We start from the raw sequence: 142,104 nt of genomic DNA on the forward strand, positions 1-142,104 counted from the left end.
GGCAACACAGAACTAATTTAAAATACTTTAATATTTAATTTCAGGCCTTTGGAGACCTTACGGGAGGAAGCCTTACCAGAATGATACATTGTCGTTAATAAAGAGAAAAGGAACTTAATTTTGAGAATGTGCCATTTTCGGGGCTCGGGCGCTGCCCCGGCTGAACCCCTAATTGGCGCTACTTATTCGGGCTCTTAATATTAGAATATTCAGGCTTTTATACTAGACTGTTTTCAAACAGAACATTTATGGGCAGGGTTTTCGTAGCAGCAAATAAGGCAATTGTTGATGTTTCTATCTTTTTCGCCAATTTCTATCGACAACAAAAAACTTCGAAGTCCTTGCCTTCTTGAAATTCAAATCAATCAAATGTATCTTAATTTTTGCCTCGAGTACCGAAGTTTCTTTATTTTTCCTGATTGCCCAGTAGTCGATTTTTGTAGCTAATTTCTTATAATAACAGGACATGTTCGATAAGTTTCCTATTTTCAGGGAAATCCTTCTAAAACCCTTTTCCCCGTTATTGTTTATATAATTCTGATCTGTGATGTCAGCAAAGTCACTCAATAATTTGACACGATCATGAAATTCATATGGAAACAATTAAATTTTCCAACGACCAAGACATTACCTGTTGAAGCGAAAGCTTGCCAGCGTCACTTTGGGAACATACTCTCGCGCATAAAACGCGGGTTGAGCACGGATTGACCTTTGCTCCGGTTGCTTTTGTAGAAAGCTCAAAGTTTAACTGGGTATTCACGGTGTTTAATATGCTGAATGGTGTGTCCTTTGTATCAGTTAATTACCAGATGCCAATGCTAAAGAATGGAAATACAACTGAGTATTTGACAAGGAACTGGTCGGGTTTTGCATACAAGAGACAGGCTGTTTGCAAAGTCTGGGGACAGCATGGTTTTATTGCGTACGCTGCAACATTTGTGACTTGCGTTATCGAAGCAACGTCCATATAAAAACAATTGGAGGTGAAGACGTGTGACCATAATTCAATTAAGACTCAGGCCTGTTTTTCCAATAATTTGGCTATTTGTAGCAAAAAATGTCATTGATTTGACAATCGCTGATTAATGTTTGGTGAGACTACTTTCTCGGTGTGTGTCTGTGACTCTTTGCTCCCCTTGTAGTAGGCCAGTGCTGCAATCAAAAGCGGAGATACTGTTTGTATAAACTGTTAAAAAGACATGGCAGCGACGTCTCCAAGACCCTATGATTGGGATGCAGTCCTAGCATACAGTTCTGCAGCAATGAGTTTATCAGAACAAGATGTTGAAGAACTACGCAGCGAGAGAAGCATAAAAAGCACTAAGGTACGCTGATTGTTTGTTTTCTTTTTGACAGCAAAATACGTTAATTCCAATGTTGATTAAAAGGGTGTGCAAATGTGCAGGCTATTAAGTTCATGTTAACACCAGTGACCCCGAAAGAGGACGATATGGAATGTGTTTCCATACAAATGGCATTTGATGTAGGATTCGGTAGCAGCTTGAAACTAAAGACCGCAACTGTGGCAGGTTTGCTTGAACAGTAATTAGCAGAAATTTGGTATGATTATCAGTGCGAGGGGCATATTCTTCACATCTAGATGAACGCACAGCTATGAAAACGCGATGACCACGCGAATACTTGAAATTGTGTAACTTTTTGATTTAGCAGAATCTAGCACGAGTTTCCAATATTTAAAGTTGAAATCAATTATTGAAGTAATTTAAAATTATTTCAGAGGAGAATCTTCTTTAAAGACTTACAATGGAATGTTTTGTTTACCAGGGTAAAAACGACTTGTACATCTTGTAAGCTATTGCACTGTATTTAAACATTTTAACCAAATTGAATACCAATCCTCTGAAAACAAAACTGAATAAATGTGGATTATCCATAGTAAATAGATATAAAACTAGCCCCTGCGTGTTATCAGAAAGCAACATGGAATTTCCCATAGGCAATGTAGCTGATCCTATTATCTTTAGCAACATATTTCTATTTTACTAGCATATAAATTTATTGACTTACAAATAAGACTATGGCTCAGGTTTTTTGCAAGTTTTAATCTTTCTAAGTTCAGGTGGTTTGCAACAGATCTGGTCATAAGATTTTAATACACACTTTTCTTATAAGAATCAGTAAATTGAAGTTCAAGCTGGCTGTTCTTATTTTTTTTGATAATCCGAGGCTTGATTGTTCTTAATTTCTTCTTAAAATTTCAAAGGTGTAAGCGGTCAAGCTATTGTGCTCTAAGGAGGTGTTCAGGCTTGTTTTCCAAAAAATTGAGAGAGACATCAATGATTTGTCAACAAGTTTGAAAATTCACCAAAGAAAAACTCTGAATGGTTAAAAAGTTCTCATTTTGATGATGAAGCATTGCTCATAATTACATTTCACAATAGCTCAGCCACAGCGTGTTCTCGATTTGTTCTTAACTTTTGACCAATTTTGAGGCTCGTGTTCTTCAGACCTTCCAACCTAAAAATATTTGAAATCGGGAGTTTTTTAATAAGTTTTCATGAAACATACAAATTTAGCCAATCTGCAAGTATCAATGCTAATAAAATTTGCAAAAAAATCCACAAAAATCAGCTCTTCCAAAAATTAATTCCCTTAAAACTCTTGGTAGGTGATAAACTTGAGTAGTGAAATAAAACTTAACCTTTACAAGTATATTCAAGTCTTTTTTAATACAAATCAACTTTTTATGAAAATCTGAAAACATCAGCTATAAAGACTATTGAGACGACACAAACCTTTGAATGCATCAGTTTAAAGGCTCAAGTTGAACTTGAACGTTCTCTTTTTTAATTCATACACACAGATTTACAGTTTTGTGAAGCAATTTATCAGAAAACTCCATGTTGTAATACAAAGTGAAATATGGTGTTGTTTTTCTATTGTGCCATGGCAGGGGCATCTGCCTCTGCATGGCTTAGAAAACCAATAATCTTTTTAGGAAATTTATTGAAAAAAAATATTTTCGAATCATTTGAATTTCTGAGAAAGTATATTTTGGTCGCTAAGAAAATGTGGGGCTGGGGTTTTTTCATTAAAATCCTAACAGCTAGGGCAGGTCACATCAGCCATGAAACTTAAGAATGGTTGCCTTTGATTGGCTGGATGGCCAAAAACAGAGGCAGCCATTCTTAACAAAACAGAGTTAAACAAACCATCTGATTGGCTGGACAAGGTAAACATAAAAGGCTTTCAGTAAAGTGCAACAAACTTAATTGACATTCAGTTTATCAACTTCACTTAATTGACACATTCTTATTCATGATTTGAACTACATGCACTGGCACAGTATACAATGTTTTGAAACCTAAATGTGTTCAATGTTTAAAGTCAAAATTCAGACAAATGAAGGATTGCAATGGTCTTAATGAAATAACAACTTTCATTTTTTACCTAACATTCAGAGACTAAGGCATTGCTTTCATTGCCTTTTGGATAGATTGTGCTTCAAAGATCTTTAAAGATTGAAATAGATTATAGTGGCACCCAACTGCTTGGCTACTGTTCACTGAATAAGTCACCAAATACTTGTAACACCCTGTTCATTACTTTTTGGAATCATCTGATAATTAATTTTCGTTTGACTATGAAGTGAGTTCTTCTTTTGGTTTCTTTTCTTACCACTTGATAATGAGTACATGCTTGAAATGTCGTGTTTTTAACTATCAAACTAATTCATTTCATTCTGGTATTCAATTTATTGGCTGACTATATTATGAGTTCTTGTTTTGTTTGTATAATATTTTAAGTGATGACTGACAATTATAAATCTCAGTAAGCCATAGCTCAGTTTAATCCAGTGGTGGATTTTTATTCAATCAAAAGAATTGAGGCTGTTCACCATCATTCCTTGACCTCAAACCTGTAATCTAATATCAAACTTCAGAGTTTTTAACAATCTAATTAATTATATATTTGATCAAAAATCATCTAGACATTAGTGGCTTTTTTAAAATGAGACTTTTTTATAACTGATTGTTACTTGAAACTGGGATAAGTCTAGAAGGGACACTTGTCCATAGTCTTTGCTTCTAGATTGGTTAGTTTGTCTCTTTGCAGCAGATCAACTTTGCTGTAACTTGATGTGTGTCCGTATTTTTGGGAGGTTGATCAAAAATGCTAGTGTATGGCCTCATGTCTGTAAGTCTTGGGTTTAAGTTTTGATTGAATTTCCCATTGTACTTAAGCTTGTTGTAAAGGCTTTCAGGGCTCTCAAGGTGAACATTGCTCAGATAGACCTTCATTTATCATATGCTAGCTTCTTTTAGACCAGACTCTCAGACCAGACAATTTTCAACTTTCAGATTTAATCTCCTTAAAAACTGACAAACAGTTAGATGCAGTACCATTAGATTTAATAATTTAAAATGCTCTGTTTTAACCTGTTGCTGACCATGTCAAGATACATTGTTCTAAATTTTCTTTCTTGGATTATTTAATATATATGATATTTGCAAATGTTATATTTTTTGTAGACAAAAGAGGAAATAGAAAGACTAACTGTTGATGAAAGCTTAAATCTCCTGGAAAGATCACTGTATCTTATCAGGTAAGCTTTTGACTAACTTTCTATTTTCATTTTAATAATTACAATTAAACACAATTGAAAGCTACAGACTCCTTGCTCATCTTTTGACCACCCTATACTCTCAGTATTAATCTAATTTTGTCTGCACTGATTTAATGAAAGTCTTTATTGATTATAAAAATGAGATTAAGTCCCTTGTCTATAATGTTTTATGAAAAAGAATATTAGTTAAGATTCAAAATTTTTAGTGAATTTGATGAAAATTTTTTCCATGACGAGCATTTACATAATTCTGTTAAAAAATTAGCTGGTTTGACGAATAGAAAGGTAATCTTGTTTCCTCATTACCTATGAAAGCCATAAGTGCTTGATTTGATCCAATGATAATTCTGATTAGTTAACAATGTGATTAAGACCTTTGTTGGAATGGAAATCTTGCATATGTAATGGTATTAAGAGAGTATGTGGCCATTTTTTAATTTGATTTGGCAGTAAGAACGATTTATTTTCTTTTGGCAGACTGTAAAAAACGATAACATCAAGCACTCATCTTCATAAAAATGTTTTATCTAGAAACTGACAATGTTTTCCTTAGGACTGGTCAAGATGTCCAAAAAGTTAATGCAGTTGAAAATCTAAAAGTACTTCTTTTGGAATACAAGAATGATACAATCAGCAAATTTATTTCTTGCATCCAAGAATCACTTTGGAATGGAAAGGAGGAGCTACATATTGTTGCTTCAAGGGTTTTTTGTGATATTGCTGAAAGCCAAGTTCTTACTGGTTCTCTTTATGCAAAGACACTGCTACCAATTATTTTAGAAAATATCCACAATGAAAATTTTGGTAGGTAGATTGCTTATGTTTTCTACATCGAGTTTTTCCTCTTAAACCACATTTTTAGTATAACCCCCTTAGATAAATTATTTCATTTTCAATTTATGACCCATTCGTCATAGTTTTTGCTTAAAGAAGCAAGCTTGAATCAGGATTCAATGCTTTGAATATCAGGCAGCCACGTAACTGGAAACTGGTACCTAGTTGGCTAATAAAAGCAAAACGAAACAGAATGGTCAAGCTTTGATAATCAAGCTTTTGGTTACAAGAAAAGTTGTCTCTCAAACAGTCATTTCTCTGTGCAGCAATAATTTGCCTTGACCTACCTTGACCTTGCCCTTTTTAGTTACATATTATCACCTCGTGAAATAACATTGAAAAAAATGAAGCATTGTAAAAAGTTTTCAATGAAGCTTGTCAACAACAAGGAGGTTGATTGCCAGTATTTTAATTACAGGTGTGGCTGATGCCTGGCGCGATGCCCTTCTCACATCCCTTTCTTTTCTTCCCTCTGAAACCATTAACACAACCGTGAGTACTTTTCTTGCTCTGGTTCCATGCCTGTTTGATGCATTATCTGAGTACGTTTTTACTCTCTATCTCAATAATTTACAGCCTTGCACACTAAGTTTAAGGTTTGTATTTGACTTCTGATCTACATCGAAATTTCTATATAATAAACTAATTTTATGCTAAACTGTTAAGTCATTCAATAATTTTTTAACGTTAATGGTAAAGGCAATTAAAGGCCTTCTCATTGAATTGGCAGTTACAATAAATTCCCACACAAGGAAGCATCAGTTTATTTGCTTGCTCGTTTTTGCCTGTTTGCTTTCCAACCTGTTCAAATTTTCATCTGTCTGCGAAATAAATTTGGTATAATTATATCTTGGGCAGTATTTTGACCCAAATACCCGCTTTTTATTTGCATATAAAACCAAGCTGTTAGCAAAAGAAAGCAGTGAAATTATCTTGCCTTGTAAAGAAGCCCTGACCTAACTAACAGCTGCTGGTGTTTAAGAATTAGATTAGCCATGTATTTACACCTCGCGTTTTGGATTGAGCTAACAACTTAGCAACACCTGTTCCTAACTTCGTATTTGTAGCTAAGTTAAGATTATTTTGAACGTTGACTTGGTTTCAAGAGATATTTTAGTCCCCGAACTTCCTAATTTGAAATAAGAGCTTAAATATGGTGCAAAGTAGTAATCGGATATTGTTCGATGTTATTGATGATTCACTCTCTCATATTTTTTTCTTATATGCACCCATAACTTTCATTTTATTGGAATTCTGAGGTATCTTGCCACAACCTGAAACTTTCCAGGTCCACAAATCAAGCACGCTAGGCATGGTAATTGAATGCAGAAATCGGAGTTGTTCTTTTGTGACACTCTGTTGTATATACAGGAACTTGATTCATCATAATTTTTATAATTCAGCATATCTATTGCCTTTTTACAGATCTTAGACTTAGCAAGATCAATGGGAACGTTAGCCCAAACTGTTCATTCAAGACTGGCGTGCTGTAATTTAATGGGAAAGTTAGCAATCAATTTAGATCAAATGAGGTTGGTAGTACCCATTACTGTTACAAAAATTATCTGTCCTTTTTGCTCTGTTTTGTTTATGGCTTCAATTCGTTGGAAGACAGCAGTCACTGTGCTACCCTATGAAGTCCAAAATTTTGATAAGATGAAATCTTTGACCTAAGATGTAATATTTTCCGTGAATTCTATAGCAAGCTTTGCTAGACCATTACACGAAAAGCTGTGTTTTAAAATATCTATAACCCTTCACGAATCCCATTCCAATTTATCTATGTATTCGTTTTTCGTTTTACTGGAATACGATTAGAGCTGCGTTTACATGTAGCTAGCAGTCGCTGCACTAGCTTCCTTGTTACGGGTTTTGAATGATCGGTGTAGACTTATCCAATCATTATAATCCTTTTTTCTAATAATGTTGCTGTTTAATTCATATCATTCGAGTTCCGCCTGCTCATAAGAGCGATATGCTTCTAATTGCCTTACTTATAACGCAACAAGATTCTGCGACCTTATTTATTTAATTATCTAACTCCGGATACAGATTTGTGGAGACTCTTTATATTTTCAAGATATATTTCTGTTTAAGGTTTAGATTACGTTTTCCTTGTTTCCTGGTAAGGACCGAATCTAATGGCTACTTAACAATAATTTTGTTAACATTTGCAAAAGCTGCCTGCATCTGGTCCTTACTGCCATGCAGATCCCATGATTTTATATTCTTATTCTTTCCCTGCTATAATCCTGCATCTAAGACCCCATTTACAAAATGCCGTTTCTGAATGAAATGGAACGAAATCATTTTTCACTTCTATTTGAACTGAAATATTTCCGTCATTGTAACAAATAACGATAGGTACGAAGGCATTGCGATTTTAAAATGGCACGATTCGACTCAATGTACACACTTAAGGATGTACTATTTTATACTAAGGATACTATGCTCAAATAGTTACTTTTAATGTGCTGATCGAAAACACGTTGTGACATTCTTGTTAACTTTTCAACAGCGTCAAACGAGATATGCTCAAGTTGGTAACTGCATTGTGTCAAGATGTGGAAATGGAAGTTAGGGCTGCAATGTGTGCAGAGCTGGACTCTGTGGCACGTGGAGTTGGGTATGATTTTTTATTTGATATTTTTCAACCACCATTGACTTAATCGTAGGTCTTAATAATCAAAATGTCTTGTGCCCATATCTTTTTTTTAAGTTCCCTGTACTGAAAAGCTTTCACATGTCTTAAACGACTTATTTGAATACGGAGATATATTTCATGTCTCACGTCTGAAAATATTGTGAGTCCTTGTTAACACCAGAATTAAGTTGATATCTAAATACTTTTTTATCATTTAACAATTTTCATTATAACAGGAATTGAGATTTTAAGGATAACTTTCAACTCCTGTTTTTAGACTCGAGCTTACAAGGACCTTAATATTACCTGAACTGGTTGAACTAACCAAAGACGAACAGTTAATTGTCAGACAAGCTGGAATCCAGACAGTCTCTAATATTCTCAGTCTTCTTGATGATGGTATGTTCCCTTCAATTCCATGTTTATTTTGTATGCATTGCTTCAGCTTGAGTTAGAAGAATCCTTGTTTTCTATTTCTGCTTCGTTATCTGTAAATTATGTGTAAGTATTGCAGCTGGCCAAGTAGTTACTATCATGATAATTGTTTTGAACATTCGCGCTTTGCTACAGATGCGAATTTTGATCTATCATCATTGCTGTGTAAGAATCCCTTTAGAAAGCATATTGGTTTCTTACTGTGCCTTTTTTCTTTTGCGACCAGTGTCTCATATTCCGAGTTTTCTTTGTTTTTTCTAAGGCCCTTCTGGATTTTGATGTTTCACCTATGATTTAGTGGCTTTAATTTTCCTTTTCTTCTTTCTGGATGTTGATACAAATATCCCAAACAATTTTGGTCCCTTTTCAGATTCCTGTACGGACATAATGATTCCTCTAGTGAAAAACTATTGTCAGAAGGTCCTGGAAACAAAGAATGAAGACGAGACATTGACCATAGCAAAGCATATTGGAAAGCTGTGTTATGGCTTATCAAGTAAGATTTTTTGGCCTACTTTGTTATACTACTATTATCCCTTAAGTGTCACTTTTTCTTCTGTGACACTTATGTGACACTTTAATGTCCCTTTTTTTGAATGGTATCGGTCTTATAATGGTCAATAATAAAACTGCAGATGCTTTATTGCCCAAACCAAAAGCTCTTTTTTCCTTTGATTTAATTATACTTTTCTCAGCTCTTAGCTTCATAAATATAGTTTTCACTTTGCCTTTTTTCGCCATCATTTTTTTCGTGAAATTCATTAGGTATGATTCATTGCAAACTGACAGCGCAGTCTTATTTCACAACAATGATGAATGCCAGGGCTTTAAAGTTGTATCAGGACTACTGTGTTAATTTGTTTTACATATTTGGTACTCAAGCATTTAAAAATTGCGCAATAAGGACCGATTGCCTGTGCTTCTGAGTCTTATTGCATAGAATGAACGGAACCACAAAGTGCCAAGAATTTGTTTTCTAGCCTTGATTGTAAATCGCATCAAATTAGCTCATCTTAAATCATTTTCTTGGCCTTAAAACTTAACATAGATTACTCTACATTGGTTTACGTACAGCTTAACTCCCAAGAATTTAGCAGGATTTTTAATTCTGTTATCAATGTTTCTATAAAGATCTTAACATTAACTATACTTAATGTCATCAATTTTTCATGCCTGTTAATTTCTATAACATTTTTTGATTAATTTTTTATCCATTCCGCGTCGATGAAATGGCTTAAGAATCCAACTTTTATTCTCTTGTCTAGTCCTTAAGGATTTCCAATGGATTTGCTTTAACATCGTCTTTCTACATGCCTCTGGCCTGTTGCAAATACTTACCTGTTGCAAAATTGTAAAATTTTCTGAAAGTAACCCGGCTCAGTTTAGGGTCAGTGTCTGTTTTTAATTTTGTTATCGGGGTTAAACCTATTTATATTCGGTAAAAGTGTTTTGCATCGCTAGATTTATTTTTCAAACACCTGCAAATTTCTAGATTTACTCCACGCATTGCAACGTATCAAATTCAATTTGTAAATCCAATTTAGCTTGAATTTAAAATGGAAACCAAAATATTGATTATGTAAGAATTTTTCGCAAATCAAGTTAAGATATTTTTGTTTTTGAAGACTGTGGTAGAAATCTATTGATGTTTTCTCCACAGATCTAAAGAGCTTAAACACGTAAATGATTACGAAAGAAAGAATGACACCTTTTCTCCACTATTGATTCTCGTTTTTATAACGAATTGTAAAACCAATGAATTTTTGGATCCCGTTCATTTTCCTGAGAAAGTATTTACATTATCACCCTCAGAAGCTGCTTTCACGTTTGGTCTTGCAGCTATATGTTTTTTATGTCTTCTCGCCCTTTATTTTTTTTATTTCTCAGCCAACTTACAATAAAAAAGCCGTTTGACACAGAAATATTGTTACTCGCCCTGTACGTTCATCCCTTTTTTGTCTATTTGAAAATGCGTTGCAATTTCTTTCAGTAAACTTAACACCTGACCAAAGAGCGACATTTCTTGATAATTACAAGCAACTGTGTGATCTTGGCGACCCAGGAAGCACACCAAGACAGCCTGCTAGCCCTAGAAGAAAGGTGTGTATGGTATTCTGTTTTTGATGTCAACTGGCATAGTAGATATTACCTCATCCACCCCTTGTTTGTTACTGGCCCCTATAGGTCTCTTGTTTTACTTGGCGTCGAAATGCTATATCACGTACAGACTGCGTTATGACAAAGACAAATTAAAATGGGACGTGCCAGACTCCTTGCCCAAGATAGTGAAAAAGGCATCAGGTTAACACCGAAGAACCCTTATTTTTGGCACAGTTGTGTTCCTATTTGGTTTCGCTTGAAAAACATAAATTTTTGATTCCTTTCTTAAAGGGTTCCTTTCTCTGCTAGTGTAAACATTAACAATAAGCTATTTGGGTATGATTGTAGCTCTCCCCTCTTGTCGTGGTCAAATAAAACTGGCTTTCTCTAAGTTCTGTCTCATTTGGTCCTAGTGTAATTGCCAGCAAAAAAAATTCGTCGTTCGCGAATGGATCTTGATATTTTTATGCAAGTTTTTTTGGGAGGGGGGAGGGGGGAGGGGGGTGGTCACAGCGTGAGTTTTTGGTCTCAAACAAACGAATGTGCTAGCTATTGACGAGAACGTTTAGAATGAAGATGCAGCTGAATTTATTCTGAAATTATGCATAAGTAAGTAAGTGCACGCATAATTATAGGTTCAGTGTGTTGATTGTTCCAGCCCCTCTCCCCGAATCGAAATAATGCCCTCTAAAGCATTTATAAGGGCATCACTTCAGTGATAGACTGCCAGCTTCAAACTGACCTGAGCTATCTGAATCTCTTCTCTCTTCAAGCCGTTTAATTTCAAAGATAGTGAAAATAGGCATCTGTTTCTCTTCAAGCCGTTTAATATCAAAGGCGCCTGTATCTTGGAAGACAGAAAGGCGGAGTGCAGACGATGGTGTGCTTACAATTTCCCAGTAAGTCAGTTACAATTTTTTGCAATTTTTTGCAATTTTTGTTGATTTTGTAATCATTGCAGAGATTTTGTAAACTTTATGCGAATGGAAGATATGTGAATGTTATATGATTTATGTGAAATAGCAATTTCACTTCTAGAAGAAATTCGTTGAAGTTCTTCTAGTTTATTTCTATTCTTAATATGAAGGCAATCAAACTTTGTTTTATAACATTATTTGAAGCAGCCCAGTGCAGTTGCCTAAGTCATTTAATTGAGTGTGATTAAGTCTCCTACAACCCTAGCTTTTCACCAATTCACACATATCATAAGCACCTTATTAGTGTGCTGAAGTGAAGCTTCACCTTAATCATTTGCATTAAAAGAAGTTTTGATTCTATAATCGCTTCCTAACTTGAACGAATCTTAAATTTAGTTGACGAGTTTTCATTAATCTCGAAAATGCAAGTTGCCGATGCTTTTTTAGGTTAGACTTATCAATAATTGATCATCTGGAGACATTGATTTTTGTGGCTATGCTTAATGTCTTAAACGCATTGTTTCTCCTTCGCCTTTTTCGTGTTGGTGGGATTTTACTAAGACGCGGTTATGTATTTATTAATGCTACGGTGGAAAATGTGGAGTTTCCGAGTAGAAAATTGGTTGCATGCATCAAAGCTTTTGATAATACGATTTTATGGTGAATCGGCGGAGGACGTTTGCCCGTGGGTCACGAAACCAAATTTGTTTTTTTTCTGAACCTAGTTGAGCCATGCTTTTCTCTTCTTTACATGCTAAAGCTTCTTCAAGTGGATGATCGTCGTTATGACTGATTTTGAAAGACTTACCATCGATCCAATGATTTTAGAAATTCACATTTTAAATTCTAACTCAATTTAATATCATTTAGATGCATTGTATTATGTTCTCGTTTATTTAGGAACTTAGCTAGACAGATCTGTTATGTCCATCTTTCAAACTTGTTGGTGCACAAATATTGTTTGATAATGAATCTACGGCTACAATTTCTGCTCGTTGAGCCTTGTAAATGTGCAGTTTACACTCTTTTGTATGGAGGGGGTGGGTTGCTTCGAAATGTTTTTACCCGAATTTGCTTTTTTAGGCTATTGTTGGTAAGAATAAAAAGAAAATGAGCTCGATTATGTGAATATCGTCAGTTAGGCTTATTATGCTCCAATTTTGAGGAAAATATGATACTTTTTAAGGGTTGTTAGAGTGCTAGATATGTAACTGTTTCTTAAAATTATTCAAACTGACCCTATGAGATTGTGTTCATCTGAAGTTAAGTTTTAGCAAGCGTATCACAGTCCTTCACGGTAGCACCACTTGAATGACATTGTCATGGAGGTTTTTTGGGGAAAAGGTTCTACGACCTAAAAAATGTTTTAAGGGATTAAGAAAGGTTTTAACGGAACTGAGAAAGTTTTTAAGGAAATAAGAAATGTTTCAAGGAACTAAGGAAGGTCTGAAGAAACAAGAGGGGTAAATACCATAAGAAGTTAGCAAGCCTCGTCCCATCCAATGACTCCTGTTTCGGATTTAAAAATGAATATTTCGCCACTCAATTATGGCAGTTCTGAGAATGGTTCATTATTTTCCTGAATGCGTAACGCATGAAAGCCTCAGATTAAGGTTGAATATTTTTTGAAAAATTATGTTTTTAAGCCTTTCAGGTTCATCAATTAATATCTAGGAACAGATGACGTTAGCCTGTCTATATGTGTCTTTCTTTTTGATTCAGTCTCGTGGAGTAACTGCCTGGCTGTCAACAAATCTCCTTCAAATGTGTTTCCACCTGTCTCACGAAATAAATCACTTATGGACGTAAGGGTTTATTTCTTGGTTTTTTGGAAAGCCAGGCGGGGACATTATTTGATCCCAGATGCCCTCAAATTAACACGTTTAACATTTCTTTTGAAAACTGCTTTATAAATGACTTATTTTTAAAATATCTGGAGCGTTTTTTACGCTCGCTTGTAATCTGCTTTGTAAGGGCTGTAAATCTTCAAGTAATAATATCAATTCTGTTTAAAGTTGATATCAGTTTCAATTCATACAAAGAAAGCTCTTGAATATGATTTTGAGTTGAAAGATAGAAATTCTGGTCTGTTAATGTTTTCTAGAAACTTTATCTTTATTTTAAGCTTAGTTATTTAGTGTAATTTTTGACTGTTTTTTGCAGGCAATGCTGTTATTTGCCGGTGCGGACAACTTTTCAGAAACATTACTGCCCACGTTCCAACACATGGTCAATGACCCACATGCTTTCGTGCGAAGAACCATTGCTTGTGGTTTGCATGAAGTATGTTTCTCAAGCAATTTTTCATCACCTAACTTAAAATTAAGCAACGGCTTAAAACTGCTCGACTTATTGACATTTCTGGCACACGTTTGATGTTGCAATGACTAAATTCGCGCCATCCATGCGCATCTGCGTTTCCTTGCTGAAATTTATCTGTATTTATATTAAAGCTAAATAAAGCCAACTAATTTAAATTACCACGCTAACTCGTTTAGGCGTATATATTCTTTGAAAAAAGTACAATTGAACGATGAAAATTCTGAGATTTTTGCTTGAATATTTCGTTTCAAACCGAGATCCGTATTTGGCTATGTCTTCAGATCTTGACAAAGATCATGAGAGCAAAATGTATCATATCATTCTATTATTGTTACTTCTGAAGAGAGATAATTCGGCTTCAAAAAGGCTTCAAAAACTTGTTTTTGAAATTTCAGATTGCTCCAGGGTTCCCATAGGGATCTTATAAGAAACTCAAATCGATCAAAATCTTTAAGAAGCTTTTAGTATTGGCTCAAAAAATTCATGTGCATTCTAGCACTGCTTACCAAATTCAAGCCAAGTCTTCAGGACATTTTTTAAGGACTTCAACTAGGGGGGGGATTCAAAAGGGCCCACTTCGACAAGCAAATGGGCCGACTGGGGCAAATTTCCAACCAGTCGGTACGTTAATAGCGTCGAATAGGAATACCGTGCTGCATGAAAACTTCTTGATTCAAAAAACGTCTTGAGTAAATCGTCTTGAATGCAAGGACGTAGGAAGCATTATGAAAGGGGGGGACACCTGTTTAAAGGGGTACCCTAACAAACATTCTATAAGGTTTAAAAGCCTGTTTAAGAGGCACCTTAATAAAGATTCCAGAAAGGTTAAAAAGGCTGTCACATAAAGTCTGTTTACAATGATATAGATACCATTTTCTGACTTAGTTTGTGAGCAGTGTCGCCCGTACAATTTTGTTATGTCTTATTAATTGCTTTCACAAGCTGGCAACCTTGATGGCCCCCTAAACCTCAATGCCGCCCCCTTTCGGTAACACTGGTTGTGATCTTGTTTTTTTGGTGTTTCTGAAAGCAGATCGAATAGAAACATTTTAGATCTTGGCCCAAAAAGGTCACCCCTTTGCTCATTTCGTATAGCACCTAAACAATTCAAGGGTACTTTTTGATTATGCAATTGGCAAAAACAGCAACTCGGTGAGCTGCAAAATGGAATAAAAGGGGGCACGTACCCACTGCCCCGGTCCCTACGTCTTTGCTTGAATTTAAGACATCATTAATGCCTCGACTGATGTATCGAACATTTGCGAACCAACATTGATAGCAATCTGAAATATCTTCAGCATGATCATGAAGGTTAAAGAGAACTCATCAACGAAAAGTTTTTTGTGGTCAAATTGCTTTGCAAGTCGATTTACTTTTCTCCTGCATGTAGGAATCAAGAGATTATTAAAACCTAGATTTCTTCAGCATTCAAAATATTGATATAAATTGATATTGCTTGGAAATCAATTCCATGGAAAAGGCACTTTGCTGCCCCCATGCTGCCCCCGTGCTGCTCCCGTGCTGCCCCCGTGCTGCTCCCGTGCTGCTCCCGTGCTGCTCCCGTGCTGCCCCCGTGCTGCTCCCGTGCTGCTCCCGTGCTGCTCCCGTGCTGCGCCCGCGGCTCCGGCGCTCTTGCATAAGTATTAGTATTTCTATGATTAATACTATTATGCATAACTGCCTTGAAACTTATTATTACTATTATTATCCGTTTTAAGATCTGCAGTGTTTTTAATCTCACTTTGCTTTAATACCAGCATCAATAAATTGTCTCAGATACGTTTTTTTAAAACTGTAAAAGCCATTGAATGTATCCCTTTCTTCAGGACGAAAAATCTCATTCGTGTAAAGAAAGCTCGTATTTACGTTGTAGATGTAAACAGGGTTTTATTGACGAGATATTGACTGTCTTATAAGGGTCAACAGATGTTGCTACAAATAGGCGAGCTATTGCTGATTTCTACTTGCCTTTGGAACTTCGACTTGTCTCATTCTTCTGATTTGTTTTAAGGTTTGCAAAATTCTCGGCTCAAAAGTTGGTCTTATTCAAACGGAAATAAAAATTTTGCTTCAGGATGATGCAGTCGAGGTATAAAATTCTCGTCAGTATTATGCAATGAGGTGTATAGAATACGCTAGAGGGTCAACTCGAGGCAGCCCTGACCACAGGAAGTGAAGCCAGGAGAAAACTGATTTGCACGGCAAGAGCGGAGAAGTGCCGTACAAACTCTTATATGAAGCGTGCAAAATTAAGCAGAGAATTCAGGCGAAAATTCAGTTTTAAGTGATTAAACTGGAAAATCTGAAACACCTACGAACCTAAATTATTGGATTTTAAGGAAAATTGGAAGGTAAAGCATAATTCTGGAATCTGGACATTAACAGTGATGGTACCGACCGTTGTTTTGGAGGATCTATAGCGTTTTTTTCGCAGTTCCTAAACATGCTAAACAAAACGAGTTTGTTGATCTGAAGGGGAATACCTGATTTGTTTTCATTTATGACTTCCCTCTTTAATTTTTTCGGCATACCTTCGCAAACAAACAGCCGTATATTTAAAGCCGATATTTTTGACGAGGTGTATCAAGTGATCACCTTGCAAGGCATCGGTCATGAAACAAGGAGGAGTATAGCAAGTACCAAAGAAATAAAATTTAACAAAAAATGTATAAATTTTACAGAAAAGCGAACATATTGAAGAACCTCATGGTAAGGATAGGCCTAATCGTCAACAAACCGGTGAAGTAAAATTGATCCATCCCCACTTCTATCCGTAGAAATACTGGCGGGAGCCGTTTACTTCCAACCCTATTATAAGACTATCTTTTCTTATCAGTCTGTCAATTCTTAGATCAAAAAGAAACGCACGAAATAACAATCCTAATAGCGAGATGCAATAGAACGCCATACACTGTGAGTCACTTCTTGCCGTGCAATGCGGAAATTGATAGGCCTCACTGCCTCCCTACAGAGTTATCTCTCTAGCGTATTCTATACACCTCATTGGTATTATGTGTTTTTTGCTTGCCATACATGACAAAATTTCATTGGCAGGACGCTAATTGGCAGGATGCTAATTGGCTTCAATTTTTTCCAGCCATTGGCTATGTTTACCTAGTTTTTTCTTAGCTACATTCAGTGTAATAAACCTTTAAAACAATGTAATATAATTGTCATGTATTAGGCTGTTATCTTGTATAAGCATGCTTTCTAAGCTTTTTATTTTGTCTTAAAAACTAAATTTGGCAGCACTATAATTACTGAATAGATAGGTTTTATAAATAAATGGCACCTCAATTGGATAAAGATGGCTGTATTGAAGACAAGACAGAGAATAGGTTCTCAACTTAACTTTCCTGCCTTTTCGTTGGTTTTAAGACTGATGGATTTTCAACCAACAGGTATTAGATGGCCTTATACCACATCTTCCAGCAACTTTAGAAACTTTAACAAGAGAAGGAGCCAATGCAGGACCAACAACTGTAAGTGTAATTCACGGTAACTAGCTCTTTTAAGGTCCTTTTCTTCAGTGTAAAGAACGGAATTAAAATAATTTAGCAGTTTTATTGTTATGCAGCATTGGTTATGTGTTTATATTTTCCGATTCCTGCTATTTAAATGCTTATACACTTGCATACGAGGTGCTTGATTATCAGGTATGACATCATAGTAAGATAATGTTCAAAATGATGATAGACAAGACCATCTGTAGTTTATGATGAGTTTTCGTATTCTAGTGGTAACAGAATGATCTAATTTCATAAAAGGCCCTTTCTCATTTCGCCTGTATTGGTAAGGTGTGCAAATACATTGATATTGATATCAACATTGATATTGACATTAACATCAACATTGATATTGGTATTGGCATTAATATTATTTTATCATGATATTGTTACTATTGACTTAGTTATCACAATATTATATTTTACAATTGATATCACAATATTAATGTCAGTATCAATGTAAATATCAATATCACTGTTAATGTCAATGTTATTATCAATTATCAATCAATATCATTTTATGTGCAAACCGCAACAATTGCTCATACTTAATATTTTTTACCATTTAAATGATATACGAGAATCACCTCTGCGTTTCCCCCTTTATTTTGAAGAGACCATTCAATTCGCCCCAATTAGTACCAGAAATTATATTGAATATAATACATTTTCCTTGATTTTCCAGGTCGTGATTGCGGACTTTATTACCGCCCTGCTTAATTGTGAGCTTTCAATTTCACTATCCAGCAACTGGAGACTCCACGTTGAGTTCCTGACCAGCTTAGTCTGTCTTCCAAACTGTTTGTCATCAGATCAAATTTATTACAAATTTGTTCCTGTACTTTTCAGGCTTCTATCTTCAAACGTAAGTTTTTCTCTCATAATTATATTTTTTAAACTTTGAATCAATATTTAACTGCGATGATGATTTCTCGTTGAAACGTTTAGGTTGAGCATGGTAACCAGTGGGTTTTAAGTATTTATCAAATCGTATTTGCTGATTTATTCGCTAAAGTTATCAATTGAGGCATAAAGAAATGCAATTAAAAGTCAATAAAAACATTTTTGCAGGCCAACCTGCCATATTTTGTGCTTACTTTGTTATAATTTATATTGTTAAATGCCTTATTTCCCTTTTTAGCGTGTTATTCCTGTAAAAAAAGCTGCTGGGAGAACACTGTGTGCATTTATAAAGAATAATAAAAGAACAGATCAACGAAATGAGTTATGTAAAAGAATAATTCAAGGTAGGTTATATTTGGAAGAAATTCTTGTCACGGATGGAGATCAAGAAATGTCTTAAGATTTGTGTGCAAATATGTCGATATCTCCTCGTCTTTTCGGACACAATCAATCACTGGAATGCTCCTTTTATTTATTAAATTTTACTATAACTATTGCTGGATTTTATATCCAAAGTCTTTACAAACACATACTCCGCATTATTTGCAAGCGTTGCATATTTTAACCGTGTTTTATCAACCGCTAATTTCAAAGTATACTTTTACCATTGATGACTTCTACGTTTTGTTAGATACTTGCTATTTCTCATGACACTTATACTAGTGCTAGGTGCACCAATGTTTTTAGGTGTTGCACATTTTAACCATTTGTTTGATGTCTTAGGCCATTTGTTTTATGATTTATCGACTTATTTGATATACTTCGATTGATTTTTCTCTTTTTCTTCTTCGTAGAGCTTAGCAAGGGTAACAATTACAAAGCAAGATTAGAATTTTTGGACATATGTGAAAATATAATGGAATTTTTTTCAAAATCGTTCTTCAAAGAGCATTTCTTTGACGAAGTATTGCAACTTGGAAAGGTAATACTATTTTCCTTAGACGTTAATTGCACTTACAACCACGTATGAAATTATTGTCTAGTTTGTCGCCTTTCCTTTTTTGCTTAATGATTTCATTACGCATATGCTCGAATTACCCTGGTGTGGTGCCCCACCCCCCCCCCCCCCAACACACTATCTAGTCCTGCATTATTGCGTTGCATTTTCATACCTTAAAACCATTGATTACAATAGCTGTTCCTAATTTTTAATGAAATGCATAACGATCATTTTGCATCTCAGTATGTTAGCTGCTCTTTTACTTCCTAAGCAATTTTGAATCTTGCCTTAAATCTACCCTGTTTTGTTTCAGGACCCAGTTGTGAATGTACGTTTAAAGGTTTGCAGGATATTGCCAGCATTGAAATCCCAAATACGCTTACCCGGAGATCGCTTATTATTACAAAATTTAGAGCAGAATGTTAGGCAGCTAATGGCGCTAGAGACTGATAGAGACGTTTCAAATGCTATACGAAGGGTAGGTGATTTATTTACTGTAAGCTTTATGATCGTTTTTTTAACAAAAATTGCAACTCCAAATTATTTTCATACCTTGATATTGTTTGTTTTTTTCTAGGCTGTTATAGAAATGGACAGAATACACCTTACTCGTGATTCTTCGGTTTGTAGACTTAAAGTACTTTAAAGTATTTATTGTTTCTTGTTCCTTGTTTTCTTTCTATTTCACAGTATTACGAAGGGATCGAGCAGAAGTAATGATGTTTTAATGCCTTTTAATGGAAATTGTATTTGCACAAAATATTTATTATTCAATTGGTAATGGACGTCAAAGGGTACGTTCAGATATATTTATGGCTCAGCCGATGCTCCACCTTTGAGGAAATCAGGTTTCTTGATGCCTCTAGCTGAGATAATACTTGCTGATAAACATTTTTTTTATAATTCAAGAGTTCAGAAAATATGAGAGAAGAAGATCTAGTGGATAGGAAAAAAGAGGAGCAAGAAAGGCAAATTGTAGAGGTTTGTTTGCAGAGTGTTTTTATTCTGGTTTTTTCTGATTTAATAGTAGTACTGACATCCCCATAAATAATGGAATAAGCCCTTTGAAGGCTTATTAATTTTTGGGTGCTTATTATTCTATTTTGGTACTAGTTCGACGGGTTTTAAAAATAAGCTAAAAGGTCACCATGCAAATAGCTCCTTGTAAATTTCAAGTTTACTTTGAGATGAAACATTTTACAAGTCAATATTGGCGACAAAAGCATTGTGGAAATGCTTCATTTGTTTTATTTGTTCGTTTTCAATGGAATGTTATTTGTCATGGACTAAAACCATTGGAGAAATATGGCATGTTAAGATTCAGAATAGGGGCCTTTTCGGGGGGTTGGGGCTCCTAAACATTTCTGTTTCCAGGATGAAGGGTAGTTCGGGTTGGGACTTATAAGAGAAGGTGGGGAATTCTAGGATTTTCGTTATAATTCTTTCATGGTTATGTACTAAAAAAAACAAGCATTAGCAATCACTTTTCGATACCTCACGAACTAAGTTACCTTGTTAAATTTTGTAATATCTTGTAAGGTAAGCTAAATAATTTAATGCACTACACATCAAAACCGCTTCTGTTCTTGTTAGGATGAGCGTAAACATGAAAACATTGTCAACAGAATCGCTTCAAGCCAAGCAAACTCAGCAAGCAACCATAAAAAGATAAACTCGGCAAGCTCATCGTCTAAAGACATCACCAAGAAAGGTTTCACCCATTGTTTCACCCGTCTATGTTTTTTTGCGTCGGTTGTCTCTCTACTTCTCTGTCTGTCAGTCACCTTTTCTGTCTTGCTGTAGGATGCAGCCATAATTAGATTTTCAATACTTGTTTTGGAGAATACAGCACTTAGCCAAAGACACGTTTTAATCGATTCAAAGCGAACAAGTTAATTGTTATTCTCCAATTTTTATAGCATCGCAAAGAGCAACCTTGTTTTAGTCGTAAGCGCTCCATCTCTGCTTCTATTGTGTATGTGTGAAGTTATTAAGCCCCCTTCTTGTATTCTTTGTTCATATCCATCTGCTAAAGTGTAGCTATCATGAACTTCTAGCTCATTTCCTGGAAATGTAACCCTCACTTTTTCCTTTAGCCATTTCTAAGAACATTGGAAAGGTGAAAGAACTGGATTCGAAAAAGAACAGCAGCAAATCTGATGGCAGTATTAGCATAGGATCAACTTCATCGACAGGTACAATATTTTGTGCTGTCTGTTCAAAGTGTTAAGTACAACAGTTATTGATACAATATAAATTGGTACAATAGCTGTAGAGTTGTTTGTGCTCGACTTTCCACTCTCATTTGGTCCGCAAATTTGTGGAAGCTGATCTTAAATATGCAATTTTTTGATCCCCTAAATTTCAAGAACATCGATTTGTTTTTCAATACTACATTTTTCTGAGTATTTTCGTGTACATATTGTGTCAAACAAACTGATGCTGATAGGCCCAGCCTGAAATTTTTAAACCTTTTTTTGAATTGCTCCCTTGTCTTTTGTTTCCCTTGACTTCTGCTTCATGTCTGTAATTATATGTTTATCTTCTACCAAGGCAAAGCGCTAGTATCGCGGCAGCCCTCAAACCCAATTAGTGTGTCGAGAGCTCAAAGCTTTACTTCTGGTGACGCGAGACAAAAAGGAAGTGTTGGTCATAGAGCATCTGTGCCAACAGTTAAAATAACGCCTGGAAAAACAGCAAAAACGTAAGGACTGTTTTTACAATTTTTCAGTAACAAGAGAGTCGTACTACGATCGGCGTTAACATTTTCTATATCTGTGAACTCTTATTATAGTGTTTTCGTAGCTGACGTGACCATTAAAAATATTTGAACTCTATCGAGCTATAGCATAGCGTATGAAACTCGACAGCAACAAATATGTAATCTCTCTAGGCTCATTCTTATTGTTAAAATGCTCTGGATTATCAAAACAAAATTGCCCTGAGTTTTAAAGGAACTTGCCATGTCGAATGTACAAACCCTTGGTTTTGAAGTTTTTTGGAGTTTCAACAGTTTTAGAAAGTCTGATTCCTTTTTCCCACTTTAAGTATCTTTCTTGAAGTTTGTGTGTCTCAAGTTTTAATAAATACCGGTGAAAGAAAATACTTTTTTAAGTACTCTGTCAGCCTTGAGTGAATAATATTTGAACAAATTTGTTTTAATTTGGGCTGATAGTATTTATTTGATTTTTAGGTCATCTGTCGACTCTCGTTTCTCAACAACAAAGAAAACAGTTTCCTTGCAAAGCCACTCTAAGAGGACATAAAAAACCGACTTTTTCACTGTTCAATTAACCCTGTAGTTCTGTTCAGTGCAAAATTGGTATGCACGACTCGTAGAGTATTATGCAGAGGTATGAACTGGCTAATAAATGAAGTGTCTCGTTCTATTTCATTTCATTTCAGAAACAAACAAGATCAACTTTGCGTTTCACAGCCATTAAAGTATCATTTTGTCAAATCTGTTTGCCATAGTCATGTCTGATGAGTATAAGTAAATGAATGATATTTCTAAGTATTTTCAATCTTAACTCGAAGATCGCAGACAAAATCAAACAGAACAAAAGACTAATTTATTTCCCAGTTATAAAGTGTAAATGATGATTAAGTTACAAACGGTTGATGTTCAGTTAAAATACATGGAACTCGTTCCTTCTCGCCTGTTGATGCACTGATTTGTAGCTATTATCCCATTCCCCATTTACTGACCTTTAAGTAAGTCTCTCGTGTTTTGAAGCCAGGTTTTAAGTTTACTTTTTTATATGAGTTATGTCAACGTTTTGGTGGGCATTGATGCTGTTAGCGCCACTGGTGGCAGTTTGGAATAAGGGCCAATACAAGTTGCTTTTGGCAATGGGAACTTTCAATTTATATTCTTTTGAATTTTTCAATTAAGTTGAACCATATCAATCTGCCAGACGCAATGGCAATATGAATATCATACATTGGCACCTCAAGGCGTTTTTTTGTATTATGAACTCACAAATACAATCTTATGGTTTAAAGTGGTTCAAATTCCCATTATTGTTCTTCCCAGATTCCACGCCAGGGGTTTTCCTACTTACTTGAAATGCGTTCATTTCTTGTATGTTTTCTAGATAGGCAATTTTATGAGTTCAGCAGACTATGTGAATTTTGAATTAAAATATTGCGTGTAAATATGTGCAGAGTGTTACCTGTTTGATTATTGGATAATGAATGTTAACATTATTTTGTAATTATGAAGAAACAACAAGTTATTTATTTGATATATGTCAGATTAGCTGTAATTTATAAAATACTCGGAATGCTTCTGTTGTATTTTTACAGGTTTTCTTTTAGAGCTGCATTTCCAGTTGTGTTCATATTTTATCATTCTCATGACTTCTGTATAATATTATGAAGAAAATGCGTCGAATGCCGACATTCTGACGGCTCTTAGGGCGTAAGTGGTCTAAACTTGTGAAAAGGCGTATCTTTTGATATTTTGGTTTATTTATCTGTTTTCCCTCTATCTTTAGCTAAAGCACCGCCATTAACATGTTATTTATATAATTGTTTATGTCATTCACCGCTTCAATGTCCTCCTGTTTACAACGATACTTCCTTGTAAACAAAGAGAGCGGGTTGTTGAGGCTGTCGTTTAGGAAGGCGTTTATAAACATTAAATGCAGTAGAATAAAATGAAGAAAGCGGAAAAATTTGCATGATCATCATGATGAATACCTGGACCTTGTTCGTTAGAAGAAGATGTAATATGAGCAAACATGATCGGACTGCTTCTCTTAATTTGAAGAAAATTCGAAGTTGCACCAAAAGCGGAAAAATCTGAACCATCAAAAACATCGGTATGAAAATTTTTATTCAATTGGAGTAATCAGATAAAGAAGTGCGGAAGATTTATTTGCGTATCACAACTTTTAAATCAACTCAAGTAACAAACAATAAATGTTTATTATATGTGTTAAAAATTTTTGAATATAATAAAGATAATTCTTATGTACAAATAATAACAATAAGGTGTGAAAGACACTTACAAAAATAGTCATTCACATAAAAATACTATAGAATTTAAATACTTTCGTATATATGCTATTCAAACATGTTTTTCCACGAGTTTACCAGGTTGATCTTTCATCAAACTTGCTTGAGTGGCAACCTGGAAATTGAAATAGAAACATTAAATAGCACAAAGCTTCAAGACAGGAAGTGAAATCACAGTCAATAATCTGGTTTACAGGAATAAAGACATGCAACTACATTTTCTGCCCTTAACAAATTGCCCAGGAGGCTGTCAGAAGAAAGGCGATGTTGAGTCTTAGGGTGCATTGAACAGCCGAAAACCAAAGTTAGGGTGTTCATTGTACAGATTTATGCAAAGTAATATTTTGGTTTTTTAGAATCAGAGGTGCTTTTAAAAAGAGTCACTTGAAGTGTGTCTAGAGCACAATCTCAAAATAGAAAGACGGAATTAAAAATTCCAACAGCGCTATAAAATAAGTAGCAGTGATGCCACTGAGGTTCGCGAAGTTAAGTAGGTAAATATATGACATATATAATTAAGGTGAAATATATGATAAAAAGTGATGAATGATAAGCTAGTATCAAGTAAAGTAAGATAAGTGTAAGAAGTTTTACCTTGATTTATTCTCTTCTAGGAACGAAGCTGCAAAAGAATGTAGAAAAAATAAATATTATAGAATTATTCAAACAATGCACTTAAGCATTTGATGTTTATTGCAGGCAGTAGATATTTCCATCAATAAATGTAGTCAGTTTTTATCACTTTTACAAATATTTTAACAAGAAATCGGGCTAATTAAAGCAAAAACTTCTAGGGAAGGTGTGTGAAAACTTTAATAAAACCTCAAAATTCGAGAAAAAAATTTATTTTAAATCTACTAGCATGAAGTAAGGTCATTTGCTATGCATTTCAAGGGCTTACGTAAATGTTGTTAAACACCCTTTTTAATGTTTGATGTTGACATTTACAACATTATCAGGAAAGCTTGCACTTCACTTATTACAGATAATTTATAACGATTAAATTGCTAAATTCGTCTGTACCTATCGTTGAATTCTCTGTCAGTCATTGCCATTGGTTGCAACTCTTTGGACCTCTTTGATGGAGGTCGTTCGTCTATTTAAGAGACAAAAAACATGCTAGTAGGGAGGACTCTAAATCTGATTTAATAGAGAATATAAAGTGAAAAGTGCACTATGACGTCCCCTAGGCAATGTATTCTATAGATACAAATTAGACCATTGAAAAAATTCCATCATAATATATATACTAGATAACGAAGTGAAATATAACACCTAATAAGCTACTACGTTAGTGTGAAATGCTATTCCAATTAGCCTATGGCTGAATCAAAAGTCAATGTGCCATATTTACTCTCTTATGAGGCGCTCTTTAGAAGGGCACTACTGCACACCTGTGGGTCTTTAGTCGATATGATTTAGGATTAGATAATTTTCAAAGGATACTACTGGGGTTTCTAGGCAAACATCAAAATAAAATGAAAAAGGCTGCAGCAATACACACCTTCTGCATCAGAAGCTGTAAGAAAGGAGCCACGACTGATTAAAGTGTCGCGATGTGAGCTTGTTTTGTTTCCTCTGTGGAAAGAAAATCCCATTTTATAAGAGAAAAGTGTTTTGAACTCTAAGCAGTAGAGCAGGATAGAGTATAGAATTGAGCTTGTTTCTTGCAGATTAGAATGGCTAGTTGCTGAAAACATATCTACTAAGAGATAAGCGACCTGACAACATTGTGAGAAACAACTAATGCTAGCCGATTGTTTGAGAATTAGGTATTTTTTGAAAAACTTATATCGAATGCATTCCTGTAAAAATTCTTGCATCTCCATTGATAATTAGTCTGTTCTTGTTTCACAAGGACGAAAAATGTCAGAAATTAAAAATATCTTTTGAATTCAAAATAAAAACTAATTCAAAACAAAAACTTATTTTGCCTGAGAATAAACTACAGATTGATGCTTTTGAATTCAAAGAATAATTACCCCTTGGACAGAAGATTATTTTTCTCTTCGTGGCGTCGTTTAGGTGCTGGACTTAAACTCTGGAAAAAATCAAAATCGAATAAAGGTTGTAAAAAATCTTGCGGCAATAGCTTTAAATTCAATTATTTGTAAGTTAGAAAATGTGAAAAACATGAAATGCCAAAAAATAAAACCACGGTATTTCATAATTTGGTAGTTGAACTTTGGAAATACTATAAATGAAATCTTTAAAATGATAGTAAGCTTGATGATTTCTTGCGTACGAATAGACAGATACATAAAATGGAAATAAGTTACAGACACAAGAAGAATTGGCAGGCCCTACAGAATAATCTCACCTGCAAAACTTTCATACTTAATAACGTGCTATCAAGGTTATCATCCTGAAAATTAAACATGGGACTTTAATGCAGGCAAAATAGAAGTAGTCTGAATTAAATGAATGAATAGATAGGAATGGGATTTGTTCTTTGCAGAGTCATTAGCCGCAACTTTGCGATTAATTTGAGAATAAGGTTGTCATGGATAAATAAATGAATAAAGGAATAGAAAATTGTTTTTCCCCGTACATTATTATTGTAAACAAAAATGTAAACAATTATTGGAAAAATTTTTCAAATGGCAGTGAGATTGGTTTTCAATTTACTAATAGGGCGATTTCCAACAGATATGATCAAATACATGCATATCTAGTCTAATTGAATGCATATCAATTAAATATCATGCTGATACTACTCTCTACTTGCTACAATAATATCACTTGGCAACAAAACAAATTGTGAACAAAGAAAGACAAATTCAATTTTCAATAAAAAGGCGATTTATCATAGATAAGAGCAGAAAATTTCTTAAAGGAATCGCGATAAAGGGACAAGATACAATTTGATTATTCCCATAAGTTGTTTTCTTCAGAATTATTGAATAAAGGACAAGTACTGTGAGCTTCGATTAATTATAACATCATCTTAAGAGGTGATTAATGTGTTTTTGGCAATAGTAATTCCATTTAAAAACCGAACGCATTCTGCAGTGTAATTGTAGTCATTCGATAACAAATTATACAAATGATTCAGACTGAACTCACCTTAACCCCCTGAAGAGCCATTTTGGCGTCTTCCAGCTGATCTTGTAAACTGCCCAGTCTCTCAGTATGCCTGCGTAGCAATCAATTTTATAATTTTATAATGAAAGTCAGGTAGTAAGCGATAAAATGTCAATTTTAGTGAAGAAAACATGCCAAGACTATTCGTGAAGGAAAAAAAGTCACTGAAACTGTAAAAGCGTTAAGTCATGTAGAAGTTAGTTTTAACAAACTGAAAGTAAGAATTATCTATCTCACCTAATGTACTTTTCATGTAGTCTTTCCTTCTCTAACTGTTCGTCCTAGAGGAGAAAAGAGCTAAATAAAATCTTAGAAAAACATTTTGTTTGTCAATAAACAAATCCAAGGTTTATCTATTGGTTCAGAAAAAAATTCATTCAATCATATTACAAGATAAATGCAAGCATCTACATAGCAAAGCAAAATTTAAGGAGAGGACGGACAACATACAAAAATACATGAAAAATAGGCAATTGAGTGAGCAATCAACTAGACAATTAGCAACCTGAAGTGGCGTTTATGTATAAATTTGTATACGTTAAACCATACATCAGCAAGGTATTTACAAATTATTGAAGTACATAGATTAAAATGTTCCTTACTTTTAGGAAATCGAGATCATCAAGTACTGTTTTCCGCTCTTCCATTGCCGCCAAAGTTGCATGTAAAATTTTCGTACACTAATATAAACATAAAGAAACTATGTTCATGAAATATTTCAGGATTAGCGCGTGTTTTCAGAAGATACAAGGCGAAAATCATGGACAGAGCTATTGTGGCAAATGAATACACACAAGACGGATAGAACCCACGTAAAGTACACCAGTCATTCAATAGTATGTATTTAGATAGCGTTACTATGCTGAAGAAAGGAGAAGATGTGTCATTCTAGCAATTAGTATAAAACTGAGCAACACGATTTAGGGTAATATGCATTTATTATCATAAGAATACTGGCATTAATAAATGACTGGGTTAAAAAATATTCAATCAGAGGCTTCTGAGCCTGTGAATTCCCTAGACAATTGCATCATTCTTAGCATGGTTTTGAGCAATGGCTTAAACACATTGCCTAAAGGGCCGTGGGTACTTTGATGACAGTCGAATGTAAATCAAAAGTTAGCAAGATTAGATAAAAGAACAACAGCTAAAAAGGTTCTGTAGAAGAATATCCACGCTTTGAGATAATGCTCTGTAAATAAATGTTTAAAAATATATGTTTTTGAAAAACTGTACAACTTTATGGGCGAAATGTTTTGAAATAAGTGAAATTATGAGCTCGACACACTCAGGAATTCTGTTAGGTATGATATTATAACATATGTTTTATAGGTATGAAAGCTATAAACAGTACCTGTTCGAGATGTTTCGTCAGCTCATCCACTCTTTCCTTAAATAAATTAAATAAACAGAATATTACTTTCTAGAAACAAAAGTAAAATGAAAAAGCTTGACGGATGATTTATAAAACTTCTAATTTTCGACACGCTGTACACTTAAATGACATTTTGTCGTCATAAAGCCCGGCGGAATAAAAATTCAAGTTCAATAATTTGATAACTAAATTCGAATTTTATGTCAGTTTATTGATGCAAAGATTAATTTAATTATCCATCTTTCAGTATGCATCAAATCAAAACACCGTTTTGTGATTCCTTCTGTGTTTCTTTTTGTGATTTTGTGATTACGTGATCGTTAATTCCATTACAATACCAAAGGTTTTCTGATTTTTCTCTTATTGAAAGCTGATAAAAAAGATAAAACGATCCACATTGAATAAATTAACTTAAACTCAAAGTACTTTTAATTCTTGGAAATTAAGAAAAAAATTGACAATTCTACTCAAGATTTCCTTTTTGAAACAATTTTCAACAAACCTGTAGGTTTTTAATCTTTTTATTTTTATCCTTTTGTAACTTTTCTACACCTGGAAAATATGAAATTTAAAGAAATTAATCAAAAATGCATACGAATGAAAAAAAACCAAAGGATGCGAACAAAAAAATTCTTTTTATAAATACAAATATGCAAATACCTCTTTTTTCAATCTTAAAGGCCTTTATGACTTCATTTTGTTTCTCCAGTTCTGCCAAGAAATAGTTTTTGTCCTGGTCAGAATCTTTTATCAAACCCTGTAAAAAACGCCAGTAAAAACTCAAATGCGACTTGAATAAAAGTATTCTCGAGTATTATTATAAGGGGCATATATTAGACGATCCTACTCAGCGTCTTTGTATACAGTTTATTTTATGTTCCTTTTCGGTACAAAGTAACTTGAGCAAAAGGGGTGCAAAGGATGGAGAACCCTCAAGCACAGAGCTTCAAAAAACTTTGAAAATTAAACATTCTTTCTCTTAACAGCTAAAACAATGTAATTTCGCCAATGATTAAGCAACAAATAGACGAACTATGGCGTTTAAAAAGGTAAAGCCGTATGGATATTACGCAGTTTTTTATAAGTTCTTTTGCTGACAACTTTGGAAACATATTTTTGTCGCATGTTCCAATAAAGTTGGAATTGTCATAAACAATTCTGGGTGAGCAAATCAAATGGTTATCTAGAATAGTTGCAATTTAAGTTATAATTTAGCACCAAAAATCTTAATGTCAAAATTCCAAAGAAGAATTCCGTTATTTGATACTTCCAATGAGGTGTAAAGAATACGATGAATATATCCGAATTTGCGCATACCTGAATTTTATCTTGTGCTTTGGAAAATTGATTCGACTGAGCGGCACTTCCTTCGGAGATTACTCTCTGTAAATCTTTGCACTTTTCGAGCTTATCCTATGGGAAAAATTCTTTATTACCAAAAACATCCGAACTGCAGCAGCTACATATTTCTGCGAAGGGGTACATAAGAAATTTGGAGGAAGAAACATTAACTTTATTTGATTAAATATTCATAATACTCATAGCCATAAGCACATAAATATTAAATTTACTAAATGATATACATATTAAACAGAAATAACTTGTTAAAAATTCACTGACCAAGATATCAATACTCCATTTATTTAGATCCATGGGGACAGATTCCGATAAACTTTTTATCTAAAGGTAAAAACGAAAATTTAGCAATGAGAAAGAACAAAATGATGATGACTCATAGGTACAAAATAAACAAAAGTTTCAAGAATGTTATTTTGGGACAATCAGAACACAGGAAACAAGTGTTTTTTTTCTGTTTTCTATTTTTGTGTTATCCTATTTAACTCCCACGCATTAAGTTGTCACACAAATGTCAGTGGCTTTAAAAAAGATAGAAAATGAAATGATTTTCAAGTCACTAATAAAATTCAAACATAGTAATTAATTTCTTGCATCAAAACATTTTTAACACATTTAACTATAAACTTAAATCATCTTAGGCCAAAAACATTGGGCTCAAAATGCTACTCACTTTTAATGTAGAAATTAAAAAATCAAAACTGCTAAAAATTAAGCTATTTAAAATCAAATTCAGCGATCGAACATCAAAAACTTTCAGGAGAAAACTGCTAACGCCATAATGATTTTATTGAACTCTCTTAGACCTTACTTTAAGCTGAAAATTTTTCACAGCTTCAACAAACATGAAAGAAAAATATAAAGACACTTGCTTAATAAAACATTCAGATCAACATCCTTAGAGAAAAATATGCATAAAATGAATGGTTAACTTTGAAAACAGGAAAATGCAGGTTAAGAAAATATGAACACGGCAAGAAGGTAAGAACCAAATTCTTCTTAATGAAGACGATTTAGGCTAGATTAAGAAAAGTGATTTCTAGCTTCAATTAATTTTTAAACACCTAATTATTCTGTTGTTCTGAATAAGCAAATATATCTTTATTTTATCATTAGCAAATCCTGAAACAAAGCAACGGGGATTAAGAAAACAGGCCCGTAGCCAAGGGGTTGCATGGGATGGCAATGCCACCCCTGGACCACGAGAACACCGGCTGTTTGCCACCCCCAAAACTTTTGTGTCCAATCTTGTCAATGACTTTTGTTCTTTTATTGGATTGTTGTGAAAATTTGAGTCAAGCTAATATTAACGGAAGAAAAATTGTTTGTTGGGGTATCTTATGATCCATGTAGGACTTAAGACAGATTTCACATTGCCTACACTTTCGATTAATTTCACTTTAAACTTCGCCTGATTCCTGGACATTGCGAATTTGCCACCTCTCCTCCTCAGGCCTGGCTACAGGCTTGTAAGAAAATGTCCAAGCTTGAAATTGTTTCAAAAACATATGCATTTTACCAGCATGATGTTCTATGTATGTTCTAAAACTTTGTATCTTATCCTTTAATCAATAAGAAACTCACTGGAACAGACTGGTTTGCTTCTTGCATTAAATTGTCCAGCAAGGAATCCACTGACTGATGTATATCTTTAAGGCTTTGCTGTAAAAGACAAAATGTCAACATAAAAACACAAAAAAAGAATATGCTACAAGCTACTTTACATGAAGCACTGGACAATGTTACAAACTTTACACCTAAATGAGATATTCGTGTATCAAATATTAGCATTAAACGATGATTGCAATGGGAAACTCGAATCAGTTTATCGTTAACCTAGATAATTGTGGCTAGTACTATGGATATGAAAAAGCCAGGTAATCAAGAAATATAAAAGCTTCTTCAAGTAGACGAGGTGTATTTTTCATAAAATTAATTATATGCCCTCACGATAACAGTATATGCCCTCACGTTTTGAAGAGATAAGATACCAAATTCATAGTTAAAAATGGCTGTAGGTTGTAGCTACATTACTGATTGAAACATTAGGTATACGAAAATTTAAATCTCAAAGACGGTCACATTACAATAAAGGTAATATTAATTCAAGTTAATTTAAATACCTTGAAAGCCTCTCTTGTCTGCAGAAGATTCTCTTGGTTGTTTCTCAGCTCATCTTCAAGTTCGGTTATTCTGAGAAGGCAAATATTTCAGATTATCATCAGTCAACAGCTTAACAAACTGAAAATTGTTTGCCTCGCTAATTTATAAAATGAAAAGACAAATTATGATTGATAAAACTCCCAAACCATGAAAACAGCCTGGTTGATATTCATATTTTAAATAGATTTATACATAAATTATGTATAGTGATGATAATACAAGACTAGAAAATTGCAATATACCGTTCTTTCTGCTGATGGACTTCCTTTTCCGATTTAGACAGCTAGAGAAAAAGCAGAAATATCAAATTTATTATCTAGAAAGCTTCTGTTTATTGTCATAAAGTGCTCGATGCAGTATAGGTTTCAAGTTACTTTTCCGAGTGCAAGCTTAATTGGATCATCGGGCGAATTTTTTGGGAAATTTTATTGCTTAGATATAAATCGTCTATTTATCATGACAAGAGGCTTAAGATATTGAACTATGTAAACAATTTCATGATGCCTTTTTAAGGTATTATATACCAATATTCAGGGTTTTTGGTCTGACAGTAATGCATTTTGGATTTGTCATTCATCTTACTGATAACAGTTCATTGTAGTTACTTCCTTTTAAAAATTATCTCTTTATTTTTGAGCATTTCCATTTTTATACTTAAAACGGGGTACCCCTTTAAGTGGCTCTTATAAATCACAGAAGATGAAATAACACAAAAAAGCTGCCAAAAATTGTCTATTATAGTTGAGAAGATTCGACTTATTTACAAGACAGCAAAATGGTATTAAAAGCTATGACTCTAAATAAAAAAACTAAACATGAACTGTTACGTCATAGGCTTACCTTTTCTTCGAAATCTCTTTTCATTAACTGGTATTTTCTGCGGATTCGTCTATTCTCTTCAACCATTCTACAAATAAAATTACAAATCAGTTTCAGAGACAGTTTTTATATCATATTGTATTTTTACGTTTAAACTAACATAAAGAAAATATAACTATAAATATGATTTATTTGCGGTAAAAAATGATTTACGATATTGAGATACCTTTGACCAAACATTGCAAATTGTTCGAAGAGACTCACACCAAGTCAAAGAAACAACTTTGATTTACAGCATGTACATTAAAGGCTGATATAAAATGTTTTTTAATTAACGATGCATGCAGAAGAAATTCAAGCAAACTCGATATAAAAAGAGGAAAAGCTGTAAGTGTCAATACCTGCTGTTTTCCGAGTTTAATTTCAACATTTCTTTCTGGCAATCATCCTTTGATGTCTGGTTGGCCTTAACCAATGTACGTTCTTCTGCCAGTTGACTCTGAAGAGTAAAGGAATTGCTAAACAGGAAAAATAGCAAAAATGATGACGGTGTCCTAATTTGTCTCAGGATGGTACTGAGACAACCGAACTTTTTTGCCCGAATATTTTCATTGAGCACACTCTGGGCTATAAACGTCAGGTAAAAGAGAAGATTGGCTAAGTTTTACCAAAATATGGCATTGTTCAAGCAAAAGGCCCAACCATGTCATCTTTTTGTAAACAGCAAATGCGCCTTTTCTCATAATCAGACGTGCTTTTTTCCTATTGGCTTTTCTGGGTCCCCGTATTTTCAGCCCCATGGTTAACAACATTGTATACAGAGCGGGTGTTGGATATATACGGAGCGGTTCTCCCAAAGCAGCACCAAGTACAGACAAGCGTTCAAGAATCATATTTGCACATAAGTGCTTGTTATAGAATCTTTATCTTGCATGCACTATGATATTTGGTTCTCTATACATTGCACCTTTAAAAAACTACGAGGGAAAGAGATTGATGGACTACTGGGGAATACATCTTGAAATGGTGAAATCAAAGAAGAAATTACTTGTAGGGATTTGATTTCATTTTCATATTTCGTTTTTTCTTGGTTTGTTTTCTCTGCCAGATCTTTTAGATTCCTGTCATCGTTTGTCTGCAAAAAAACAAAGCAATTAGCTGGACCATATATTAGACAATGAAAAGTGTTTCAGTGATCAAGCCAATTCAGTGTTCATACAAAGAGGGAATCTAATACTACGAATAAAGCAAAATATAGCTTAGATTTTAGAAGAAAGGGAACGAAATGAATTGTTGATAAACTGAAAATTGAAAAATAATGCTTTAAGTAAAATTCACCAACCGAAATTGATTTTAATTCTTCGTCCAATTTTCTCATGGCTTTTGCATGTGATAGTCGTTCCTACAAGCAGAGTTGCTTATCATTATCAAAACGAAAAGACTTAAAGTTTGCTTAAAAAACGCAAAGGCCACATAAAGGGCAGCGAAGGCCATATATTTATCAAAGCTGTTAAAACAACGAACTTGGAGGAGTCATTGAAAAGAGGCCTTCTCTATAGAGGGTCTCTTAGTTTCAGCGTGATCACTGTAGTTTCGTGTGATATCGACACCTGTTATTTAAAACTCGCTATTGACGGATGCTTTTATCTAATCAGTACGAGGCAAATTCATGTGATCAGTTTCAGTTCCACTAATAGCATTGCAGCACGAAAATCATGACTCGGAATAATTATCTATATCCTATCCTATCCTGCTATCGTGACTCAATGCCTTAAAGTTTCGTAGTATTGGATCGATTCAATAATTTATCCTTTAGCAAACTCTAGTGATACTGCCTGTATTTCGATTTATCAAAGTTAACTTATGAAAAATATGATAGAGAAGAAAATCAATCAACCTCTTGCAACTGTTGGTACAAAGTTGCAGCTTCTTCTTTTGCTGAATTTTGTTTTTCTTGCAGTTCCATAAGTCTTTCCTCTAGTTCCTAAAATGGAGTAAAGAATAAAATAAAATTCAAACCAACTCTATGCAAAAATAAAGTTCAATCAACGAAATGGATAATTTTATAGGAGCTGAATATACCAGATAATAATATGACAAACACTACAAGAGCAATTTTTTCATGGAAGATTGTGAATTAAAGACATTTGGATGCCTGTAAGATTTCAATTTGACGTTATTTCTATGGATGTTTGTGATTCTTCCTGACAGCAGTTTCTTTGTTAGAAATTCTGACCCTCAGGTCGTTTTGCATTTAGCAAATCAAAGAAACAGTGGTTGCATGTTCCAATCTAAGAAGAGGACTGTTCTGAAAGACAACAGCCTCACTGAATTTGCAAGCACAGACGGTATTTGGAAATCCAGAATGTATTCCAAGTCATACAAAAGGTCGTATTTTAATTTAAGGTGTTTTGGAACATGTTCATACTGAAGCAAAAACCTGAATGATGTTAGTAGATTGGTTAATTGTCTCACTTCTAGGGTCCTCCTTAAGTACATGTCGGCGGTGGCCAATACCATGAACCAATCAAAATTTTCAAATCTGGATACAAACTAGCTTTTAACTGCTGTTGATCAGCCAGGTTTTTATACTCTTTTTGTAGTATTGGTTATAAAGTACTTCACTTAAATACATAATATCAGCCTAACCATGTAATCTTGAATTATGTTATACGAAGCGTTGTTTTACGAGAGCTTATTTTATTAGCTAAAAAATTACGATACTGGTCATTGAGGTTGCACAGCTAGCTAAGCCTTGATATTTTCATCAGAACGATCTTAATCGAGATGGGAAAAAAGTAAAAATCACTGTCTTACCCGACGTTTGCCTGTCTCTTCAGCGAGCTGTCCACTGATTGCAGCGTTTCTTGCACTGAGATCTTGAAATTCGTGCTACAATTAGACATTGCTATCAATTTTCAGTAAACAACGGCTAGAGGTCATTTACCTTACCTTACCTTAGCGTTTTTCAAACTGTTTGCATAACAGTGAGATATTCAGCAGCAATTTTTTGAGCAGTTTTTAGAAATATATAAAGTTAAAAAATAAGTAAATACTAATCTCTATTGGAAACAATAAAGTCGACATCATGCGATGGATGTTGGGAAAGTAATGTTTGAGTTGACAACAAACCTGGAAATTTTTTTTGCACATTTCTAGCCCCTATTACTAATAAGATATCTATAAACCCTTAAAGAATATATTTGTACCCCAAACTAGAATGAGGGTAATGAATATTAAACAGGAGGGAACACATTAATATGGCAATCGAATCAATAAAAGGAAAGGAGCTTCTAGAAAGAGGATCAAGTACCTGTACTTTTGACATGTCTTTCTTGGCCAAATTTGTCTGAGACAACCCCTGGAAAGATTGCTGAAGGTTTTAAACAAAAGCAAGTTACTACTCATTAAAATTATTCTAAAGTTTGAATAGGATATCATTGATTTCCACAGCGGACTTTTTCTAACGTAGATAAAACCAGGAATCATGACACAAAAACCATCAAAGAAGGCTGAACAGGAATTCAGAGTATGAGAAAAACTTGCTGGGACCTGAAAGTGGCTGATACATTCTCAAATAAAGACATAGTTTTAGCGTTACTAAATAGAATATATGGCAATGAAAAAACAAGAGTTTTCTGTGAACGTTTAAAACACAAACATCCATGAAAATCATGACAATAAACGCCTGATTTTCAAATGAAATTTTCGAATCAGAACAAACTTACCTCTTCTAATTGATTTCTCTCGTAAAGCAGTTGGGATACTTGGTTTTGAAGCCTCTGGATTTCGTCCTCCAACTAAAGAAAAAGAAACTGCTCCTTAGTTTTTCAGTAAACACTAAAAGTAAAATCTGTTCCAAATTTACTCAAATATACAGCAAGCAAAAGAAATGAGTAAGGCAGTCTGAAAAGTGTAAAGTGAGGAGGAATACATAAATTTTGACATTGTCAAGAGAAATAACGCTACACAGCTTTACCCGTCTGGTCTTATCCTCTTGTTCTCGTATGTCATGTTCCGATTTCTTACTTTCAAGTTCAAATTCACGATTCTAGAATTCAAAATGCGTATTCTAAAGATTAAATCTTTTTCTTACAAATTTCTGCCAGTAAGTTGATGTAAAATAGGCCTTCAAAGCATTTTTCTTACGCCAAAATATAAAATAAACAGTGAAACTATTCTTTATCAAATATATACTTTCTGCGTTTATCAATAAAAAAAATGTTGATATAGCCATCTAACTTTCTATATTTTGCAACATGGAAAGTTTTTGAATTTAACATATTTCCGTATTTAGGAAACAAGTAACAGATTAAATGACTTTCATTGCAACATTTTCTACCATCACTGATAGAACCTATTATCGCGCATATATTCAGTTGAATAAATATTTCACAAACAGGTTCGTACTTGCAAGGTTTGCAATATAATTCAGACTTTAAAAAAACTTTCATTGGATCGATACTAAAGGTAAGCCTAAAAACTACTATTGCCGAGAATATCATATTCATATGACATAATGTTCTTACTACGATAGTGGAAGGGCCTTCGGCTACACGAGCAGATAACACCCTCAATAATATTTCATTCTGCAAACATATCTTTGAACGATAACATGCCTGTTTTCAAACGAACTCCATTTTGAATAAACATTTATCTGCCACTTTTTTACAAACCAATCCATCTTACAGGACAACAAGTTAAAGGAATTTGTCTACAAAAACTTGCATGTGTCGATGAACGAAAAATATGAACTGGTAGTAGCTGCAACGAATTGATAAAAAAGATCGATAGTCGTAGAGGAGCACGTGGCTCAAATGGCCAGAATAAATGCTAGTATCCAAAACAGTTATCAGCTTTGCCTAATACCTGACTTTTCATTTCGAGTAATTCCCTTTGACGCATTTCCTCGCGTTCCTGCGATGTAAAAATCTTTAAATAATAAAATTCTGACAACGTAAATAGACAAAGAAATAGTGATGAATAAGATTGAATCAAAGATAGGGAGAGAATAGTTTGGGAGGAGAAGTATTTCAAGAATATGTAAATACTTTTTAAATAAGCAAATGTTGCTCAAACGTTGCAGACAATCATCGAAAACAGAAAACAAAAAGAAAAGGGATCTAGAACCAAGCAAGCATTACCTCTAAACGAGTTTTGTCTTTCTCTAAGTCGCGGCATTTTCCTCGGTACCTTAAAATGGAAGACAGATGAAAACATCAACTTTTGTCAAATGCCAACAACATGACTAACGTATTCAGCTTGCAGAAAATTCGAATAAAGGATATGGTTCAAATAACGAGTTAATTCAGTTAGACAAGTGGCAGGTTCCCATGAGACTCTTAGCTCAGGTCATTCAGAATATTCGAGCTAAGCAACTTCAAAAGGCAAGTAATGCAACAGAATTTGCGTTTAACAAATCAATTCAAATCACGCTCTAGCCCAACATAATTTCAAGGATTTCTAATGTCACTGTCAAATGTTACAATATTTTAGGCAACAAATTTTTGGGTGATAATGTCAAGCTGATTAATGGTCTAATAGGGAATATTTGAGCAAAATTCATGTTTTGTCTATGTCGCTAGAAATTTTTGTCAGTTTAATCAAAGCCTAGGCCCCATCCTTAGATGTGGCTTTAGTCCCAATACCGTTTAAATTGACTATTGTTATGTGCTTGTAACAAAGAGCTAACTCACTCTTTTATCGCCTCAAGTGCCCTGCTTTTGAGCTCTTGTCTTTTCTGTTCACTTTCCCGCAATTCACTGTCCCTGTCCTTAAGAGCACTTTTCAAGTCTTCTAAATCAAGAGAATAATCCCTCAGCTTTTTGATATTGTCTTCAAGTTCATTTCGGTATCTTCTTTTTTCTGACTCGGCCTTTTCCATGTGCCCGGTCAGCTCTCTGATCTGTGATGTCATTTTATCAACGAGAACATCTTTCCGGTCAAGTTCGTTGCGATAGGAGTTCTGGTTGTCGACAGCCTTTTCTCTTTCGCGTTCCAAATCATCCAGCCTTCTCTGAAAGTCACTCAATTGTGAACTGGGTCGGCTTTGATCACGAAGATACTGCATCTGGGTAGTCAGTTCTGCATTTTCTCGACTGATTTTCGTTGTCTGATGTGATGAAATATTTATCTAAGTTTAACAAATTTTTTGGGGAAACTTTAAGTTTTAACATCAAACAGTTGATACCCGGTTTAGTAAAAAAACAATAATTGTTACATATTAGAGTTACTTTGAAGTATGTCAAAAGGAAAATTCGTAACCTTGATTTATCAATATTCATAAGATTCTTATCTTTGATCTTAAAGCCAAATCAACCTCCAATTTAAAATCGAGATTGATTGATGAAGACGTTGTATCTTTTGTGTCACAATTTGGGAACTTTCTGTTTCAGAAAAATCTCAATATTTCTGTTTTTAATCTTTATCAAAGAATTGTTAACGCTTTGAGAGCAAATGAGCTCAGGCAGACAAGTCACTTCTCATGTTTCCTTTATCAGATCATTTTAACTAAAATTAAAAATCCTAATGCAAAATGATAAAAATCAAATTAGATTTGGAATTTTAATAGATATCTTACATTCGTCTTAAAAGATCCTATTTCTTCCTCGAGTTTTCTTTTTTCGGATTTTTCCTTTTCAAAGTTTTCTTCTAAAGTCTCCAGCCTTTTAGACAAGCGCCTTTGACCTGCGTCACTTTCTTCGAGTTCCCCTCTGGTTCTCCTGAGCTGCGATAAAAGTTTCTCCTGGTCCTCTTCCCGCTGCCGAAGTTGTCTTTGCAAATCAGAAATCTGAAGTAAGGTAACGATTCGTCAACGTTGCATACTATTACATTATATCTATGGCTTCCTTTGATAAAAAGTCCATTAACATAGGATAATTTAGAGCAATAACCATGTATCAGTTGGCAAATGGATCAGGAAAATTGCAAATCTTAAACTTTATGATAGTAACCCTAACTTGAGAAAAACTTCACGAAAATAAGTTACATTTTGTTTCATGGGGTTTGGGAATTTTTGAGCAATTTTAAATGAATTGAAATGTATTGAAATATTTTTCATATAGTTACCATTTCTTGATCTCGTATTGACCTTTCTCTTTCATTCCTTAGTTCTTCTACGAACGACCGTGAACTGTAAAACAGAACAAAGTTTAGAGAAATAGTGGTATTTTCATAAGCAGCGAGAAATATGTGAAAAATAGTGATCAGTAATTAGTTAAAGGATAGATTCTTAAGTAAAGCAACATCATACCTGAACCCGAGTTAAGGGTCATATCTAACAAACAAAATACCTAATATGGGTCTTTGAGAATAAATATCGAAATGATTTTATTATTTGTTGAAAAATTTCAAAGGAAATGTTGGTCATTTTATCAGGCTTAACACGAATAGCACCAGAGGAGACAGCACCGCTTACATACCTATTCTCATGCCGTGGAGTTAGGGGTTCTCTTGATTCTCTCGATTGGACTAGGCCCTGAAAAAAGAAGGCAGATGCTTGACATGCAGGATTTTAGTAGATTAAATTGCATTGCTGAATGTTTTGTGCTTCATAACAATTGTGAAAAACCTGGCTTAATTAAAGAGTTATGATCGAAACATGTAATGAAAAAATGTTTGATTAAAATTTTTATTTGACTTTTGAAATCTAATATCTAACCAATCTGAATCAAAGTCTAACCAATAAAGTAGCAAAGATATGGAGACAAGAACCACAAAAATAAAAAAAATTTACCCTGATGTGCCTGATTTCATCAGCGAGTTTTTCAACATTTTCGTCCTTGAACGATTTCTTGATGCGGTCAATTTCAAGCTTGGTGGAGAAAAGTTAACAAAATTTCATTTTTTTTATCAAACTGAAGTCTGACATTATGTAAATACATTGAAAAAGCTTCCCTGAATCGTAAAAAAGAAGGATTTTGCAGATTAACTAAACAGTTGTTTATGTCCAGAAATTAAGAAATAACACGTATAAATGTTTTTGTTTTTAGTAGATTTGTCAGATTCAGGTTAATAATAATAGAAAAACACATAAACGATCCATTGTTTAAGATCAAAAATTTCAACAAGACTGGAAAAAATATCATAATTAAATAATGATGTTGTTCACTGAAATGGGAACAAAGGGTGTTCCTAAGAGCATCAAGAGGGGTGAGTTCGATGGAGGCGTAGGGTGTCCGGGTTCCATGTTCTTATGAGGCCAAACAAATTCTTAATCATATTACTATCGAATTACTACAAGATCTCTTTACATCGCACAAAACCAAAAAATTCTAGCTACTTATATGAAATCAATGCCTGTAAATTCTATGACAGGGTTCAATGTTCCTTTCATCTTGAATACAATGTTTTTGCAGAACATTGACAAAACGGTTTCAGAATTATTTAACACATTTCTTCCTAAGAGAAAGGTTATCCTAGTTCCCCGGGAGTCTGAAGGTATGGCCAAAAAAAATTTTCTTAGAGGCGTTGCAACGGTCCTGTATATAACCCAGGCTTTTAACTAAGAGTAATGACGAAAAGTGGGCAATTTTCAGCAAGCTTATAAGAACATGTTTAAGAATGAGCTCGCTGAATTGACGAAAAAAGCAACCGGTGTTGTAATGATATCCTCGATAAGAGGATTAGCTTCCCAAACAGATAGGGGTAGTCAGAAGGGATAGTAAGATAACTCGGTATTATCAATGAACGGGGTTTCTTTTCTACCCTTTTTTCAATCTGTGCTCTGGTCCACGGAATATTTATTTGAAGAGACAAGTGGCTAAAATCACCAAACAAACCAGGCTGCACCCCAAAGACAGTTTCCCAGCACTGCTCCTCCTACATAACGGTGTATAGAATGGTGAATAAAAAATTCAACATCGCACCCCCTCCCTTAAAAAGATCTTTCCATTTCACTCTGGTGGCTACTATTTCAAAATAATTGAAAATACCCTCTACCTGTTGTTGAATTTCCTTCAATTTCTTTTCAAGCACGCTGTCGTCCGAGTCTTTTTTCAGAGAATCCATTAGACCTTTAAGTTCCCTAAAATATAAATTAACAAAATGGCAAGCAATCCCTATTAAGATTAAAAACACCTAGCGTTTGTTGAGACCGTTTTACAAAACAACAAGAATGCATGCTAAGTGTATTGCTACCAATAAAATAAAAAAGATAACATTTCATTAACGAGAGCTTAGCTTTCAGACTTGCATGTTACAGCTTTTGCATTTGACCTAACTAAACCATTCTAAAAATTACACGGTGAGGGTGCATAGCAGCATACGAAGTACATATCACAGTACATTTTAGCTTGATCCTAGTTTGAAATATCACCCTTAGATTAACAAATTTCTAAGTTATATAAGTTGAGTTTATTTTTTCTTTCGCTTATCTGCAATTCTGGGTACAGCAATTGAAATAAAGGAACAAAAGTAGGTCCTCATTCAGTCTACCTGTACTGACGAGGTGTGATATAGGCCGAAACTGGTCTACAGGCGACTGTTTAAGGTGTAAATGGTTTTCTTCACTTGACACATTGAAGCAAACATCTGAAAACATGACCGGTAGCACGCATGCGTAGTCCACCGTCAAACCTCCATCCCCCCCCCCCCCCTTCAAAGTGAGGGCGGATACATTCTAATAGCAGAGACATCAACATAAGACGGGGGATTGTAAAGTCCTAACACTTTCTGCCCAGGGTTAAAGACCGAAGTGATAAAATCAAATGAACATTGAGACCAAATGCCTAATAATTTAAACACAGAACTGTTTCAAAATTATCTCTGTATGATAGTTTCTACTTACAAAAAAACAATAGGTTGTCCTCGGAACGAATCTTCTAGCAATGGCAAATTAAATGAAAGAGAAAACAAAAACTGAATTCAAAAGAAAAATTCAGGGCGCTGTACTCGTTTTCATTAATTATTTTCATTAAAACAGCAAAAGCTTACTGGGTCCCGTTTCTTTGATTTCTTTTCAGCTCTTTTTCCAACCGATGTTGCTTTCTATTCAACTCACGCAGTGCAGTTTCAAACTCTTCAATCTGCAAATAAACAAAAACAAATTTAGGGTTTTGTCAAGAGAAGGATTGGTCTCTATGTTTTCTTCATTGTTACATCACTAAATTTAAAAATTTACTAGATTTAAAAGAAAGGGTAAGATCACTTTTATCAATCTTGAGGGGACATACAGAGGGCCAAATATAGGTTAGAGATCGATAGAACGCGTTTTCTCTCCTCTTGTGGTTGCCAAGTGGTCAAACAAGAAACATATAAAACCACCATTCTTCTTCTGGTGTAATTTTGGATCCACACAGGATGTGAATTAAATTGCATTAAATTGGGATGCAAATTCTCATCACTAATATGAAATCTTGAAATTGCACACTACAAAAAGGCTAAGTTAGGTTTCAGAACCGCATATCTCCAATGACACCAGGCCTTTCTTATCTAGGTTGCATGTGAATTAACCTCAAAATGAATCATTTTGATAGTATAATAGATTAATAGTTGTAATGTCTGACTCCCTATACTTACATCTGAGTTTGACTCTTCATCTGTGAACTTGACTTTAGTTGCCCTGGCTCTCCTTTCTTCTACATCAGACTAAAAATAAGAGCAAGACTTGGAAAGGTCTAAAAATTGATAAATTTACAAAACAGGAAAAGACTAGAAGCTTGAAAAAATATATATTAGTGATAGCATATTACACAAAAATTTATTGCAATGGGTAGTTGCAACCATCTTTTACAAATGAATTTGGTTATGCTTAAGACAGGAAATGATGGTAGTCAATAAGACACTACTCTTTGAGAAGCTTTTTAAATTTTTTTATTTCTAAAGTCTAGGTGTAAATATTAGATGATGCTGATGACTTCATAAATTCTAATTGAAAGTATGCTTTTAAGAAATATCCAATAGTTCAAAATGTTGGTCACTAGATCAAAGGTTAAAGTGAACATAGATTTGACCCTAGATTTAATCCAGTATTAAATCTGAAAATCTTGTTAATCTGATGTTTGAAGAAAAAAAGAAGCTTATATACTTATAAATAATCAGGTTTGTTCTTGCCTTATCCTTTTACCAGCAATTCATAAATGGTCATGGCATGTAGCTTTTGTCTTATTTGTAGAGATTATTCCATATCTATTTTGTGTTTTGGTTTCCTATTTGTTTTGGTTTCCAAAGCAGCAGAATGTAATGCTGAAAACCTTACTCAGAATGCAAAACAGATGCAATCTAAAACCTCAACATTTTTCACCTGAAAGAGCATGAATGCACACCAAATTTCTGGCAACTTAGCATTAAGTTTAAAAATGGTGATAAGCAAAGTAAGCAGTAAAAACTATTTACAATTGATGGGGTTCTTGGTAAGCTGCGTCTTCTGGATCTATGAGACACAGATGGTCTTTTCGTTGCCCAGAGTTCATCATTTAGCTGAAATCAATTTTGAACACAAAAATTTTATGGCTATCATACAACTGTTTTCAATTTCAGAGGCATCCTCTTTGTACAGTTAGAATTACTAATTGCATTCTTTTAGTCTGAAATTTCAAGGTATCTAAAAACAGACACAAATCTAAAGCAAAAAGAAATCAGGAAAAATATTGGCTAAGCCTGAATGAATACTTGCCTAGATAATGATAATTGGTCATCAACTTTGTCAATCTAATAGCAGCTAATAAACAAAGAATTATCAATTCAAAATTAAGTGATGTACAGGTGCAGGAGTGTAGTGGGAGCTAAAGACTGTTTTTTCTAAAATTTAAGGGAAAAAGTACCTAAAAACTCTTGCCTCTCCAGCTACTGTGCCCCGGCAATAAGTACCAGTAAATTATTAGGAGAAATAAGAGTATGATTCAAAGATGCATTTACTAACACTCGATCATATCAAAGAGACAAACCTATCAAACTATATGATTTATAAAAACACTTCAAAGATGCTTCAGCAGTTGGCTTACCCTGGCTATTTCAACATCTTGCTCTCTGTTTAAGTCCCTATAATGTTCTAGCATGTTGTCAGCTGTTGACAAAACTTCTGATGTTGCATGAAGTGAGGCAGCAAGCTCATCAACCTTGTTGATAAGCCTTTCATCTTTATATCTTGAACCCATAATTTATTCTATAGATCAAACCTGCAAGATAATTTGTCCAAATCAAATCTCAAAGTCAAACAACAAGATTTGTTCAAAATCAATCATCACATTTTATATAAAAACCACTCTTTACCATCTGTCTTTATCAACTGTTTTCTTTTCAAATAATTTATAAAATTTGAAAATGCTGAGGTGCTTCCAGGATCACCAACAAAGGGGTGGGTAGCTGGGGCAAGTGTCTCGCAGCATAGTGCATATGGGGCCCATAATTATGAAAACTACATTAATTGACAACATTGTTGAGCTTTTACTCCTTTTAAAGCAAGGGGTCTACACTCATTGATTTCCCTGGGGCACTGCCTCACTCTTCACAGCCCTGGGTGCTCCTAAACAGCTTTAGAATGTAAAGCAATGTTTATAGAGGCAATACAGATTTAGACTTACTTTAAGCTAAAAGCACTTTTACTAAATCAGACAACACCTGAAATTATGTCATTTAGAAATGTGTAGTGTTAATAATGTAAAATGTTATTAGCTAGGGACTTTGTGCAGCCAATATGCAAAAGCCAGGGACTTTGCCTGATGTTTAATAAATAATTTGTTTAAGAAGAATGCAATCAAATCACAGGCACAGAACAAGTTATTTAGGACCAGTAATTATTTCAATAAATGTGTACATTCAATTAAGCTGAAAACCCTCTGTTGATAATACTCCCTAATGATACGAATTGTTTAAATTTCTAGCTTACTTGAATTAATTGAAAGCAACTTCACAAGAAAAATGCATTAAATCATATGGAAAAAATTTATTGGAATTACATGTGGAATTCAAACAAAGCACATCTACCAAACACCTGTCATTTGGGTTTACTGAACAAAACTTTATTTTGTAAACAACATCGGCTGGAAGTCTTTGTTATAACTAAAGAATGCGTGACTGAGATTTTAACAGAATATCTAGCAGGTGTGGTTGAAAGGGAAGATTAATTATCATCGTAAAAACATATTAAGAATTCTAATTTCCAAAACGACAGCATGTATGGTTAGACTTGACGTAAATTTTTGGTAAGGAAAACTCCTCTGTTGAAGACTAGATTAAATTTCAAAGATTATTTGCATAAAGATTTCCAACGGCCCCGCTGGCTTTCAAGCAATTGTTGCGGTAACGAGCTACTTCAAGTTTAGTGTCAATAACATCTACATCCACACGATAGCTCCTTGAGTAAATTACATTCTATTTTTTGAGAGGATTGTTGTAAATAGCGAGCAATGAATAAATTGTGGCTTCCTTACGTCCGCAACAATAAAATATAAAAAGATGTAGAATTAAACAGGCAGGTTCTCCAGGTCGGCTTCGCGGTTATTTCAAGAGGCCGAAGGCGAAACAAGGATCACTAAATTCTGTAAAATAGCTGCAGGTGTTTACATCACAGAGTTAGATGAAGTTCGATAAAATTTACTCCTTTACCTGTATTTTTCGTACTTTTCCATTGTAATATTTTAATCTCGTACACTACACTTGCGTTGGCTTAGCGAAAAGCTCGACACCATGTTTTGTTTGTTCCAATTAAGACCTTCGAAGAAACCGCCAGTTCGCGAAACTGAGGCTCGCCATAGAGAGGCTTAAAGCATAAACTATTTTATTCCGGGATCACCTCATGTCAGTATGTATGAAGAACTTTTTTATAATAAAAATTGAATTTTAACTTATAAAAATAAAAATATAACTTATAATTTAAAGACAAAAGCTTGGTTACGGGATATGGCTCTTCAACTTCCCTCAAGCACAAGCCCACCATATTTAAGTGAATACTGGCCAGCAATCAAGGATATTTTACAAACGCTCCTGAACGACGCCTCTATCTCAAACCTAGAGGATACGATACTTCAGATATCAAAGATAAACCAATGTGAGAGAGCAGAGCAAATAGATGATTTATCAAGGCTTTCAAGAGTGCTTAAAAAATTTAGGGGACATGCTGAAAACGCAGAAATGCCAGTAATAAAGACAATATGCCAAAGGGCCCTGGAAATCGAAGATTTGTTCCAGAGTGGAACAATTCAGCTTCTTCAAGCATTGAAACCCTCAAAGTTGTCATTCAAAAGAAACGAAATTCATTGTATACTTGCTCATATGTTTTTTGGAACATTTCGCTGTTGCTCTCAGAATACATACTGCAAAGAAAAACATACTGGCGGTCCCTTTTCTTTTCACAGCAGGATGTCATTCACCAACTGGTACTCAAACAAGTCCTATCCAACAACAGATATATACTTAAACGCCATTTTAAATTTGTTTGAGGATGCAGGAAAACTTAGTGATTCTGACTGCTCACTAGACTATAGAGTTGAGTTTGAAAGAAAAGTATTTTTTAGTTCAGAGATAAACCTTAATTATTGTGATAATCCTCTTGTCAAAGTCATAATACATTCTGAGGGACGAATTGGAGACATTGAGGAGACAGAGGTTGATTTTGCAAATGCATATGTTGGAGGAGGTCCTGGAGGAACTCAAGAGGAGCTAATGCTTGGAATAAGTCCTGAGTCATTGCCAATTTCCATCCTTAATGCAGACCCTTTAAGAAGTAATGAATGCATTGTGATAACTGGTGCTAAAAAGTATGCAGAGTACAAAGATTATGGACTGGATGCCATTTATCTAGGTAAAAATGTACAGAAATGGAACTGGGCTGCAAGAAAAATCATTGCCATTGATGCATTGTGGTTTCAGAAAGGGACTGGTGAAAACCGATTTGAACAGATGAGAGAAGATTTACTTAGACGGGAGGTTTTGAAATGTTTTGTGGGCTTCTCATCTCAAACAAATGGTATTAGCACAGGACACTGGGGATGTGGAGCTTTTGGTGGTGACAAAGAAATCAAAGCTATTTTACAAGTGATTGGAGCTTCAGCTGCAAATGTAAAGCATCTTAATTTTTTTTCATTTGGGGACAAAGTCTTTGCAGATGATTTTGGTAGCATGCTTCAAGCTTTATATGAAAATGACATTAAAGTGAAAGATTTATGGAAGATGGTAATTGAAGAGGGGAAATCAATGAAAGAGCCAAGAACATATAAAGAAAGATATGACCCAGAGCCTTTTATTTTTAAAAAGATTGCATCAAATCTATGTTATCAATGATAAAGAAGGATAAGAAATAAGTTGTGTAGACTCTCAGAATTGGGCTTGTGACATGCAGATCTGGATAACCCTTGTATGTAAGAGTTAGCTACTTGATGATTAAATGCTGCAAAATTCTTTAAAGTCCTGCAAAGTTCAATAGATGTATATTTAATGACAATCATAATTTTGTGTGTTTAATTTGAAAGGAATATTTGACAAAGTATAGGAATTCTGCCACATCCTATGTTTGAGTTTTCTTTCTAATCTCCATAAAAGACATCTACCTAGATAATATCAGATTTTATAGATTGGTAGGTCTATGTGATTGGTTTTGCATAGTATAGGCGGAATACATCTGGTAATACCAGTGATTATTATTGTTTAGGTTTAATTGATAATATATATTTTGTTGTTGATAGTATGGAACATATAAATAACTTTTGTTTCTCAAAAGGAACAGATCATTATAGCATAGTTTTGTTTATAAGCTGCAAAATTCCCTGAATTAAATATTTACTTCATGATGGCCCTTTCTAGGGGCTCCAACCACAGGGGCAAAGGGTCATACCCCAATTTCTCCAGATACAATAGGCCTTTTTGCAAAATATTTGTTATGGATCTTGGATATATGATTTGCCCTTGGCCCCCCTACTTTAAAATTCAAGGCACGGTTTGTGTGCAGTTTGTAGAAGATTTTCATCTGTTTCCATTCTCCATGATATACTACTTTTTGTTTTGGCTATTTTCCTCTTTTGAAAGTGATACAATTGAAGACGATTTATTTACATCTCGTTCTGTTTACTTCTCTTTTCTCGGAAATAATCAGCCAAAACGAGGCTGTTATGTAATGGCTTTAGTCCTACAAAGTTGTGTAACCTTTATGATACTTTGCCCAACCCGTTTTTCGATGATATCCCAACGGGTTAAGTGAAGATGAAGTTCTTATATTTGCTTGAAGTATTTGAAAACGATCAAAAAAGGCTCTACTGAATTTTGGTTTGTATGCTTCTTTTTAAAATTCTACTGCCGTAAAAATTCTACTACGGCCCGTGTTTTTGTTTCTCGTGGGCCCAATTCGCCCACAAAATGCGGGTTGTTTAGCAATGTGAGTTACATATTGCTATTATTTTCGTCTGTAAAAATAATTATAGGCATCTTCAGAGCATGAAAGTTGAAAACTTTAATCGTAATACATGTTTATTCACCTGATCAGTGGCATCGTTCAATTTGGCAAAGGGAGCCATTTTACAATATTAAGATTTTTCAGGGGTTTTTTATGGTCGCTTACATGGCTGGTAGCAAGGATATTTCTGAAAGAATAACATTCTATGCATAAAAAAAGCTGCATCTAAAGTAATTTCAACATCGATTTGAGCTGAAGCAAATCATAGGCAATATCCGTCAGTTTTTCCTTATCGTGTCATGCCAAAATGTTAACATATTATTATTATTCAGGGTTTTAGTAAAGGCCAATCATTATAATTAAGGACAAAAAAGAATTAAAATATTATGAAAAAATATTATTTTTCAATGCCTTGAAGTCTAGTTTGAGGATACCGTTTCAACAAAAAAGTCTCTTAAACGTGATTGTGGCAAATCAGAGAAAAAAATATGCAATTTCAATATGTATGGGGAGTTAAAATTTAATGGGGGAGGGATATTTATTTTCACAGACAAGACAGAGCAGATATTATGCTTTATAGACAGTAGTACGGAGTCAAAAAATCAAACGTCTCGAGACTTGGATGTTTGATAAACTTGCAAAATAAGACAGCTCTTGGCCCTCTCCCGTCCATGACATTATCACGTGATTTAACCCATTCATTCCAAGCATAAGTTTCAATCCTTGATTTTCAACCCATACAAAGTGTGTAAAGAAAAGCAAATGCCAATCAAAAGTTTCAATCCTGCATGCAGGATTATTGGGGAGGCCAGGGCCGTAAATCTGTCATGTGAACAGGGGGGGTCAGCAGAGCAAATCAATTTAAAGTGTGCCGTGGTTCATGGCACCACCAAGCAATTTATGGTATGTGTTATGAAAACAGTCGAGGGGCAAATGACTTTTTTAACTTTTTTTAAAAAACAAAAGTCAAGATTTTTGGATTACTTAAGACTTAGTACATCTGACTTGTGTGTATAATTTGATAGATGAAATTTTCGGCCCCACGAATATGAACCTTGGGAGCTAGAATCAAGTTTAGTGACGTAGGAGGACCCACCATGGTTGGGTCCGACGCAAAAGAAAATTTTTGAAATTATACCTTCTAGAAAGGCTGAAAAAAGCACCTCCATACTAAATTTAATAAAATACTAGATAACTCAGGATAGAAAATTCAACGTTTCTCAGAAGAACACAAATTATTGTTTATTGAGCGAAATTGTGTAGGGGAAAAGCCATGCTTAAACTCTAGAGACAGACGTTTAGGAAAGTAGGGATGATGTTGTATTGATTGGTAGAATTTTACTTCCTGAACAGAAATGTGCGTCTTCCTTATTTTGAGTGTTTTAAGTAGGCCATGTTTACACATCAAAAATGAATACATTCTAATGATACAGAAAGTGATTTACTAAATAAAAGCAAATAGTAAACAAATAATAGAAATATGCGTAAATAAGTTGGTAAATAGGTCAAATAAAATATCAGTTTGCTTTCTTTTTATTTCATATTCTGTTTTAAAAAAACGGTAAAAAATGGTAAGAAACAGATAAAAATCACTCTGCTTACAAAAATAACGGCTATCAGCATAAGTCAACTTGCACTTGACACCATGACTTAGTGGCTGAATATTTGTTGCAATAAAACTTAAAAACGTAATTGGCTCAAACCCGGCTACCAGAGATTTGTTTCTTTCAAAGAAAATGATGATAATTTATCAAAAGAATCGTTTTGCTCCAGATTTTTGGGGGGGTCCAGTTTATTGTTTAGTTTATTGTTTAGGTTCTTGTTTTCGGGGGGTCCAGTTTATTGTTTAGTTATTGGGGGGGTCCAGGATATAGTTTATTGAGATTTTACCTGAAATTTCTCATTGAGAGGTGTGACACCCCCATACCCCCCGGTCCTTTTGCCCCTTCGGTTGCCACTAATATATTCTAAATATTATCCCCCACCTCAATTTTCGACCCCTCAATTTGGGCTTTTTGTGTACCAGCCCTTGCCTTGCTATGTCGGTGTTTGATTCGAGTGAAAAACCACAACGACGGGTTTTCTGATCCATCAAACTATGTACGGTTGTGTGAAAAGGAGGGAAAATGGCCGCGAACTGCCAAAAAATTACATAACGGAAGTGTTTGACGGCCTCTTGATAGTGTACATGCTAGCCCACACGAACTTTAGAGAGTTGGCTTATAAACGCCCCCATGTGTTATTTACAAAACAATAGCTTCACATTTCCGCTTGTTACTGGGTTGTTCTGCTTGTTCCTGGGTCGTTACTGGGTTGTTCCGCTTGTTCCTGGGTTGTTACTGGGTTGTTCCGCTTGTTACTAGGTTGTTCCGCTTGTTCCTCGTTTTAGCAACGTCGGTGCAGAGATTGAACGAAAAATGAAAAATAAAGACACCTTTATATAGAATTATGCTCCTCTTCCAAGCCCTGCTTTGTTGGAATATCTATTTCCTACACATTTTTTCAACTGGCTTTTGGAACCCTTTGATGGCATTTGGTACCCCAACTCCTGGTTGCTTGTGGCATGTGCCCCCTGCCCTCTAGCCACCATGCCACTGCATGTGATATTTTTATCAAGATGACAATTCATCAACTGCAAATGAATATTGCTGTTTTTTTAACACCAGAAAATATGACAAAAAGATGTTAAACTGATGATGACTATGATGATGATTTATGATGATGATGATGATTTGAACTTCTGAAAATGTTCATAAAGGATTAATTTTTCTAGGTGCATTAGATGTATTGTACAGTGGTAAAGCAAAAGCATTGGCAACATCGTTTGTCATGTTTAGTTTTATTGACCAAAAGGTAAATTCTTTTATGTTTCCAGAAGGTAAATTCTTTCAAGATGCCATTTATGTTTCAACACAGTGCTTGAAAAAAGATTTTTCTTTCTGGCAGCAAAATAAAAAATTTAAGATTCCCTGTAAAGCTTTGACAAAGTTTTCAGCCACTGAAAGTGATATTTTTATTCGCTTGATTTGTTGAAATATTTGTCCTAAAATAAACTGTTATACTAAAAAAGAACTAATTGTTGATCCTTGATTTATTATCATAGTTATTCAACAGCAATCATTTTGTTTATACTGTATTAGATGATCAAGGAGTATGTGAGTAAGCACAATGCTCAAAGTTTTTTTATCGAGGTTAATGTTGATATGAAAATCTCTAATAACTTCAATTAAGTTTCATATCAGTACTAGCAAACTAGATACTATCAGAGTATTGATGTATCCTACATCTTGCTCTGGGCCTCCTGTTTGCTGCTCATTCTAATCATCAAAGCTAGTAGTCCCTAGTAATATTTGTTTTTTGTTAGTAGTGCAAAACAAAAATTATACAGTATGTATGTATATCACAAGAAAAAAGCGTTCTGTAGAAAGAGAGAAACATAAATTTCATGTCCACATTAAAATTAAACAATGAACATTTCATGCTAAAAATTTCCTGGCAAACAGCAACAATTTCCTGCAATGAATTTGTGCTAAAAGTTTTCTGCCAGCGCTGCCTTCTGTGCTGCCGGACATTTTTCAGCCCTGTTTCAACATGATACTTTTTGTTTTGCAGAAAAAGGTCTCAAAATGCTACTGAGAAGAAATGCTATTATGATGTGCTTGGCTTAAATAAGACTGCTACAAGAAAAGAAATAAGAAGTGCATATGTTTCGAAAACTAAAGAGGTAAATTCTATTTTTCACACATGCATTGACTGTTATTCTTACTGAAAAGAATACAAAATGCCCTGCCTTAAAGAATGATATGGCATTTTTATGTGACAAAAATGCCTTAATTTCTGATGCTTGAATATCTCATTTAAGCTAAAGATTTGAAAGAATATGTCAAGAAAATCTTTATATCGATATGTGCTTTGTTATCAACATACTTACTCCTGCTTTTTCTGATAGAGAGTTCACCTTTTGCATGCTGCAGGAAGCATCTTTGAAAACAATTTTTTTGTTTTTATTTTTTGATTTCTTTTGTCAGTGTTTGATGCAATTTTCTTTGAATTTTTCACCAGCGATTATAAACAATTTCCATAAATATTTTCTGCTCCACTTATTTCGTAATTTGTCTCACATAATAAGGCAACTAGGTGAAGAGAAGAGTAAAGATTTATGTGTGATTAATGGTGAATATTGCTTGAAAATTCTTGTGATGGGAAATGATTTTCTTCACTGCAATTTTCATATTCCCTTAAACTGTTAAAGTAGGGCTGTAGGTACTGTTGTTTTTGGGGGACTTGAGTCCCCCTCGACAAGTGTAAGCCTTTGTTCCTATTTTTTTCAGACAATGGTGTCCCAATTTTTCTACCCTCCCTAAAATACTGCAAAGCTCCTGAAAACAAAATACTACAATACAGTTCTACTCTGTATGTCATTATATCCTAGTAACAATTTCATTTTCTAGTTGCATCCAGACAAAGATATTAGTGACCCAGAATTACACGATCTTTTTGTAGAGGTAAGATTATCCATAAATTCTATTAAAACCCTGCCATTTCTATTCACGAAGGTTAGCAACATTCAAAATCTTTAGTGCAAGAAAAGTTTAGATTTATACAAGTTATGTGGTTTTTAGTGGATTGTAAATTCTCTTTTAAACCCCTCAGAGGGTTTACTGTTTTTCAGTACTTTAAAAGGGGTTTATAAGAGAAGGGGGCTAAATTGAGAGATAGGAAGTATTCAACTACCAATGAATGAAATGAAAGTCTCTGTTTTTTCAAGATTATTTATTTTGGCATGAGTGAATTTTTTTGGGGGGGGGGCTAATTTGAAAGGGGGGCTTATTGAATTTATCCTTCTGAAAACTGGGGCTAATAAGAGAGGGGGCTTGATTAAAAGGGGGTGCTTAAAAGATTATTTATGGTGTTTGAATTATTTGCCTAAGGGAGAAATATTTTGTCTAAGAAGCTTTGTAAGACTGTATATTTTCATATCTTTAAAAAATATCTGTTACTTAGCCTTATTACTGATACAAAGTAATTTATCAATATCTTATCATAGGTCAATGAAGCATACACAGTTTTAGGAAATAATGTTAAAAAAGCAGAATATGACAACTTGAAAACAAACACGACAAGTATAAAGTATAAAACAGGTTATGCTTCTACAGATAACCCATTTGGAAATGTAAGAGATAGGTGAGTTGTGACTATTTTGATCCAGTTTTTGAGACCTTGCTTACACTATACTACATTTTAACCAAAGTGCATTGCCATAATTGAAGGAATATCTTACTAAGCTGTTTTCTATTCTCTGCCTAAAAGACTTTAAAAATGCTCTATTTTTATGCTGTTATGCAAAACTGGTATGTTGGATTGTTACTTGATCAAAGATTTTGGCTAGTGCTTTTCCAGGATGTCTTTAGCTTGAATCCACAAACAATGAGTCCCTTCCCTTGTTTTTTGTAATATTTATTCACTAAAGCCCAAAAAATATTTTCTATTCCCTTTCTCTGTAATTGAAAAAATGTGCCATGAAGCCAAAATCTTGATATATATATTTTACAAAAGCATGTCAACCTGATTTTCATATCACCTACAAAGCAAAGCGAATTTTGCTGTGATTTGCCGCACTTCCTGTGCAGGAAGGCTCTACTCTAATGTGAACATCCCCCTTTCTAATTGAAGATGGTAATGATTTTGAATAAAAAAAGACAATTCTTCTCACATCCCTTCATGTTCTTCTTGCAGGAATTTGTTTGCCTTTATACTCTATAGTCATAGCAATGAAAAGTTTCTTTTGCTTAAACTTCTTCATAATTTTCTGTTACTCTCAGATATACCAGTTTTCTACATTTTATAGCCATTACAGCCACAGTACACAGTTTGACCCAAAGTTTCAAGGTTTTAGTGAGGATGACCAGTATACTGAAAGTTCCAAGAGGTAGGGCATTTGTAGTTCCTTTGATAGCTTGCAATATATATAAAAGAGTTTAAAAAGCTATAGCTGTTTGATAGATGAGAATACAAGTGATCCCCAAAAGTTTTATTTTGGACTATCATGCACAGTATCTGAGAGGAGAAGTTGAGACATATGATGCTTTTGTGAACAGGTTCCTCATGAAATTAGCCCCAAAACATTGTGATAATAAAAGGAAACTGAAACCAAAATGATTAAAAAGTAGAGCTTGTATCTATAGTTAGAGATTCAGAAGTGTACACTTCCTGTGCAGCTCTTCCGTATAGATAAAGAAAATTGGGACTCCTCCCTTTCACAACTTACAACCTCATCCACTTTCTTCCCTTCCCAGCAGTTGTGCGGCACAGTAATCTAACATAGTGTTTACAGACTTTTCATGCCGCACAAATATGTGATAACTTGAATTTTGATTGGTGAGATTTGGTAAAATATTTGCATAACAAAGAGCCCTGCATATTTGTGCGGCACGGGCGACATGCTTAAAAATCATACTGTTTACGGTCTATGATGGTCTTTGAATTTCTTCTATATTGAATTAAATCGTGGCATTGCGTGTGAGATCGACCAAGTTCGGTCCTGCGTTTATTGTATAAAGAGAGCAAAATGTATTATCTGTAAGGAGGAAAATAAAAGATTGTGGTAAACACGATCGCCTTATTTCAATGACTGAAGACTAAAACTAAATTCTGAAAATCTGACGGTCTTCCGTGCGACCTGTGCGACACCCTGAATCCGCCCCTGCTGGGCCATTATAAGGGGGCAAGAGGGGGTAAATTGCCCTAGAGCCTTGAGGTTTAGGGGGCCTCATAAGGAAACGAAATCACTTTTAGGAATGTAATTAATCAAGGGTAACAAAAGTATACCTAAATATAGGAGATGCCAGACACCTATATAATCAATCAACCTAGTATGAATATTTTGAATAATTCCAACAAGTGCCTGCAAGAAATATTCTAAAATACATTTTAACTTTTCTGAAGTGTGTGGTTGCAAAATTTTCTGCTTGCAGGGTTCCTCCAAAACCTTTCAGCAGCCCTGGTGGGAATGGGCAAGTGATTCCGCTCAAAGAGTAAAGCCAGACCCACATTATTTGACCTGCCACATTAGTGGAGGCCTTAAAGCCTAATTTACAAAGCGTTTGGCAGACCAATATATAGGCGGATTCAAAAATTTGATTCCTGTATACTGTCTTGAAATTACCCCTAAAGATTAAGTCATTGTGTGCAAAAGTTAGCCAGGAAAAAAATTTATTTCGTTTTTGCTTTTAGTGTCAAATGTACCTAAATCTGGGCTTTTGTGGTTGAAGTTAATGTAGATCCCATTAAACTACAAAGATGTCTCTTAAGTTTTGACTCAGACTTCTTTTTTGCCTTAGTGTACATACTATGTAAAATTTCTAATTCCTAAACTGCGGTATTTGGAAGAGATACCCATATAGTAGAAACGAAATGAGTATCCTCTTAATTAGAAATTCTCACAGCAACGTTAAAAGCTGATTGCCAATCAATGTACCAATCTTGTATTTATAGTCTTCTAACTACACTAGCTTTAGACCTTATCAACCACGACTGTGTCAACATATATTTAACTCCTTTTCCTTTTATCATAGAGATTTTGAGTTTGCCAAGGAGAAATATAGAGGAGAACGCAGCTCTGCAAACAAATACATCATTTCTGCTGCTCTGGCCATCATGGCTGCGGGTGCCATTGCACATTACTTTCAAATAAAGTATGTGTCTTGTCTTTACATTTTTGAGAGAATTTAAAGAAAAATATGTGTGCCATGCTTTGGTATTTGTTTCAGGCTTGTTATAGTTTCTCATAAATATCCATGATATTTTCTTTAGTTTCATTAGAAGGAGATTTGAGGAATACCAAGAAAAAGTCCAGCAAGAGACATCTAGTGTTTACAACACTGTTCGGCAAAAAGCAAAGTAAGTTATCGTCATAATTCTCAAATTTGCCAGTTCCTCAGAAACAAACTAGAATAACTTTTCTTTCTTTGAATTCCTCATATCTTCTCCTTTTTTGCTTTTTGCTTCATCTCCTTCTGTTTCTTCTTCGGTATCTGCTTCTTCTTCTGTTTTCTTCTTCTATTCTCATTCCTCTTGTTTCTTCTTCTTTTCTGTTTTCTTCTTTATCTTCTTTTTATTCTTCTTCTGTTTCTTCTTCAGTTCTCTTCCTCTTTTTCTTCCCCTTTTATTCTTCTGTTTTCTTCTTCTTCTATTCTCGTTCCTCTTCTGTTTCTTCTTCTTTTCTGTTTTCTTCTTTATCATCTTTTTATTCTTCTTCTGTTTGTTCTTCTTCTTCATTTTTCTTCTGATTCTTGATCCTTTTCTGCTTCTTTTTCTGCTTCTTGTTCTTCTTTCTCATCTTTTTTTCTTCTTCTTCTATTCTTGTTCTTTTACTTCTATTTCTCCTTTTTCCGTTCTTTTCTATTTCTTCTGTTTCCTTCTTCTTCTGTTTTCTTCTTCTTCTATTCTTGTTCCTCTTCTGTTTCTTCTTCTTTTCTGTTTTCTTCTTTATCTTTTTTTATTCTTCTTCTGTTTTTTCTTCTTCTTCCTTTTTTCTTCTGATTCTTGAACCTCTTCTGTCTCTTTTTCTGCTTCTTGTTCTTCTTCTTCATCTGTTTTTTCTTCTTCTTCTATTCTTGTTCTTTTACTTCTATTTCTCCTTTTTCCGTTCTTTTCTATTTCTTCTGCTTCTTCTTTTTCCTGCACTTCTACTTTTAGCTCATATAAAGTCATAGCTATACCTTATTTCCCTCCATTTTAGGTTAAATGGGCCACGAAAGCAGCTGCAACTTTTAGCATCAAGTAAAGAATTTTCCGACTCTTCAAAAGACCGTTGAACTTTAAGAATTTTTCGAGTGTACAAAGCTTTTGTGTTGTGAATTTAAAGTCTAGAAAAATTAACCATCTGTATGATAATTAGTTTATTAGAATATGTAAATGAATCTCTAGTTCTTTGGTTTACATCGATTTTTTTGTGCTGTCTTGGATAAAAATTGCAGATCATATTCAGTTGAAAAGCTGTATATTCATGAAGGTCTTTGACCAAGCCGTATGATCAACGTATCGTTTATCCTCAGTGGATCAAAATGCTTCGTAATTCTTGAAGGCAATGTTTAATTTTATATTGTTGGATTTATGTTTAGAGTGCTATTGTGGCCCCCCGCTTCCCAGGTCCCTGATTACAGATAGAATAGTAAAATTCAGATCTTGTATGGGCATTGGAAAGGGGCATCCCAGTTCTGGCATTCTCACAAATGTGTACCCGCAAAAGTAGGAAAAATACATCGTCAAATACACTATATCCGTTAGGCGTCGTGATAGGCGGGGTGAAGAGAATCAAGGGAACATTTGAACGTACACAGGGTCTTTTCCAAGATCAGGGAAAATCCAGTCTTATATAACTCCTTCATTTTCATTTGTATAACATTGTTAGTAAGCTGCATTATATTGTGCCTAGCAGAACAGCCGATTCCCATTTTTTGCATTTTAGTATTCCTCTACTTCCACATAAAAGTGAAAAAGTGTTAATATTGTTCAAATCGACGATTTTATCTCAATATAACTTTAGGAAACTAGGTAATTTTTTCAATAGAATAAGGGAACAGGCAGAAATTCTACCGAGAGCAAAGGGGACATTAATCCTAGCTTAACTGCCCTTGAACTATGTTTAATTTGTCAAATAGTAACTTAGTCAGTATGATACGTCGTGGAAGCAAGGGCGATTTGATCGTGCCTAGCCAAGGAGTCTGGGTAAAGATGTTTCTAGCCATGCCTTTGGAAATGCCGTAGAATGCCCTCTTTTAAAACGTATCTGAAATAAGCTATGTCGTTGGCTAATGATACTGTCGTCTTGCATAGTTGCTCATACAAATTTCTGACTGTTGAATAGGATTGCAGCTGCCTTGCCCCTTCGTTGTGCTATAACTGATTTAGTACAGTTGAAATTTAGTATAGTTCAAATCAATCCGATTTTTTTGATTAGATGGCTGTATGCATGTCTTGCTCAGAGATGTAGAAAACATTTAAGACTGCAATAATTCAAGCTAAAGAGGGACTTACTGGGGGTGGGGGCAGTGGCGTGGTGGCAGGGCCATGGCCCCCCCTGAATAGGGGCGCAAATGGAGATAAGGAAGCGCCAAAATTGTTTGCTTGTAATATTTGGATAGGAACATCAAAAGTGATCGTACACGGGTAGAACACTTCGCTATAACTTGCTGTGAACAATCTAAAATAACGTGAGATTCTACAATCGATGCACGTTGCGCTGCCATGACCCAAGCAACATTTATTTCATATATTTTCGTGTTAACTATGTACGTGAATTCATGTTTAGCACGCCAACTAACGAAGATTTTGCGTATGCCAAAAATGTTTTCTATTAGTTTGTACTCGGAACGTCAAAAAGCCTAGTGTACGTTAAAGATCTTCGGACCCAAGTACATGGAATGCACCCTGGCAATCAATATAGCAGCTTCATGTTAATAACATCGATGTGACCATCACCCTTTCTATCTTTATCCAACGCATGAATCCTCCTCTCCCAAATTTTTTCTAAAAATCAAAAATCAATGTTCTTCTGAGCATCGTCGAACTGTCTATTCTGAGCGGTGTAGTAATTTGTTGAATTTTGGTCTGGGAGATGCATTTTTAGCCATTCTAGAAGGCTTGATTTCAAAAATTTTCTTCCGCGTCGGACCCACCCATGGTGGGTCCTCCTTTATCACTAAACTTCATCCTTAGCCGAACCCCAGATTCAATTTTGTGCCCGCCGCCTGTGTCCGATTCAATAGTGCGATTCAATGCTTGAAACTTTCAAGTTGTTGAAAAACTACTATTTAATAACTACTAAAGAATAACAAACTTGAACCATGTGTGTATATCATACATCATATATGCGATGACACTAGGCTGATAAAATCGACCATAAGCAGTGTCGAAATGGACAAAGGTTACCTTTAGTTAAAAAAACTAAAGAGCCCGAAACAATAATTTGCTCTACGTTATTTTACTCTGAAGCTGGTATTCTGGATATAATAAACGAGTAGCCTGTATGAAACATCAGTGTAATTGAATAAAATGTCTTTTGATTAGTATTTTATGTTTTGCCTACCGTATTTCCTCGAAAATAGGCCGACTCTCGAAAATAAGCCAATTCAAAATAGCTTGATATTTTACCTAACCACGAGAAGGTCAAATGTTAGGATTACATAACTTTTCCATTCATATTCGCATTTTTAGTCAAAGCTTATTTATGAAATTTTGGATTCAAATTGCAAAAATCTATTTCCCTTCTAGAAACACATGCTTTATATAACCACGATATTCTGTGACGATATATAGATAGGGCGCAAAAATCGACTTGGCCACCCCTGGGAAAACATAGCCACCCTGCCACTGGGTGGGGGCACAGTGCCCCAGTACCTACATTTCCGTTCTCCCTGATGTGATTAGTTAGCTAAAGAGTGACTGTGAAAAGATGAATGTAGTTAATTTATCATACATGATATTTTCTTGGTTGGTGTATTGGTATTTACTTTGCATGCAATTAACTGATGTTGTGAATCGATAATGGCAAACGAGATTTCCTGAAGTCGGGCTTAAGACTGATTGGCATTTAGGTTGAAGGCAGTTCATCGAAGTATCTATACTTGTCAAAATTTCAGTCAGTCAACCATGTAAAGAGGATTGATTGCAATGAAACGTTTGGGGTGACCGGGGTGCAAGAATTTATCTAAGTGATCAATGCTCATGTCAATTCCCGTATCAATTTCTCAAACTTATTGTTCCTTCCATGACTCCGAACATCACGGGTAATAAAAACGAGAAAACCAATGTAAATACAAGATTTTTGTGGCAAATCTATGTTTGGGCTCTAAATGTTGTTCAAAGAAAGTTTTAATTATACCCAGAATTTCGTGTAACATACCTCAGCTAAAACATTTGCCAATGGGAATTCGCCAATGAGTTTATTTTGTTAAAAAAGGCCCTGCAAGATCATTGGCTACTTTTGATACAGCAATGAAAGCATTTCTAGGGGAGACATCTGGATGAATTCGAAAGGGGAGCAATCTGTAAACGCATCCAGAGGCAGGCACCGCGCACCAATCTAAAAATGGGGGGGACTGAAAAGGGTGTGACCAAACATTTTTTACGCCAGTCCTTAAGAACGCCGAAAAACGCTCCTTTTTTAAAATACTTGCTTATTCTAGCTTATTATTCATAAACAGTCTGTTTCAGATAATTAAACACCAAGCTAACCAAGTTACAAAATACAACATATCATTAAACAAGACAAAAGCCAGAAACGAGCAAAAAAGGGTTGGAAAACTGCTCCTACTTAGGATCCTTTAGTAAGAGTAAACGTGCCAAAGTTGCGTTGCAGTAAACTTTCCAAAAACTTTCTAACGACCTACTGTATTATAACAAAAAGGTGGAATGGGTGCTATAGCCCCTGCTAGGCCAATGGCTGCGCGGTACTTGTCCAGAGAAACATCCATAAATGTCCCTGAGAAACATTCTGCGATATTGTTGGGGAGACGAGCAAGAGAAAGTTTTTTAAAAAGTGAGGCAACCCTCCGTCATGGAGTCAAAGAGCATGCGCACAGAACGAAGTTATTATTACGCATGCTCTCTGAATCCAGGACGGAGGGTTGCCTCACTCATTTAAGAATTTTCGCTCGCTCGTCTCCCCAACAAGATATGGAGCATTCATAAAACTAATGCATCTTCAAATCTGTCCGTGTTGCCCCCTGATGTGGTTCACCACTACTTTGGCTCCTTGCAGCGGTTACGTAGTACCCTCTTAAACATTTGTGACAGTCATTCACTTCTTTGGTCAGCTGAGCTGTGATTAACATAACTGAACAGCCGAAAGTCTGGCGCCCTCTGCCCAGACGAGCTATGAATTGGCTGTGAATGTATCGAAATTTATGATCGCCACGTTGTCTAAAGCCGAAATTTTCATAGCTCGTACTCACTGAACACACCTTTATCAGATAATCATGAAAACAAAGTCATAAATTTCGCAGCTTCACTTTTGCAGGGCGAGCAAAGAAATACAATAACTTGAAACACCTGAGATTAACGATACTAATGGCTCGAAATAATAACTGACCACTTAGGGACACTGATCAGGGACTTCAAAGGGGGAGGCGGCGGTAGTTTTGATGATTCACTTTTGGTACTGATGCACTTTAACTTTTCGGATGCACTTTTGGACTACAAATTTGCCTGATTAAAAAATTATTGCCTGAATATCAGAGGATATCAGAAATAAAGTATGGGCAGATTTGTTCTTAAAAAGTATCATCAAGAAAACTTCAGAGTTTGATCGTTTGGATAATCCATTCCTACTAAGAAAGAGAAAATATCGACGCAATTATAAATTCTATCTAAACTCAAGATTATTTTTCTCCCTTATCCTCTTTCGGGTACTTTGAAAATCTAAAAAAGGTTTCATTACGAGCTATATGATAGTGGTCGTTCTAAAACTTTGCAAAACTTTTCTATTCAAGTCAACATCAAAATAGTGGCGACTATGCGACACCTTCAGTCAAAATTCATTTTAGATACAGTTTCTGGCCATCCCTAAGACACCATCATTCTAAAATTTTTCTTTCCTAATCCCTTTCAAGACTTATTTTAGATATTTTGGCCCCTCCACTTTCTAATACGTTTCGCCGGCCCTGAAAATACCATGTTGTCAGTTACTTCTAAAGCTAGGTAACAAGCAGCACTGGTTGTAAATTTAGATCCCTCTTTCCATCTTAGCATGCCTTTTGAATGTTAAGAAAACCTGGAGCTCATAGTGAATTGCAGTTGACGCTTCTACCGAGGAATTTTAGGGGAAATGGACATAAGGCACAATTTTACGTAAAGTGGGCCTGGATTTTTAGATTTAGTGCCAATAAGAAATCTTCAAATCTTCATATCATTAGTTTGTTTACCTTCATTCATATGAAGAAATATCATATTTAACTAACGGAGCAACTACCTTTGCTTGGTCTGATTTATTTTATGACAGAAAGGTCTCTGAAATACCTAAATGGGTTTCTTCCACCGAGCGAATTTTACCTCAACTTTCTTATTGAGATACTATTGGGGGGTGTGACACCTCCCCCCCCCACAACCCCCGTCGCGACGCCCCGGTAGATACTGCACTTATTATCTCCTTCTTGAGAGCTTTCTGGGATTTTTTCGTTTCGTTTCTATCAATTAGAGATGATAACAGTGAAAATCATGCCCCGATTTTAACGATTATTGTACCCTAATAATATCAACCAAAATATGGATTATATTCCTCTAAATTGTGATTAAATCAATAGTGCTCGATGCCGTATGGGCAAAGCTGTACAGGCTTGCAATACAGATGAATCCTTCACAAATAGCACCATCATCCTCATAGCTTCAGGGCAGTAGAAGTGCCAGATATTGTCCGTTTAGGACGATGAAAGTCTGAAAATTCCAAGCTTAAATGAATAAAACATTTCTTGTTGCTTAGCTCGGTTAACAAAAAAGTTTTTCCTCCGATGTTGGATTGCGCCCTTTCGTTTGGTTCATCATCGTTTCTCAAGATACACAGGACAATTTAATCTTGGCAGCTGATTTATTTCCTATAGGCTTGTTTCAACCTGGGCAGATTTTGTACTTAGTTCATCTATAAAACAGCCTAAAATGACAACAGGAGCCATGGGGTCTGCGCCACAAGGGGGTCATGGGGGAACGGCCTCCCCACTCTTTCGCTAAATGAACGATTAAACTAAACTCGAATTGTTTATATAGATAAACCTAAAAATTAGAACAATGACAGAGAAGGCATCGTTTATGCAATTTGCTATCGTTTTATAGAGAAATGACAGTGACTTGCTGATACCACAAACTATTTATAAATCTTTGGTTTACATCGATACAATATAAATATTTCAAAATTCATGTACCAAATTTTCGATACCAAGCTGGCATATTCGATACCAAACAACTATCAGAGCAGAATGGTCAACAGGGACAATTCACTCTTTTCCATAAAGTTAAAAACTATTTAGAGATTCAAATTCATCCCTTTAGGAGAGATAAATCGTTGCAAGCGCTTGTGACAAGCGTTTGTGCCAAGGCTTGTGACAGTCATCTTTGGGTAATCATTGATCCAATAAGGGTGCAGGGAACCGTAGCCACTCAAAAAACCAAGACGCACTTTTGTTCATAGTTTATTTATTAAGTCCAGAATTTATAATAATGGGTGGACAATTCTTAGGATCACAGCTTGGGGGAAAATTCTTTATGTACCCAACCAGAGAAACAGGGGATTCTAACGAGCCAGTAAACTCCAAAAAGGGAAAATTCAGTTTCAGGGGCGCTCTTTCTGCAATCTTTGTCACCCATTGCCATGGCCCTGCCAACGTCATTTTAGGAACAGCAACAACAACAATTTTTTATTAACTGGCACTTGGGAACTGCTGATATGGTCAAAGGATATTGTCAGTCGATGGCCGTCGATAGCAACATGGTTCATGTGTAACAAGACGGGGACGTAACAAGAGCAGTCATGCACATATCAATCATATGTTGGCATAATCGTTGATTTATCAAAATCCCTTAACGATAACAGAGGACCTAGTAAATCTTTTCACTCGACCAAAGGCAAGATCACCCAAGGATAACCCCTGAGCCTTTACACTTTTACCCAGAGCTAATAAATCAAATCCAAAAGATCAAATACTTTGGCGATGATTTACAGCGATGACTGTTTACACGTACTCTTTAGCATCATCAGATGGCGCCAAGTGCTCTTTCATACTCTTCTGCTATTTCTGGCTCGCATCGATCAAGCCTTTGCCAACGACCATCAGTCGTGACACCACTGAAGTTACTATTCAGCCATTATCAGCTTGTTCAATGTGTGAATATCGTCTACAAATATCGAGGATTCTCCGGTATTACCTCTAGAAGATTGTATTTGACAGAAGTTGTTCAACGGATGATGACGCTTGGAATAAACAAAGTTGTTTAGACGAGAAGGAAACGAGGACTACGTCATCTGACGTCGACTGCAGTAGTCAGTCTATTTTGTTTGTTAGCTGTTCAAGTTACATGTAACGTGGTAACACCACTTTGTGAACGTTAAGCTGTCAGATTACCCACTATTTTACACATTTGGTTAAAAAACGATGGATTTCAGAGAGATTTGCTTCCTGTTTGTTATGTTGGCAATTCACCGGACTTTGGTATGTTTTTGCTGTTTCTTGTTTCCATCAATATTTAACTTCTCTCGGTGCATGGTTTAAATTTGTCGATACGATGAATGATAATGGGCCGTGCAGTGTGTCGTCACTTGTGTGCAACGAGTACATGTTTCTGTAAGCTATCATGTCTTAAGCATTCACATTGTACCAAAAATATCGTAGTCATCTACACCTATGTGAGCTTCAAGTTTAAAATAAACAGACCTATTCACCTACAACGTTTCCTCTCTTTGAAAAGTCGAGAACTTTCAGAATCATAATTTTCACGTTCACATAATATTTTCTTATCAATTTTGATTGTAATTGATTTCTAGAAGCCATTTCAACTCAGTCAATTTTCCTGATGACATTTTCATACCCTCATTTTCGAGGAATTGAAACTGAAATCTTTATCGTAAATCGCGTTCAAGTATAAGGTTGCTACAATCTGATAATTGCTGTTGAGTTGTGAAAAAGGATATGAAGATTTATGATAGTAACGCTATCATCTTAAGATGATTTATTTTACATCCAAAGTCTTGAGCAGATTATTAGAGATTCACAAGAAACTCGGACCGTCATTGCGGTAGCTTTGTTTGATATGTCTACCCCTTCAAATTCGCCATGCCATATCATTTATTGATCATTGAAAAAGGCCCTTGGTTAAACATGCTTCTGCTGAGACGCTTCTTAAACAGGGTGTTCAGGTGACCAAAAGACAAGAAAATCTCGCAGATAACTAGGTCATCTTTTTTTTATCACCGTAGTGAATGGGCTAATGCAACCTGCATGTAGATTATGTAGATATTGTTCACCAGTTTAGTGCTGATAGAGGAACAAGGGGACCCTCATGAAAAATTTCTCTAAAATCAATAGCAAAAAGTAGAAAAAGGAAACTTTAGTAAGGCGGCTTAGCCCTCTGACCCCCACCCCCCAACCCCCACCAGCTCTACACCCCATTATGTTGTACTTCAGCGCTTTGTGAGGGGGAAATTGACATGCTGCATCAGATCAGGGTATTGATGCACAAAATTCAGCACATAATCATAGCTTTTTGGTGCGAGGTATCACTGAAAATTATTAAATATTTTGACAAGAATTCACAGAAAGTGGTCCGTCAACTACACTTTAATTTCTAACGGAGAGCATTGACCGGCCCAGATGACAATGGCCAATTCCTAAAAATGCTGAATGCACTCGACTTCCTGTATTGGTATTACTTTTAAGGCCAACTCTGTTTTCGCGCGTTTCGGCCTGCGATAAAGCCTGCAACGACATGTAAAACAACTGCATTCTATAAAAAAAGAATGGAATTATTTTTCTCATAGTCAAATAGATGATGATTTTATCATGCCCGTCTTGTACCTTCATTTCCCAGTCATTCACCTTATCTGTTCTGACATTCAGAGGTTTACTCAAGTTATCCAATTTAATACGTTTTTAATTGGAACTAAGCAGAGTTAACCTCAGCTCTCCATAGGAGTATCGTGTGTTACCCATCAATAAAACCAGGTACCCACTCTGACCCATTATATTCCAGATAGGCTTGTCTGGATATCGACACATAGCTGCATGTCATTCGCATGCTGGCTAAAACTTAATTCTCAAAAAGGTCCCCTTCTCACAGCAACACAAAATTCCAACGTTTCCAAGGGTGTGGGCCTTTCCCTGGGCTCCGTCCCAGCATCGTGGTGAAAGCTAAGCTATGCCATTAGTTTTACTACACAGTTTTTCATTATATCTCATCTTATCAGGAACAACGACTATTTATGTCAAGGGCAGGGGGCAAAAGCCTCCTGTTGCAGGCAACCTTGAACCTAAAAGTTATTTAGCTGGACACTACTGCAATCTATTTCGAATATCTTCTTCTTATAATGAAATTATCAAAGGTCTTTTAGGAAAGTATGGCATTCGAGTATGGCATTATTGCACTCAACCCCCCCTCCCCCTCCCCCTCCCCCTCCCCAAAACTAGCCCAGTGCTTAATTGGGCACTGAAATGTAGCTTCGTGACCGTATTCGAAATACTTAACAACGAGACATGACAGTCTCCAATAACTTATGGCCAGAAGGCAAAACAATTATTTGTTCTTTGAAAGTATAGTAAAGTGAATAAGGAAATACGAGAGGCAAGGTGCGATATCTACCCTGTGTTTGCTTCGTGGGTTGGCAACGAACTATTTTTGACTCAGAAACGTTGTGAGGTATTGAAAGTTGAATCGAAAGGTTTGTCCCTTCGCACGGTGAAGAAAATCTTAAACTACTGTAACCAAATATCTTGTCACATTTCGCTAACGAAAATTTAGGATTATAAGAGAGAGAAAATTCAAGTGTCGCCTTTTTGTCTTGTAGAAATTTATCGCCATTAATAGTTAAAATCAAGCAAATTCGAATACTTTTTTCAGCCTTGAATTCTCATTTACTATTTCATTTTGAAATATTCACGTAGGAATTCGGGAGCGCGAGCTCCTTAATATACAGGCCACCATATCGTTCAACGATTACACTGATTTATAAAAGGTTGTGTGAAATTAGTCATTCTAAGGGGGGGGGGGGGGGGCCTCTAAGCTGGACGAAGTACTAGATTACCTGTGAATTTTTAAAATGAATGATATTAGCAAACTGTATGAGTTGGGGATCTCTCAATTCCAGCTGTCGTAATTTAAAGTCTATAGGACGCCTCTCATCTTTTCTGAAATGTTGATTTAAGACACCATTACTTTTAATCCTTCTTGCTAAATTTCAAACTTAGATTCCGTGTTTGTTTTAAAAGGCTTCGGAATGAGGTGTCATTAAGCCTGCCTTAATTTTCTTGTAACACGATCTATGAAGCTTCAGTGGAATGTGGGTAGAAGGTGTCGCATGCAGTGGATTTTTGGGAGTTTAAAGTTGTCTTCATAATTAAAATTGCAATATATCTTTTCGAAAGTGGCTAAGCGAGTCTTCTAATGAACGAGCAATCCCCCGTCTCTGCTTTTAAGAGCATGCCCTGTTGTCTGTTTTTGGGTTTATACTCATGTTATTTGGAAACACCCATTCCAGGGTAAGCAGCACGGGCATAAAATCATCATCAATTCGCACAACGCACTCATAAGTATACAAAAGACATTTTTCTTGTTCATATACGCAAAAATTCTCAGTTACCCTTTAGCACAGGGTCAAGAAAAGCGTTCGTCAATCCTCCGCCCATCAAATAGAAGTTTTGAAACTCTTTTCAGAAAATCATGAAAATATGGCGTGAGTTGGGTGGGGTAGCTGAACTGAAATCACCTCTGATTTGAACTGAATCTATCACTTCGTTTCAAAATGTTCACGTAGTTCTTCGAAATGAAGAACATGTTCAAGTCTTCTATCAGAATTTCATGCATGTTGGCCTCCCCTCCTTTATAAGGTAAAATAAGCAACTGAGACGTACAACGACTAAATTACAAAAGTGTCTTGTTACTTGCAAAAAGGCAAAATAGACTTAAAACCGATTGCAATCATGTAAGCCGCATCAAAAAGAATACAAAGCCATGCTAGGCATGGAAAATGTATCAATATAAGAAGTTAAGTTTTTGACTATAAAACAAATTTGGGCCTTTCTTTTGAAAAAGTGACAAGACGATACCGTTAGACAAGCAATCATCTTTATTCCTTGCCTCTTAATGTGCACCAGTAGTTTAGTTTCACTACACAAGAAGCGTTGTTTTACAACTTTAAAGAAACAATTTCTACTCATACCATCAATTTCTACTCTCAAAATTCTTTCACACATTTTAGAGCGTGTGTACTATTCTGCTTTGTGCAAAAAACATTCTTTGACCAACAAAAATATTTAAGCTTCTTGGTATCATCAAGTCATTATTGAGGGAAACACATTATGGCTTGAAAACATAAACGAATACTTGTGGATGAGCTTGAATTTGTCGGTACCTCTGTACGTAAGGATAGGTAAGGATTGTATTGGGAATTTTAATGAGTTCTTATCCAGCTTCTGTTTCCGTTCCTTCTTCGGTTATTTTCCAGCTAAGTATACTAAATTTTACTTTTACACCAGTTTAAAAGCACGGAACACCTTATCAAATGCTAGTTTGAAGGACTTAAAAGTGAACTTATGGCATATTAATTCCACGAGGGTTTATTTTAAGAAATTTTTACCACTGCACGTATTCAAAATTTTTGAAGATTTGGATGTTGCCTTTTAAGAAATTTCATGACCACACCTATCAAACTAACTGTATGTGAAACTTTCGAATTACACCAGCTCTCGTCAAAGCCTTACAAGAGATTTCGACGAGGAGAATCAGTCTAGGTTCAAAAATGTTTTCGAGAATAAAGATTTCAGTGGAGAAGACGAAGAGCGAAACAAACTAGATAGCTTATAGATATGAACAAATTTTAGAAAGATTCATAGATTATGATCATTGGTATTGTTACTGCTGTGTTCTCGTTTTTAATATTGTAATGCTCCTTTTTAAGCTTTATGTGTCTACTGGTAGCTGCTGCAATTTTACTTTTTCAATATCAAATCTCTTTATTGTAGTTTTATCACTGCACAAAATTTGACCTTATCACTGCACAATTACGACTTCTCACTGCACAAATTGGTTATCACTGCACGTTAAAATAAACCCTGAATTCCATCGAAGTGATATTAAACTACCTCCCACTTTATCAACAAATATTTCTTTATCATAACTTGCGTCTCTCATCCTTATTTAAGGTTGCAGACAATTGCCCAAGCCGTCGACGCTGTCCAGCCATTCCAGTTAGGCCGGTTTGCGGAACGAATCTTAAAACCTACAACAACCTGTGCATGCTTCGTCTTGACAAATGCAACGGGAAAGATGTCGACTTGGCCTATCGCGGTGTTTGCAAAAGTAAGACACCCGTTTAAAGTAACCTTTTAAAAGGAAATAATTATCCATGAAACATTAAATCTATTTTCTTATCGTTAGCTTTCACATTTTACCATTTAAACCAAAAATACTCCATATAACCAAAAATATGGCCCCGAAGCAAAATTGGTGTGAAATCCAGTGGCGGAAATTCAGGTTTTCAATTGGGGGGGGGGGGGGGGGGGGTAAGGCTCAGACTACCCTGGGTACCAGACTCTTATTTTATATAAGGTGAGTTTGGTACTCAGGGTAGGCTCAGACCTACGACAAGATAACACCTTGGAAGGGCTATCGGCACGTTAAACGTGTGTAACTTATCCGACGAAAAACCGAATATTTCGACGAGAACGCTGAACATTTGCAAATCGTGACAAATCTTTATGCACCGCTGTAATTGTGCATAGGTGATATGAAAGTTAATTCAATTGGTAGCTCCCTAAACACGACTTGTTGTTGATTTTACTTTGATTTTACTTGTAGGCTGTGAAGAAGACATACGCGCGGTTATTCGTTTGGCAGTTAAGTCATTTTTCAAAGAAAGGCGAAAACGAAATGGTAGAAGAGATCGCAGATCTCCTTGCTCGAATAGAGGTAACATTTTTTAACTTTATGCAAGTCCGTGCCTTATATAATAAACGAAAAAATACCACAAAAATACGCGAAATCAAAGTGTCAAGACGAAAATAACCATATTCTGGTTTAAAATATGCTTCAAACCCCACTGAAGTATGATTGAAAGCTTACCGGTTATTGTTTGTCTCAGTATTCAAGGTCCCATGACTTTTACTGGACTTCGAGTATAATGCAAGTAAACTTTGCCTTCAACCTTTCTGAACGACGTAACTAATTGTGCAAAGTTGTCTCATCACACCAGGATGATTTCAACTGTTTTCCCTATTTGAATGTACGTTCTTGAGTTTTGGAAAATCTGACAGTTTATCATTGTTCAAAATTCCCTGGTGTTTCAAGTATTCAAGACGATTCCCTGCGACAATTCTATTTGAGAGTCTTTTCAATGTAAACTTTTCCTTAGAGAATAATGTACACAAAAAAACTTGGTAAAAAAGATCGGAATAAAAAAGGTGCGAATCCTTTTATCTAAAAAACAAGTGTCAAGAGGAATAATGTGTCATACGTAGCCTTTAAGGATAGGGTACTCTGAGTACCAAAGACTTTGAAGTAAAAAGGAACTAATATATTTTGCTAGCTTTCTTAAAGTTGTAATCTTTTCCTATCATGATAGACAACGAGTAGTCTGTTTTCACAAAAAATGTTTACTTCATAGCAATTTTTTGAAAGTAAGAGCTTGTTTTTCGCAATTTCGTACATTGGAAGTTATTATGAAGTAGCATCGATTTTTACCAATGGCTAAATAACAATGGATTGTTTCGCAGAAAGGTTCTAAATAAATTCTTAAACCCAAAACAAACTTAGGTAGAAAAAAGTCAGCATAGCAGTCAATATGTTAATAATAATAATAATAATAATAATATAGATTGCATACCTATGTTGAGCTGTTGCCTTTCCGTCATTCTCAGTTTTTTTTGCAGAGCCGCGTATTTTCGACCCATCAGTCCAACTGAATTGTCTTCAATGGAAGTTTACTGTCTCGGATACAAATGCAGACGGTTTACTAACAGGGAGGGAACTATATCCAACGCTGAGAGCAATAAGGAGACACTATGGCGACAAAAGGTGCCTAAGAAGGGTTATCAAATACTGTGACAAAAATAAAGACAGAAAAATAACTTCAAATGAGTGGATCGCGTGCATGCGCACTCCAGGTAAGCTTGAACAAAGCAAACAATTTTGTTTTAATTGAAATTTTGTATTAGCTCGACATTTTGTTGGCCAAACGTTCTAGCGCCGTAATATTATGACAGCTCCCTAATCAGTACTCTTTCGGTCCTTGATAATATTATATTACTATGAATAACATAGGGAGAGAAACGCCATTAGCAGTTAATAATAGAGGCCGTAAAAATGGCTTAATACATCTTTTTAGGAAATCCTGTAAAAAAAGGTTAGAAAATCGCTAGAAAAATGCAGAATATCCTTACGCTAGAAAATAATGCATTAAACCTTACATAGTCTGACCTCAAAAACACATTTTCTCAAAAGCTCTCAACTTTCAAGTTATCAACAAGTCTGACCAGTGAAGAACTGCAAAATATGACCATCATTTGTCTATTAGCAACTATTCAGTTTTAGCCAAGCTATTTGACCTGGTGCTTTTCAATTTGACCATTGGGTAAAGATGACTTTGGCCTCTAGTTACAGCATAAATGATGTGCTATGTCACTGAGGGCACCTGATGAAGTGAAAGCCGTTCACTTGCTGAGGTGCCTCGCCAGATCTTATGAACTTTCAACAAGAAGCCTATTCTGAAGGTTACGAGTTTCTAACGTTTATCGTGTGTAATTTAGTGAAAAATACCTTTTTGGGTCTTCAGATTGGAACTATTTCACTCAAAGTACATATCAGTCGTACCAAAATGTGGTTGGAGGTATCTTCTAATATTGAAAATTGTTTTTCGTGAAAATAAGTTTATTTATTTGAAAAATGACGCCAATATGATATATCTAAACGTTTTCTGTTGGTTGCTTGCGTTGTCTTGTATCAAGAGATCTCTAGAGCATAGTCTCAATTACTAGGAACCCTTGCTTTCACAAATAAAAATCTTTGCATAACTAACAAAGATTTATCTAACAATGGTATATGTTGCATTCCAGTTGACCTTACAAAGTGCCAAATAATGCGCGAGAATGCTCTTAAGAGGATTTCTTCTGGGATTGGACATATTGGAGGTTATGTGCCAAAGTGCACAGAAAAAGGGACATACGCGGCGGTGCAGTGCCACAACCTCACTGGGTTCTGCTGGTGCTCTACTGGTGATGGCAGGCCAATACCTGGCTCGTCTGTCAAATACAAACAACCAAATTGTACCATATCAGGTGTGGCTCATTATCTATTTGAAATGTTGTAGGTCCAGTTGACCAGACAATGAATTGTTCAGGGTGCAAGGAATCGCAACCACTAAAATTAAACAAATGTAGGTTGCTGAAACAAATTTGTGTTTCTGTTACAATGGTGAGTCACATGCAACTCAGGAGATCAAATTAGAAATTTTACGATGAAAGAAAACAATGGCTGTCCCCCGGCTGTCCCTGCTTTATCAATGAAGGGTTTATACATTTAGGCGTGGGCTTTGTGGGGCGACACAACCTTCCTAATAGGAGTTGGGTATTTCTTACAAGATAGAAAAGGTTGCTTTAGAGCTTTCATGCGGATCCAGATGAACCCGTATCTTGCTAAAGGGAGGCATTTTGTAAGATACCTTAATCACTAAGTAACCTATCGAGAACCCCTTTTCTTACCCTAGCAAACGCATCCTGCTTCAAGTCATTAATCTCTGCACTGAGAGTGATCAGTCATTCACAACGAGGCTCCTACTACGTGCCGCGATGTGCCGATGATGGTTCCTTTCAGCCTGTTCAATGCCACGTCAAGGCAGGTTACTGTTGGTGTGTCAATAACTACGGGCAAAAGATTCCTGGAACAAGCAGAGCTATGAGATACGGAAAGCCGAATTGCTCGGGTAGGTCAGCTTTCCACAAAGTATGCTTAATAATCAATATATTTAATTCAAAATAATGTCAGTCTAAAATTCACTTATGTCGAGAAACGCTTGGGGATATCAGTCAATTGATACGTAAGTGCGATTTAGTGAACTGAAATGTTTTGTCGCCTTAGCAGACGAGATGCTGCTGGAAGGCGATATGCTACGAAGTCGACTTATGAAAATAAGTAGTAAAACCAGTTTTAATTCACGATGCACCGTTATGAAATTTTTTACAGAATTAGCATGCTAATTTATACATAATTTATGACAGTTGTGAAGATAAATTAAAAAAGCTTATGGCAACACGTAGGTATGACCCTATGAGGATTGAAGCTTATGTTTTATTTTCATGAAATGATTAATTCATTGACTATTGTCTACTGCTTTAACTTGGTGTACATGGTTTTCATTATGTTTTTCTTGGATTTCAGTGAAATATATTCCGAAAACATATAAAGGTTAGTATCTGACAATACATTTTGAGATAGCAGTATAACATATGCTTTCACATCTCTTAATTTATGGCAGAAATCTCCCTGTTCTACTGTATTTGTTTTTATCAAACAAATCGGTAACTCGTTTAAATTATCGTTAATTCTTTAAAATGTGGTGTTGCTCTGTCAATTGGCACTGTATAGCCTCCCTTAAGTATGAAGTTATTCCCTAAAACGTTATTTCTGATGTAAAGATTTGACATTGCAACAATTAACTTTATTTGGCACTAGCGTATCTTTAAAATCATTCTGCTACCAGGTTGTTCAAGAAACCATCTGAAACAACTGGCAGAGAGATATCTTCGACAAATTGAAGAGGAGACAAAAAAAGGTAAAGGCAGAATTTGGTTTTCTAGGTGATGCAAAAACTAATTGAGAGAAATATAATTTTTTTGGAGAAACATGCATATGCTTATCAAATCACCCTGTTATTTCAACTATGTAAGATTGAAAATAGCGCTTTACATATTGTGAAATATCAATCTTACATACACTTTAATTTAGAAGTATTTTTTAGTGATCCTTTAGGTTACTTGGTTAAATTTTTTATTGTTTTATGACGTCATACTTAAGAATTATTTACCTTTATGCTTGAATAAATCTATAACTACGCTTTGGTGAATAGAGCAAGACGCTTCGAAGATGCAACTCTGACTTTCACGCTTAATGTGATCACCAGGCAACTGTTCCTTATCTATATCTTCATCTTAATTTATATCTTGCTTTATCAACATAAATGTGTAATAAGAAAAAACACCAAATGTAAAAGAAATTCTGTAATCTTTCAAAAAGCTGACTATCCCTATCGCGAGTAAAACTGTATTCACATTATTGTCACGCTTTCTCATACGCTATTGCTCAACCCAATTTAAAAAAAAACAAATATAAAACAACACTGGAATCATAATTTTGTGTTTTGTGAGTCAAACATTTGATTAAAGAGTTTGTGAGTAAGAAAACAAACCCTCAATAATTCTTAAAGAACATGTCAACTTTAACCGTTAGGATATTAAACTATTTTCTAGATGACGCATCTTATATAAAACAAGGAATAAGTTTCTTGGAAAGTTTGACAGCAATCACGAAGACAGATCGATTATTATTGTGGAAATTTAAAAGAATAGACACTAATAGAGACTCAACATTAACGAAATCAGAGCTAGCAGGCACTGAGAGAAAATGGAACAGATTATCAACAGACTGCACTGCAGAATTCACCAAGGAATGCGACAAAGACAGAAACAGCAATGTGACATGGTCTGAATGGAAAAGCTGTTTTCATGAACGGTTGGAGTACACCCCAACTGTCATGGAAGTTTCAGGTAAACTCTTGGTTTGAATTTAATGAAAATATTTGGATGGAAAATTAATCGATGTCAGGAGGTTTTGTAGATGAAATTTGCATAAGCTGCATTTCATGCTGCAACGCAGTGGTAAGGTCAGATAACACATGACTATAGCTCGTATTAAGTGTTCTTTGGGTAACTGAAGTAGAAACTTGGAAACAGGCAGGCAAACTTAAGGAGCGAGAAAAAGCCAATATAATATGTTCAATATAAAATATTACAAGTTTAAAGAATCTATTTGCTCAATAAATAAGCAAAATATTTTGAAAAATTCTGTATCAATTCGGTTTTCACAAGCAGGTTTTTTAAGCTATAAAACTTAATTAGGTAACAGCAATGAGAAGTAAACGGGGAAAAAGGGGTATAATACCAGTTTGATGGCTTATCAGTTAATCAGGAAAAACCTCTTCATAATCAGGGTGATAATTTACTTAAAATCGATCTATCATTTATCGCAGCGACCACAACAGCAGCAACACATGTTTGCAAGCCAATGCGAATATGCCTGCTCTCTTGTACGGCCGGATACCAACGAGACCAACATGGCTGCCTGATATGCAAATGCCGAGGTGAGCCTAGGAAGTTTTCACATTCAATATGCATATTCCATACAGAGACCATTTGTAAACACAGACAATACTCAATAATTCAAACTTTACGATGACTTTAAACGGAGCTAAATTTTCGAGATTCGAGAGTTGGTCCTAAGCAAGGGTCCTAAAACAGATGTAAGCAAGCCTGATAAGAAATTTATTCCCATTTTTCTTGGCTGCTCAGTGAAAAATTCGCAATGAAATAACTCTTGTTAAAAAGAACAGAGTTTAAATTTTCGTTTTTTGCTTTGCAACTGAATAAATTTTGAAGGTCATTTGGGACTTATTCTCCTTGCAAATCACCGTTCCCTACGCTATTTTCCAACTCTTGTTTTCTATCTTATTTTGAAAGATGTTTTGAAAGACTTTCTACGGAGTGCAAGCAGCTGAAAATCCTCGACAGTGTTCCAGCTGGGCTTTTATTATTGGATTTTTTAATTTCTTTCAGGCCTTTATTCTCTCTTCAAAAAAACGGACTAAAAGCTTTTGTAAAGGAAACTTCCTCACAAGCAGAAGAGCTAATGGGTTGTCAGCCTCAGATCGGAAATACAACCTTTCCGCGACAAGAGCCGGGATTGCCGAAAGGGGAGTATTCGATTCGCTAAAACCGCTGCTAAATGAAACTAGAGCGGACAGATCTGCAGTCGAAGTTCCCAGATGACAATAATATTTAAGCAGAGAATTATCTGGCTCAGAATGTTTGCAAGACGAAGTAGGCACAAACTACAATATACGAAATGATGTATCGTTGTCTAGTATTGTCCCATAGAGATGACACCAAGTCAAAAAGACTTTCTTCTCTGGGATTTCTGGAATCGTATTTATGTAACTGCTTCTCAACAGAACTGCCACTGATTAGAATATACGGCCAAACTTTAATTAACAGAAAGAAGTTTATTAAGATTATGTTGGTTTGTTGCTATTTACTTGGTGTTTTTAGTCCAACTGTAACCAAACTGTAGAAATTTCTGTCTTCAATGAAAGCAAAACATTTGGGTAAATGTTGAGCATAAAAAAACAAAGCCCTATACATTCACACTGGATTAAAAGCGGGGGAGTTGAAGAATGGAATGAGTACCTTATACATCGATATTTTAATTTCTTCTATATGACTGTCATAGTATTCGTAACAGCGTTAAAAAACCTACAAAGCTCGATAATCGAAAACTCAAAATTAAAATGGCTGACAGTTTTATCACCGGTGCCTGTCCTCTGTAACAGCAGTTTAGAGATTTTATTAGTTATCGACTTCTTAAGTTTCAAGTTGTTTGGCGAAACGAAAATTCAGGTTATTTCTCAAAAAATTGCACTATTTGGGTTTTTCGCGAGTAGAGGTAGGAAATGTTTTCTAACTGATTTGGCTAGCTCAAGTAAACTTACCCTGGGTACCAGACTCACTATATATAAAATAAAATTTTATATATTATTTCATATAGTGAGTCTGGTACCCAGGGTAAAGGAAACTTTGAACGAAACACTCAGAGATTTACCCAAGGCTTTGTTGTTGATAACCCAAAACATTTCATCTCAAAGTCACTACAATCTACAAGTTTACTTTTATAGTGCTAAATTTATAGTTCAAAGCATTGTAAAACAAATATCTTTCTTCAAGAAAATAATAAGGATCTCAGATCTGTCATTCTCCATCTGTAATGTGATAGGTGTAATATCTCTACAATGATGTGTGGCTTTTTCATCCATGTATATTTTCGTCAGCTTGAAGCTTATCAAGTTTTGATTCGTAAAACATTAATTGTATATTAGATTATTTAAAAACGATGGTTTATTATCGCTTTGATGCAAAATCTGAATGTTAAGAATCCACGAGGGGGGATATCTAAACGTGAGTTTGCTTCAACCTGACGTAATCACCAATCATGCCCAACATCGTCACGAGAAACCAAGCATTGACATCAACGAATTAGCATAGGCCATTGGTTTTACATCGGGATGTGGCTAGGAAGGGTACAAGAAAGATAAAATTTCAAGCTAATTCAAAAATCAAGACTCTTTGACAATTTGAAAATAACCTGCTGGAGGGAACGTACTTTGGCAAACTAAAAACGTCAGTTGGTGAAAAGGAACGAAAAGCAAATTGTCATATAAAAATTACAGAAAATTTGCAAGAAATAAATTTCAAAGTGATACTTACGACAGCAGCGAATGAAGTGAACTTTGGTTTAAGGGTTTTGTCTAGCGTTATGTACGCTCCTTTGTTCCCCATTTGGTCGCTTGAAGTAAGAGAAATTGGATCGTTAGTAAAAGGAATGGGACCCAGTCAGCATGCTTGAGGTACAGATTCGCCAAAACGGAAACAATCAATAACCACAAATAGAAACTTACATTTTCGTGTTTAGGACTGAATATAATTGAATATGATAGGGGTTGAATGTAAAGAAAATCTTATCTTATTCAAGTATAAAAACCATTGCGTTCTTCGATATTTTAAATAATCAACTTGTTTCGAATAGAATATGCAATGAAAAACTTTCGAATGGAATCTGCAACACTTAATTGAAAGTTAAAGATTTTAATCTTTCAGTGTGTTTCTTTTTGAATCAGTTCAAAGCTCCGTCTTTCAAGGTTATCTGATCTTTTTTAATGAAAAATAGAACAATAAATCTCCAACAATTTTTTTGAAAAAGATTCCCTTTTTAGTTTTAAGTGATCTGCAAACAAGGACTTGCTCTAATTTGCAACCTGAATTTGTTCTTATAAGATGGTTGCCTAGTTCCCAAAAATTAATCTAGTAAAAAGCAAAAGAACACAATCAAACGCATCTTTCTTCCCCTCATTTTGCTTTCGATTCACAGCCGTTAATACTCTGAAGAGTATCTGAAGAAAAGAGCTTCAGTATGTAATGCCTCCCCTATTTCATACCATCTTTAAAACTCAACTTGTAGGTTTTTATACACGAGTGCTTGCCGTAATAAAACGCTTGCATAATACAATATTAAATTCATTTTTCTAAGGAACCAGCAAAAATTATCGATTATAGATGTGCTATATTCTTAATATTTGAACTTACAGAATTCTGGTCAGAATATGGCGCAGAATAAAGGTAAAATTAAGGAATTACAGCACAGTGGAAAGCCTCAAGCTGGAAGCAATTCTAGATTGGGAAAACTACCGTACCCCATCGATGTTAGCAGTTATCCGTCAAAGCTATGTAATTGCTCAGAAATGAGATCTTACCAATAATTTGGAGCCGAGAATACAGTTATGCATTTGCCTTCATGAGCAACTTCATATCCTTCTTCCTTAACTTCGTGACTTCGAATAATATAGTCTGATAAAAAAATATAATGATAAAGTTATGAATGGAATGACACAACAACAAAATTATCAGCGAAGGTAAGTTATTGGTGAAGTCTTTACTGCAAAGTATCAAGTAAGAATGGTGTATTATTATTTTTTAAAGAGATTGGTTAATGGAAGAATGGCAGGTTTGGAAACTCCACACACGCTTTTCACTCAAATGCCTATTTGCTGTTAGGAACTGACCACTTGAAACCTAGATCAGTATTTAAAGGGCACAGCTTACCTTAATTTTATGTCACAAGTAGCGGTAAAAACGATTTTTCGGAGCGCTCATAAAGCAAATGCAAAGAAATCGTGAACTTGGCAGCTCTAAAATTACCTAGGCCATTTTCTTTACAGAATTTAAAGGTGACATCTGGTCCAAACATAGTGCCAACTCCTCTTTTACTTGGGCTTCGTCCGTTCTACAGAAAAGAAAAATCTGCTTTTAAATCGTTAATCTCGCTGTAATGGCAGCAAACGACAGTATCAAGTTGAAAGGAAATCGACATATACTGAAGTGGCTTAAGCCTACTGTCAGGCAATATAGGTCATTCAACAAGCTTGTGAGTTGCATTACGCGCACTGATTGGCCAATGGTTTATTGACAGGTGGTTTAAGCAACTTTAGTACTTGTCGACTGCCTTTATAAAAATCAAGCTTGAAAAGGAAACGTCGTTTAACTGAATAAATTCGTAACGAAAGCAACAAAGCAGAAAGAAAAGAAAAACTAACGAGCATCTTCCAATGCTTTTTTACTCGATATTCATCACGACCAGAGGGCCATTTAGGGTGTCCCTTAGATTTGACTAATCGAAGCTTTCTTAGCTCTGATCAGATTTATAGTGTTCGTGGAAAGTCTTATTCTTCTGCCTACAAGAGACCTGATTTCTCTTGGCATCACTTGCAGTGTCTTGGCGCATTAACCAGAATGCGGTATGCATAATATGACTGGCATTGCAGGAAGAACTTTGGATGAATTTGGTTTAAGCTTGTACACGACGGGAGTTTTGAACAAGTCACGAAGACTTCCGCAAGGACCAAACGTGAGCAACTAACAGTGCTGATCAAATGTTTTTGTTCATTCTGAGCAAACTATAACTGCTAGTGACAGTTAAACAGCGAAAAAAATTAGATTTTTGGCATATTTTCAACAAAATTCCAAAACAGCAAAAAAAATTGCTTCTTTCGAGGCATGATCCTCAAAACAATCTCTCAATGTAAGATTCTAGTTAAATAATACAGTGCTTTGAATGCAACACGAGCAAGATAACTTGAAGAGTCAATGTCAATCTGGATAAGGAACTTCGCACAATATACGCTAAGTAAAAAACAAGACGGCCAAATGGTTCAAGGACGGACACCGATAAGGCTGAAGCACAAATACCCAAATAATGAAAAGGCTGATTTCTTGAAAACATTTTGTATGAAGCCTTCTGTAGTCATGGTTGTAAGAGATGTTTAGCGACATAGGATTGTTTGTACCATACACAATTCTAAGCCGTTATCCATGCAAATAAGAACGAGTTGCAAACTATTTAAGAGCTTTGTTGCTCTAGTAAACCGACTCTAAAATCTTAAGTCAAAAATTATTTCAAACGTAGTAATAAAAAAAACCAAACTGCAAGTCACTTAAGTCATACACTCAGAAACATTGTTTGGGTCTATGTTTTTTTAATTTGAAAGTCCAAACAATGTCACAAATATATGCTCAAGTGACTTTTTGAAACTATTTATGTAAACTCCTCTACTAAACAGAAAAAGGGCTCTTATCTCCTGAGAAAGTTATGCTATTTTAAAGTGGATCTTGAAGTTGGCAATAATGATCTTACATTGGTGACGTTGATGAAAGTGAAACAACAGAAGTTTGCCAAAATATTTTGGGAAGACTGGCTTCATTTGGCAGATTTGATAAAGAAGTAGATGCAGTGATTGATGAGGTACAGCACTTGACTAACTTCAAGTTCAAACTTTGATTGATAGATTCTCTATAATGCATACCTGTGGTTGTGGATCAGACCATAGCAGATCGCACATTAAACCTAGGGTAAATTGTAAAACATAAAGAAAGTAAGCAATGGAAAGGATGATATGTTTCAGCCATCAATTTAGAATCAACATTCTGCTGATACCTTGCAGCTGATTAATCAGTCCTGAAGTAAAAAGCTCAGCTGGAGCGACACTGTGCTTCGAGTTGATCATTGAGTATTTAATTAGACTCATGGTGAATATTGAATGTTTTAAACAAAGCATAATTCAAAAATGACACAATACCATATTGATAAACTCTGCACAGAAACATATTCAAGCGAAAAAGTGGGCCATGAAAAGCTTCTAAAATCATTTATCGTACAGGTTTCTAGAAAAGACTCGAAAAAAGAGAGATATTTTTAACATATTTAGACATTGATCAGATAAAATGCTAAAATGCTGATGGTCATTGTGTGCGTAAAACCATAAAAAGGGTCAACATCAATTCATATCTCACCTGATTCCGGGGGTTGTCTGTTCCTATCTATTGCTTTGATATCGTTTAATTTAACACCGTCCTCACTAAAAAGACCTCCATGCATGGCCTGCCAAAATTATGATGTGAACAAATTTAGATTTGTCATAACGTGGTATAGAATTATTTTATATTAGATAGCTACGATCCAAGACAGGTGATTTAGAAATTTTAAAAAACGGTCCCCCACACCAGATTTCCGTAATCATATCTATGTAAGAAAGGGCACATCCACACAGATATGTTTTCAAAGGATGCAATTTCATTTAGATGAAAACGAACCAAAATTTTACGTCTCCACACAAACGAAATGTTTTCAGACTACTAGGTAATCGAAAGATTTTATTCTGGTAAGGAGGTTTCAATTTTTTTTTCTTTCTCAGTCCCAGATTCAATGGAAAGATGGTGTTTTCATTTAAAAAGTATTTTTGTTGGTTGGATCTAAGCACTTGCTGTATCAAGAGGAATGGCCAAGATGGAAATGTTTGCGATTGGCGGTCACTTGTGCAGTTGATGCAGGAGTACGTTTTGTATCAAAATAATATCATGCCTCTAAGACAGACTAAAAAATTAGCTACCGGCCACCGCCGATTAAAAAGTTCTATACCATAAGTGACCAAATAGGCACCCTCTCTTAGATAATCATCCCCTCCTGAAAAGCCACCTCGGAGAAATAAGCGCCTTCTAACATGAGGGAGACGCTTATTCGAGCAAATGTTAATCCAGTGGGGACGTCTTTTCGTGTTAGAAGTGAGGATAGGTCAAAAGTTAAGATTGCACACAACAGATGCAAGGGTCTGGAGTCTGAGTCCTTGACATGACCAAAATTTTCCTTAGAGTTAGGGGAGTCGCATATTTTAGCTTATTCCCCGGCGTAGGAATTATGAGGTGTGCCTAAACAACTAAAATTCTCATTGTGGACCATGCGTATCTTTGCTATTTACCTGTACACTGGCCTTACAATTATGCATTATCAAAGGCAATATGCTAAATTTCTCAAGATCATCGTGGCAAAATTCGAACACGAAATAGGCAACTAGCGGTAGTTTCATCACTGAGATTTTATGCAAAAGTTTCATTACATATTCATGCTGCCAACTCACCAAAATTTTCCCATTTATCACGTGTGCTAACGGGAGTAAGTTATAAACCTCGGTAAACAATTCAGCCATACTAGATGAATATCTAATTTTATGTTAAGGCTGTCATCGTCTCAAACATCTGGCCTAAAGGAGTACTGCAAAGAGGTTAAATTTTCGATAAAGGTCATTCAAATCGTCATAACCGAATAAGGAACATAATTAAATCATTCTAATCAAATTATAATGCAGCGACAGATACACAAGTGACGTAAACAAACTATCAACCAAAAATTGATAAACTATTGGCATGCAGACTCTATTTTTCATTTCGAAGGAGTGCCATGGCTATTAGTAAACCAAAGGTATAACGGTTATTGATTGGCAAATTTTGATTGAAAGATGGTTTAAGCCACTTTAGTAACTTCCGTTTGCCTTTAAGCATGAACCTCGGAGTTGCAACTTTAACCGTCTTTTTCCATACACCAAAGTGTTAGAATCTCTGTTTATACAGTAATGAGCAGTACAACAAACCGGTAGACCGTTATCTTCATTAATGAGATCATAAGAAGCATAGTTTTTGTCATGATTATAGTTAGCATAGAATAATATTCACCAAATTCACTGAAATACAAGAACAATTAGACTGGGTACCCTTATACTTGTGAATATCTTTCTCTAATCATAGCTAAAAAAACCTGTAACTCACACTAACTATCTATGTGGTGAGTCATTGCCCATTGTAGCCAAGAGTCAGTTACCTAAAGGCTTCTAGGTGTGCAGGTGACAGTATTAAAAAAAAGAAAAACAAGGATACTTTGACTTGACTTCGCCTTCAAACCCATACATCTGATTCATTGTTGAGCTTTCGTGGTTACCTGTTAAAACCAATATGCTAAGCAACTGCAAAATATATTCCAAGCATCAAAACAAGACCCGCGGAATTCCTTTGGTTGCATTAAATCTACAAAAAGTGTTTTTAGCAAAGCAACAAATTATATTCAGTGAGAAAATGCATGGCTGTTTTAGTTATAAGTGAAGATTCAAAGACATTAAACAACATAAAAGTGATCTTAAGACATTATTTTAAAAATAAATGCGTCGAGGACTATTAAAAAGCTCTAGTGTACCTGCTAGTATAGCACCAAAAGCTAGAAATATTGTTTTCTGAAATGCTCTTAAATATCAACAAGATGCAAAAACTTAGCTATGGTTGACAAACAATTGCCAAACAAAGACGAGGGTTTTAATATACCACACTTAAGAAACTTCGATGGAATGAATCAAAAAAACCTCTCATTTAACGCCGTTCTAATTACTGTCAGTCGAGCCAAAAAAATTCAACATAAACAACAGAACACTAAGATGCGAATAAATTAATTTTCGTTCGGTACGTAGCATAATCCAACAAAGTATTTTTTTCCAAGTAAAAAGGTTTTCTTATTACAATAAAGTCCTTTACATACGAGTCTTTTGATAATACAGTATCCTAATTTGTATTGGTTCTAGGGAAGACATTCTTAGAAAAGCATTGATGAGCAAAAGCAATTTACGCATCCCATGGTTGAGTGACTTGAGAGTACAGTTTATTGGTGTAAGAATGGAACAAAGTTTAACATAGGGTATTGATCCAAAAAAATCACCGAGACCTACCTCTTGCCATGAAAAAGAAATCAGGATATAAAAGTTTGAATCCGAATAAGGTTAAAATGACTTCTACAGAAAAGGAGCCACGATCGACGAAATCGCCGTTGAAAAGCTGTTAAAAATTAGTCAAGGAAAATATACTGCCGGATACATAGCAATGAGAATTCAAATGAATATCAGATTATAATGCTTGAAATTCATATATATGAGCTACTGGATTCGCAAGATTAAACTCCGAAGCAGTTTAAAGGTACATAAATAGTCAAATTCATTGAAAAATGATTAAAATAAGGCTAAATCCTTTTTATCTTTAATCCTAAATTTGCAGACCAGAAACAGAGAAACCAAACAGCCCATAAACATAATGAAAAACCAATTTCCTTCCAAAGAGATTTTCCTAGAGGCTGTTATTACTTTTAAAAAACAATTGCTAAATAATACGGGTGAAAAGATTTTTGGAAAAAATAACCGATCCAGCAAATCTATTAGGGAAAAACAGAAATTCAAGGATACATAAGGATTCTCTTTTGAAGGAATCCCATTCATATCGAAAATGTTTAGCAGATCATAATACTGCCCATGGATGTCTCCACAGACTGTGAACTTATTCGTCTAAAACGGAATGAAACATTCAAAGAAACAGAAATGAAAGTCAATCCAACAAAGGCGTCGAAAAATCAATCTTAAGGGGCTTTTCTTGTGAAAATTCAAAAATATCGATAATAACTAAAAAAGATAATCAAACTCAAAAACGTAGAGAATTTTAGTAAGAGGAAAAGGCATCAAAGAAGGGGAAAAATTATGAAAGGGAGATCGTTGGCACTGTACTTTCCTGCAGAAAATCTCAAAGATTATTTGTCAATAAAAGAGGAAACAATATACAAAATACCACTAAAACCCGGATGACAGTTAATCATAATGGTAGAACGAAAAGTTTCCCCAATAGGCGTAGGAGGCATCGGGGCTTGGATAGCCGCAGCCCCCCCCCCCCCCTTATCAGGCACCATTTATCGCATTTCAGGCTCCATTCCAGCAGTTCCATCTAAATGAAACGATAATATTCGGGTAAGATCCATACTATGCCTCCCCCCGGAAAGTTAAGTATCCACCACGCCCATGGCTTCCCACAAACAAACAACTGGAACGACTGAAACAAAGTTCAACTCAAGGGATCTGTACCCCCTGAGGCTCTTAAAAAAGCAGGGTCTCAATTAACTCTACACCTATGATGAAACTGTAAAAGCCTTCTCTTGCTTGGGAAACTGGAGTGTCTCACCACACATAACTATGTTTGCATAGTCTAGGCTTGAAAATGGGGTCCGACGGTAGTCTAAACAATCCTTTAACCTGGCCAAGCAACAACGAAATCCACCAATCCCTTACTCGGGAAATATCGTAGAGGTAATGATCTACCATGACCAAAGCAGACAATATTGCCGTAAAGTACTGTATTTATCCTGTCGTGAACTTGAACAATCTGATCGGCACGTGGTTAGGTCTTGTTGACTTGACCTCCCCGGTGCCTTAGTTAGATGGGACAGGGTTGTGACGAATTCTGCACCCAATTTTTCGAGTCTTTAGCTAAGAAGCATTGTTATGGGAAAAATGACCATAACCAATTCAGCTCAATATAAAATACCGAACTTTTGAGGACAGTCTCTCTAATATCTTAATTCAAATATTGGCAGCAGAAATTTTTGCATCGATAAAATTTCTGTATTTTCATTGGTGATAAGTTGAAGAATATCAAAGATAATATCATTAAAATTTAAGACAAATAATAAAACCTACTAAGTAAAGCCACTTCAGAAACTTCGAATAAATTAAAAGCCTTGGGGATAAAAGGTCGCATATTGAAACTTTTTATGAACAAAAACAAATTACAATTACATTTTCCAATTAGGAAATTTCGATTTTGAACCTCGCAAAAGAACAATCAAGGCAAAACAACACTTACCTCTGGTATCTCGATTTCACAAAGCGATGGACCTTTGCTGAAATATTCCTTGATTTGTAATAATATCTAAAAACAGAAATTTTCGGTAACTTCGAGGGTAATAAAAAATGAAGTTATAAATGACTGCTGAAACAAACAGCTTGCTAACAACAAACTGCGGCTTCAGTTCAGGTCTTTTCTGCACTATAAAATTCATTGCATTATACAGCCAATCAGCAAATTACATCAAAAATCTATTCAATATCGACAAAACTGACGCAGAAATAGCTCTTTTCACATGGCCTATCTTCGGTTACATTAAGAAAACCGATTGTCAGACTTTCTCAAACATATTTTTAACTTGAAAATTCAAGTCAGCATTAATTTTGTGAAGGGATCATTTGGTGTTTACAACGATTTTAAACGATTTAAAGGGTTTTAATCCGTGAGGTTTTAACTCAAAATTTGAAGTATATATATTTCTAAAATGAACACACTTCAAATTAAAAAAAACGAAGCCCGAAAACTGCTGAATAGCACAGGTTGTGCCAAAAATAATCATGATCGGTTCCATAAAACATTTCATCTGAAACCATTTTTTGACTTCAGCACAACAGTTCTTTAATTCAGATGTTGACCCAACAACATAAAAGGGGTTTGTGTTTCGTCTTCAGCCATTCCAAGATTGAATTTAAACCACGCTTTCGGTTTCAGCATTTCAACAATTTATGCCTTAAGAGATTGTTTCGAAATACGATCGTTGCTCAAATGAAATTTCTCCACATAACAAAAGTTGCATAACCAGATATGCAACAGCACCTAAGCTAAGGTCACTTGAGTTTGCTGTTGGTAAGTCCGTAGAGTGTAAACAGGAATTTACAAAAACCTCAAACATGCTTTCACACGTGAATAGTTTTTAGAATAGAACACCAATAGTGTGTTTACCATCAAATTTCACGTACATCTCTTAATCGGTGCTCCTACAAAAAATTACTTAGCCATAAACCCCTCCTGACACACAGACGAAACTCAATAAACGTTCTTTACCCTTCTAGAAAACAAATTCATTTTATTTTGCACTACAATACGGAAGTAAAATAGGCAATAACAACAACAGCTTTGTTATATTGTAGCGATAAAGTATTTACTCATTTTATAGTGCTGTTAATTTAAACTGTTTCTCTCAGCTTTACATTGCTACATTGCGTCATGCTTACTCAGCCTCTCTCGTCTCTCAATCTAGAACTTTCCATCTCCATTACATCATCATTACATCATACTCACACATCCTTCGTCAGCTGATTTATTTTTAGAGTTAAGGTATAAATAATCGTAGAGTAAGTTAGCAAGGGTATCTCGAATAAGAGATCGTTTTAATTTATTTTTTGTTAATAGTTCTCAATTGAAGATAAAGGTACGAACTATTAAAATATCAGTGCCCTTAAACCTAAACAGAGTCCAAATAACATATTAGCGAGGCAATCTTTAGTTTTTAATAATTGATATATCGCCGGCGTTCTGTAAATTTTGAAGAAATCTGATGAGGCTGAGCTTTCATTTTTTTATAAGAATAGGTCGAATTTCTGGACAAATATTCCAAATACCTTGTGAATAGAGAGTCTATTTATAAATATTTGTACACCAGAGCTAAAAGGGATTGTTCCGTCACTACAATGGCGGACCTTTAAACAATTAGACAGCAAACTAATCTCATATTTTTCATTTCATCTTTAGCCAAACCTCAGACAGAACCAAATTATCAAGTTCTTTGAACGTATGTTCTTCGCATGCAGTATCAGAATTCTCTATGTTAGAGCAATTATAGGATATCCAAGATGAAGACGAACTATAAAGAGTGTTGAACTGTTTAGCATAAATTGAACAATTGAATGTTGTTTTACTGGCCTCACCCATTTTGTGTCTATTTTGTGGACATACCTCATAGGCATATTTCTTATGCAGCCTCTTTTGACTTTTAAGAAATGGTAGTAATTCTTTCATGAAGTCTTCTGTGACGAGCTTTTCATCTTTGAGTGAAGGTCCAGTGTAGTCTGACTCAATAACTAAAATTCGCAAATCAAAGAATGATAAAAACGTCAATATGAAAGCTAGGAAATAAAAGAAAAACAAAGAAGACCAACAAGTTTGTAAAAACGGCAAATGGGCTCACATTTCATACAGATGCTATCTTGGACATGTAAGATAGAATAAAAAGAAAACAAATAATTGCTGAGTATTGGATCGATTCAAAATCTGTTTTGACTGACATAAATCGGTTAAAAATGATTACAATGGTTCCAGTGATTACGATGTGCTTCAAACCAGGCCAGGACTCAGTGATTGAAGAAAAAGCCATATAGATTTGTCATATCTGTTGCGGTCTTAGACCTTTCGAACTAGGACACTAAACACATTTTCAAATGTTGTTTGCATGAATTCTGGTGACGTAATGACAACAGGAAGCATCAATCGTCTGTTTTCTATCAAAATACTGACATAATTACATGTTCGCTTCGTATCTGTCCATTTGCCTTTCTTATAATCAAATGGTCATCAGAAAGCGACAAGGATATCGATCTAGGAAGCTCAAGTGAGAGTTTTCTATTTCTCGTAAGTAAACTCCGTTTAAAACTTCCAAAATTTTCAATGACTAACAAACAGGTGTGAAATCAGCAATCAATTTTTGATTGGGGAAATCTTCTGAAAACAAAAGATGCCAGTAGGAAAATGACGTCACATATGAGACACCGAGCCACCAGCCTCATGTTTTCAAGAGTTGATAAATTAATATACTGTAATAAACTTGTTGATAAAACAGCAAAAACACGTTTTTTTAATCCACCTGCTTATGTAAAAAGTACGTTGTTTTCAAAATTTTCAAAGAATCTTAACACGAAAACTCCAATGAACATTGATTTGACAAGTCACGCACCTGTGCAACGAAGTGCAACTTTACAAATACCACAACGCTGAAACTAACACATACCCATTGCATCAATATTCAACGTCTCACATATTGATTTTGTTTTACTTTCCACTGCAATAGCCCTGGCAAATGCTTGTTCTTGAACAACTTTTTTGCACTGAGTATATTTCTTTTGGGCGTCTTTATCATTCGGCCGGACCTTCGCAACCTATGATTGCAAAACAGAGGGCTCGGAAGCAACGTGCAAAGCACCGGAACAATACGTAACGTAAAGCAACGCAACACGGTGCAAAACAAAACAAGGCATAGCAATGAAAAGAAACGCAACGCATCGAACTGCTTACATGTTTCCAAGCAATCCGCAAAGTAACGCAAGTCAATCCGGCGCAAAACGAAAGAAAACAAAACAAATCAACGTTACGCAAGGTGTAAGAATAAAAAGGCTGAAAAGTTGAATAGCTTAGAGTGTCATTAGCTGACATTCTTTCAACGGCGTCTTGCTCTTACGAATAGATGCAGTAATTTGTTTTGGAATTTCAAGGACATACGTTTATCAGTACATTTTTCACCATTCCACTAATATTAATGAAACCGTTTCTAACTGTGAACAAAAACAGTTAACTATTTTTTGCTTCAATGTTACAAGGAAAACATAAAGTTAGTGATGGAACAACTGCCTTTTAAATGTCTGTGAGTTTAAAATAAAACACACATCTTAGAGCTTGTTTGCAAGAGATTAAAATTTAATCAAGATAGACATCTTAAAGAATAATTAAAAAAAAAATCTTCATCCATAACAGCAGGTTGTCTAAGTGGTAGGAGGGGATTAAGAAAAAGGTACAATAGTTTTGGCTACTGTACGACTTTATGAGCATGCATAACATTCGGAAAACACATGTTTACAAAAATCAAAACTTTTTGCCAAAACAACAATTGCTTAAAATACAACTATCATGTAATTCATAATCTTATATAAGATTGGTTGTGATATGTCAGCACATTCAAAGAAATCCATCGCAAGAAAAAAGGATCTGACATAAATTACAAATATAGGTCAAAAGATTTTGCAAAAATTTCCCAGAAACACAAATTTTCCTTTAAAATGGTAAAACACGAGTTTTTCTTGTTTAAATATTATCATGAATAGGTCTGTTGCCACTTGGATCTCACATTTAAGGTACCAATGGCTGGATCACTGAGAATGTCAACCACAATCTGTGAGATATCTGCATTAAAATTCATGAAAAATTATGCACCTGAACCAAGTATTTCTGACCCTGATCATGTTGCAAACGAAAAAAAGGTGTCAAAACTAAAGTTGAATTCTTTTGGATTGCTAAATTGATCCAATAACCTATGCCTTGCAAAAAACATACATACTGCCTCGTAGTCCTTTAAACTTTGCTTGAACTTGCCTAAAGCCATATTTGCACTTGCTCTTCTATAATAGCCCTGTAACAAAAATTTAGATTATTTAAGAGCTGAGCAGCCTTGCAAATCTTTAATAACATTTTTCGAAATTCAGTTCCTATACATAATCACACCAATTGAATTGATATAGACTTATACTAAATTTATTAGCTAAAAGACACTGAAAGCTTTGGTGTATAATAGATTATGATTATGATTTGCAACACAAGAGTTTCAGCTTGATAGGATCACCAGGTAATTGCTTATCTAGTTCTTTCCAGAGATTTTTTTGCCTTTGCGGCTCTTCTTTATTGAGCACAGTGATGGTGCCAGCTACTGCAGAGAGGGAGGGTAATGGGCATGGCCACTGAGATCATCCACCCTTTCCCTCGTTTCAGTGCTTTGTACCAAGTTGATTTCATTAGAAAACATAAACTACCCCTACCTAGGGTTTTTTAATCTGTTTTTAGAAGAAATATGTAGACCATGCTTTGACAAAGTGGCGGGTAATTACCCCCTATACACTCCCGCCTTGTTGCCACCACTGATTGAGCAAGGAATATATTTTGTTTCCCTTCACAAAGATGTTTTACTGGTTGTTTCAATGCTTCTTTCTGTTCATTAGTTTTTTGTTTTTTTTTTCTTGTACAACAATAGCTTAATTACTTATCATTACCTTAGAGTATTTGGTAGGTAAGAAAGAGTATGATTAATAATTTTTTAAAAATCCCTTGAGCTGCATGTAGCTTTGTTGGAGGCAAAAAAGAAATGATATGCTCAGCAGAGATATACTTGTATGCAAATAAAAAATTCATTGCTCTGCTCTACAGGGACAATATTCTTAGAAGTGACAACCAGTTTTCATGGACATTGAGAGCAAGCAAACATTGACCAGTTCCAGTCATGGGTAAAAAGGATTTACTGTCATGAATAAAATCAAACCTTGGAATGGAAAGGCTGAATATTCACCTTGACATATTTCTTATCAAGTTCTATGCTTTTGTTCCCATCACTTAAAGCCAGTCCAAAACACTCCAGTCTGAAGTGGCAGATGCTTCTATTTCCATAATATGCAGCAACAAAAGGATTTTTCTCTATTGCAATTGAATATTTTTCAACAGCCTTGTCATACTTGCCATCTGTAGGTCAAACAGAAAAAAGTTGAAATGTTATCTATATACATCTTGAAATTTATTTACTTGATGTTATTTGGTACCACTTACAATTCCTGCTGCTAAAAGGGAGGGTAGCCAATAGATTCCCTGATTCCCAAATTCTTGCTACATTTTTAGACAGATTTCTGACCATCAATTCCTGAATCTTTATGTTATTGATTCTGAAATCCTGCGTACAAAATTGTCCCAATTCCTGATTCCCGAAAACTAGGAAGTGATGATCCCCCTTCCCTGAAAAAACATATTGGGTACACTCTAAAGAGGCCTTCAGCAACATAGAACGTTTGCCGGCTGGAATTGTTTTACGTCTGAAAAATATAAAATGCAACTGGACATGAAGATCAAAGTACCTTCTAGTAATAAAATCAACAAGGCTCCTAAGAGGTGTAACCTTCTTCTATGGTCCAAGATCTTCATGAGATTTAGTTATCTATTTTTTGCTCTAGAGCTTCTGTTCTTGATTCTATTCATGGGAAATTACCAAATCTACATTACTACATACTTTTTTCTTACTTAGTTCACAGGGGATGGGTAATATTATACTAAGGACAACCCATTCAGTATGGGCTCAAATCTTTGCAAGTAGAGGTTGAATAAGGTTTTGAACCAATGTAAGAAAGAGCTTGTTCTGTGAAATATAGTGAGAATCATAAAAACTTGACATACAGAAACTTCTAGCAACAGTCCCTTGTGTATAAGTGAATGCATCCTTGCATTACATTTATTGTGAATTAATGCTTTTGGCTAATTTTTGGACATTTTGAATGGAATAAGAACTTACACAAGCACCTAAAGCACACCTTAAAATAGTCATGGAGAACCATTTAATGAACAGCTGAAAACATAAAATGTTATTCCTACAAAGCAGAATAATGTTTGATTTTCATCAAGATGAAAATGCAAACTTTAGGTAATATGGCCTAAGACCTGGTCACAGGAGCTGATTTCTACTTTTGCTATTGTTTCATGCAACATTTTGCATGATAACCACTTTTATTATCATACCAGAACTACGCCACTTATCATACTGTATTGCCCCTCTGTTTACTATGATATGAAATGAAAACATTGTGAAGAGTTTTGTGTAAACCACTTTATGTTTTGGATACAGATTGACAGGAAGGCTACTTTGTTATGGTGAAATGTCTAATAATGGCCTTCTTGTTGTGGAAGAAAGCCACACACATTTTTTACAAAATACTTTCTTTTACTGAGCCTCAATTTCTCAATATTTTTTAAGCCCAAGTTTATTTTCAAATTATTCTTGAGCAACAAAAGGTGTAACAGAGTTGCATTTTAGTGTTAAGGACTCCAAGACTGGATACGCTCCAAGACTAAAACATAAAGAGTGAAACTCACATCTGTTTGCTTTTCAACAAACCCAAATAAACAATTTAATTATTCCTGAATTTCAGCGATTTTGAGCCTTCACATTCTTATAGACTAAATCCTTATAAAAAGTGCGTATATCTTGAAGACACCAAGAGTGATACTGAAAGAGATTTTCAAGTGGCGAGGGCTTAAAAACAAGAATAAGATATTTGGAATCATCTGAATACCTTTTTGAGGTTTCATGCTTTTAATTCATAATCAGGTGCTTTCGGCTATCCAATGAATTACTTATTTAACAGACCTCCCAAGGATACATTAAATCATTTTATCAAGAGGTGTGAAATAGAGCAACTTGAGTTTCTTAGGAGCTTGTTTTATGGAGCATTTTCAGTTTGTCTAGTGCAAAAATCAATTGAATCATTTCACCTTAAACTCCAGAATTTTCTCCTCATAACAAATGCAAATTCTCTCCTGGAAGTTAACTTATTCTTCTCTACACTGCTGGCGTTTTCGAGATTTGGAAAATTTTTCTAGTTTTGCTTTGGTTTTTAAATTGGTTTTTAGCGCAAAATGTTTCCCGCCAAACCAGCAATAGTATGAGCAAAATGGCAGCCACAAGAAAGACTCAAATTTTTACCAGATGAAATCCCTTTCATTTTTTCAATTTTCTAGGCGTCAGGTTATGCAATATTTTGACGCAGGGAGAGCGTACTCGATCCATAAATAAGTGGAACTGGCTGTTGGCCTAAAGAGTATGAGCATACCTTTGAAAAGTTGGTTTGCCTCATTCTTAATCCTTTCAGCCTCTTCCTTGACTTCTTCTGTTATGTCATCTATTGACAGAGGCTCCTGAGTATCTTGCTGGTCATCGTTTACTTCAGCGTTGGCAGGCATTTTCTGATTTCCTCTCTTCTCCTGTCTTGTTGAGTTTTTTATCCTTGATTTCTCGCTCAACGACAGGCCCATGGGCACGAGGGGAGACCACAGCCTCGCAATGAATTTTTCCTGCTTATCCTTCGAATCCTTTGAATTTTATCCCTTCCTTCAAATAATGTAAACAGCCCTTGCATATAAATTTTCTTAACATTCAGCATAAGCAGCCAACGATAAAAAATTCGGGGCGCTGGACCTTTGCGTTTCCAAAATTTTGCCAAGTGTATGGCGCCTTTATGCGCTAATAATTTAACTCTTTAGGGGGGCTGCAGTGCAGTGCCCATTTCCGCAACCATACGCCTACCACATTTTTTGGTAACCCCTGTTGAATTGGGGATCTACGTCAGATCAACTGTTGTAAAATCAGTTTAGCATTTAATTGTTTTTCAGTGCTTGACCTTCTTTCTTCATATTAGATATCTAAATTGCAATGCTCTATTAAAGAAATTAAATATCTTGAAATTAACTGTCTGAGCTTCAGGTCCAGAATGAACCTAATTGTAAAGTTTGACCTGGTAAAGACATTAGAGCTAAATGTCAAGAAAGAAACATCGGTTGTCTCTATCAATTCCATTTCTCATCTTGTAGCAAAAAAGAATTCTTTACTTGCATGAATGAATTCCCAGCAACATTATCCCATCCCTGTCACAAACAGTAACATTTGCAGGTTCTTTTGTTAGCTTCGAGAGACACGTGCCTGGGCCCCCTGAGTGACAACGCTGTCTATTAACTGAAGATGTAGTACGATTGTTTCTAAGCTAAATTTCTACTTATCTTATAGCACATAGGTTACTAACAAAAAGAGGAAAGATAACAGATTGACACCAACCACTTAAACCACGTACCACGTATAAACACAATCAAAGCACGTAACACTCGCAGGCAACGAAATATTTTTCAAAAATTAATTACAGAGAGATGTGCGATGTGACCATGGATATGACGAAACTATATAAGATAAATGAACAGCCTCAAAAATTGTTACATTTGTGCTTTGTAGGTGACTTGGTAGATAAGGATAAAATATTTAAGAGAAAATATTAAAGGAAGAATAAGAAGAGGTTGAAGAAGGAGAAATGGAAGAGGAGGTAGAAATGGAGAAGAAACTATATTTATAGTTCATAGGCTTCGACGCAGGCTGGAAAGTGGAGGGGCCAAAAGAAAGTGTAACAGTTATAACAAAAGTTTTTTTTAAAAAAGCTCTATTGTTTCGCAAAAAAGTGAGGGAGACATGGCCCCCCGACCCACCCCCCCCCCTTCGTCGGAGGCCCTGTAGTTTCTCTTTCAACAATTACGCCCCCTCCAAAGAACATTTTGGCACATCACTGGTGTGTCCTGTTGGAAAATCCGGGAAAAAGGAACAGGGTGATAATGCAAAAGATAAAGAAAATGATTGATGATGACTCAATTGTGCAAATAAGTAGAATTTATTCACTCGATATAAACTTTCTAACTTAGATGAAATTACTACTTCCTTCATTACATCTTTAAATTACTTTCTTTTCATTTGGAAAAAATTTGAAGAGCAATTTGTGAGTACTTAAATGGTGTATATCAACATTTGATTGTTTGTCATGTACTAGCAAGTAACTCTTCAGAAACAATTATGATTTACAAAAGACTGCAGCCTAAAATCTTAGATGAATTGGTTGGCGATCTGTTTGAATAATCAGTTTGATTCCATAAATGCACCTATTCTGATACACTTATTTTTATAAGGATACTTTAAATTTTGTCCAGACTTTATTTTCTTAAGAAATTTTTGTTTCGCGCCTGAATATAATCTTAAAACATTCTTATCTTTTCAATTTGATATGGTTTCCGGGGAACATCGCCCGTCCTCGAGTGGAAACCACGCTTTTTGAAAAAACGAGATAGCAGTCATGTGATCCTCTGTTATGGACATAGCAAAGCAGACAACTGCTGAAAAACGAGTCAGAAATACGCGACGAGCTGGGGCATAGCACTATTCTTATGATATTATTAAAAATTGAATGGCTTTGAACAAAATTCTTGAAATAATTACAATATAAATTCTGATATAAACAATATTCTTATAAAAATTGAATTATCATATCTAAAAATGCTGACAGGTTTGTTTCCAATATGTGATTAATGAAGTACCTAGGGTAAAATTTTTGCTAAACACATTTCAAAATAAATTTCAAATGCAATTTTTCAATCGATTCTTCAAAAATATGAATCATGATAACGTGAAACTATACTCATTTTTCATATAAGAAACTTGTCGTGAGAAACGGGCTCTGAACATTTGCAAAAATCAAGAGCCTTCAATACTCAAAGCAAAAATTTTAAGAAACAATCAATCTTTGTAAAATAAGAACTCTGAATTTTGTGATTTTGACGAAGGTGATTAACAAGTTTGGAAGACATCAAAAATGAAAATTCTTGAACGCAAATATCTCATAAATACTACACAAACAACTTAAAATCTTTCTTATCCTCTAGAATGAAATAAAATTTAATATCAAACTTTTCCAGACACGAAAAAATACACAAATAAATCAAAATAGGAAAATAATTTAGGCTAAATTGGAATTGAGAAACTCTTACGAAATAATTAGTGCTGATAATTACTGCGTCGTCAAAAACTGGAGTACTACAAAATGTTGATCTTTGCTTCTTATAAAAACTTGTGTCTGTATTTCTTGATTCATTTTGGTCTTTTTACGAGATCATAGTGTGCCCACGGGTTTCTTGAATTTTGTTTCTTTTTAGGCCCAATCGTGGCGATAGATTTAAACTAATTTTAGTATCAGCTCTAACTATAGTCCTGACTCTCCCTAACCCTGCCTAGTCCTAACCAGATTGCCGAAAAGTGCATTATATTGCAGGCATCGTGGAGCAGGAGGGCTGGAGGGGGCTTTAGCTCCCCTCCTCTTTTTCAGTTTTGGCCCTCCTTCACATTTTATAGCCCCCCACTTTTCTCAACGCTCCGCGGTGCCTGTATTGATGAATTAAATGAGATATTCCCATCGATATTTTTGCAGCGAAAATATTAACCGGGATTTTAATATCTGCCTCACTTTTCTATACATAGGAAATGCTTATCCAAATTTGCTACGAGTCCTTGAAGGTTGGGCGTTATGGCAGTTTCAAACGAAACATTCAATTTGCCACATGACAAGCTGCTCTTCAATTATTGGTTGTTGAACAAAGACACGGAAACAATTGACAGGAAAACAATCAATAGCCACACGTGCGCTATGTTAGCGGTATTAGGCAAGTTGCTACTTGCTGCTTCGGACAACGGAAGGCGATAGACAGCGAGTTACAGATAAAGGGCAAGATTTCTCACAAGTGTTATAAAATGAGTGATGAAGACAAAGATATCGATGTAGAAAGTGACGATGTAAGTGAAGACCTGTATTTAGGTAGCTTCCTTCCTTTTCTTTTCCCACGATCGCTCGAACAACGTATGATGCCTCCTGCTTTCTGTTTTGACAGGGAGACATCGGAGAAGGCGGCACATTCCTAACATTGGTAAGCTTAATTTCAAATGCCCCTTGTTTTATTATCATTAATTGATTTAGGTGCAGATTATAGTTTATTTCGAGCTGCAAAAATGAATAGGTTATTCCCCATTTAAGGCCAAGTTCGTACAAAGTCTTCTAGGCTCCTTCTGTAGTGTTGACTGGCAGGGTTTTCGAAACGCACGAACGTTTAAACCGTCACGTGTCATTGTTTTCTTTTTCATTCAGGCCGACAAGAGGGCACATCATAATGCACTCGAGAGGAAACGACGAGATCACATCAAGGACAGCTTTAGTGGTCTACGAGACTCGATACCTTCTTTACAAGGAGAAAAGGTACGAGTTGAATATCCATAAAGTGGACCCTTGCCCCAAAGGGAGCGTTTATAGCTGTATTAAACAGACTACTTACAGGTCAAATTGAATGCCTACCCGCACAAAATTTATGATTTGCATATGAAACAAACTCGTGTTATGCTTGCTTCTATTTTCAAGCTATAAGCTGCTGCTAGTTTCATATTTCTTCAAAACTTTTAAAAATCAGTATCTGTTTAGACTGATTTGTCAACAGCTGACTTTCTTGTTGTGACTTGTAACGCAATGATGCAATGGTTTTCTTGGAACCTTTTAGGACTTTATCATATGGGAATTCCCTTTATAACGTAACGTCGCCATTTGGGGATTTTGCCAAATGAATATGTACAGAAAGAGAGTTATTTTACTTTAAATAAATTTAAGTTAGACGAATTTTCAGGACCTGATATTAAACCAGTTCATTTTGATGTTTTTAGCATTTAGCACTGGACTTGTATCCATGAAATTGTTAGTGATTTGAACATATGCCACATTGAAAACCTTAATATAATCTTAAGTTTTATCAGCCTAGAAAATACTATATTAAGATAATCTTTATTTAAGCCCTCATATAGCATTTATCATTGAAATGCTATTTGTATGTTTTGTTAATATGCTTCCCAGAAAAAAAGTGGTGCTTGGTTAAGATGAATGAATGCTGAACAAATAACAACTAATAGTTTATCACTGTTTTGGTATTCTAGCCAGCTACAATTTGGCCTTTAGAAAAGAAGCATTTCATTGAATGGCTAAAAAGAAACTGTAATCTAGGCTAAGAAACACATATGTTGCTGTCTATTTAAAGAAGGATTTTGCAGACAGCAAAGAACTTTAGCCAGATTACACTCTTTTTTTATAAGAACCAGTAAATTTAAGTTCAGGCTGACTGTTCTTAGTTTTTTCGAAAATCTGATGCTGGATTGTTCTTAACTTGTTGTTAAATTAAGAGGGTGTAAGCAGTGCTATTGCTAGCTTTTTCGCTCTAAGAAGGTGTTCAGGCCTCATTTGCCAACAAAGTGAGTGAGACAGCCTTAATTTGCTGAAAAATTTGAATATTCACCGAAAAAGCACCCACACATCTCTAAAAATCCTCGATTTTGAGAAAAAACGTTGTTCAAAATTGCATTTTGCAGAAGCTCAGCCTCAGCTTGTTCTTAATTTGTTCTTAACTTTTGACCAGTTATGAGGCTTGTGTTCTTTTAAAATTTTTCTTATAAAAAAAGAGTGTAGTTGTATAAAAATCAAGGATAACACTTACATTTCAATCAATATGAAGCAAAGTTCACCAAATTTAACCTATGTTAAGTACTATGTTATTATGACAATATGTACTTGAAAATAACACTGTTTCATGCAAAGTGAAATTGACCTTATTGTTAGAAAACAGCCAGAAAAAGTTGTTAATTCTTTAATAAACAGCTTTCCCAATTTGCAGCAATTCAGTGCAAATATTTTCATGAATCCACCTTTGTTTAAAATCAATTTTTCTTCACTATCTTCAAAGTTTCAAAACAATGACAAAGTTTTTACAAACTTGTTGTTTTTTGATAAATCCTTTGGTGCTGATACAAAATGGATTAGATTTAAGTTTTGAAATACCATGCAAAGAATGTTGCTTTTCAAATGTATGTTTTGGAGGCGTTTTATCTCATTTTGTTACTTTCATAGGCTTCAAGAGCACAAATATTAAATAAAGCAACTGATTATATACAGTACATGAGGAGGAAGAATCATACTCATCAGGTATGTGCTGTAAATTGTATGCTTTATCGAGGTATAATATTTGCAGATTTTATAGGCAAATGTATTTTTACTTTAGTAGTGCATAAGGAACAACGCAATGCGACAAGAATAAACAACAACAAACACACAAATCAATGATGGCTAATATTTTGCCCCGGAATACGGGGCTTTATCAGAGCAAAAGTAAACAAGCTAAAAATTTACAAATTTTAATGAGGGGATGGTGGTGTCGGATTGGTAGATGTGGAATGGTGTGAATGCAGCACAGCAGAGAGGAATAGGTAAAAGATTTGGAAGAGGGAAGGGTGGTGAGAGTGTGGGTGTTGGTGGTGAAATGAAAGTGTAATAAAGGTGGGTAGTGTCGATACCAATAAAAAGTATGAAAGTATAAAATAATGGTGATGATAGTGACAATGGTAGTAAAAAATTAACACTTTTATACACATGAAATTAGTATTTTTACTTTTACTGGCCAGTGGCACATAGCAACGATAAAATTTAAACCTAAAGAAGGCACTGATTTGAAGTTTTATCAAATTAGTTGGAGTTATCTAAATTAAAGTTTTTCTGAAACTCTGTTATTTAGCTTATAACTGAGTACTTTGGGGTAGGAAGTGAAAGGCAGAGGAATGTCTTTAAACAAGTTGCACAGAAAATTTACAACACTTACTCAGCTGCACAGTACCATAGTTTGGTCACTAATGCCTTTAAGGCATTGGATAGATTATTTTAGATTGATTTCCCAAATCTTCTAAAATTCATTTGCTTGTTAATTTTGTTTTGAATATTTCATTAATTTATCAAGTAAATAATTATATAACAGAATGAATCTGCTAGGTTTTAATTTGCATATAATTCTTAATAAGATTCTCAATTATTGGGAAAATGTCTCAGATCTGTTAGATTTAGTTTTAAGTTATTACCAAAATAAAGATTTACAAAGTTTATGCAATTGATAAAGTGAAATTTTGTCAGTTAGACAGTTTAAAAATCAGTCAATCATAGCCTAAGTTTAATATGAAACAAATGAACTTTACCAACACAAATTCACAGTTTCTATCACTTGTTTTAAATGAGATAATGGTCATTTATTGAACATACCAGCACACAAATTCTGCAGTATTCCTTCCTGCACAGTTAAGATGAGTCCATGAAAAGTTTAGAGGAAAACTAGAAATCATAGTGATGCATATTCACTTTAGTAACCACTTTAATCCATTATCAACATCATCAACATGCCAGTGACCACTCAAGCTGGTCATAGGTCAAAACATGATGTAGCAAAAAATACCAACAAAACCTTATGACACAAACAAAGTATCGAGCATAAGCAAAACACTTTTGTAAGGTTGAAGGCAATACATTTGGATGTAAACTATTTTCTTTGTTGAAATTAATAGAGCATATTAAAGCATTAAAAATGCCAATTTCAAATACTCTTGAAACATGTTTAATTTGAAAAGTGTTAGATTTGGAGTAAGTCCACAAATCACTTGATAAATGTGTTATGTATATCCATGTCTGTCTTAGATATTTTGAAAACATCCCCTTCTTCTTCATCTGAAAATAATAAGTTGTTAAATGATATTGATGGCTCTACGACTCTTCTTTGATTTTTTGTTTGGAACAACTGTAATATTGGAGGTTCTTGTTTGAGTAATTTGTGAAAATAAGTAAACTGTATCTTTATCAGCCTTCGGGGAACACCAAGATTGCACTGTTATCTGTTCCTTTTAAGAATTGACAATCTTTTATAAAATGTACCAGGAGAGAAAGCAGTTGATTGAACACCGATTATTTGAATTATGCTGGCGATTCCACATAAAAGTTAGCCAGGGAATAAGAAGCCCAAGGTCTTATCTGGGGATTGAGATAAAAAACGTCTTTAGATAATTCCTAGCATGCTGATCCTACAATATAATTTGATCTAAGTTTAACATTTCTGTAACCAGGTTGGATTTTACCCTGGCATTGCTGGATTATCTTAGTTGATGATGATAGTTGCTAGTTGTTGTTTGCAAGGCAAGCTGTGAAAGCGATTTTTTTATCAGAACTTTAGAAAAATGTACTGGGGAAAATTCATTTACTTGGCCAGCAAATTTAGTGTTCTAGGCTTGGCTTCAAGGGGGTAGTCAGAGTGAGGCAGGGGAAGCCTAGCTTCTGCTTCCACACCTGCTTCTGCTTCCACACCTGCTTCTGCTTCAGCTTTTGCTTCAAATATGTGAACAAGGCAGACCCTGCCCTCCAACCCTTCATCCCATGATTGTGTTGGTTTGTACATGTTTGTACATAACCTCTGTATGTTATTTTCATTATAGTCATTTCTAAATGTTTATAAAGATGTTTGGTCTCATAATCCTAACTACCCATTGGTTGTGCCCTACATTCTCATCATTTGATGTTGTAAGCATTCAGTTGTCAACATTATTTAATACACCTGGGTCAAGGTATTATGCATAGCCAAAGGAATTGTACACTAGATGAAGGTTTTGCTTTTTCTATTTGCTGATCAACTAAGTACATAAAATAGCACTAGAAGCAAATTGACTTTAAAGAAAATGCAGGACCTGACATTATACACCTAAGCACTTAACATCTAAAACTTCTCACAAAGCATCAATTGTAGATAGGAGGCTTTTGTAACTGTTAAGTTTGGATAAATATTGTCACATGATAGAAACTAATGCTGCAGCCAAGTTAACAAGAAGACAGTTTTGAACAGATGACCATCCAGCAAAAAAGACATCCCTGTCTTAAATTAACTCAAACAGATAAAGGAACTACGAAGAACAAGCTGTTCATAATTGTTGCAAGATTGAAATCGTTGTTTGGTTTAACCAGATGATGTTTTATATTTGATGAATAGATTTGATGCTAGAAAGCAATGTTGGTTAAAAAGCAAAGAGTAACTGGGCCCCTTTAGTACAAATCTCCCGTTGATTTTGAATTATTTATAAAGCAGAATAAGAAGAATATGGATTAAGTGACTTTTTCATGAATATTTGTAAATCAAAGTGCAGCTTGAGTGGTTTGACTGAATATACAGTCTATGAATGTTTTTCTTTTAGGCTGATATTGATGAACTAAAGAGGCAGAACATGATTCTGGATCAACAAGGTAATGATTTTGCACTGAACTTTTATAAACTGCAATGGTTCACTCAAGCACCGCTTTCTGGTAAGATTTATTTGTTGGCCCCCTTATATTAATACCCCTAATCGCTTAATAAGCTTTTCCCAGAAGGTGCACTTAATGTTATAGCAAAGAGCAAGGTCAGAAGGAATACATGTGCAACCCAGAAAAATTGTGTAAACAATTAAGATAATATCCACTTCTCATCTTTGATAGACTGAAAGAATGTCAAATTTTTGAAACAGAAAATAAATGAATCATGAATTAAGAGAATTCATCTGTCACACTTTTCATAAATTATTTTCTTTCCTAGCAAGAAATATATGTTTCCATGAACTTTCAACTGAAAAAATTGAATTCAGTGCCATATTTTTTGAGAATAATTTGATTGATGGTTCATTTCCCCCAAGAACAATAGCAGCTGCACCCCTGAAATTGACCCCGGTTGGTTGTTTCCTGCACTTTTCTCTCTTTTGTCAATTCTAAGCGCAAATGAGTAAAAATTTTGTAACAAAACATTCATTCAGCCTATTGCTGATTTCTTAAAATACCTCTATGATCAGGTGTTTTTGTAATTAGTTTGAAGTTGAGCTTGTCATCATCTCCAAAACTTTCCAGAACTTTATCAGCATTTGACCAAGGTAGCTGTAAGCAAACAGCAAACAAATTTCGGTCAGCCTTGATATGCCTTTCCCAATATGTTCATGTGCATGGATGATAATTTGAAATTAAATTCAAGATCCAGGAAAACATTATCGTCTTCGTGTCTTGCATTTTGGTTAGAGTTTCTTTGCTAAACAGAAGTTAACTGAAAGCTGAATCAATTGGAAGTAGTAAACTCAGTCAAATTGGAATCAACTTATCCTTAAAAGAATAATTCTGTTTTCTGTCTGTCTTCCAAGAGTTCCTACTGCTGTTTAAACTTGTGAATTGTATTGTCACAATTTTTTTGTAATTGTATTTTTGCAAATTCAATTTCAATTTCTTTAAGCTCAAATCTTTACTTGGGTTACTTATTCAAGATGACAATTTTGTTTGTTCTCTTTGAAAAGGATTTATGCATTTTGCCTCGCTGCACGATCAACAAAGAAGTTTATGTTAACTGTAAGCCGATATTCCTTTGTTCTTATTACACTCTTTTTTTATTCTAGTTCGACAACTCGAAAAAGCAAGGGCAGCTGGAAATCTAACGATTGATTCGTCGACTGCCGCTATCCTCTCGAATGATCCTTCCATTTTAACGGATGACGTACTCTCGGATGGTTCACTGAAAACTGAAGACGCTTTAATGGCGGTTAATCATGACTCTGTCGCTACGGATACAATGAACGATCACGATTACGGCACGGTTGCAAAGCGATTGAAAACGGAAACCTAATCAAGGGACTCCATGGTAACTTCCTGAAGCCAATTCGTGCGTTTAACACCACTTTCTGAAAGTTAATTTCGCTACTCGCGGGTGAATCCTCTGTTTAAGGCCCCTGCTCTCTACAAATCCCCCTTTTATATACACCCCTTAGAGCAGCTTAGTAAAATAACACCCAATAGTTTTCACGTCCCCCTATTAGACTTCCCAGGGAGTTTAGGGTGCTTAATTGGATGATATAGTGTTTAAGACTTTCTTATCTCAATAATTTATCAACGCTACTCTCTGTTGTACGTATCGTCTTAAGAAAACAATGATTTTGTAAAGGCTCGGGAGTTGGATCGAGGATTTATCTTAATTCTGTTGGGGTTTTCATAGCATTGTCTTTGCATTTTTACAAAGGTGTTTCCCGGAGTTCGTTTAATGTCTGCATTTCTTCTCAATGAATGAAAGCCGCATATCCTCTGTTAGGAACCTTGTATACAGGGCTTGTTTAATCGTGTCCTTTGTAGCGTTGTAACTGCAGGGTGTTTTTTGAAATACGAGTTCCGGCATCGCTAACGAATTCAAACAAGAATATCACTGCTTAGGAGCAGTAAATTGAAAAATTTCCCCTTTAAAGCCTGCCTCGATTTGATGGCTTTCGGTGCTCTTTGCCCATCCGATTATTTCACCAAACCTGCACTTTTAAATTATTTAGAAAATATAGGAAAAGGCTATATTTGTTTTTCTATAAGTAATTATTACCAAGTGTTCTATTTGACAGCCTTACTGATACCCTTTGATAAGAGCACTCGGTCCCATGCTACAAGCCCTGTATCCACACCATGGATTTTATCCGATTTCTCTGGCATATAAAACCTTTCCACCAAATTGCGTATTATGTTTAGAGCTCATACATAGCCTGCAGGCTCAGAGTCAGCAGAAACTCAATTTCAGCAGTGGCTTCCAGTTAGTTTAAGGGAACTCAAGGAATGTTTTCGGGTACAATTTCTCCCTGTAACGACAGTAGCATCATAAGAAATGGCATCTCCGTACCACGCACGAATGGCCTCCTCGTTTGCTTCAGGAAATAAAACTATTTATTTGCATAAAATCACATGTAGAATAATTTTAAACATTTATAAGTTTTTGAAACACAGTACCAAATCTACCGTATTCACTTTAACTGTGTTTTTTGTCTTGTATACACTGTTGATGAGAAAGCTTTGATCATATCAAGTTCTCCTTTTTATGATTATACCTCCGTAAGTGCAAAGTTTAAAGACTGAGCAGAGAGATCAAGTCAGTATCTTTGACAATTTCTGTGATTATCCGGCAGCTGATGAGCGTATGAACTGAGTCAAGTTACTGAAAACGGTATTCTAAAAATACGTCTTAGGCGTGCAAGAACTGCCAGATTGGCTGTTTACAACTATACGGCTTATTTTTCAAATGAAGAAGTTGTTTTTCATTTTGAGCTAAAAATTCTTGGCATGATATTGTTAAAATAATTTGTAAGTGTGGTGATCTTAGGAATGGTTTCGATCGATATAACATTTGAAAAATTATTCGAACAGAAGAGGAAAATCCCAGGTGCTATGACAATGGCCTGTCGAGTCCACACAATCATGAATTTTGTTGATCATTAATTCCTTTTGTAGAAATTAATTCTATGCAATTATAGTACAATTATAGCAAAATTTTCAACTGATCAACAATTAAATCATTTATTAAAAGGTTTTGCTAAGGCGTAGGTGGCGTGGGTTCGCGCACAAATCACATGAGGGATACACTTGACCACTTGACCTACGAATTAAAAGGTGTCTTGTTTTAACTTTTTTGTTCTCAATACGTAGTTCCTCACATTCGCGAGTGCCATCTTGTTTCTACACCACCAAACTTAGCTACAATGATTCCGCACAAATAACCCATTGTAAATTCATTCAAAGTGGTTCCTCGTACAAAGGGGTTTCCAGCCAACGTTTTCTCCGCGAAGAAAGAAAGAGACTCTTTGTTGAAGAGTCTTCCAACAAGCATTTTCAAGTGCAACACCAATTTAATTTTCTGCAGACAAAAAAATATTTTCTATGTTGTTAGTAGCAAAAATAATCAACAAAGAAAGTAGCTAAAGTTTTCTTTATGTGCTCTGTCACATGAATGATGTCCATCATTTCAGTCCTGAAGTTGTTTTCTTTGAAGTACTCTAGTGTCTCTAATAGACGCCTCCCCCGTGTATTAATTTCAGAAGAATTTGCCCTCCCCCCGTCGCTTATTAAAACCCCCCTCTATTAAATTTTACAAATCTGTCATGACCAGAACACGCAATTTTCACTTGTCAATAATTTCCCTTGTTATGTTAATTAGTTATTTTTTAATTGTCATAATTCCCCTTGTTATGTTTGTCTATCTTTATCTCTAACCATCTATCCATTGTCAAGCAACCAGTGTCACCATCCTACTAGTTCCACTTCCTTTTAATAAAAATATTTACAAACATCCACTCCTTCTAATAGCTCCCCTTTGCTATTGAAATTTGCTGACATTTTATTGAAAATAGGCCAACCTTCTATTAGCACCCACCTTCTATTGAAAACTGGCCGACATGAGCACCCCCTTCTATTAACACCCCCTTCTATTGAAAGTTGGCCGGAATGAGGAACCTCCTTCTATCAGAGACACTAGAGTAGCTCCATTTCAATCACAACATAGGAAACCGAGTTGTTCGTATTTTTAAAAGGAGTGGCTTGCTTTTGGGTACCTTCTGTAATTAACTTTTAGATCTGGAAATAATGATATTTGAATTATTTGACATTTAGATTGTTACTGCTGTTGCTGCTACCATTAATTCTGGTGGTTTTTTAATCGAATTTTATTTGATGATTGCAATTCTGCACTGTGCCGTATTCTTTTGGAATTGCCTTCAGATTGCTTCCTCGTGTAATGATTCGAACTTAGACCTGGATCTACTAAATATTCGGATACAATTTGATCTGGTCTGGTCAATTGATGCGGCGATTATAAGATAGAGGCGTTTATTATAAGATTGAAGAATTTGGAGACATCACTGAGGGAAAAATAATAAACAGTTGGACCAGTTAAGTTAGTTTTGCATTAATTAATATTGGGTAAATAATTTAGATCATTTGATATCATTTTTACTTTCATTAGATATAAAATATGTGAGAGCTAGATTTTCCTTTATTCTTTACAGGCACCGCGGAGCATCGAGGAAAGTTGGGGTCTAAAAAGTGGGGGGGGGGGGGGGGCTAAGACCGTATAAAAGAGGCTCTACTGGTAGTTTATTATTCAATATTTGCTAAAGCCCCCCCGCCAGCCCCCCTGATCCATGGTGCCTGTCTATAGAGCCCAGTTGTCTTATGAATTCTTTAGAGACGTTTTAAAATATTTTATATTTTGCTTGAGGGCATTAGTGCAAAAATGAGTTGTTTACTTCTATAAGAAATGGTATCTTATCAGCCAGCTACCAGGATTAGATTTTTTCAAATGGAAATATAGCTAAATATTGACCCATTTATGTTAAAATGGTATTCATGAAGCTTCGGTTTTCTTGATTAGCTTATGGTGGCTCTGTATTGCCTTAAAAAGTAAAGGCTCAGAACTAGGTACAAAAATCATAAAGACAATTGAGCGAGGTGCCTATAATCCTATAGAGGCACTCGAAATATTTCAGTTTGCTTGCTTTCTTTGATGAAAAGAAAAGGATCAAGCATTGATCTCTAAAGTACCCTGTGCTCTTGTCCAAGTTCAACCATGACCCCTTAAATGTCGAATATTTGCACTGTACTTGATGGAGTATTATCCTAGACAATATAGCAATAAGACAATCGAAGTATTTCAATATCGGAACAATACATTTGACACTTCTTTCTCTCTCATCCAATTTCCATTAAATTGGAAAGAGCATGCTGGGAAGAATATTATTCTCTTTATGCACCTAAATATTTTGCTAATTTGTAAGGAAAAGAATCGAGGAGCTATTGATTTTCAATTGATTTAGACAACGTTGCAAATAGGGTTATGGGTCTGTAATTTTCTTTGATAACATATATTATTCGTGATATTGAAGTTTCACTATAGTGAACAACTGGGAAATTTTTAGAGATAGCTAGATTTGTTTTCTTTCGGTGACAATGGTTTAACCTCAAAGTTTATTAAGGCCTGAATAAAAATAACCCTTAACAATTTCTTGACAGATCTCTTAACAATTTGCCTAATTTTCAACTTTGTAAGAAGTTTGAAAAAAAATTAAGCAAAAATGATTTTTTCACATCAGCCATAGAACTTATCAAACCATTCATGACAGGTTCCGAAAGCTTTAAGACTGTAATCATTTAAATAAGTCCAAGATAGCGGTGGTTATTCAAAAATAATTTCAGGTGGGGTAGTTAACGCACAAAAGGCACATCGAAAGGAACCTATCGGTTCTGCGTATGATTTCAAAACAGGTTTTACTAAAAGTGACTGCACCGTTAGTAGAATGTCATCAGGATGGCTACTTAGTAGTGATAGGGGTCGTTATCATTTTCCGTAGGGTAATATTTTGACCCAGTGCACGGGGCTTCTTTGAAAAAGTGAAATATTTTTGTTTGACATGACAAATCTTAACATTTAACATTACTGTGAATGAGGGATGTGCAAGTATAATGGGTGTGAGCATGGGGCAAATCCCATAGCAGAATGGGATATGCTAGGGGTTGGCTAAAAGACGTTCCCTAATGCACAGCTTATAGATGTTCCCTTTCTAACCTTTTAGGATGGCAGCCCCTGCTTTATCAGTGTAACAACAAAACGAGGGGTGTATTCACAGCCTTCCCCTCGTGTTAGCGACGCGTTTCCATTGCGCGTTTCGCAAAATTTTGTGGTTTGACGTCAGCAATTTGACAGCCTCCTTTTCGAACAGGGCATGCGCAGTCTATCAACAACCTGCTAAATTGTCAACACGAAACAAAAGGATGGGAGAATATTTCTTCCCGAGAGCTGTGTAAATGAAATAAAAAATTGAGCAGGCGGCCAAGGAACATTTACGTAGTATGCGTGAGGCCATTTGAGTGTATTGCTTCATTACGCCCCGCACTGGCGTAGGTTATGCAGTTTTAAAACCGTAAGTACTGAAAATCTGATCAGAAGTTGCATTTTATTAGGCAGGTAATGGTAACAACAGGCCTAAACTAGAAACTATCGATCGCAAGATCAAATACCAGCGGTGATTGATTTCGACGTAATAAAGAATCATCTAAATAAGCTTAAGAAAGTTTTAGTAAAGCCCCTTATTTCTAATTTTGGTTCAAAACAAAACTTGATTCTGTGATGAAAATATTTTGGCTTGAACCTAAAAATCATTTTTTCAGATTTTACACATGTCGCTGTAGTTTGATAGTCTTTATAATTCAATATATTTGCTAGGTTCAGTTATCTTTATTGATTAAGATCATTTGATCATTTACTTGTATCATGAACTGCGATTAATGCAATTGTCTTTTGACAAAACAAGACAATTTTTGACTGAAAAAATCTTCCTCATCAGATATTTTAACTGATTCAAATTATCTTATCAAATTTCAGGTGAAGAAATTTGAAAATTTTGAGGATCAGTATTTTTTAACTTACAACTTGAGTGCTAGAGATGTATGAGGAACAACAAGATTTCAACAGCAGAGGGTGAAGATTGTTAATTTTTTAAGAAATATAAGTTGCTAGCTAAATGTATCAAGTTCCAAATGAGAAGCTTAAAATGGGGTTTTGTAGTCATAAAAGGGCATCAGAGGAGAATCTTTTTACATGCAATGTTTGTTTGTTTGTATTTGCTACCTAGCATCTCCAAAGATGTTTTTAGGGAAACTTAATAATTGCTTATCAAGCAGCATCCTAGTTTTCAATCTCTATGTGACCACAACTCATGATTCATTCCCCTTAGAACTAGTGGGATGGGAGGAGGCAACTCTGCTCACTCTGGGTGAAAGTTTGTTCATGCTAGGGGCTGGGAACAGAGACCTTTAGGTCTGTAGGCAGCAGTCCTTATCACCAAAAGATCATAACCAATGTGATTTGTCCACATTTTTGTAGACATAAATTATTTTAGATTCTCAACATGCAAGGTTGCTAGCACATCAAACTTTAATCTAGCACTTGGTTAATCTATACTGATAGAAGCCCATGCAAAATTTAGTTGTATAGGTACTACAAAAGAATCAATATATAGAGTTGGTTTTAAGTTATGCATAATTAGTTCTGTCTACGATAGGTAATAATTATATATTTTGAGTATACTATTACTTCAAAAATTTATTATTTTTATGTTTGAGTTAACATTAGGATTCTCAAAACTCAAAACATTTCATTCACAGCAATAATTAACTACTACATTTCTATTTAATACTTGAACCACAAATAACAATTATTTTTTACAAAAAAGAAAAACTACAAACAGTAGATAGTTCAAAGTTTGGTATGTTTGCTGTCGGACATATGAAAAGAACTCACAAGGAGCTATCTAGGTCATATGCCCGATTGGACGTGTATAGGTGTATATAGGATGAATATGATATGTTGATATATTAAAAGTATATATGTTAAATAAAGTGCTAGTGATGATAAACCACATGCTTCTTTGATTTAGTCAGTCTCTTATCATTTAATTTCATGTTTAAGCTATATGATGTCTTATAACAGTTAACAAGCATAGACAATCAATAAGAAATTTGCAACTCTGATGCCTTGTTTTTTGGTAGATATGGGTCTTATCCAAATGATGGTTCACAAAGTGGTGGTTATGGACATAACTATCAAAGTTATCATAGACAGAATGACTCTTTAAAAGGAAAGTTGGAGCAGAAGTATTGGAAAACCAAACAAAAAGTTCTTGAAAAGTTGAATAAAGACCAGGATGAATTTGTTGTGGCTGGAGATGCTGAAGTAGATGCTAGACTAGAGGTATTTATTGTTGCAAGAGAAGACATCTTGCCTGTCAGTGCTCAGAGTAAAAACGGTTTTATATCGTTAAGAAACTTTGTTGTATGCCATGTTAAAATTCTAAGAAAATAGTTGTAGCCATACCTGACCATGTAGTATTGGAAAACCCCTTTTCTTGCCACTTGCTTTTCTTCACCAATTGTTTGCTATAACCAGTATGACTCAAAAATTGTCAAGGTTGATGATTTCTTTTGTGTATCCATTCTCCTGCCTGAAGATTTAGATTTTTGATCTGTGAATCATATGATGTGAAAATTAGTTAAAATTTTGCTTCTTACAGGCCTACAGGCACATCAATGGAACATGCACACAACTAATGATGGCAACAGAAGCTTATCAAAATCGAATATTTGGTATGATTCTTTCTCTCACTGGCTTGAAAGATAATTATTTGGTCAATGAATCACAAATATAGATTTTACGACTTAAAGTTTGATGAGGCCTTCTCTTTTTTTCTGTGCCTTATAAAGAAGATGTCCAAACTTTACCTGTGTGTAATGCTCATTTCAGAATTTGAATTTTCAATATTCTCCTTTTGGGAGTTTATTGTACTTATTTGGCTACACAATAAGTTGCTACTATCATTTATATGGGGGCAAGTTTAATCATTTTTATGGAATTTTGCCATAGCTTTGTCACAAGATGAAAATGAAATGGGACGCTTCCTTCGTGATCAAGGAGCAACAGATAAAACAAAGGCAGGTAAAATGATGATAGCTGTTGGCAAGGCTCAAAGTTATGCTGCACAACAAAGGTAAATTCTTACTGTTTGAAGTCCTTAGAATAATAAAACAATATAGCATTTGCAACCAAAGCACAACAGAGTATCTTCTTTTGGTATTGATGCTAAACTTGAGCTTATTGTCTTTTTCATCTTGTTAGTTATGTAAATTTTGTTTTGTGCTTAATTGGGTAGATCAAGACATTAATAAATCAGTGAAATGCTCTTTCTGTGCTTGTTGATATATATTTAATTGTTATGTTTCTTGAGGTAATGGAAATACTATTTGCATTTAAGTTTTTTACACAGCACAAATGATCATAAGATCATATTTTCAAAAGACCCCCTTGCCCCCCCAAGTTTCCGCCACTGATAATATGTAATTGTATTTTTTATTGCAGGTTGAGCCTTAGAGTCCCTCTGGTACGTCTTTATCAAGAGCTTGAGACTTTTCGATTCCGAGCAGTTGCTGATACTGCTGTGACAGTTGAGAGAATGGAAAAGTGCAGGTCAGATTACAGGGCTGGGTTATTGTGGATGGCAGAAGTTTCAAAAGAGCTGGATCCTGATGTGAACAAAAGGCTGGATAAGTTTCGAGATGTATGTTTTTTTAATTTTTTGATATTCGTTTATTTCTACTGAGTAACTTGGAATCAGATTGTAGGTAAAGGGTAATATCTGAAAATCTTGCTGCCAAAATAGGGAGCTAACATTTTTTAATGATAGGTATAAGCTTGAAATCCTTAAACTCTGTAATATGGAAATTGAATGTAATTGTTTTACATGAAAGGAAAAAAGATAATGACAAATAAGAGTGTGCAAACAATTGATGATGGAGCGGAAAGGAAACTGGCAGTTCATGAACCATCTTGTTATGTAGTGGCGTACGATTTTCATAGAGTAGGTATCAGAAAAATTAGCAACAGAGCAAGTAGTATTTCTCTATTAAACTTAGTATTTCCCTAATCTTCCAGGTTCAAGGCCAAGTGAAAGACAACAGGAAAAAATTTGAAAAGCTTAAAGCTGATGTGTGTCAAAAGATTGATTTGTTGTCTGCCAGCCGCTGCAATCTTTTGTCAGCTACACTGGCAGCATATCAACAGTGTATGTTGAAATTCCTTGAACACACATCAAAGTCATATCAGTCAGTTTTAGAGCAATTTAAAGGCCACCCATCGTATCAGTTTACTATATTAAGGCATATTATACCAAATAATGGTATTGCAGACGATGAAGAGGATGATATTAAGCCAGGGAAGAGAAGGTCTAGGGAAATCGAAAAGGGTCAAGAGGTAGAAGAAAATGGTGATGCTGCTGGGGAGGGGTAAGTCTCGATTTTTTATCCTAGACAAACATGATTAGAATCTTGCTTGAAATCAGAAAACATATTTATGTTATCACCTCAGTAGCTAAACGACTTTCACTTGGATACGTATCTAGTCATTTAGAAATACTAGCTTGTTTAACACTTATAACGTGTAGAAGTCACTATATAAACAAAGTATTAACAATCATAAGTAATCTTACCATCATTCCATTTAATCTTTCTATCAAAAATCCTCCAAGTTCCAAATTGACTTGTTCATGTTGTTCAAAGTTCCTTTCCCGATGGGCAAAATGTGTCTCTAATGAAGACATCTCTTGTTGCTATAGGAACCAAGAAACCCAAAGATATGACGCCCCTAATGATGACGATGATGACAAATTGATTTCATTCGACACTTCCGTCAATGATGAGGCTCGAGAACAAGAGCCTGACGTTGATGAACAAACTGCAGAAGAAACACAGAAAGATCAAGATCTTCTTGGGATATTTGATGCTCCACAAAACGGAGGCGAACAGAGTCATGATCATTACAGTGCCTTTGAGTCTTCAGAAAATGCCAAGGGAATAAGAGGTAGAGGACCCTATCTACATTGGTCTTGTAATAGTCTTATGTTTTTGACGATAACTTGAAAAAGCAAAAAGTTTTTCCTCTTTCTTTTATTGTCTCATCAAGTATAGTAAAATTTCTGACGAAGGGCAATTCTTTTTCGATAGAATTTGAAGACTTGCTTGGTGGTTTGGATCAGACTGTACAGAATGATTTTAAAATGAGCATGGCAGTGGAAAAAGAAAACCGTGACATTCTGGCTGAGCAAACGAAAGAGTTAGATGATCAGGCAATCAGTGGTATGATATTAAGCCAATTAGACTGCATAGTATCCTACGTAACCTCACTGACAATTAAATATTACAACCATTTTATGCAGGTTAAGTTTTTCTGATACAGATTAGTTGGTCTTAGGCATCTCTGCTAGTCTTTTGTTCCATATCCTTCTTAAGGGCCGCGTCTTCATCACATTAAAAGTAGAAGAGTCTTGTAGGAGGAGAAATTTGTTCATCAATCATTTGTAATATTTCGTACTGATGTGAGGCAGGGTTGCCAGGTGCTTGGAATGGTAAGCGGCCAAAAATTTTACGCTTGACGGCCAAATTCGGCCAGACAAACAAAATATACAAAAAGCTGCATTCTTTGGAATAATAGTGTAATCAAATTGGCTTTATTGTTACGAAAGCTTCCACCTGCTTTCAATTTCAATGTTCTGTTCTCTTTTACTGTGTTTCTTGCTTCGTTATTTGCAATTTTGAGAAAAATTGTCGTTTTCTTTATATTTTTGTTGCTTTCAACATGCGGCCAAAATTCAGCCAACTTTCGATTTTCCGGCCAAAACATTTTTCGACGGCCAACAGCTTTGAAAAACGGCCAGAATAGAAGAATTTGGCCGTCAAAACGACCAAATGGCAACCCTGATGTGAGGTATTGACACCTCTGCATCTGGTTCTGTAAACAGTGCATTTATTTTGATAATTATATGTTTTATGCTACTTGCAGCCAAGAACTCTGTTGATGATCTGCTGTTTGGATCGACGGAGGCTGGTCAGAATCAAGGAAGTAAAAGTGATATTGATCTGTTGAATGACGTGCTTGGCTCTACCACATTCAATGAAAAGGCCTACTTGTCAGAAGATCAGTCCGGGTTTTCAAAACAATGGCAGGATATGTTTGGGCAGCAGCCGGTGGAAAACACCAAGCCACCAACAGATATGCTGTTGGAAGGTGATCTGGAAACAGAAACAGCAGGAAATATGTACATGCCATCATTTCTTATGGAGCAGATGAGACAAGTGGACCCTATTGCAGCACAGAGCGGTGCACCAAAAGGAAACAGTGCAGCCAAGGAATCAAGTGACAAAAGCAAGGGAAAGACTCCGAAGCCAAAGAAAGGACAAGATATGTCAGCATGGTTTAATCTGTTTTCAGATTTAGATCCACTTGCAAATCCGGATGCGATCGGAAAAGGCAAGGATGCCGATCAAGAGAGGTCTTGCTAATTCAATTCGAAAAATTTTTCTTTGAGAAAGCAAATTTGATTTTTACGTTTAGAATTTGAGATTTATAATCAAAAGCCAAAATGAGCCAAAAACTGTAGAAATTTCTGTGTAGATGCAGGGGCATAGCTATGTAGAATGCAGTAGAGAATTCTAGCGTGGAACGAGAATTATCCCCCCCCCTCAACTTGGAATTTAGACAGCACTATCCTTAGAGGGAAAAAGGTCTCATTTACAGTGTTAATGTTTCATTTATGCCGACAAATCAGCTGGTATGGCTGGTTATTGGACACATTCTGAGTAGTTTTAAGAAGTGAAGACGCAGATGGCCATCTAAATGAAAATATCGTGTCTTATTCTGAAATACCAGGAATAAATCTAATGTTCCAAACCGATGTCTCATTGTAAGGAACTTTGATGCCATTCTGTTAATGAAAGACATTTTATCATCTCGTTTTTTTGCCGTTTTCACACTCGTTGTTATCAGAATATCCCTAGATAATTTTAGTGTAGAAAGTATTAAATGTTGCCTGCTACTTTCGCTTTTATTTTCGATAATGTGGTATATATTTCCCACCTTTCAAGGTGAAATAAATCGTCCTTGCATAGTGTGGGTAACACGAGGTTTCCTCTATCCGCTTTATAGCTTACCGTTTTATCTCTAAAGATCTTCATTATAGTTAACAATTTTCGTTTTATTTAGAAGATATCGCCTATTGTTATTGACATTTGTTGTCCCAAGGTAAATATCAGGCTTCAACTTGATAATAACAACAGCTTCATCGTATTTGTAAGATAATATTCATTAAGTAAAATATCGTGTCATACAATCTTGCTCTCGTGCCATTTATAATAGTAGTCTCTCTCTGTATCTCTTGTTCCAATGAACAAATTATGATCACCTGAACCAACCGTTATTCGAAATAGACTTTACAGATGCAAGCAGTGTTTAAAATGAATGAGTTTTCTGTACTCGGCATTCGGTTCGAGGCTTTTCGTGGCTTGATCATGGTATTCGGTTCCAGGCTCTAAAAGGGCGTCATTTTCTCTCTGAACATAATCATCAATATCTACAGCTGACCAGTCAAGTTTTTCTGATGTCTCCAATTCTGTTACATGTGTATCTCTCCTGGTAGTCAGCTTATAACCATAAAAATACTTAACAGAGACATCACTGAACTGATAGAATTTATTCTCCTTCATAGCTACGCATTACTTGATCTGAGTTAAAACAAAACATGAAAGCATGATTTGGAATTATAAGAGAAGCGACATAATGAATCGAGGAACCTTCAGATAACATAATGCATTTTTGCAACGAAAACAGCTAGAGGCTGATAATTGAGGATACAGAAATATTTAAATGTTGAGTTGCACTTTGTCTCAAAAATGGTGCGCTTTTCCGAGAGTTCTCTAGGAGGGGCTTTTGAGAAAAGAGGGGTTTCCCAAAAATTCCGGGAGCCACCTGGCCCTAGTGCCGCCAGTTTCATGTACCCTGTTGACGACAAATTCAAAACGAATTTGGCAAGTCTTTCTCACAAAATTTTTTGCTAGATTAAATCAAATGTTTGGCATACGTACAGCCAAGATACACTATGCGTTTCCTTTGATCAAGAAACTTTTATTGAGCGTCAATCTAAATCTATAAAATTTGGAGGAATTTTTTTATAAGGCTAACATTTTGAAAAGCACTGACATGAAATACGTTGCAACGGTAGCAATTATAACTTGTTAAGAAATCACTATAGAAGGAGCGATCTTTCTTGCCTAAGCCACGGCAAAGTCGCAGAAGGGTTGTTTAGGGTCGCTTTATAAACCTTGCAAAAATTCCAGCTCATAGAAGAAGTGCTAAGAAAACAAAGTCTGAAAAAATTCATGTGAAGAATGAGAAGTGTTTACTTTTATTGAAACACTAGCAACTTCTGACTCAGTGGCTCGATAGTTCAACATTTAGATTTTAAAAAATAAACATTAAACATCAGGTCAAACAAACTTGCAATCCCACTTATCTTAAAAATGAGAGCAATGTGATAACAATATTGGGGAAATTTTTGGCATAGAAAAGTAAATAATTTTGGCATAATCTGAAAATATCTTGCAACTTTTGCATCAAAATTTAGACTTCAAAATTAGGTGCGAGGATGGTTCATTAGTTAGGGTCGTGGACTGGAGATCCAAGGGTCTGGGCTTCGAGCCGCGGACATGACCTAACTTTCAACCAGAGTGAAGGGGGTTGCAAGCCCTCTGCAATACCAGGTGCAGGAATCACGAAGTGTGGTCATATCAAGGGGAAGGACCAGGACACTGTTCGATAAGCATAGCTTAAAAAACTGCCTTCGGGTGCTTGGTAGAAACATATACAGAAATATTAGGCTGGAAAATTTTAGCATCGTTTTTAAAGATCTTTTGCCCCGAGCATGTGCAGCTGTCTATACCAACCCTGCACAATAGTGCCTAGCCTACGTAATCAAGAGACCGGTATACTTGTCAAAAGTTTAAATAAGCTGTTTTATCGAATACTGAGCGAGTATTGGTTATAGCGAGTGTTGATAGGCCAAAATGGCGTCTTTGGAGCATCCGTAGTTAGGCTACTTTACATTTGAATAGCACTTTTCATTGGTTTCGCTGAATTTTGTGGCCTCCAGTCTCCTGCCAAGGCCAACGGAAAACCGGTAGTCTTCGCCATGGTTATCGGTATAGGTTGTTAAGAATGCAGAACAATCACACGTGTTTAAAAATGAACAGAATTTTATCTGTGAATAAGCAAAAATTATTGATTCTTGTATCTGAAATAAGGTTTTCTGGTAACCAAAATACAGTTAGAACTCACCCAGTTTTGCCTTCCAAACCTCCAGCTTAAAGGCCATCAAAAACTGAAGTTTTTGGGGATGAATGCGTTTTTTACAAAAACAAATTCACACAAGGGGTCAAAAGGTAGTCTTTTATTCCCGGCTGTCCCTTGAGGACCCACGTGCTCAAGAGCAGACAGAAAAGATGCTGCACCAACCACTTAGGATTTTCAAAACAGAGAAAACATGCTTTTATCAATATCTATTCATTAATAGAACTGCATTAAAGCGTGCAAGGTTTCTATTTTTACACAGTGGGTAAGAGTTGGATCCTTCGATCATTAAGTGAAATCAAAAAGAAGGACTGCGTAATATATTGCACCAAAACCCAAGTAGATGCGTTTGTACAAAAAACCCTTAGAAAATTCAACTTCCCAAAGATAAGGAAGGAGTTATACACCAATCATATAATTCGTTACGAATTAGATACAAATTACCAATAATGCAAAAATTTATCAATGCGCTTTTTCTTTATTCTAATTCTCGTTAGCAATTAGTTACAACATTTTGAGTAGAAATTAGATACATCTTCGAAAATTATTAGAATTGAATTCCCGCAATTGTTAAAAGCTGGACAGCGTAATGGGGAAGTAGTCAATATCGTAAGCTTGATGTATTGCACCACCAAAGTATTGCACCCCACTTATTCAAAGTTCTAAGTGGAATAGAAAAGTAGATTGAATAAAAAGGGGCTCGGATACCTAACAGTATGTGATTGTAGGTGACCATTGAAAAGGAAATCAAAATTGGTTCGAATAACCTAAAACATTCATTAAGTGCCAACTCGAAAAGTGGAAGTGCATTGTAGTTCCAACCATTTCGGATTTTTTAACCAACGGCATGCTACTTGTCTATTTGAAGAGTTTTTACTTTGCGCCCACCTGGTTCGTTACAAAATGGGCTTGCTTCAACTAATAAGTCTTATTTCGACTTTCAATCAACAGCAACCAGTTTTCCTTACGTTGAATAGAGGAGTAAAATGTTCATCTAAAAAACTGGAATTCGATTTTGAAGCGCAAAATACTGATGTCAGTGTGGAGAAGTATTCTGTAAAAGTACGGGAACTTAAGATAAACATAGGGCATTTAGGGCTTTATCTTTGGAAATGTCAACCATCGAAACTTTTCTTTTTAATATATCAGAAACAAAATATGTCTCTCACATATAAAGAGATGCAAAAATCTGATGGGGACTTTAGGAAACATGATAAATCGTAGAATAGAAATTACTTAATTTGTTTTGGATATAAAACTAGTCCAGCTTTTAACTAAAATATCTGCTAAATAGCACCCCGTATGTTAAATATGACTCCATTAGATTACTTCAACAAGAAAATTCAATTTTAATTACAGCAGATTTGGTAAACAGCCCCAACTTACACTATAAAAAGTATGCTAAATAAACGACAAAGAAACGAATAAAATTGTACAGTAAGCATTAGCGGATGGCTAATCTTCCATATTAAAACATCCCATATAAATCTTTAAAAAGTACTGCCATTAAAAATAAATAAGTAATTCAGAGAACGGGAACAGCTAATGAAAAATATAAAACAGCATCGCTATGTAAAACACTTATTTGGAGGAATTTGATTCCCTAAAGAGGGCATTGTAGAGATGGATCAGTAAGTAGTCTCAAATGTACAGTCGAAATCTCTGGAAAGAAGAAGCGTTAAGAAATAATATCGTACCATATACAGGAGCATCACCTGAAGAAACAGGAGATGGAAGGATTTGTTTTAACTTCAGGGAAAATTTGCTTCTGGTAAAAAGTCTGCCTAGAATGGCAATTCACAGCACAATCTTGACTTTTTGAATCTTCTGCTTGGATAGCAGTTTGGTTTTGAAGGTAAAAACAATAAAAGTTGTTTTAATCTCAAATATACCAGTTTTCTTGATAATTTGAAACTGTAAATGCCATTACTTAAGCTTTTGTCATTTATAGTTTAACAAAATTCAGCAAACGAGATGTCAAATCAGTAAAAACTACTTTAATTACACCTGAGGCACCAAAGAATAATCTTCAGAAAAGAAGTATCTAAATAACCTGACACTGAGAACAACAGGATGCCTATTGTCACTCCACAGCCCATTTTATAGGAAAGCCTCTCTAGTGAGTGCATACTTCAACTCAGTTATACGTGATTTTCAAACGATACACGCATTTTTTAAGAAACCGTCTATATGAAAGTGAGCTGACAAAAAATTAAAAAACTATAGTTCTGAGCCTTGCGAGTGGTTAGGTATTCTGTTGTATGTTATCCTATAGTAGTTTTTGGTGATTTTAGAAAGGAGTAATTTAGTTCTTGATAGTTAAAAACTTTAACAAAACATTTAACAATGAAATTAATAAAAAATTAAGAGACTGAGTACCTATCATCGGCTTTGTTTCTTATATAAAATGCGTGTAGTATTAAATAAAAGAGTTTTTGAAATTATTTAAAATAAAAAAGCTCAATAAAACATTCTAATAGCTTTTGCAAATTTTCTTCTCCAATTATGTAACAGTGATTAATTTCCTCTTTATTCTTCTCTCCGTCGGACACAATCTTCAGTTGTTATTTTCCGTGATCTGGTAAAAGCATCGAGACCCTTTTGTTTGAAAACTTTTTCTTTGCTGCACTAGCAGAGTTCTCCTCGTAGCTCAGATGCAGGTTTATTGTACTTCCTACAGGAAAATATATTTTTCATCGATGCCATTTAATTGCAGCAAAACGTTTTGATGAAGTCTGACAAATGCAGATAATAAATAATGGACATTGATAGAATGATACACGGATGGTTTATTATCCCATGTTCAATAGAGCTGTGGCTGGTTTGTGCGCTTGCTTCACAGAAAACAGAAACAGCAGAGTCTGATTCCTTTCTTATATTGCATAAGATCTATAAATACACTGAAGCTGTATCATTTGAAATTTTAAATTTCACCAAATTTGTATGTGAGACTAAATAGCGGAAACAAATTCGTGCCATTTTCAAATTTTGTTGAACCAAAAACCTATTTGAAAATCTGTATGAGCGATTAAACAATATAAATGTGACAAACAGCACATAAGTTTTAATGGGGGAAGAACGAAAAAATCACAATAAAAGAAAACAAGATTTTGATCAAAAAGAAGGTTCTGTTGCAAATTAAACAGCTACGATACCGTTATCAAGATCCACCATCTTTCGAGCAGGGTTTTCGCCTGAAAATAAATAAAATCATGCTTCAATAAACCAAAGAGACCAAATAGAAATATTAGGTTGATATTTCAGGAACTCCATGAACTTTTCCACTCGCTAACGATATCAATATTACAAACTATATATTATTAATTAACGGAATTAAGAAATCTGTAGAATAAATGTTCTGAATAATCTTTCGTGAATAAAATCTAGGTCCAAGAAATGTTAAAGAAGCTAATATCTTGGGGCCTACTTGACTGAACTTTGTAGGAGTGCGTGTTTTCTGTGCACATTGATCAGTTCCACTGACCTTTGTGGAGGAGCACATCAAAGCCGCTATCCTACACCAGCCTGTTTTTGGTTAGCGCTAAGCGGCAGTTCGCCTTTTGCTACTTTGCAAAGTTTTTTGTAAGCGGGGTTTTCTAATAACCCCCCCCCCCCCCTCTGCGTACGAGGTTACTAAAGGGCCTTAATGATGCTAAAAATAGACAGTCTTCCAAAACCAATATGCGATGAATTACAGACAGATAATACCTCCCTGCATGGCAAATGCCTACAACAGAAAGTAAACAAACCTTTCAACAAGTTACTGAGCGTAATGCTTCCAGAATCGATTATATCTTTTCTGTCATCTTTTACTTCTATATTGAGAAACATCACCGGTGTGAATCCTTGATCACCTTTTGTCTAATAACAATGAGAGTTTCAAGCTTATGTCTTATTAAAATGGCAATGTCTAGTGGAAATGTAAACAAGAACTGGATAGAGTAATGATGCATATAGCATAGAGGATTCGATACAAATGTTTATGGGGATGCTGATTAACCAGAATTTACAGCGGTCAATTTCCAAACATATTCAGTTTTCTTCGTGAAGTGAAGATTAAATGAGTTTAATCTAGCATAGTTTGTAATATAAAGTTTTATCAATATTAATCTCATTGTTTATGCATTGAAAATAAAAAAATTGCATCTGAATGACTGCAACAATTTTGATTCAACTATTCAAAGGCTTGAAAAGAATCAGCTTGCAAACATTGTAAGGTAAACGAAATCTCCCTTTCAACTTAAACCTGATCCTGAAGAATATTAACTAACTACATCAGATATAACTTAATGAAAATTGCTGTTTACAGGTCTTTCATATAGTGCTCGATGCCGTATGGGCAGAGGTGTACGCGAATAGGACGGTTCTAAGTTGCAACTGAAAGTTTCAAGCGCTCAATGCGATCATTAGGCTATTCAACAGCTTCCAAACGTGGCAATTTCTCAAGATATGTTTACTGATGAAGTCGAAATAACTTGCAAGGTTGCATCATTACGAGACATTTTATTTTTAGAGATGAAAAACCGTATACACAAAGAACACCTAGCTAGATAGAGACGAAAACAACATAAGGAACAAAATTCTAACTCATTTTGATAAAGCTAAGATCGACTTATGTCAAACTTTGATGCAACTTACAGAAAAATGCTGAGACATCTCTGCCATATCTTCTACAGGAATTAATCCGGTTCTCCAAATAAAAGGTGGAGATGAGAAAAACGAAGCTCGACGTTGTTTTGACAGCGGAACTCTGATATAGAGAAACGATAGAAAGAAGTTACATGTACACAATACACATACATAATTTGGTACTAAGTCACTCTAATAGCGATGTGGAGGCGGTTCTAGCTAATCTTCGAAACATTCAAGAAAAGTGTAACTTACTTGTCAATACGCAACCGAATACAAATCGCCTGTACACCTGTAAGAGAAGAAAAACCACTCAAGGTTTATGTTGAGACAAATCTGGTGAACCAAGATGATGTTGTAATGTAAAAACATTATAGCCGATCTACATGCTCGAATCAAACATAGCATTCGTTACTCCTATCACATCTTTATCAAAAATTGAATTTATCTAGGACTTTTTTACGTTTTATTTTAAAAATACATTTCGAACATTTCAGGGATACATCCTAATAAGCGAGCTACTCTTGGTATTTATCAAAGGTGTTTCTTTGAAAGACTGATATCATTGCAGCTTCTTATGTTAAGAAAAATGCTGCATTTTTGACAAAAACCAATGATGCATCACCCTGCTATTGAATGATGATATTAGCTTTAAAAAAGGATTTGGAAAAAGCAAACATTTTGACACAAATTAAACCTTTTTGTCAAAGCATAGATAAAAAAGTCTATGCTAGGAAATATATATACCCAGTTGTGAATCGAAATAGGCTGATCAAAAATGCGAGCATCAGGTTCTAAAAAAGCCAACAGATGGGATATAAACCAAACAAGAACAAACCTGTTGGGACAACCAGCCCAGTCAACCCAATGATCTCTCCTTTTAGGTTGTAATATTTGAGAGGGTCCCTGGAGACGTCCACGATGCCACTTTCCTTGACCACTGGAGAAAGGGGTCTTTCATCGTCAGCGTCAATATCTGAATGAGTATGAAGAGAGTGGTAGCTATACGGTAGCACATAATGAGCCTATCATACAACAGGGGGTAGACAAGAGTAACATGTAGGGGACGCAGCCAGCCTTGGCTGCTTTTAAATACAGAATACATATTCGAGGAAGAGCAAAAATCGGTAAAAGTTCTCATTTAGAAAAATATAAACTAAAAAATGGTTTTAGTACATTAGATTCTCTGTTTTTCTTCATTTTATTTTGAAAATTGAGTCAACCCCTGGAGAAACTAAAGGTCGGCGTTTTTGTGCCAAAGAACAATTTCAACCGTATGGTGCGACTAGAAGCCACGAGAAAAACAAGGACTAGGCACAATAAGATATATAGCTTTATTTCCCATCATCAAGTGGGCAATGGCACTCTGTGAAGGCAGTAAAAGGAACAAAGTCGATATCTAGCCAGCTTCTCTCTGTTTATACGAGATCAAGCACATCCAGACTCACCATCATATCCTTCTCCAATATCCAGCATTTCTGAAAGAAAAATGTTTAAATTTCATTGATGTAGGACTGGAAAGTTATTCTTGACAAAATACATGCGATACTGCTGTGCAACTGAGATAAACCGTGAAAAAACACCATGTATAAAGATTTTTTAAATCGACTAGCAAAGAGCAATAAAATGATAGTCATGAATCAAACAGAAACCCAGGTAAGTAATAAAATAAGTGACATTAAACATGCTAATACTCATCAAATAGTTGAATCAATTTAATATAAAAAACCAAGAAGTTATTAGAACCCTTTTAACTATAGCATACTTCCAATAGATGGACTTTCAACATTAATTTCAGGCTTTCGCCTAATTTTTTCTTCACTCTGACTGCGCTCCATATCAGACTTTGTCCGCCTTCGCAGCTGCAGAGATGTTGAAGAAACAGTTATACGCTTCGCATGTATCATTGGGGATCCACCATTCTCAAGTTTAGAATTATTCATTAGATCTTCCATTTCGCTTGTAACACTTTCCAGTGATGACGACTGGAAAAGACTTTCTGGTTTCAGTAGCTTATTCTCTTCATTATCATTAATCATGTCCAGCATCACGTAGTCTAAAATAGAAATAAGCGTAAGATAAATAGAAACAGAAATAAGAAATAAGTTCAGCAACGCAATGGTGCTTCGTACATGAGGTAGCTATATTTGGGGAAATTCAGGCAAAAAATGAAAGAACACAGCAGTGATTCAACACAAACTCAAGCATGACGCACAAGTGTATTGCAATACAAAGACAATCTGATTTCAAAAGTTTAGATATAAAATACTGGCAGTGTGTTATATACAACCCGGGGACAGCGATGCTTATCTACCTCAGGCTGTGTGCATCTCCACTTGTGCAATCAATGCATAGATAAGCTAAATAACTAAAATTGGATAACGCTAGATAACGGAATGCAGATTAAGTTCTTATTTCTTAATGTTTCTTTATGGATCGTGAGAAATTTGGGGAGATAATATTTGTAACAAAACAGTTGTCGTTCAAGTAGTTTGTAGATTAAAGACAAATGGATTCCCTTTTAGGAGACTACCCCTTTAGAAGGACCCTAACGACTTACATGCCATAAAATCCACAAACCACATGGATGACAACTATTTCAGCATTTCTACGCAAATCATACTAAATATTCCATGCATTTTTCTCAACTGTTAAGAAAATCCAATCAAATATCTTGTTAAAACAGGCTACGTGCTAAAACAATACCAACTGATTGAAAGAAAGAGTGCACTTTGGCTCATTATCAAATAAAAAGATCTCATCACTTATTAGCAACGTATACCTGCGTGAAAATTACATAACGAATGCTTAACACAAAAACGGTCAAACAACAAGGGACCTAGAGACCCTTCGAAGGCAATACGTACCAGTGCTGGTGAGAGAGTAGGATTTGACGGCAGGGGATTTTTTCGCAGGAACTTTTTGAGCATCTTTTGGCTAGAATAATCAATACAAATAAGAGTAAAACTGACAATATAAAATCGATAAACAATTATATGTCTGGACAGGATTTGGACAAAACTGCAACTGCAAAGCTTAAAATACAAATCATAAAGAAACATATTCACAGCTACTGCGTCAGCTACACAAAGTCGTTCTGACGTTTCCAAAAAGCGTCTTTCGATAAACATTATACGAAAAATGTTACCTACTACTAAGAACATTTTTTGCCTTTGCTCTCGTTTCCATACAATCCTTTTTTGTTGGATATTCCAAATAAGGTTAAGGCAAAGTAGATTGAGGCAACTTAATTAAGGCCTCACCTATACGTAGTTGTTTTGGTACATTTTTATGTCGACCTGTTTTCAAAACTGGTTTTTGCTCATAACTGAACACAGGTGCTTTTCATTCTAATTGTTTTTTATTATCATGTTAAGGATTTGCTCTTTGAACGGTTTTCATTTTCCTCAGTTGTTAAAGTGCGTTTTCAGATGCATCCCTTTCTTATAGCGGAGCAACGTGAAAGAAAAGAGGTAGCAAATACATGTTGGCCCGTTAAGACTAAAAACTGTGCAAGGTAAGCGAGGCCTAAAACGTCCCCAAGGCAGTATACAAATTTCGATATCTAACCTTTTCTGGTGAATCGACAACAACTGACATCTGAATCTCGCCTGACTTCGCCGCTTTCAAAGTATACCATTCTTTATTATCTTTATTTTTCTAAAATGTTAAGCAAAGAAACCTTTTTAGATCTCCGAAGATAACGAAAGCAAGCTATGCACGAGTGAATTTCATTATTGGATATTTTAGATTTTTATGTCCTAATTAACCGATCACATCTTTTAAAGATACAAAATCGAAAGTAAACTCTAAATTTTGATACCAAAATGAAATATCTGTCCCTTTGTACTGTGACGAAGACAAGTCAATAGAAACACGAATGTACGAGACATAAAATGGTCTCCATGCCAGGAAACCCAGTTACGTTGTATTAAGCAATACTTTTTTGACAACAGCCTTGGAAATTCAAAACTAAGTCTCTAAAAAAGTTTCAAATTCTTATTTCTAAATTGCCAAATACTTGAAACATGATTTACATCAGAAATACGCTCCAGTGCCACGTGGTCGAATGAGATCTGGCCAATTTTTTCATTGCTAAATGGATCCTTGTCCCATACTTCCTAAAAACGAGAAAAAAGAAATGTTAAGATATGAATACACATTGTAACAATAATTCTTTGCTCACAAATTTCAGTTTTTTCCCATAAAAATGAAGGACTCTCGCTCGACCTTCTCAGCTGACTAACAAGAATATCAGTCATGATAAAATTGAAAAATCACCTAAAATTGGCCTTAAATATATACAAAACTTACAACAAAGACCCTCTGATGGGACTCTGGCATAGCAAACTTCACTTCCTCATTCCAAATCGGATTCAAGGTGCGATAACAGATCTTGCTCCGGTATTTTTCCATTTTGGCTTGTCCAACACGAACTATGACAAAGGGGTCGCTTTTGCCTGTAACACCAAGTTGGTTTAGTCATGGTTAAATGGTAAAAATAAGAGACACATAAACTAAAAAAAAGACATATAAAAGACATATAAGACATATTGAGAATATAAACTCTATGTAATGAAAATGATCCGTATTAAGCGTGAAACTCGGAGTAGCACCTTAGAACCGTTCTGATCTATATTAAAAAAAAGGTATCAGGCCAAGATGGTCTCTAACCTAATAACAACATTAACATAACAATAAAAGTTAATAGAATTATTGCTACAACAACTTGTTACACGTTAATATCAACTAAATTTGTATTAAATAATACAATGGTTGATTACGAGTGGACGAAAAAATAAAAAATGCGTAATATTAAAATGTCATTTTACAGCGAAAAATTTATATAATCTACTAATAATTGAGATATGGGGTTTGAACATCTCGGGCATTAGAACTGTTCTAGAATTATGTACAAATCACTTACCATTGAAGTCCATGGCAGGTAGATTCCTTGCACGATGCAACTTGAGCGTCAGGCTACCTCGTTCTGAAATAAATTAGCCTCGATTTAAGATATATCCTCAGCTGAACAAGAGTAGAATTGGACTAAATAGATAAAAGGCTTAATTAAAAATAAAGAATTCCAGACAACAGCGTAAAGACGACAAGCCAAAGAGAAAGCCACGTGGTAATATTTAGTGCATTCGTACAATAGACTTCAACATAAAAAGATAATCATATATTATATGCTTAGCAACAACATTCAGAAAATCATAACATCCAGGGTTTAGGGTGATTAATGGGAAAAGCAAAGCTCGGCACTTCTTTGCAGTAAAGTTGCTGTATCGCCTTTGGAAATTTTACTGGGTTAACCTGAAACGATCATCTGGGCAAATCCGAAGCGAGAAAACTGACCGTAAATACTGCTTAGAGCTTCAATCAGTTTTATCAAATGATTAGTGATTCTTATAATGGTATACATCTGAGTTTGGTATAAAAGAAGCAATTGCTTTTTATGGAGAGGTTTTTTAAAAAAGATTCTAGGATTCCAAACAAAATTTACAGATAGGTAGGCTTTTTGCATACCAGCACAAAGGAGAGCTTCCATGGTGACTGCATCCATTTTTGTATGTTTCTATAACACAAATAATAAATTAATTTTCAGAAAATATATCATTGAAATCAATATAATTTCTACAACAAAAATGTGTTTATCTAAAGTTGTCAGATTTCATTTGAAGCGAGTTAATGAGTACTCGGTCCACAAAAAAGATGCATCATTGTTAAACGAGATGAAATGAAATACAGTTAACTCCCAATAACTTGAACCTCAAAGAGAGCAAGGAAATGGTTCGAGATAACGAGCGTTCGAGATACCGGGGGCATTTTTATATGAATGTATTAAGCAAGGGGAATGCAATATTAGTTCGACTTAGCGAATGTTTGAGTTATTGGATGTTCGAGCTAGGTAAGGTAAAAATGTTTAAAATGATCGCTTCTGTGTTTTATTCGATCACAGTACGATCATTAGATTTATTTGGGATCACAAGAGACATGAAATCTAAATAAATATTTTGCTACCTGCACCAATGACTGTCCTTCTGGAAAACCCTCGTTTTTCGTTGGTTTCACTGCAAGAAATAAAAGTATTTAATGAAGCAATCATATCGAAAACGAACACATTTACGATAAAACAAAAAATGTTGCTTCGAATATGAAAACATTTATTGCATGAACGGCTGCTGTTATACTGAAACGCCAAGTTACCGGTCTTGAGCAAAGAAGGAACGGGGCGGAACACAACCGAGACACAAATTGACCCAGCAATTTTATTGTTCTCCACTTCTTCCTGGGTGAATGTACGGACTTTGAAGAAGACATCGAGATCTCTCTTGAAAATCAGCCAGTCATCCTAAAAACATAGAAATCAAGTTTCAAATACACTACTGGGTACCAGTTTTTTGTTATAAGATTTCAAGCACAAGAAAAGTCCCACCGAATGTGTGTGATAGCAGGTTTCAAGATGGTACAAAACGGACATAATCAGAGTCATATTAAAATAACATGTAAAAAATACGTACTAGTTGTAATCAATCTTTCACCTACTTTAGAAAGAAGAATAATAAAACAGGGGCTAAAGTACGCCGGGCAAATCATGAAAAAAAGGCCATTAGAAAAGCATTATGTCAGAAAAGGAGGGAAATAGAAGCAGGGAAAGGCAGAGGATAGGATGACTAGATGATATAACAGAAGGAACGTGTATGACCTTGAAGGATCTATAGCAGGTTACAAAGAAGAAGAGAAGAAGAAGATCGAAGGTCCTAATGCTCACCAAGAATCGAAAGCCAATCCACGGTTAAAGAGAACAACGAAGTTGCTAGTACGACGCGCAATGCTAACGATTCTTTCTTGAGATTTTGAATTGCGCACGATTTATTTCGTTCAAGAGATATAACAAGAAATCGCCTTACAGCAAAGAAGGCTTCACCTTATTTATAATGAAGGCGGAATCAAATGTCGAGTAAAAGAAAAACAATTCGCAAATGTCTTCATGCTTTCTGAAAGTATTTGAAAGCTAATAAAGGCATCGAGGTTCTACGTAAAGTAACAAAATCAAGCTTAAATATAAATAAAAGGTGGATCAAAGATTACCTGTTTCAGTTTTAAGTTGCAAGATCCCATGAAATCATCATTATCATCAGCACGCATAGTAGTGGAAAACATGACCGGATTTCGGTCATTGATGATGAAGGACAGGGTGGTCTGTAAAATTGCAAAAGAGGTTGGAAGGGAATGCCGGAATGGTGCTGGAGTGACTATAAACATTGGCACTAAAGTGGAACAACTAAAGTAATTTTGGAAAGGATTAATATGAAATTTCATAAACTTATGTGTTGTTTGTTCGATGTTTTCTGTTTTGGTTTTACATTTAGAAGGTCTGAAATAGGCGTTGTCAGCACGTAGACAGGTCTAGTATAAATCGACGTGAAAACTTACAGATCAAAACTCAATCCTCTTCTTCTTTCATGTTGAAGCAGAAAGACAACGATAAAAGATACAGAAAGAAAACTTTTGGGATACGCTTTAATAGTTTCATACTAGTCATAAGACTGGGGATGAAGGAGAGTGGACCTTTAAAGCAAATGCATTGAAGAACCACACTAAAAAATACGTTCGCAAATTAGACGAAACAGATGATTACAATTCTTACCTCTTACAATAAGCAGTTATCTGAACTTTAGAGTGTTCTACTTGCATCTCAAATTCTCAACCTTGTTACGCCTACCTTCGATCGAGGAACTTGATTTAATATACAACAGTATGTTTATCTCACCTGAGTATAATCTGCAGTGAAAAACTCAACCATGCTGTCCCACTCTGGATTAAGAGTATCCTCCACCACATGACTGATATGTACCTAGCCAAAGAAATAGTTATCGATATACTTAATCTAACACATAAAGAAGATTAGATAAAGCGGCAAACGCTTAAATCTAGCATATAAAGCTTATTCCAGTCTACTGGCTATCGAAAATTCTGAATTTTGTACAGACTTGGCTATTTTAATCACACAAAACCTTTTTGTGTATATGTTGATTTAACACAAAATCAAATATACCATTGAATATTACAACAAAATAAAGTGAACAACTATAACTAGTGTTCAGCTATAACAGTAACAGGTTAACATTGGAAAGAAAATTATTTTATCGATCGTTCAAAGTATAGATTGGTTAAAAAGATGTTCTCACAACGGGGATAAAATCAAGAGTAACACTCTCCCCGCCAAACAATTACCAATACACCAATATGGCATTTTCTAACTCTGAAAAAGGCTTTTGTTAATGTTTTCTTTTGACACTGCTTGTAAAACAAGACTTAAAAATGGAAGCTTACCAGTTCCTTATTGCCAAAAATCATCACATAAGGATCACTGAGTCCATCGGGGTCCATAGGTATAAGTTTAATCCCTTTGTGAACTCGTACAAACAGCACACCAGCAACTAAGAAAACAATAAGAGTCATCATAATCCGATAATACTACATACCTTGAAACAGAAATGCTAGACAAACTACGATGCACACAAGAGGTTTATCATAAAGCAAAGAAAAATGCAGGTTTACTTCACGAGTTTAAATTTTTGCTACTAGTTTTTAGAAACACCTTCAAGGAAGTACGTATAACCAACTTTATTAAGTTTATATAACACAATTATTCTAGTTACATTCAGTCTAAAAACAGTTATAAAATGTTCAAAAGCATTACAAGAGACTCATGTGGACGAAGTACGAATGTTGTACTATTTCAATTCTATATCAAAGCTTTCATTTTTCAAAGCCACAGTTCTCATTTGTGCTACTTGTGTGTATTTAAACTCCTAGTTTTCATTTCAACTTGAAGTTTCTGTATTAAATTCGAATCGATAGTCAATTTAAATCAACCAATAATAAAAATTATTGAGCAAATATGTCACAAAAATAGGTGGTCTACAAACCATCTTCAGGTGGGGAATCTGTAGGGAATGTTTTTTCAAACGTTTCTTTTTCAGTTTCGTTACAAATATCAAGCAAGGCTAGCTCCGTGTACTCCAAGTGCACTTGTAGAAAAGAGCCATCAATGTTCTTATCCTCTAGATCTAGGTCCCTGAAAACCAAAAAAACATTGAAAAGACAACTAGTAATAATACCTTCAACGAGAATATTTAATGGATTTTATTTCAAATCTGTTGTGTGAAGTCTCCTTAAAATTTCAGTCGCAAGTCTGTTGTCATAATTTTGCATAAAAGGCTAGATATTTTAGAGAAATGAGGTGACAACAGGGGGTAACAATTTGCTTCTGTAAATGAACGATACATTGGTGTATTCTCTCCGCCACGGAGTAGCGAATGGTTATTAGCATAAACCCGGTGCGTTGTCGAGTTGATGCCATTCTATGAAATTTTAAAAAGGTCACAAATTTTAAAAATGTTAATGAGGAAGCAGTTATTGTGTCGGGTGGCACGGAAAGAGCTGGTTTCTTCAAAAATCACCATTCACTCTATTTATTTAGCTGAAAATTTGACCTTTATCACGAAAGCCAAGTAAAGTAGCTTTATGGAACCAAACTGCTTTTATACGTCACAAAAGAAAACCCATAAAGACTCACTGGATGGTATCTTGAAGTATGTTGATTCTGACAAGTGGAAGAACGTACTCGACAACTGTGAAGTTAGGCCCAAAGCGGCGCTTTGCTTTGACTTTGATGTGCAACTACAATAAAGATTTAAACCAATGCATTGAGGGCAGTATTCTGAGTAGGCAAAATTCATTGAGAGTATAGACTGGTGTGATACAAGAATATACCCTCGGTTGAAACCCTTATCGTAGAGAAAATCTGCCTTTAAAATTTTTACATGGTACACGTTTCAGCCTAGGAAAGGTCCCAGTGGTATTTAACTTCTATTAGTATACTGAAATCTATACAAGCATTAGTAGTCAATTCGAGTCTCCTTGATCTCTTTAGACATTCATATTTAAATAGCTTAATCTCCTCATGTATGTTAGAAATGCGAATAAAAATGGTCTGGAAACTCAATAGCCTGTCTTCAGTTCCATTTAGCAACTACTGCAATCACTGATCACTCTCCATCTTTGCCTACCTTGTCGTACTGCACACTGTCGACAAATAGCGACACTGTATCTTGCCATATGACGTCAACACCCATTTCTTTGGTTTTCACTTTCTGCTTGTTCAAAGTAATTGTGCACCATCTTTCATCCTCTGTGAATAACCAGTCATGAGTCAAAAGAGAAAACAAAAAGTTGAAAATCAGAAAATTTGACGAGATAGTAAGCATATGGTGAGATCTGGTGAAAATCGAGCAACATCATAAACAATGCTTCAAGTAGAAGTAAACAATGCTTCTTGTTTACAGTTTCACGAGCAACAGTACTGAATAAGAATTAAAAATTTTGGAGTAGAGAAGCGTGATGGAGAAGTCATAGTTAGGTGGGTTTTCAAAGAAATAATGTTTCTATGTCAGTTTACAAAGAAATAATAAATCGTACCATTTTGCTTGCCCCTGCCACCTCCTTTAATAGTCACAGTGAGCACACCACAAGCTGTAAACAAAAAATGACACCATCAGGAAAAAGATCTTCTGTGACTAAGTTTGCGATGCCCTAGATCATTAGATTAACTGTTCACAATACAGAAGGATGTGACACCAGCACTCTTAGTCTGAAAGCTTAAACTTCCAAGTTTGGACCAAAACACCGATAATCTAAAAAGCACCCTTCCTGAGAACGGATTTCGCTTTTATCCACTTGCTCTCCAGAGGTATAATTCTTCTGTTAGCTTCTAAAACTTTTCTAATTCCATGCATTTCTGCCATCCGTTTCTTCAATATCTACGGTCGTTTAGATTCATAGAAAACCAAAAGAAGGAACTCTCACGAAAAAAGAGGAAGTAAGAAATGCCGTGCAGAATGTGGGAAACTTGGACGGTACACGCTCTTGTGCTACCTAAGAACAACACAAGCAAGAAAATCAACGTTCTAAACTTTGACTAAAGACAGGTATAAATTAAGGTGTTTGCTGCCTTTAATGCTTTTGACACCCTCGAATACTTGAAAAGCAAGTGTATCCTGACAACACTGTTATCTTTTTATCACTGAAACACACATCATAGCAACTCAAAGCTTCGTCTGCAGAATTTCATTTAACTGTAAACAAACCATGGTTCTTTTGAAAGAAATAGCTTCTGTCTAGAATGGACCCTAATGAAACAATAAACATAGACAAGAAATGATGTATTTAACTGCATTTTGGTTGAAGCCCTTGAAGAAGAGTTTATAAAAACCAAAACACATTCAGTGTTAGAGTAATTGGAAAAAGATAATACGAAGAGATTAAGTATAAGAATAAAGATAGATGACAGCAAATTGCTTTTTAGGCCAACGAAGAATTGCCGACGGTCCTAGTTTCGGGTAGGTAAAACGAAGCTACAATGCAAACCATTCTTAACTGCTACTTTTCATCGCTTCTAGTGCCAAAACAAAAAGGTCCAAGCAAATATATTTATGCTAATGAATTATGCTTAAATTGCATCTGTCCGTTTAAAAATCCCATCGTTTCTCGCCCCCTTCTAAATTTGTTATTGACATCATCTCATCCTTCTATAAACGCATCTAACAGAAAACCACCTCAATAGTTGCTTTCCTAATGTAAGCTGCATCATATTTATGGCGTCAAAAGGACTAGACAAGTTTACAATGACTGCGGAGCTAATATCCCGAGATTTTTACGATACTATATAGAAGTTATGCTACAAAACATAAAATGTGCAACGACAAAGACATTCTTTCTATTTCAAAGACATTATATTTGCTCACATCTTCAAAAAGCCTGGAGGCTGTCTTGAGCACATACTTGATATTCCGTTAGTTTCATGCAAGCATTATAAACGAGCTTTAAACCATTTGCCTCACAATCGTAGGAATTATATCTGAAGTAACAAAGCCTAACTAGCTGTTTTTATCTACTTTCAAAGTTGCGGATGTTCAATTTGACAAAGAAATCGTTACCAAAACGTTGTAGATTTTTCCACTTCGTGAACGGTGGTGGCATTTTCTACAGCCCTCCTCATTTTAAAATTTAATCAAAATCTTAATAAAATTTGTCCATCACTAGCTTGATTCATCGGGTGTTGGAATTTGCAAGGGGCAAATCATTCTATGAAAATATCGAGCACGTTTGGTGGAAATCCTATTGTTTTATCTAGAAATCATTTTTTGTGAAAATCTCTTACGCTATTTGCAAGAATGAATTTCCCCTCTGATAAATGCAGCTTTCTTTCTTAAAATTACATTTAAAAGGCACTTACCATAGCCTGATCTTCGACCAAGAACCTCAGGGTCATCGCAAAGCGGCAAGGTAACATGGCCAGGGTCAACCAAAGCTGCATTTTCGAAAAGAAAACATCAAGCGCTACTTCTAAAAAATGCAGGCAACACTCAACTGTCTAAAATCGTTTTGGTATCATTAGAAAGCACAAAATTAAGTATTTACGTAATGGAAAAACAAATTTTCTGCCTTTTTGTTTGTTTCCAGTGAATTAATATTGTGTAAAATGCTTTGAAAAAAGCAAACATTTCACAACATACTAAAAGCTTTTTCGTCTGACACTCCTCAGAGCATAAAACGTCAGAATAAGGGTTCGAAAGAACACGATGAAAAATATATACCCAGTTGTGGATCGAAATAGGCCAATCAAAACAGCGCAGGCGCATGACCGTGTATTTTCCACCGTGTTTTCGGACCTTTATTATGACGTTTTATACTCTGTGGAGTGTCAGAAGAGAACGTTTTGAGTAGAAGAAAAATGTTTGTTTTTTAAAGCCATTTTCAAGTTCTGTACTGCCAAAAAATGCTTATATTGTGTAGTTTCCTTATAATAACACATTTAGCTTTCAAACAGTTAAGCTCTTTTGAATCGGCTGGTTTAATTTCACAAAGAATAATACAATAACAAATTTTAATTCAATAATGAGTGATTTGACAAAGATAATGAACACAAGGCTTGTTTTGAAGGTTCAGTATTTTCCCTGAAAGTCTTTTGATAACACCAGCATTAAGAATTACATAAGTTGATATCTGTATGGAGCTGTCGATACAGGGATGACTATATTACGGGGTTTAAAATGATGCAGTCTTTTCCTGTCTTACTTAAAGTGAAAAACAAGGCTTATGCTCAACTTACTGTACTTCAAGCTGTCGCTAACCAGATTAGAAATCCAGTCACGAATCAATGGATACTCCATCAGTTGAATTCTTTTTAGCATTCTCACTTGAAAATTAAACTTTGGCCTGAAAAGAAGACAATATTAACTATCTAAATCCTTCTTGTATTTGCTAATCTAAGTGGATTCTGAAAGCTTACTGTCCAGGAGTGGACAATTCCAGTAAAAAGCTGGTCCTCCGGTGGGAGACCAGGAGCTCTTCAAGTGGTCTTCTGCATATAGCCTGTGGTCTCCAAAAACGAAACTCTGGTGACAAGGGTGGACATTTCCCGTAAAAATTTCAATAACTCTGTGCAGGGAAATGCCGATTGAAGGGCGTGGGGGGGGTCACGCCCCCCAATGTCTGCAGATTTTAAGAAAGTTGGTCATGCAGCGGGCAATTTAGTATTAAATAGGAAGTTTGACCAAATTTCAGCCTATAATTCATTCATTTTATTGGTTACTCTTTTTTTAAAAGAACAATTTTATAAAAACACGAGCCTCAAATTGGTCAAAAGATAAAAACAAGTTACGAACAAGCTGAGGCTAAGCTGCCGTAAAATGCAATTTTGAACAACGTTTTATCTAAAAAACGAGAACTTTTAGCCATATGTGGGTTTTAGCCAAATGAAGGCTGTCTCACTCACTTTGTTGACAAATAAGGCCTGAACACCTCCCTAGAGCGAAAACGCTAGCAATCGCATTGCTTACAACCTATTAAATTAAGAACAAATTAAGAAAAATCCACCCTCATATTTTTGAAAAAACAGTCAACCTGAACTCGAATTCACTGGTTCGTGCAAAAAGAAGAGTGTATTGCAAATAACTTGGTATAAGTAGCAAGCAAACGACTATAAGAAATAACTGCAAGAAGTTTTCTGCGATGCATTTTAAGGTAATCTGAAGGGTGTGGTCGCAAAAATTTCATGCTCGCTCCGCTAGCAGGGGCATCGTCTTTCCATTCTGCCCCAGAGCCGCTGAAAACCTATCGGCGGCCTTCCCGCCATATTTGCCCTTCAATTCTTATAAACTTTTATAGATTGGAGAACATTTTATAAGCTGGAATTATTGTTATAAGGAGCTCAAAAGAAGCTGCAGTTCATTTTTGCAGATTTTCTTAAAATTGGCTTTTCGCAAAAAGATGCTCATGGATTCACCCGAAAATGCGAACTCTAGGAATACTAGTTTCCGCAAACTTAATTTCCTCATACTTTCATACCATCATTTGCTCTTACTTGTTATCGTTAAGTGTGTATGTGATCATCTATTTCATTGTTCATGAATTTTCTATGCAGAAATTATCGGTCAAAAAAAGTAAAGTTGGTCACTTTTTTTAACGCCTCCCAAAACAAAATTGTCTAGGCACATCACTGACCCTGTGAAACAATAAGATGTCTCCTGCAGATAAAAACCTGTCATCCTGGGAGACGGAACTGTCCACCCATACTGTCTAAAGATGCAACTTTGTGATAGGCTGGCATAGAATGGCGAGATGGTTCACAATGATTTGATCTGCACGATTTCGCAAAGAAAATATGTAATAACCATATTCTATAAAATCCATATTCATACAAGAACTATTAAAATTGTACTATCTGCATTTATTGCATCTAATTTATGATTTACTCTTTCAGAAATATATTGCAAATGATTGTTAAAATAAATCCTTGCCCATCTCATAGAGACATTTTATTGTTCTCTACTCCCATAGAAAGAAATCATCAGCATAAAGAAAATAACAATTGATAAAAACACAAATGTAAGGACTCACTGTTTCAGGAACGAAAAAGAAATAGCAGCAATATGGGGGAAAGCAATGTTCTGGTTGAAAAGAATATGCAGCTGCATTCTCCCTCTGATTCGAAATGATTCAACACAAATATCTGTCGTTCCTCTACAAAGACAAGGTTTCACAAATGTACTTATTTTTATGAAATAAAAAATGACCTTGCTATGGTAGACAACTTTATACAAAGACTCAAACATTAGCCAAACTATCTTAGTTGTCACATCATCAGCCCAATTTTTTAAAAAACCAAGATGCACAAAATTCCATTGAATCTGACCTTTCTCACAGTTCCATAGAGGATTTTCAACTTAAGATCTAAATCGTCACATTATTCTGTGTATTTCCTCTATTTTGCTATGTAATTCCTATTGATTATTTTACTTCAAAGATTCTAACAAATTTGTGTAACCAGATAAAAATCATTCAAAAGCTTTTTGGCATCAAACCTTGAGTCTCAAGAAAGATGATATAATAAAAATAAAACTGTTTATGTTAAAAATAAAACTGAAAAATGCAGCTTACACTCTCATTTTTGTTTTAAGGACAAATCTAGAATCTGGAGCATCTAATCCAATATCTGCATCAATTACAACTTGGTATTTTGGCCTTGCTACAAGATCTTCTGGGGGCCGTTTGAATAGAACCTCATCAGCCATAATCTTTCGCAGATCATCTGTTGTATCATATACTTTGACAAATTTTATAAATGGGGTCCGTGTTCCAAGTGTGAAATCAGTGATTTCAATTGATTCTGAAATTAAAATTTAATGTTTATAGCTTTGATTTCAAAAGAACAAATAAATTTAATCATAATTGAAACCAGGAGTATTAATCAATAGATAAGATTTAACTTTAAACAAATTGACTCAAAAGATGTTAGGAATCCTGCTATATTTGGCTTTTCATTTCTGGCACATTGGTTGGGTCCCCTTATGTACTTTCTTTGCAAGCTATGAATCACAGTTCAAAATTAAAGATGGAAGGAAAATGTTTAAGTGGGGTTATGTTTGGACACAAAAATTGTGGAATGCTTTATACAGCAGAAATGTTATTTTTGTTAAGGCCAATCCTCCTAACAGACAGAAAGAATAACAAGCTTGAAATAAAACTGTGTAAGTTTGAAGCTTTCCTAGAGTATTCTTATTCATTCTGTGTAAATTGTGCATGTTGTTAATTTTGCTGGCCTAAAAAGCATGCTGAGTGATTTGCATCTCAACTAACAAAAACATTGGCTGGCCTGACAGCAAGTTAGGTTCAATGATTGAACAATATACATACCAATAAAATTTGGCTTGCATGTCTCTAATGTAGGATCAAGCTTATTTTTCAGGATTTGAAACAAACTTCTATCACTAAACACCCACCTAGAAAGTAAAATACTTTATTAAAAATACATTATATAATGCTATTAACTAATTTAGGATATCTTTTTTATGCAGCCTCTATCCAGCAATCTCCCCCTAAACCAACCTCCCCTTAATCGAAGGAAAAATTTGATAAACAACAGGTTATTGATTTAAATGTGAAACATAAAAAAATGTACATATACTAAATTCATTTGTTTTACAACAATTCCAAGCTAACAAAAATTTCAATAATTCATTTCCTATATCAATTATCCTTAAGTATGGCCATAAAAAATAATTTCAAGAAAGCAAATATACACTTTAGTAATTTTAAATTTGTTTATCATCAGAAAAGAAAATGTATTAATAAAATGTATTAATAGAACTTCAAAAACTCTTTGAGCTTTTTGTTACCCAAACATGATTCAAAGTAATTAAAATTTATTTAATTGGCTACAACGTTTTTATATCACGTCTTTCTATTTCATTGTTTTTAAACAACTTTTGCCATTATCCATAGCTATATCAGTTGTTGTGATATTAAAAGCTGGAATCCACAAACTGTGGATTAAAGCAACAGATCACAATAGGAGATGCCATTTCAAGTATGAAGCAAATATAGCTTTTTATTCATAGCAATGTCACAAATCGATATACAGAATCCCTTCTTAAATTCAATATCTGTACTTTTATTCTTTGGTACCAGTCAATCACGGACAGAAACAGGTGCCGCCCCCTTCGGGACCTTTTTAAAATTGATACTTTAAAATGAAACATAAATGTTTAAAAATCTACAAAATGTTGCGTTGAAATATCAATGATATCAATCATGTCAACATCAACAAAAAATGAGAATAGAAAATTGAAAATAGAATAGAAATATTGTATACGCATTACAAGCTGAAAACGTACGAACAAATTGGAATTTCGATTAATTCTCACCATCTGTTTAGGAAGAAATTTAGCCATTCAACAGTTTCTGCATTTTCAAAAGCTTTTTTGCGATGTTCCTGAATCTCTGCCTCACGATAGGCAAAACTTTGTATCAATTCTAGTTTCTCGTGCCATTGCCAAATTGCCAAAGAGCACAATATCACCAGTACAGACCAGGAAAACCCCAATTTCCCAAGAGCAAATGCAACAATTATGAATACAGTAATTGCACATGCCAATCGAAATGTGTGTAATTTGCAAAACTTGTGGAATTCCTCATCGACTTTGAAATCATCGGTTTCAGTTGGATGGCAATGTTTATGGCGGTGAGGCGTGCTCCTTCTGTAAATACGGTCATCTTCGTCCGCTCTGTCAGTCGACCCATCAACATCCATTTTGAAATTGCAGGTCAAACAAGCATAGAACCGCTGTTTATTGCGCCCCTTTAATTGTCTGAAATCATCTCTCCCTTCTAGTTTCTCTGATTGCCAACTCCCCCAAGTTTTGATTTTTTGTTTGAGGAAATAAACAGTGACCTCGGTTCAGTGTCTCGGTTCTGTGTTTGTCTGGATCTATGCTCCTCCGCTTGGTTGCTACACGCGAATCAAACTGCTGGTAGAAAATGACTATTTTACACGAAAATAACGAATTTCATTAACTAACGCAAATTGAAAAAAATCTGCGTTTACTATAACCCCGTCAATTTTATGCCCGCCTGCATAAATTTCTCATCCGTTGTTAATGTCTAGCGTTAAATAAACGCCCGTTAATTTGATCCTGCTTTGCTTCAATTTTCACGTATCTTTTCAAAACTACTGAAAGTAGTCAGACTTCGCGATTTATATCTGAAAAAAGGATAATAAAGAGCCTCCAAAACTGAAGGGCCGAATGTGTTCTTTTCAAAAGTTCTATTAAATATAAAACACTTTTCCTAGTTTAAAGTAAGGTACAAGAGAAGCTAGAAAACTTTTGTTAACATGTCAATGGCCTCATTATCAAATGTTTCCGCCTGAAATTCCATGTCTTCGTCATTATTCTCATCTTGCTCAATTCCTAGTATTTTCCGAGTCATCAACGTATCTTCTGGTCAGTGGATACTCGACTTATTTCACTTTAGCAGACAATTTTTCAAGCCAATCAAACGTGAAAAATATTTTTGTTGGAACCTCTAATCCACCTTGACTTGAAGTTTTAATGAATTTTTGTTGTTTTCCCGTACTGAACTTGAAGCCATTTCAGTAAAAATATTTGCTGGCATTGAATATTCGTGTTAATCAAATACCTTTGAATATTTGAATTTCGTTGATTTTTGTAATAACCACACTTTTTAAAATCCAATCTCACTATTCGCATTTATTTGTGGTCGCATTAATTTGTTCCGCGCTATTTTGGTAGGTACGTTACTCATGGCGATATCCTATCTTTCTCAATGCGAAACAAAACAAAACAATAATTTTCATGAAAGGTGTGCGATATTTTAATGGAGTGGTTTGCCCCTGCTC

The 142,104-nt window shown here is 35.2% G+C and overlaps 10 protein-coding genes and 1 non-coding gene across 13 annotated transcripts; 6 read left to right on the forward strand and 5 right to left on the reverse strand.

Annotated features, from left to right (window-relative positions):
- Positions 1 to 709: 709 nt before the first annotated feature.
- LOC135681296 (serine/threonine-protein phosphatase 4 regulatory subunit 4) lies at positions 710 to 23,516 on the forward strand. The gene is made up of 23 exons (XM_065195680.2): positions 710 to 1,325; positions 4,494 to 4,567; positions 5,142 to 5,392; positions 5,841 to 5,914; positions 6,848 to 6,954; positions 7,941 to 8,048; positions 8,344 to 8,465; positions 8,872 to 8,997; positions 10,492 to 10,601; positions 11,423 to 11,500; positions 13,682 to 13,801; positions 15,852 to 15,929; positions 17,242 to 17,322; positions 18,032 to 18,211; positions 18,488 to 18,593; positions 19,044 to 19,171; positions 19,503 to 19,667; positions 19,767 to 19,811; positions 20,099 to 20,170; positions 20,783 to 20,900; positions 21,286 to 21,384; positions 21,743 to 21,893; positions 22,383 to 23,516. Exons 1-23 carry the CDS (start codon positions 1,200 to 1,202, stop codon positions 22,453 to 22,455), a joined length of 2,592 nt encoding a protein of 863 aa, XP_065051752.2. The 5' UTR covers positions 710 to 1,199; the 3' UTR covers positions 22,456 to 23,516.
- A 602-nt stretch (positions 23,517 to 24,118) lies between these two features.
- On the reverse strand, positions 24,119 to 38,035 carry LOC135681295 (uncharacterized). Its single transcript, XM_065195678.2, has 27 exons — positions 37,878 to 38,035; positions 36,988 to 37,059; positions 36,737 to 36,808; positions 36,322 to 36,369; positions 35,826 to 35,900; positions 34,906 to 34,992; positions 34,351 to 34,410; positions 34,057 to 34,143; positions 33,410 to 33,507; positions 33,030 to 33,096; positions 32,432 to 32,472; positions 32,150 to 32,219; positions 31,611 to 31,688; positions 30,291 to 30,350; positions 29,988 to 30,083; positions 29,331 to 29,427; positions 29,173 to 29,222; positions 28,650 to 28,685; positions 27,898 to 27,975; positions 27,533 to 27,576; positions 27,278 to 27,347; positions 26,532 to 26,576; positions 26,194 to 26,252; positions 25,716 to 25,789; positions 25,235 to 25,307; positions 24,806 to 24,833; positions 24,119 to 24,326 (listed from the first exon to the last, which is right to left on the reverse strand). Exons 1-26 carry the CDS (start codon positions 37,911 to 37,913, stop codon positions 24,812 to 24,814), a joined length of 1,695 nt encoding a protein of 564 aa, XP_065051750.2. The 5' UTR covers positions 37,914 to 38,035; the 3' UTR covers positions 24,119 to 24,326; positions 24,806 to 24,811.
- On the reverse strand, positions 37,984 to 46,683 carry LOC148958748 (uncharacterized). Its single transcript, XM_089111676.1, has 12 exons — positions 46,554 to 46,683; positions 44,951 to 45,124; positions 44,343 to 44,426; positions 43,527 to 43,595; positions 42,942 to 43,033; positions 41,949 to 42,033; positions 40,744 to 40,821; positions 40,430 to 40,485; positions 40,077 to 40,140; positions 39,589 to 39,798; positions 38,705 to 39,120; positions 37,984 to 38,201 (listed from the first exon to the last, which is right to left on the reverse strand). Exons 2-12 carry the CDS (start codon positions 45,101 to 45,103, stop codon positions 38,132 to 38,134), a joined length of 1,377 nt encoding a protein of 458 aa, XP_088967802.1. The 5' UTR covers positions 45,104 to 45,124; positions 46,554 to 46,683; the 3' UTR covers positions 37,984 to 38,131.
- Positions 46,684 to 46,734: 51 nt separating this feature from the next.
- LOC135681297 (poly(ADP-ribose) glycohydrolase) lies at positions 46,735 to 48,994 on the forward strand. Its single transcript, XM_089111675.1, has one exon. It carries the CDS (start codon positions 46,848 to 46,850, stop codon positions 48,225 to 48,227), a length of 1,380 nt encoding a protein of 459 aa, XP_088967801.1. The 5' UTR covers positions 46,735 to 46,847; the 3' UTR covers positions 48,228 to 48,994.
- Positions 48,995 to 49,060: 66 nt separating this feature from the next.
- LOC135681298 (dnaJ homolog subfamily C member 4) lies at positions 49,061 to 58,268 on the forward strand. Its single transcript, XM_089111677.1, has 9 exons — positions 49,061 to 49,205; positions 52,106 to 52,185; positions 52,945 to 53,056; positions 53,784 to 53,837; positions 54,380 to 54,516; positions 55,181 to 55,261; positions 56,907 to 57,026; positions 57,145 to 57,231; positions 58,073 to 58,268. The coding sequence occupies exons 2-9, from the start codon at positions 52,115 to 52,117 to the stop codon at positions 58,146 to 58,148; spliced, it is 738 nt and encodes a 245-aa protein (XP_088967803.1). The 5' UTR covers positions 49,061 to 49,205; positions 52,106 to 52,114; the 3' UTR covers positions 58,149 to 58,268.
- A 6,086-nt stretch (positions 58,269 to 64,354) lies between these two features.
- Positions 64,355 to 77,826, forward strand: LOC135681314 (SPARC-related modular calcium-binding protein 1). The gene is made up of 11 exons (XM_065195713.2): positions 64,355 to 65,531; positions 70,233 to 70,389; positions 70,888 to 70,998; positions 71,958 to 72,191; positions 73,140 to 73,361; positions 73,790 to 74,005; positions 74,461 to 74,487; positions 74,783 to 74,854; positions 75,549 to 75,845; positions 76,328 to 76,438; positions 76,911 to 77,826. The coding sequence occupies exons 1-11, from the start codon at positions 65,475 to 65,477 to the stop codon at positions 76,940 to 76,942; spliced, it is 1,536 nt and encodes a 511-aa protein (XP_065051785.1). The 5' UTR covers positions 64,355 to 65,474; the 3' UTR covers positions 76,943 to 77,826.
- A 121-nt stretch (positions 77,827 to 77,947) lies between these two features.
- LOC135681313 (serine/threonine-protein phosphatase 5) lies at positions 77,948 to 94,754 on the reverse strand. Its single transcript, XM_065195710.2, has 16 exons — positions 94,538 to 94,754; positions 92,236 to 92,405; positions 91,237 to 91,308; positions 89,917 to 90,064; positions 88,869 to 88,993; positions 86,952 to 87,017; positions 85,508 to 85,606; positions 85,001 to 85,106; positions 84,165 to 84,225; positions 83,372 to 83,453; positions 82,251 to 82,338; positions 81,764 to 81,804; positions 80,103 to 80,187; positions 79,658 to 79,751; positions 78,615 to 78,693; positions 77,948 to 78,418 (listed from the first exon to the last, which is right to left on the reverse strand). The coding sequence occupies exons 1-16, from the start codon at positions 94,737 to 94,739 to the stop codon at positions 78,353 to 78,355; spliced, it is 1,584 nt and encodes a 527-aa protein (XP_065051782.2). The 5' UTR covers positions 94,740 to 94,754; the 3' UTR covers positions 77,948 to 78,352.
- LOC135681835 (small Cajal body-specific RNA 8) lies at positions 89,433 to 89,567 on the reverse strand. The gene has a single exon (XR_010515648.1).
- A 3,167-nt stretch (positions 94,755 to 97,921) lies between the features above and the next one.
- Positions 97,922 to 106,012, forward strand: LOC135681315 (protein max). 3 transcript variants are annotated; one of them, XM_065195714.2, is made up of 6 exons: positions 97,929 to 98,079; positions 98,175 to 98,210; positions 98,429 to 98,536; positions 100,223 to 100,297; positions 103,366 to 103,474; positions 104,581 to 106,012. In XM_065195714.2, the coding sequence occupies exons 1-6, from the start codon at positions 98,038 to 98,040 to the stop codon at positions 104,805 to 104,807; spliced, it is 597 nt and encodes a 198-aa protein (XP_065051786.1). In that variant the 5' UTR covers positions 97,929 to 98,037; the 3' UTR covers positions 104,808 to 106,012. The 3 variants fall into 3 exon arrangements, with proteins under 3 accessions (XP_065051787.1, XP_065051786.1, XP_065051788.1); XM_065195716.2 differs by having other exon boundaries at positions 97,933 to 98,079; positions 103,366 to 103,414; XM_065195715.2 differs by lacking the exon at positions 98,175 to 98,210 and having other exon boundaries at positions 97,922 to 98,079.
- A 3,706-nt stretch (positions 106,013 to 109,718) lies between these two features.
- LOC135681377 (islet cell autoantigen 1) lies at positions 109,719 to 116,714 on the forward strand. The gene is made up of 10 exons (XM_065195825.2): positions 109,719 to 109,899; positions 110,361 to 110,456; positions 111,527 to 111,728; positions 112,048 to 112,120; positions 112,398 to 112,521; positions 112,890 to 113,088; positions 113,463 to 113,812; positions 114,142 to 114,386; positions 114,530 to 114,661; positions 115,365 to 116,714. The coding sequence occupies exons 2-10, from the start codon at positions 110,422 to 110,424 to the stop codon at positions 115,862 to 115,864; spliced, it is 1,860 nt and encodes a 619-aa protein (XP_065051897.2). The 5' UTR covers positions 109,719 to 109,899; positions 110,361 to 110,421; the 3' UTR covers positions 115,865 to 116,714.
- A 2,358-nt stretch (positions 116,715 to 119,072) lies between these two features.
- Positions 119,073 to 141,550, reverse strand: LOC135681376 (uncharacterized). The gene is made up of 29 exons (XM_065195824.2): positions 140,612 to 141,550; positions 139,602 to 139,687; positions 138,846 to 139,074; positions 138,306 to 138,428; positions 136,516 to 136,622; positions 135,640 to 135,714; positions 133,824 to 133,877; positions 133,415 to 133,536; positions 132,922 to 133,025; positions 132,272 to 132,420; positions 131,673 to 131,779; positions 131,110 to 131,193; positions 130,428 to 130,538; positions 129,543 to 129,687; positions 129,357 to 129,406; positions 128,862 to 128,910; positions 128,260 to 128,322; positions 127,647 to 127,792; positions 127,370 to 127,453; positions 126,903 to 126,992; positions 126,200 to 126,269; positions 125,098 to 125,388; positions 124,781 to 124,810; positions 124,171 to 124,308; positions 123,588 to 123,624; positions 123,342 to 123,453; positions 122,453 to 122,564; positions 121,859 to 121,897; positions 119,073 to 121,377 (listed from the first exon to the last, which is right to left on the reverse strand). The coding sequence occupies exons 1-29, from the start codon at positions 140,995 to 140,997 to the stop codon at positions 121,268 to 121,270; spliced, it is 3,303 nt and encodes a 1,100-aa protein (XP_065051896.2). The 5' UTR covers positions 140,998 to 141,550; the 3' UTR covers positions 119,073 to 121,267.
- Between the last annotated feature and the right edge of the window lie 554 nt (positions 141,551 to 142,104).

The sequence above is a fragment of the Rhopilema esculentum genome, chromosome 12, assembly GCF_057945365.1.
Source record: "Rhopilema esculentum isolate cy_ngs chromosome 12, ASM5794536v1, whole genome shotgun sequence".
NCBI classification, from domain to species: Eukaryota; Metazoa; Cnidaria; class Scyphozoa; order Rhizostomeae; family Rhizostomatidae; genus Rhopilema; species Rhopilema esculentum.

Excerpts from the sequence above, each read along its gene's own strand:
- LOC135681296 (XM_065195680.2), top strand. The coding sequence starts at position 1,200 with ATGGCAGCGACGTCTCCAAGACCCTATGATTGGGATGCAGTCCTAGCA. Across the intron at positions 8,998-10,491 it reads GCTGTGTTATGGCTTATCAA|TAAACTTAACACCTGACCAA; the intron begins GTAAGATTTTTT and ends AATTTCTTTCAG. Across the intron at positions 10,602-11,422 it reads CTGCTAGCCCTAGAAGAAAG|CCGTTTAATATCAAAGGCGC; the intron begins GTGTGTATGGTA and ends TTTCTCTTCAAG.
- LOC135681295 (XM_065195678.2), bottom strand. The coding sequence starts at position 37,913 with ATGCGTCAAAGGGAATTACTCGAAATGAAAAGTCAG. Across the intron at positions 34,993-35,825 it reads AAGAGACAGGCAAACGTCGG|GAACTAGAGGAAAGACTTAT; the intron begins GTAAGACAGTGA and ends ACTCCATTTTAG. Across the intron at positions 34,411-34,905 it reads TGTACCAACAGTTGCAAGAG|GAACGACTATCACATGCAAA; the intron begins GTTGATTGATTT and ends CTCTGCTTGTAG.
- LOC148958748 (XM_089111676.1), bottom strand. The coding sequence starts at position 45,103 with ATGGGTTCAAGATATAAAGATGAAAGGCTTATCAACAAGGTTGATGAG. Across the intron at positions 43,034-43,526 it reads ATGAAGAGTCAAACTCAGAT|ATTGAAGAGTTTGAAACTGC; the intron begins GTAAGTATAGGG and ends GTTTATTTGCAG. Across the intron at positions 40,486-40,743 it reads ATGAAATCAGGCACATCAGG|GGCCTAGTCCAATCGAGAGA; the intron begins GTAAATTTTTTT and ends TTCTTTTTTCAG.
- LOC135681297 (XM_089111675.1), top strand. The coding sequence starts at position 46,848 with ATGGCTCTTCAACTTCCCTCAAGCACAAGCCCACCATATTTAAGTGAA.
- LOC135681298 (XM_089111677.1), top strand. The coding sequence starts at position 52,115 with ATGTATTGTACAGTGGTAAAGCAAAAGCATTGGCAACATCGTTTGTCA. Across the intron at positions 53,057-53,783 it reads ATGTTTCGAAAACTAAAGAG|TTGCATCCAGACAAAGATAT; the intron begins GTAAATTCTATT and ends TTCATTTTCTAG. Across the intron at positions 57,027-57,144 it reads GCACATTACTTTCAAATAAA|TTTCATTAGAAGGAGATTTG; the intron begins GTATGTGTCTTG and ends TATTTTCTTTAG.
- LOC135681314 (XM_065195713.2), top strand. The coding sequence starts at position 65,475 with ATGGATTTCAGAGAGATTTGCTTCCTGTTTGTTATGTTGGCAATTCAC. Across the intron at positions 72,192-73,139 it reads CGCGTGCATGCGCACTCCAG|TTGACCTTACAAAGTGCCAA; the intron begins GTAAGCTTGAAC and ends GTTGCATTCCAG. Across the intron at positions 73,362-73,789 it reads ACCAAATTGTACCATATCAG|CAAACGCATCCTGCTTCAAG; the intron begins GTGTGGCTCATT and ends TTCTTACCCTAG.
- LOC135681313 (XM_065195710.2), bottom strand. The coding sequence starts at position 94,739 with ATGGGCCTGTCGTTGAGCGAGAAATCAAGGATAAAAAACTCAACAAGA. Across the intron at positions 90,065-91,236 it reads GTTTAAAGGACTACGAGGCA|GTTGCGAAGGTCCGGCCGAA; the intron begins GTATGTATGTTT and ends TTGCAATCATAG. Across the intron at positions 85,607-86,951 it reads GTGAAATCGAGATACCAGAG|ACGAATAAGTTCACAGTCTG; the intron begins GTAAGTGTTGTT and ends ATTCCGTTTTAG.
- LOC135681315 (XM_065195714.2), top strand. The coding sequence starts at position 98,038 with ATGAGTGATGAAGACAAAGATATCGATGTAGAAAGTGACGAT. Across the intron at positions 98,211-98,428 it reads GCGGCACATTCCTAACATTG|GCCGACAAGAGGGCACATCA; the intron begins GTAAGCTTAATT and ends TTTTTCATTCAG. Across the intron at positions 98,537-100,222 it reads CTTCTTTACAAGGAGAAAAG|GCTTCAAGAGCACAAATATT; the intron begins GTACGAGTTGAA and ends TTACTTTCATAG.
- LOC135681377 (XM_065195825.2), top strand. The coding sequence starts at position 110,422 with ATGTATGAGGAACAACAAGATTTCAACAGCAGAGG. Across the intron at positions 113,089-113,462 it reads GGCTGGATAAGTTTCGAGAT|GTTCAAGGCCAAGTGAAAGA; the intron begins GTATGTTTTTTT and ends CTAATCTTCCAG. Across the intron at positions 113,813-114,141 it reads GGTGATGCTGCTGGGGAGGG|GAACCAAGAAACCCAAAGAT; the intron begins GTAAGTCTCGAT and ends TTGTTGCTATAG.
- LOC135681376 (XM_065195824.2), bottom strand. The coding sequence starts at position 140,997 with ATGGATGTTGATGGGTCGACTGACAGAGCGGACGAAGATGACCGTATT. Across the intron at positions 139,075-139,601 it reads ATGCAAGCCAAATTTTATTG|AATCAATTGAAATCACTGAT; the intron begins GTATGTATATTG and ends TTTTAATTTCAG. Across the intron at positions 127,793-128,259 it reads ACCTGCCATGGACTTCAATG|GCAAAAGCGACCCCTTTGTC; the intron begins GTAAGTGATTTG and ends TTGGTGTTACAG.